We start from the raw sequence: 131973 nt of genomic DNA, 5'->3' as shown, positions 1-131973 counted from the left end.
CACCACAGCCTCAGGCACCTTCCCACACACACACTCTGGGCAGTAAAGCCACACAGCCCTGGTAGCCCCAAGTTGCAGGGTCCATGGCTCTTAATCTCCTTAGTCTGCACGTCCTCCTCACCTTTTCTAGAATAAACAGTAACTAATAAAATATGCCTGATGGGGGTATGGTGCCGCCAGCAGGTCAATCTGTACCTGTGAGGCGAGTGCATCAGCAGCCTCATGGCGCCTTCAGACTTCCAGATACCCCAAAAATTGCTGCTGTGCCTTTGGCCAGACCCCAAAAACTTGGGGCAAAGTTTACCAAGAAAGTAAACGGCCAAAAGTTAGGTATGTGGGAAACACACCCACAAACCACCTCCGGCTCAGCTAATTGGAGGCAAGGCCTCTTTGGTTTCTGATTGAACTGCTTAATGGACATGATCCCAGAGACTCAGAAACGAATCTCAGAATCCAGTGGCTTTAGGTAGAAATGCGTCTGGTCTCTGCAGCAGGCTACCGGTGCTGGGCCAATCCAGGTGGGAATAGGTTTCGTGCCTTGGCCTACCCCCCCTGGCGGCCCAGTGGCCGCCATCCGTCTGAGGCCACTGGATAGTCACATTTGGGCCCCCAGTGACGAGACACACAGGGCCTCACGGGATGAGGGTGGAGCCAGGCTTGTCCTCCCCACCCCAACGAGACCCCACGTCATCGCCCACGAATGCCCTCTCTGGCTCCTGATCAAGCTGCTTAACGGCCATGATCCCAGAGACTCAGAAACAAATCTCAAAACCCAGTGGCGTTTGGCAGAAATGCATCTGGACTCCACAGTACGTTACTGTCGCCGGGCCACCCCAGGGAGGAAAGGGTGTTGTCCCTCCGTCTGCTCCCTCTTGGCGACTTGGTGGCTGTCATCCTCCAGAGGCCATTGGACAGTCAAGCTTGGGCCCGCAGTGACGAAACTTGTTGGGTCTCACGGGATGGGGGAGGAGGTGGAGCCGGGCCTGTCCTCCCCACCCTAACGAGACCCCAAGTCATCGCCCACAAACGGCCTCTCTGGCTCCTCATCAAGCTGCTCAACGGCCTTGATCCCAGAGACTCAGAAACAAATCTCGAAACCCAGCGGCTTTTGTCAGAAATGTGTCCGGACCCCGCAGTAGGTTACTGTCACCGGGCCACCCCAGGGGGGAATGGGTGCTGTCACCCCGCCCTGCTCCCTCTTGGCAACTTGGTGGCTGTCATCCTCCAGAGGCCATTGGACAGTCAGGCTTGGGCCCGCAGTGACGAAACTTGTTGGGTCTCACGGGATGGGGCGGGGGGGAGGTGGAACCAGGCCTGTCCTCCCCACCCTAACGAGACCCCAAGTCATCGCCCACAAACGGCCTCTCTGGCTCCTCATCAAGCTGCTCAACGGCCTTGATCCCAGAGACTCAGAAACAGATCTTGAAACCCAGCAGCTTTTGTCAGAAATGTGTCCGGACCCCGCAGTAGGTTACTGTCACCGGGCCACCCCAGGGGGGAATGGGTGCTGTCCCTCCGCCTGCTCCCTCTTGGCGACTTGGTGGCTGTCATCCTCCAGAGGCCATTGGACAGTCAGGCTTGGGCCCGCAGTGACGAAACTTGTTGGGTCTCACGGGATGGGGGGGGGAGGTGGAGCCGGGCCTGTCTTCCCCACCCCAATGAGACCCCAAGTCATCGCCCACGAATGGCCTCTTTGGCTCCTCATCAAACTGCTCAACGGCCATGATCCCAAAGACTCAGGAGCAGATCTCTAAACCCAGTGACTTTTGGCAGAAATCCCTCCAGATTTAAGTGTTAAAATTTCAGAACTTCAAAACCACATGGCCCTACTGCAGCCACATGACATCATATGTTATTCATAACCAGCAATAGAACACAAATTGTCTATTGTTGCCTTTTCAGCAGATCTGAGTGTTGGGGTAAAATATTAAATAATGGTGGGTCTGGTGTCGAAATAGTGAATGTGATCAAAGTAGAGAGAGAGTAATGTAGAAATCATCTGCCCCACAGGCAGGGGGAGGGTGTGGGATGGGGGTATACTGGGATTTTTGGTGGTGGAGAATGGGCACTGGTGAAGGTACGGGTGTTTCATTGTATGACTGAGACTTAGACCCAAAAGCTTTGTAACTGCTCTCACAGTGATTCAATAAATAAAATTATAAAAAATGGAAAAAGAAAAAAAAAGTAAGGTGAAGTTCATGCACAATTCAATCAGCTAAGCAGTGGCTGAATAAATAGCAGTACTCCTACAAAAAAAATAAAATAAAATAAAATATGCCTGAGGCCTTCAGATGAGAGAAAAAGCACCTCTGCACGCTGCAGTGGGAGTTGGACTAACACAGGACAGCGTGCCTGAGCACCTGCCTTGACACACAGCACATCGCCTCTCTGAGTTCACCTTAAAGACAGAGACACAGCAGAGTGTGTGTGTGGGGGGGGGGGGGGGGGGAGCTTCTGGCTGGCCCCAGACTGCCCTGTGCCTGTGCTGCCTTGTGCTTTCTACAGGTCACCTGTTCCCCGAGGCCTTCCCATGGCTGGAGGAAGCTTCCGCCTGAGTCTGAATTTACAATCAAATGCCCACATGAGGACTTGGTCAATGCCAGCCACAACAAGGGCACAGGGAACACCCAGGTCCCAGTCACCCTCACTGGCCCACTGATACTGTCACTGCAAGTTTGACATCATGTCTCTCCAAAGGCTCGAAATTAGATTCCCAAGAGTAAAGTTTTCAGTGCATGTGTAGTGCATACACCCCAAAGAGCTACGAAAGTGACCCCTGGGAAATGGAAAGATGGTCACTTTTCTGTAATAGGAGAGTCCAGACTTACACCTGTTCTCTAGCCAAAACTTTCGAAGCCCAGGCCACTCCCAGACCTTTCTGGTCTGGGGTGGGGATACCCTAACAGAACCGCACGCAGCCTCCAGCGCAGCCACTAGGAGCTTCCAGGATGAGTAGCAGCCTGACCCCCTGTACAAAGCCCCAGACTCATGAGTTGGAGATGCGCTGGACAACCCTATGGGGAAGGATAGTTAAGCAGAAGCCACAAAATAGGCCACGGGGACCAATCATTTCCCAGTCAGAATGTCAGGCAAGGTGTGCCGCTATCTATGGGATGCAGGACAGGCTCTTCCCTCCCTCATGTGCTTCCTCAGCCTGCACAGTGCTCTGGCTCCACCTCAGACCCCCACGGCCTCCCTGAAGCTGCACCCAGCTGCTTCCAGGGAAATTTCCACAGATGGGATGGAGATAAACATGTGCTCCTGGCCAGGTCCAATCTCACAACACGGCTCATTAAATCAATTAAATCACTCGCCTGGCAGGATTATTTATGGGATAAGAAATCGTTTTCCATCAGCAAGTTTGAGGGTGGCTGAACACTGCCTCCAAATGGGTGGGGGAGCTGAGCTCCCGTCCCCAGAATTTGGAAGAACCAACCTCACATGGCATGTGGCGCATCTGACTTGTCCAAGTACTTCCTAATCTGTTCCAGACGTTTCCCCAGCAGTCTGGCAGAATCTCCCACCGTAGGTGGGAGGTGGGTGTCCGGCCTAGCAGGCACACATGGGGTTTGGGGGGCATAAGACTCTCAGCAGTGGGGTGAGGGGTTCCCCCAGCTCCAAGCCTGTGACACAGAGAAGCCCTGGCCTATGTGGGAAGCCTAAGCACAAGTTCGACCCCCATGCAGCTTCCTACTCCAAAGCGCTGAGTGGGGGGATGTGTGTCACTGCACATAGCACCACTGAGGCTGGGAGGGAAGGAGAGGCAGCTGGACAGCACAAAGGGTTGGCCTACAGCAGAGGTCAGGAGGTAGCTCCCTGTGATCTGAGGCCAGCCCACTTTGGGACGGGACTCTGCATCACCACAGGTAGACCTGAGCAGCCAGCTGGATGCACCAGGACGAGGTTAGAGTGCTGGCCCCATCCCCATGCCCACGTTCATCGGACACTCGGCAACGTTGTGTCCAAGCAGCACCAACTTTCAGCCCCTAAAACCTTCTGTAGGTACCACAAACCCCTGAAGGCCACAAAACATGTCATTAGGAACATTTCCCAGGGCCACAGTGACTCAGAGCGTGTCCTGGCTTGGAGACCTGACTCCCTCCCCACACTGCAGACCCTAAAGGCACTCATGGGTCTGTGCACATGTCCCCTCCATCCCCATGTTCCCCCCCATGTTCCTCTCCCAGCCCTCAGTCACCTCCAAGGAGCTTGGGTTGACCAGGGGCTGTGAGGAATCAGAGCTTAGCCCCCTGCCGAGACTCAATGTCTCACAGCCAGTGAGTCAAGAGGAGGAGGCAGGCGGCTGGCACAGAGAGCTGGCCTGGGCCCAAGGACTCTGGCCAAGGCCTTTAGCAGTCAGGCTGCAGCCAGGCTGACAGGGCGCCCCTTCAGCACCCCAAAGGACTGGGACATCACCTCATCACCTGCCAGCTGGAGGCCTCGCAGGCAGGGGCTGGGGAGCCAGATGGCTCCGTGACTAAGGAACATGAGTGTGGAGCCAGACTCTGTGTGTGTGTGTGTGTGTGTGTGTGTGTGTGTGTGTGTGTGTGGTGGTGGTGGGGGGCGGGCGGAAATGGAGAGATGGAAATGGAGCTGGTTGTGGGGACATCCATGGCACACCCTGAGTGTGCCTGTGCCTGGACCCTGTGGCCCAGACCAGTTTCCAGAGAAGCCAGCACATGAGAGAAGGGCACTTCCTGCCTTTGTGGATGAAGCAGAGACAACAGGTCTGGCCAGGCTCTTGATGCGCACATTACTGGCATCTCCTCACATTGTGATCATACACGGTCTAAGGGAAGTCACAGAACTGAGACCATGTTTGAAAGGTGGCTGGGTGGTCCTTTCACTAGAAGTTTCTGTAGCTCGTTTCCAGGTCAGTGGGGACTGAGCAAAAACAGGTGGGCCAGGAGATGGTACCTGAGGTAAGGTGCATGCACCCCATCCAGGTTCCAACCCCTGTACCACACAGACCCTGATCAACACTCATGTGAGCTGGGAACCCCCCAAGTATCCCTGGGTTGGCCCTGGTGGTCCCTAAGCCATAGGCCCCGAGGACAACCACATCCTCGAGCCCAAGCACCAACCTAATAACCCAGTTGGCAGAGAACTGCCAGGAGGGGCCCCAGCATCCCCCCCCCATGACAAACACTTCTTGGGAGGCCCCCACCCGAAAATGTGGAACAGCCATCCTGAATGAGAAGCTCCAGAAGGCATGGACAGAAGGGAAAGAATATTTTGACATTCTGAGTGACTATCCAGACTCCCCCACATTCACCAGCGGCTCCTCTCCAGACCTTCACTGAGAAGCACAAACCCGGGGCTGAGTCGCAGTTCAGGGATCTGAGACATGCCCGCATCATGGGGAGGGAGCTCCAGAACCCTACAAACTAGTGGCCTCAGAAATCCTACTTGAGCCCCAAGTCCACAGACGCCCTTTCTGCCTGTGCCAGGCCTCACAGAAAAAACTCAGTATCTGAAGAAGACACATTTCCAGCCAGCTTGCTGCCAAACACAAGCCTGCCTGCAGCCCGCTGGGAGACACCGACAGGGCCCACCCTCGCTGCTCAGCCTCCTGAAAGGGTCCTCCCCACCCACCAGTCTGCTCCGGGTGTCAGGAAGCACATAGAATATTCTAGGACACTCTGAAACATTCCAGAATGCTCTGGAACATTCCACATGTGGCTCCTTCCCCGGAACATGCCCCTCAGATCTATTTTTAAAGGGTTTTCCACCAGCCTGCACCCCCTCCCACAGTGGCCCTCAGCCGGCCACCATCTGCAGTCCCCTAGGCGCGTCGACGACCCTCACCTCCGCGACACCGACCTCACCTCTCTTGTCCGCAGCCCACGGCCACAGGCCTGTCCTAAGGAGGGCTGACTGTGTCGTCCGGGCTGCGGCAGTGTGGCCAGGGCTGGCCTCGAGCAGGAGGCGCCCTGCCGCCACCCCCAGCCCAGGCGCACATCGAGAAAGCCAGTGGTGCCGAGTCCGCGGGCGAGACGCCCCCCGTGGGCAGCCGCGGCCTATCTTCAGCCCCTTCAGAGGTCTGTGAGGTGCTGAGGAAAAGCGTCTGAGGCGCCCCCCATGGGCCCCCGCCGCCGGAATATCTGCTTTTTGGTGATTGGGCGGAGAACGAAGCTCCGCCTCCCTCTGCACACGCCCACCAGCCAATGGTCTCAGTGATTGGACAGAACGAAGCTCCATCTCCCTCTGCACATGACCACCAGCCAGGGGTCTCGGTGATTGGACAGAGCAAAGCTCCGCCTCTCTCTGCACACGCCCACCAGCCAGGGGTCCCGGTGATTGGGTAGAAGAGGAAGCTCTCTGGGACTGGAGCAATAGCACAGTTTGCCTTGCACTCGGCCAACTAGGGTTCAATTCCCAGCATCCCATATGGTCCCCTGAGCACCGCCAGGAGTAATTCCTGAGTGCAGAGTCAGAAGTAACCCCTGTGCATCGCCGGGTGTGACCCGGAAAAAAAAAAAGAGGAAGCTCTGACTCCCCTTGCTCCTATACTCCCCTGTCAAGGGTCTTAGTGACCTGCTGAAGGACAAAGCTCTGCCTTCCTCTGTACACGCACCACAAAGCGCAGCCTGGGGTAGCCAGGTCCACAGGAAGGGACAGCATCCTTCCCACCAAATGGGATTTAAAGAAGCTCCCATGGACAGGGGAGCTAGCTCAGAGGCGGGGCTCATGCCTTATGTGCGGGAGGCCCCAAGTTTAGTCCCCAGCACTGCGTACCCCCAACACCCCAGACATAACCCGGCAGACCCTGAGCACCGCAGGAGAAGCCCCCCCCAAGCCCCCATCACTGGTCCAAGCCCAAACCATCTGACCTGACTGTCCAGTATCACTGGGAATGATCCCTGGGCCCTTTGATATTCAGAGGCTGCTTGGGCACAGCCTCCCCACTCAGAACATTTAATTCACCCAAATAACATAAGCCTTCATCTGGGTGGAGCAGCTCAGGTCCCAGGCCGTTCTGCACGGCGTGATTTCCAAGTCTTTCCCACCCACAGCTTGTTTATCATCACGCTTCTTAATTGCCTGGTGGTGAGCAATGAAGAATGAAGAATGATTTGATGAGGCCTTTGTTCTCTTTTTATTTATTAAATTTTAATTGAAAAACATTAGCGGCACCCTGCCCTGATTCACAGAAATAAATCTCCCGGAGACCCCGGAGGCCCCCTTCCAGGCGTGTGTTTTTCTGCTTTTCAGTGGCACAGCTTCTTTCTCTCCACGGCCCTTCCAACCCATTCCCAACCCACCTTCAGATCCTGAAATGTGGACCCCTAGAACTGCTGGCCAAACTTGAAGGCATGGCCAACAGGATGTGGAGTTGACTTAGCAGATCTCAATTTCACTTTCTAGAAAAAATAGAGCAGAGGGATGGGATGGGATGGATGGATAAGGTAGACAGGACAGATAGCTGACATGTCCCAAATAGGAACCGTTATCATCTTCATTTTATAGACAAGAACAACTGAAAGCCCTAGTCACTCCTTGAGTGAGTAACTAAGACATGTTTTGAACATGGAACCTTCTATAACCCTCAAGTTCACCCCTATAATTTTATTATAGTACTTCTCAGATGGTACTCATCTCTCTGCCTGTAATCTTCCAATATGTGACCTTCTAGTCCAACATACAACAGTGAATGTAACAATTTGTTGGATGATTGTAGAATGAACAACTGGGAAAGATGTGAAGGAAAACACAGAAAGTTATCCCTAATATCATTTTTCACTTTTTCCTGCAGCTCTGATCCTAAAATAACATACAATCATAGAAACTTGGAGCATAAAGGAAACCGCATGATAATCTCTTATTTCCCTCTCAAGAGGGCATCTTAGAGAAGAAATCTTAACACTATTTTTAAACATACTTCTGGAACTTTCCTTTAAAGATGATTTGGGCAATGGGGTGGGAGTCCGGGGGTCTGGGTGCATCACGCACATGTGGGCACACTGGGGGTACTCCACAAACAAGCTACATTTCCATTTCTAGTAGTTTGGGGTGGGCACCTGGCTGGGTGTCCAGTTACCTGGAAGCAGAAGGAAGTGGAATTTCTGGGAAAGCCTTTTCCTCTCCCTTCTTGCCCTTCAGCCATGACCTCTCCCTTGGTCCTGCCTGGAATGTGGACACACTGGCCTGGGTCCCCAGCAGCATCTTGAAAGCACGAAGACAAGGGTCACTGTGGCCATAAGCGGAGCGCCCTGAAGGCTCCAGCCTGTGACCCCAAAGACTCCAGCCTGCTTACGACTGAGTGTCTCTGTCACCAAACATTCAGCCCTGATGGTGTTGGAGGCACTTGTTGCCCGTCCTTCGTGAAGCTGAGCCTGCTCCTCCACCACCTCCACCCCTACATCGGGGACAACCAACCATTCTCCCCCAGGCCACTGCACTTCTGACAAAGGAGACCTGGTCCCCAACTGGGAGGTACACGTGTGGGCCAGCTCCGGGGAGGGCAGTCAGGAACCAGAGACTCCCGGAATGAGCGCTGAGCCCTCAGATACTGCTCCTGGACAGGCCACTCTGCCCACTGTCCCTTGCACACAGTGCCCACCTGCCTAGAAGCCACAATGAGGATGCAGGGCCCTCACCTGTCAGTGCAGGGCACTACCCTGCAGGGTTCATGCAGGGTCACCCCTGATCACATTGCCCCTTCCCCCCCAAGTCTGTGACCTGCACGCCAGAAAGTCCTTTTAGGATGCAGGCAGTGGCTCCTGCCATGTGTGGTGGACAGCTCAGCCACTTGGTCCCTACCTGACATGGGGCCTCAGGGCAGGAAAGGGGATTCCCTGGGGTTATTGGCTGGGCCCTGGTAATCAGGGTGGACAAGTTAGCCTCACATGACTCCAACACTGCCCCCTTCCCAACTACAGGCAGGGACCAGCCGTTGGGACTCTTAAGCTCCTGTTTTGAGTAAGATTCAACAATTTTCCTCGGGGGGGGGGGGGGTAGTGTGCAAGTATATGAGTGTTTGATTTTTGTTTGGGTTTGTTTTTTTTTTTTGCTTTTTGGGTCACACCCAGTGATGCACAGGGGTTACTCCTGGTTCATGCACTCAGGAATTACTCCTGGCCGTGCTCGGGGGACAATATTGGATGCTGGGAATTGAACCCGGGTCAGGCCGTGTGCAAGGCAAACCCTACCCACTGTGCTATCACTCCAGCCCAAGTGTATGAGTGTTTGAGAGTGTGTATATCAGTGTGAATGACGTGCGTTAGTGCCTGAGTGTGTGTGAGAGAATACATGTATGCATATGAGTATGTATGTGTGTGCAAATGTGAACTGCACACAAGTGTTTAATAAGACTGTGCCCATGTGTGAGCATGTAGCTCTGTGTGTGTGTGTGTGTGTGTGTATGTGTGTGTGTGTGTGTATGTGAGAGTGCGGGGGTTGAATATGAGCTGCTCTCACACACTCACAGTTCAGCACCCAAGACGCAGGAGGGAGCCACCCACCCCAGCCCCAGCCCCCAGTGCAGGGCAGAGTCAGGGCCAGGAGGGTCCCTCACTTGCTTGTGAAACACCCTCTCTCCTTTCCTGGTATCGGGGAGCACTAGCCAAGTCCCCCAAACTTTTCTGTGCCCACAGCTGCTTGTTGGTCTCTGGGAAGCTCGGGGAGTTCTGGAAAGCGGGTGCTACCCGAGGTGCCTGTTAAGGAGTAGGACCGCATGGGGATCGGGAGGACACTGTCCTGGCTTCCCAAGCCTGCCTGGAGACCCCGAGAAGTGCCCAAGGCAGCAGGTCTGTACAGAGGCCCCCATCCCTTTCTAGAGCCCAAGTCCCTGCCCACTCTCCCGGGCGAGCCCAGAAACACTCAGAAGGGGACTGGCAGGGCAGGGCACAGGCCCCCGCTGACCCCCAACTCTCCCCACGTTCCTACGGCTTTGCCTGCCCTAGGAAAGAGGCTGCGCTGTGGGAGCTCAGCCCCAGGCCTCTCCCCAGCACAGGGAGACCTGAGAGGGGGAGGCACAGAGACGGCCCACCCAAGCCCTGGGCTATGTCCCTGCCCACAAGCCCTAGAACGCCACCTCCCACCAGTCCTTAGACCTCAGGCATCGGCTCAGCAAGAGGAGCCGGACTCTCAGAACACGGGAACACAAGGGAGGGGGAAAGACTCGGCTGCGACCTGGCTGGTGGGGCTCTCGGCCAGCACGGTGCCACTCAGAGGCTGAGCCCAGGCGAACCGTGGACATGAAGACACACTAGTCACAAACAGAAAGAAACTCACAGGACGTAAGGCCAAGCGCCACTTGGGCAGGAAAGAGACACTAAGGCAGGGGCTGCCCTGCACAGGGATTCAGGAAGGGCTGGCTCTGCCCTGCCCCACACCTGCTGCGGGTGGGAGGGATGAAGAGAGAGAGAGAGGGGGGAGGGAGGGAGGGAGGCAGGGAGGGAGGCAGGGAGGGAGGCAGGGAGAAAGGAAGAAGGGAGGAAAGGAGAAGGAAAGAAGGAAGGGAAGAAGGATGGAAAGATGGAAAGAAGGAAAGAGAAAGAGAAGGGCAGGAAAGAAGGGAGGAAAGGAGGAGAAAGAGGAAGGAAGGAAGGAAAGAAGGGAGGAAGGAAGGAAGGGAGGGAGGAAAGAAAGAAGGGAGAAAGGAAGGAAAGGAGGGAGGGAAAGGGGAGGGAGGGCCTGGGCCCAAGCCCCTCAGCAGCCCACACTTCCTCCAACACCACCTCCAGGCTCGCAGAGGAGGATGCAAACAGGTGAGCCATGGACTGTGATAAATAAGCTCACAGTGCAGGAGGTTCTGATGCCAAAGGAACCAGAGAAATGAAGAGCAGAATTTTCTAGAAGTCGGTGCCACCCTCTGGGTTTCCGTGAACAGCAGCAAGGCCAGTGCCTCTGGCCCCCGGGAGCCCCGCCTCCAGCACCCGTGGGAGCAGGCCACCCGGCGGAAAGGCCAGGAGCCCGGAATGGGGGCACGCCCCACCCCTGTGCCTGCAGAAAACAAGGGTCCCCTGACACTGGGCACCCAGGGGCACCAGCACCCCAATCTCTACATTAGGGACTCCAGAGCCCACGGCAGGCCCTGTGGTCCTTCAGCCCTGGGACCTGGTCTCACCCTGGGCGCCCCACACAGAAGACTCCTCGTTGGCCGGCAGGGCCCTTCGCCACCTCACCATTGGGCCCCACGCCTGGCAGTGCAGCCCCACCTGCCCCCACACTCCAGGCCTCCTGCAGCCCCCTCCTGTGAGCTGCCCCCTGCACATGAGCCCGGCAGTAACCACACGGAACATTCTGGCAAGGCTGGGATCCACGGAGGGCCACGAGCACCCTCACACCTTCACCCTTACTCAGGGTGGGGGGGGGCTGGGCCCAGAAGCCTCCTCCCCGCCCACCACCCACAGCTGCTGCAACCCCCAAAGCCACCTGCCCCCGCAGGCTGCTCTGCGGCCCCTGGGGGTCTCGCTGCCTGTGGGAGGGAACCAGCAGGGAGACAACCAGGGGTAGGACCCCGGCTCACTCCCCAACTCTCAAACCCGCTAGGACCCCCAAGCCAAGAGGCACAAGAGTCCCGAGAGTCCCGAGCCCCGGGGTGGCAGTCCCGGGGGCTCCAGGGCACAGGCTGTGTCCCGCCCCACCCCTGCCCCAACCCCTGCAGGCAGGTGGTCTGAGCAGGGCTCAGGGGGTCATCAGCAGAGCCACAGCTGCATGCCCACGGGCGCCCGCGCGCGCGCACACACACACACACACACACACACACACACACACACACACACGCACGCACGCACGCACACGCACACACGCACACCCTGTGCTGCCAGGAACATCTGCTCCCACAAACAAATTATTCAAGTCAGTCTCTGGGACGTGAACTGGCAGATTCTGAGCACGCACCTTCTCGGCTCAGCCCCGGCCACGGCCACGCACGCACTCACCGAGCCCGCCACCCCCAGCCCGGCACCCACCCGGGGGCTGCAGAGACCCTGCTGGGCGACACGAAGCCCAACTTTGCTCAGGGGGCTTTCTGGAAAGCAGGGAGCATGCAGGAGGGGCCCAGAGAGAAGCCGGCAGCGTCTCCTTCCCTCAGGAGCCAGAGGAGTGGAGGGACCCCCATACACACCAGCCCCCCTGCCAGAATCCAGAATTCTGCTCCGGAGGAGGGGGGTAGGATGAGGGGAGGAGGAGGAGGAGGAGGAGGAGGAGGAGGAGGAGGTAGAGGGGGAGGAAAGGGAGGAAGGGGAGGAGGGGGAGGAGGAGGAGGAGGAGGAGGGGGGAGGAGCAGCAGCAGCAGCGCCGGCCGGCTGGGAGCAGCTCGCCATCCTGCTGGGCCAACTGCCCTGGGGAAAGGTGGTCCCGGCCCCACGCACCCACCCGCGCCGACCCAGGGACCCTCCAGTCCACCCACCCAGACTTGACTGGGCGGTTTGGGGCGGCCCTGGGGGCTGGCGTGTTTGGTGGGGGGGGGTACCCAGCCTACCTCACGGCGCGGCTGAGACCGCAGTGCTCGGGCGCCTGTGTCGGATTACAAGCCGGGCCGGGGAGGCTCAAGGAGAGCAGAGGGAGGGGGGGAGGGAAGGGAGGGGAGAGGGAGGGAGCGAAAGGGCATTGGAGAGGCAGGATTGGATTCGGCTGGAAATGATGCATCGGTTTTCTGCAGGCGGGAGAGGGAGGAGGCAGGGGGAGGGGGGAGCCGGCCGCCATGCAGCGGCCGAGCCCAGGAAGCGTCAGTGTTTGAACAGGCGCACGCACATGCACGCGCACGCGCGCACACACACATGCACACATGTGCACAAACACGCACACGCACACACGTGCACACACACGCACATATGCATACACATCCACTTGCACATACACCTGCACACATATGCAAACATGCACACACATGCAGACACACATACACTTGCACACATGTGTACACATGCACACACTCGCACACATGCATACACATGTACACATGCACACACGTACACTTGTACACACATACGCACACTTACACGCACACATGCACACATCTGAACCCAAGACAGCTGCCTCTCCCCCACCCCCCAACCCCCGGCCAGGCCCTGTTCCACTGAGCTGCGGGCAGGTACTGGGCCGTGATGGACGCCAGGCAGCAGGACTAGGTGGAGCCCCTGGGGAGGTGCAGCCTCATGTCTCTGCTGGAGCCCTGCTCGGGACTCTCGTGCCCCTTGGCTTGGGGGTCCTAGAGGGTTTGAGAGTTGGGGGGTGAGGGACAGGGCGGCTGGGAAGACCCTTACCCATAGGCCACGGAGGGGAGCATGTGGCAGCCCTGGCCCTCCCCTGGCCCCAGTGCCCAGCTCCCTGGGAGGCTGTCCCCAGTGAAGCGCCCCCTTGCCCGGGGGGACGAGGGCTAGCAGGAAGCAGGGAGTCTCCCATGTGGCGGTGACAGAAGGTGGGCACTGGGCTCTTATCACACAGAGCAGCAGGGCAGAAGATGCTGGAACCTATGGCCAAGCCGACGCCCGAGGCCACTTCCCACGCCAGGAAGGAGGCTCTGGCCAGCCCAGGGCATGAGGGGCCTCTGTCCACGCAGGGCAGGCACCTGTCACCTGCCAGAAAGCTGCCAGACCTCTGGCTGCAGAGGAAGTGTCCGTCCGGGCAGCATCTGCCTGACAGCGTGAATAGACGCAGAACAGGATACAGCAACTGCTGAGTTGGCAGGGTAGAAGGTCCTGTCCCCACCACCAGGGACCAAGCTCTGCGGGCCTGGGTCCAAGGGAGACCCAGAGGGAGCCACGGGGCCCGAGCGCACGGCCATTGGCAAACTGACTGGCATCTCCGCAGGGAGCAGCTCCACCGTCTCCCAGTCTGGGGCGCATGAAGACATCCCGCCTGCCCAAAGCTCATCCAAGAATGGACTGGGAGGACGCATTTGTGGATCCATTCAAGGAAGTGGCTCTGGGGCTGGAGCAATAGCACAGCGGGTAGGCGTTTGCCTTGCACACGGCCAACCCGGGTTTGATTCCCAGCACCGCCAGGGGTAATTCCTGAGTGCAGAGCCAGGAGGACCCCCTGTGCATTACCGGGTGTGACCCAAAAAGCCAAAAGAAAAAACAAGGAAGAGGTTCCAGGAGAAATTCTGGGCCTGGACGAGAGGTAAAGGCCGGGGCCCGCCAGGCGGCAGGTGGAGCGGTTAAGGGACACTTGACGGACCTGGCAGAGAAGCAGAAGCGTGAGACACGGCGCGCTCCCTGGCATGCGTGCTGCCTTCTTGGCTGTGTCGGCCTTCAGAGTCCAAAGGGCTTTCAGATTCCCCACTCATAGGACCCTCTGACCGCTGACGTGACACCTCACAGGCTCAGGATAAGCTGCCAGGGACCAGTCCTGCAAGTCCCTCTCTCCCCCCCACCTCCTTCCCTCTCCCCTCTCCCTCCCCCTCTCTTTTTCCCCTTTCTCCCTCTCCTCCTTATCTCCCCCTCTTCCTCCCTCCCTTTCTCCCTCCCTCCCTCCCTTCCCTTTCCCTCCCTCTCTCTCCCTCTCTCCACTCTTTCTCCCTCTTCCCCTCCCTCCTCTCTCCCTCCCTCCCTCCCCCAGCTCTCTCTCCCCATCCTCCTCATCCCCACCCCCCAGCCCCACCTTGCTAATTTATTCACAAATTACTTGACCTGAGACACTGGCCCTCTGCCTGGCCTCCTGTACCTGTCCAGGGTCTGTCCAGCCTGACCTCTGGGGCCCGGCTTCTCCCTGGGCCCGTGCCCTTTGGGTGGGCTCACGGCAGCCCCGGGAAGGTGGGCTCCTTTCCCGAGATGCTCTCCTCCAGGCAGAAGTCCAGTGGCTAGTTTCCTGCAGAATTTCAGTACTGGTCATCCACAGTATCCGTAGCCATGCCCCAAGGTCTGGGGGTGTCAGCGTTTCTGGCAATGTCTGCTTTCCTAAGGGGAGATGTAGGGGTCACCTCGGAGCCCGAGAGTCCTGGCCGCCCCTGCACGGGCCTGTCGGGCCCATTTCCACCAACCGGTAACTACATTTCCTTCTCCTAGCCTCCACAGCAGCTGTGATGAGACAGGACTCCTTGTTCCTATAGCTTCCTTCCAGCTCCCCAACAAGAAGCTCATTTTCAGTCAGAGGGCTGGACGCTGAGTCTTGGCCCCCGGGGGTAGGCACCGGCCTCTGCCCTTCCTCTGAAACAGTGTCTGACCTGCTGCGGCTGGCGGGAACAGGCCCTGGCGCCCACCCCTGGCACTCTCTGCCCCCGCGGAGCTGTGGAAGGCGAGGGGCCCAGACTGTGGGGGCGTGAGCCTGTCAGCCTCTCGCAGCAGCCCTGCAGAGGTAGGGGGCGTGGAGCCCACGGTGCCTGCTGTGCCCGACTCAGCTCCTGGGCAAGGGCAAAGCCCTGCACAGAGGCAGGTGCAGGCCTGGGAAGTCCAGGACGAAACCCAGGGCAAACGTGCCTCCTTCCACCTCCATCCCATGGCCTCGAATTAGACCATGAAAGGGGTCACGTGGCCAAGAGATTAGGGTCCAAAAGGCCAGACAACCGGACACGCCTCTTGTTGGGCCCCCCAGAAAAAGGTCTGAAGGTGGCCCCAGGCCTCCGAGCAGACTGTGGAGGTGAGACAGCTCCTGGTACCCGAAGGAGTCACTGGTCCTGGTCTGCGCTGTCCACGTCCGTGAGGGCCTCTCTGCCCAAGCTCTGGGACTGCGGGTGCATGAGGGACCCCCAGCCACTTCCCGGCTTCCTTGCAGCCCACGAGTCCCTGGAGGCTGACTCCCAGGGGACCCCAGGTGCCTCGAGGGCCAGCAGCCTTGTGTGTGGCAGCATGCACGGGCAGGAGTGGGTTAGGCAGAGTGAGTGGGTGGGCAGTGAATGAGGGGTCCTGGGAGCAAGAGAAGTAGCTTCTCAGGGAAGCTCGACCGCTGCATGGGGGTGGCGCCACCTGCTGCCGGGCCGTGCCCTGCAGCACAGAGCTGGGCCAGCTTCACCCACACTGACCACCCCACATACTGACTCCCCACTGACCCCGGGCTCCAGCCCCCACCCTCCCCCACTGACCCCGGGCTCCAGCCCCCCCCTCCCACTGACCCTGTGCTCACTTTCCTGGCAGGAAGCCGTGCAGGTGGCTTGGTTCTGCGGGTCTTTCCATCCCCCCACTCCATCTTGCAGACTTCCTGGACTTGAATACAAGGGCTCAGTTCTAGGTTCCCCCAGAACTTGGCTACCCCACACTCAGGTGCAGGCTTCACTTTCTTTACACGGGCACACGGGGGAAAGGGGGTGACAGGCCCGCAACTGAAGGGGGGAGCTCCAGCCCCAGCCCCACGGGGCGCCCCGTGGCCTGTGAGGGGTGACACTGAGCACAGAGTCAGGAGTAAGGCCCAAGCACTGCCAGGTGTGACCCCAAAATAAAAATATACATAAAATGTAGTAGCACTGTCCTCCTGTTGTTCATCGATTTGCTCGAGCGGGCCTAGTAACGTCTCCATTGTGAGACTTGTTACTGTGTTTGGCATATCGAATATGCCACAGGGAGCTTGCCAGGCTCTGCAGTGCAGGCGGGATACTCTTGGTAGCTTGCCAGGCTCTCCGAGAGGGGCGGAGGAATCAAATCTGGGTCGGCCACGTGCATGGCAAATGCCCTACCCGCTGTGCTATCACTCCAGCCCATATATAAAATAAAATATACAAGAAAAGCATTGAGGGGCTGGAGTGATAGCACAGTGAGTAGGGCATTTGCCTTGCATGCAGTCGACCCAGGTTCAATTCCCAGCATCCCATATGGTCCCCTGAGCACTTCCAGGGGTAATTCCTGAGTGCAGAGCCAGGAGTAACCCCTGTGCATTGCCAGGTGTGACTCAAAAAGAAAAAAAAAATAGAAAAGAAAAGAACCAAGACCGCGGGTGTGCAACCCATGGTTGCACGAGAAGGGATCCAGAGAGGGAGGCAGGAGAGGAGCCGTCTCATCTCTCCAGGGCAAGCTCTTCCACGCCTCAGGAACTTCAGGAACTGTTTGCAGGGCGAGGTCTTCCACGCCTCAGGAACCGTCTCTCCAAGGCGAGCTCTTCCACTGCATTGTGGGTGTGGGTAGGATGAGGACATGTCTGTGTGCAGATGTGAGTGAGTTTATGAGAATGAGGATGTGTGTATGTGTGTCAGAGTAAGCAGTGTGAGTGGGTGTGTGTGAGAGAAAGAGGGTATGTGTCAGAAACAGCAGGGAGGGCACTTGCCTTGCACACGGCTGACACGGATTCACCCCATCAGGAGTGATCCCTGAGCACAGAGCCAGGAGTAAGCCCTGAGCACGACTAAGCAAAGAAGCAGGAGCCAGTTGCTGGATAGGCGGAGGGGGTGAAGGTCTAACGATGCTCCTGAGGAGCCTGGTTGCAAGGGGCAAGGACCCAGGGAGCCTCATGACGCCCTGCTGATGGGAGGAGGAAGCACAGGGGCTCGAGGAACAGTGACACAGTGACACAACCAGGACTAAAAAAAACAATTTGGGGGGCTGGAGCAATAGTACAGCAGGTAGGGCATTTGCCTTGCTCGCGGCTGACCCTGGTTCGATTCCCAGCATCCCATATGGTCCCCCGAGCACCACCAGGGGTAATTCCTGAGTGCAAAGCCAGGAGTAACCCCTAAGCATCGCCGGGTGTGACCCAAAAGGAAAAAAAAAAAACCAACTTGGTAAGTAACGTAACAAGAGCCACAGGAAATACTTCTTAGAAAATGACTGATTAATGGAAATACAATAAAAGACTTCCCCAAAATCATTCCACAAATGACAAAGCAGAAAGTACTTTTTTGTTGTTGTGTTCGCTAAGAATTTTTTAATGTAAACAAGAAAATGCTTGGTGCAATAATAAGGAATGACAGAGGAGCCAGTATATATAAACATATAATTTTTAAAACCTAATTTCAAAAAGGCATGAGGCTCAGACTTACAAAGGCATCATCTGGCAAGTGACTTAAAGACACGAAGGCAAGTTCCCACAGATCTGGTCCGAGTCCAGTGAGACACCTGTCTTGGAGGGGAGACCCGGAAATGCTCAGAGTCGCTCTGACAAGGCTGAGGGGACAGAGACAGGCCGGCGCCAGTGTCAAGAGCCCCACGTGACCGACAGATGGACACGTGAGAACCGTGGCAAGCATGATGGCTGGCACGGGAGGGCCGGGAAGGCTGGTGCCTCCCGCAGGAGCTCGGGGCTCCCAACACAAACACAGTTGCCGTCTCCCACCAGGCCCCGCACCCCCCAACCCCTCCAGGGCAGCTTTCTCAGCCACGCCAGAGCCGGCCCGGTCCGAGCGGCCGAGAAGAGCACCCACTCCAAGGGGTTTCCTCCAGGTGCTCCTTCAAAATTCAGACTCACTGTCACCTCTACAGATATCCTCTCATTAATAAGTATGTCACATATTTTACGTGTAAAAGTGAAGCATGTTATGCTAAAAAGCTTCGATGTGCACTAAGGATGCTCATCAGAGTTCTATAAACTGGGCCCGCCGGCAGTGGGCATGCAACCAGGCATCAAGGTGATCAAGGACACTTGGTGTCGAGCAACAAATCCCCTGAGTTGAGAAATGACATCTTTGTTCTCACGCCACCTTGAGTTTCGGTTCTATCCACGTGATGGGGGAACGCGAGTTTCATTCCCAGGGATATGGAAGAGACAAGTGTCCTGGTACGGGCACCATGGACCCAGGGACCGGCCAGGCAGGCCTGACACATCACTGGGGACAGAGGCTCTGAAGGCTTCGGGGGGTGGCGAGCACCCCCAATCTCTGGGCCAACGACCAGCTTCCCGTGGGCAGACGTGGACATAGTCACCCACGAAGCTACAGGCCAACAAGCAAGAGGAATAAAAACCTAGTACAAAATGTATGTGTCTTAATTTGCATTTAGCAGGGAGAGGACAAGCCTGGTAGCTAATCTCTTCATAACGTAAACAGTCCTCATCAAAATTTACAAGCATCTGTGACACTGAAATACCAAAATGAAACAAGAAAAGAGATTTGCAGCCGCCCCTCACTTCAGGCAGCAGAGGCGGCTCCCGTTGTCCTGTGCATGGTGTCGGCCCAGCTGCTGCTGCCATGACCCTCGCTCGACGGCTCCGCACCAAGCCAGATGTGTGCAGCTGCTCCGGGCTTCCAGGGAGAGACCACGGCTGGTGCAGGACTCAGGGGAGATTGCTACGACGATTCCCGGGGTCACGAGCAAAACGACTGCTTGACAAACAATGCAGACCCCTCTCTGTGAGACAGAGAAAGCACGGATCTGCATGAGACCAAAGGGAAGACGGTGTGACATCACTCCTGACATCACTGAGCGCCTCAAGCCCAAACCCCTCCCCAGAAACACCCGAGCAGGGCAGACGCAGCACTGACAGCTATGGGCACCCCGAGTCGGACAACCCAACCCCAGGACACGGGAGGAAAACCTCATCCGCCCCGGGAAACCTCCGGACTCTCAAGAGACAGTGCCGAGGCCCGCCAGCTCCACTGTGGCCACTCGGGACACCCCCTCCTGAGCCTGTCCACACTCTGTCTCCCTCCTGAGCCCCACCACACCCCATCCTCCAACTCAGTGCGTCCACACGTCCCTTTCTCACTGCCAGACTAAGTCCTGCTCATGTGGAGGCAGTCCAATGGTCCATCCCCTTCGTGCAAGGCCAGAGCTGGACACGGGGTCTCCGTACTAGTACACCAGTTTGGCTGCAATGTCCCACAGAAGGGCCATCCTCAAGTGTCCATGCCGCTGTCTTGCCCATGTAGGCAGACAGACCTGAGCCCCCACTCTCTGCCCCACTGTCCCTGTCTGCACTCAGGTATGCTGTCCTGCTGACCGCTGGCCAGTTCAGCCCCACATGGCACCTCTGGGGACAGAGATGCTATTCAGAGAGGCCTCTGGACATCAGCGCAGAGCTGTCTGGGAACAGTCCCAGCATCTACTGTGGGCCTGGCTGGGAGTGAGGCCACAGCCCACGGTCCCCTCTCCGCTCGCCGCACATCCTGAGACTCCTGCCTCGCCTCAGGGTGCCACGACACATGAGGAGTGACGAGAGGTCGTGGACACTGCAGAGGTCCAGGAATCTGCGTTCCCAGGACAGAGGACAGCGGAGGGCAGTAGAGCCGCTGTCCAAGGCTGCACCTGCCTGCCCAGCGCACCCTAGGATGGGAGGGAGGGAACAATGTCACGGAGATAAGACGTGAGACAGGGACGCTCGTGTCCCCAGGACGGGACGGGAGGAAGGGATGCTCGTATCCCCAAGACAGGACGGGACGAAGGGATGCTCGTGTCCCAGTATGGGAAGGGACGGAGGGACACTCGTGTCCCAGAATGGAACGGGAAGGAGAGACGCTCGTGTCCCCAGGACGGGACGGAAGGGAGGGATGCTCATGTCCCCAGGACAGGATGGGACGGAAGAACGCTTGTGTCCCCAGGACAGGACAGGAGGGAGGGACACTCATGTCCCCAGAATGGGACGGGACGGAGGACACTTGTGTCCCCAGGGGCTCACACCCAGTGAAGTGACCCTTCCCCGTTATGGGCCAACCTCTGGCTCCCAGCCCTCTCAAGAGGTAGAGTTTTCATTTTAACAAAGAGCATTTCTTAACCCCAATAGAAATGAGCTGGTCCAGCCACCCTCATCCCCTTTCCTGTCCTCAGTTCCATCCCTTATCCGAGCGAACGGTGAGGACATGTAGCTTCTGCAAGGCCTCGGTCACGGAGGTCACTCTGTGATGGTTCAGGCCAGCCTGCCTGAGGGTACGTGTGCCCGGCTCCAGCCCTGCATGCCGAGGCCAGCACCAGGGCCTGTGGTGCCATGCGAGTGGGAAGAGGGGGCTGCAGACAAGGGTCACTTACTGCGGGGCGGCCGCTCGTGCTGTCACTTGGTCACCGACAGCGTGACAATGAGGACGATCAGTAGAGCCAGGACCGTGGCCACGGCCAGCAGGATCCACCTTTTCTGTCAGAGAGACGTGAGCGGGTTAGCTGGGTCAGTGCGGCCGGGTCAGAGCCGTGGCCAGTGTCTCCGACTGAGGGGACAGGGACACCCACAGAGCGAGGCAGATGGCCCTGCCCTGGCCTCACCCTCTTCGCCCTGCTATGGAACTTGATGGCCTTCTTGGTCTCCTCCTTCGCGTGCTCCACGTAGTCCGTGGCCTGCGCCACGTTCTTCTCTATGTTGTTGATCATCTCACCCTGCAACAGGCGTTTCACACTGAGAGGACACTGGTCACTGGAGGTGTCCACAGCGTGAGGCCCTGCTTCTCACAGGCCATCCCCAGCAAACGCCGGCCTCCCGCAGCCGGGAGTCAGCTCTGCTACTGCTGTGGGCTCGTGGCTTCTCCCAGCCATCCTGACACACCCTAGGGAGGGGACCCGCCCCACCACCGCCATCCTGCCATTCAGCATGGGGTCTGTGCCCAAGGTCCCGTGGCCACCGCACACACACTGACCACGGCATCATGACACTCACACAACCCGTGGACAAGGAGTCACCCCTGTAGCCTCCGGTTGCCGACGGTCCCTTCACTGGTACCCACCTGGGTCTCCACAAACATGGCCATGTCCAGGAACATGTCGTGCAGCTCGCGGATGCTGCCCTCCAGCTTCAGGATGTCCCTATGGCGCAGTTCGATCTCACTGAGGGCCTGCCTGGTGATCTGCGAGTCTGAGATGATCTGGGAGACATGGGAGAGTAGGAGCTGGAGGGCAGCAGCCAGGGCCATGTACACACGTCAGCAAACACACACTCACACACACAAACTGACACACACAATCACATACTCACACATTCACATATTCACACACACCCACTCATATATTCATACATTCACACACTCACACACACTCACGTACTCATACATTCACACACACACACATACTCATACATACTGACACACACACAATCACATACTCATTCACACACTCACACACACTCACATACTCACACACACACTCATACATTCACACACACATACACACTCACATACTCATGGATTCACACACTCACATACACTCACATACTCATACATACACACTCACACTCACACGCTCACATGCTTACGTACACACTCACACACTCAAAGGCACACACTCACACTCACACACATTCAAATGAACGCGCACACACACACACTCACATGAATGCACACACTCATACACACACACTCACACACACTCAGTCACACACACTCACACATTCACACACACCCGCGCCCACGCTCACATCAGATGTGAAGATGGATGGGTTCCCGCTCTCCAGCATCTCCTCCAGCTCCTGGTCTGTGGTGGTCCTCCCGGCTGCAAGGGCACCGAGGAGCTCTCAGAGGGAGCACGTCCTGACCCGTCCCTGGGAGCCTTAGTCTTTCTGCAGAGTGTGACCAGGGGCCCTGACTCTGGCTCACTGACACCTTTTCTGAGAAAGAACACTCACTCCATGCTCCCCAGAAATCAACCTTCTTTAAGTAAAACAGAAAGCGCCAACTCCCTGAGGTGGCACTGCCCCTAAAGGTGCTGGGACAGGGCGGGGGTGGGGGAGAGATAGAGATATACCAAGGGAGGCAGGAAGGGGCAAGGAACTCGTGTGGGTGGGAGTGAGCGGCTGCTCCATCTAGGAAGCAAATGCCCTGGCCCCAGGGGAGGCCCTGGCCTTGCACATGTCCCGGGTTTGACTCCTCAGGGCTCCACATGTGGTCCCCTGAGCACCGCCAGGAGTGACCCTGAGCCCAGGGCCAGAAGTGACCCTGAGCACTGCCAGAAGTGACCCTGAGCATAGGGCCAGGAGTGACCCTGAGTGCAGGCCCCGGAGTGACCCTGAGCCCAGGGCCAGGAGTGAGCCCCTGAGCACCGCTGGGTGTGGCCCCAAAACAAAACAAAACAAAACAAAAAATAGAAAAGAAAAGAAAATGAAGATATGGCCAAAGGCTTTCCAGATCTCGCAGTGACCAGGACGTGACTCAAGGCTGACTCGCCAAGGATTTTCTGAAGGGAACAAGTAACTAAGCGTCTGGCTGATTCCACAGACGGGAGCCTTCAGGTCTGCGACTCGGGCAAGTACCCAGCTGGATGCGCCTGGTCCCCCACTCACTGATCTCCAGCTGCCGCAGGATGCGCCCTTTGCTGCGCTCCCGGAACTGGGTCTGCGCCTCGTTGTACTCCGTCATGACCTCCACGAACTTCCGCGACAGCACCAAGTGCTAGGGACAGGGAGAGGCAGTCAGCGCCCTCATGGGGAGATGCGGTCACCGCTCTCACGGGGAGATGCTATCAACGCCCTCATGAGGAGACGTGGTCAGTGCCCCCATGGGGAGATGTGGTCAGCGCCCTCATGGGAAGATGCGGTCCAAGGAAAGCCAGCCCTAGGTGACTGTGCCCTGGAGGTGAGCAGTGGGCAGCCTGTGGTAGCCATCTGTCATGAGGAGCGCCGCCCGTGAGCACTCCCTCCCTGTGTGCCAGCAGGTCGCTGGCAGGAAGCTGGGGAGGAGGCCGCAGCCCCATCTCTCCAGCCTACCTGGGTTCTCTGGATCCGGAGGGCCGCCGATGTGCGGCCAGCGCTCTCGTCCTGCTGCAGACTCTGCTCCATGGCTGCAAGCAAGCAGGAGGGAGCTGTTACCGGGAAGGGACATCCCCCCCTCTCCAAGCCCACTCTCAAACCACAGAGGGTGAGATAGAAGGGGACGGCCCCTGCACACAGCGGGAGGGAGCCGAAGCCAGACGTCCCAAGCGCACATGCTCCTCACAGCGATGGGGCAGGTACAGCGTAAAAACAAATGAGGGAAACGGCAGATACCGACGATGGATAAGCTGGCACATGCCCGACCCGGGTCCGATCCCCGAGCCCCACCCAGGGGGATTCCTGAGTGCAGAACCAGGAGTCAGCCCAGAGCACCACCGGGGTGACCTCCAAAACCAAAAATAATGAAAGAATTCAAAGTGATTTTAAAACACAGTGGTCATCCCTAAGGGACAGAAGAAAGATGAATCGAAGCAAGACACGGGGCTGGGAGCCCAGGACCACGATCCAGATGTCACTCAGGTGACAGGGGTCAGGCAAACGTGCGAGCACTGGACCCACCAGGAGGAACTTGCCCTGCGTCAGTGTCAGAGACTCACCAACCTGCTGGGAAAGCCCAGAAACCAGGCCCCCCCCGCCGCCCTCAGCCCCCAGGTGCCCCCAGGGCTCCCTCAGGAGAGAAGACGGGGCCCAGGGCACCTCTCGCCATCAACAACCCCAAACTATTGGATGGAGAAGAATCCGTCACCCCAGAGTCTGGAGACATTGTGCTGGGGTACCCCGGCTGGTGTGTTGGCCGTTCCGGGGGCAGTTGAGGTGACTGTGTGGGCCAGAGGTCAAACCTGAGCCTCTGACACAAAAAGCATGTGCTCTAGCCCACTGAGCTGTCTCCCCAAAACTTGGAATCCATCTCAAAAACTATTCACCTCACATATCTTCGTTAGCAAAAAAATGCAAAATTCCCTATAGTTGGGCTCAGAGCCTTGGCCTTGGTGGGGGGGGGGGGGTGCCTGGGCTCAGTGTTAGAGCTTTGTTTATTTATTTATTTGCTTTTTTGGGTCACACCTGGCGATGTACAGGGGTTACTCCTGGCTCTGCACTCAGGAGTTACTCCTGGCAGTGCTCAGGGGACCATATGGGATGCTGGGAATCGATCCCGGGTCAGTCGCATGCAAGGCAAACGCCCTACCCGCTGTGCTATTGCTCCAGCCCCTCAGTGGTAGAGCTTTGGCCTTGCGGGGGGGGGGGGGGGGGGGAAGGGGGTCTGGACTCAGCCCTCAGCACCACAGGAGAGGAAAATGACGGAAACTAACAAGTGTCTTACTTGCACCATCGGTAATTCAATACAAATGAAACTGTCACTCACACTTCAACTTGGCTCGAATTTTATTTGCAGTTTTCTTGATTTCTTTGTTCAGATCTTCAAGCTCCTCTTTTATCTCTTTAAAATTAAAAAACGGGGCAGGGGGAGGCATCTGAGCTGCAGTATCCAACATCAATCACACCCAGCAAACACACCACCAGAAAGCTGTTCCCGGCAAACAGTCCGGCCTGCGGGCTCTAGAAGTTCGTCTCCACATGGCTCCTGCACCACGCAGAGGTGACAAGCGAAATGTAAACCCAACTCTAACGAGGCAGTGCTATCCCAACAGCGCTGACCGAAACCACAGCTACCACGGGAAGTGGATTCTTAAAAACCACCCCCCCCCCCCCCGCCCAGAAAAGCAAAAGGAGAAGAAGAGTTACAGAGAACAAGAAAAGCAAAAAGCAACATGATTCTCAGCATCAGTCTATCTGCCCAGGACTCCAGGGTCTGAGTGAGCCGCGCTCCTGTGCGCGCTGGGACTGTGGGTCAGAGAACATCGGCCAGAGGGTGCAAGGAGAGCCCCCCCCCAGGCAGGGAAGGAGGTTCTGGCTGCACCGATGGGCCCACCAGGAGGGGAGGAAGCCACGTTCCGGGGGGCCGAGGGAGGTCGCCTCCTGGTACCTCCCGAGTGAGGATTCTCCCCCCGCCCCAGTCAGCCGTGGATACCGTATGGGTCCAGTGGAGCTGAGAGCCCCACAGCCCTGCAGAGCAGCTTCCTCGAGCCCTTTCAACACTGCGCATGGGGAGGCCGTGGCACCCCATAGGCAAAGGATCTGGGGCAGCCGCCGGACCTGAGAGCGCCCGGAACCCCCAGGCGGGTCCATCAGCTCCTGACACCACGGACCGGTCCCAGCCAGGGGCGGAATCAGCAGGAGGGGTGGGGTCCAACGGGGCACAGCAGGGCTTGGGTGGCCTCTCTCAAGCACATGGCCACAAGCCGGGAGCCCCAGAGCCCCGCCTGTAGCCAAGCAACCCTGACCGTACTCTCCGTGGCCCCGGCACCACACCCCGGCCATGCTCTGGCCGTGGCCTGGGGCCCACCCCCAGCTGTGCTCTCTCCGTGGCTCGACAGTGTCCGAGCACCACAGAAAGGCCATGGCCCCGGAGCACCACAAGCAAGGAGATGTGTGAGTGCCACAGTGGCTGCCCACGTGTGACTGACACGTCTACACTGAGAATGCCCCTGTAGCACACATACGGCAGCTGACCATGGCCAGGCCGGTGCAACATCCTCAGCAAACTGTCAACCGCCAGCGCGAAGGGAAGAGGATGCAGACCCACTACAGACTCACTTCCCAGCGAGGGGAAGAGACGGCCTCGAGAAACGGCCACTTACTTCCCTCTGGGTTCGGTGCCGAGAGAATGATGCTGTGGTTCTTCTTGACCTCCTCCACGTGCTGTGAGATCCGCATTATCCCGTGTCTGATCTCCTCGACCTCGAGAAGAGAAGACGGCGTCAACCCGCAGGAAGCGGCTCCCCGGAGACCATCCTTCTGGGTCGAAAGCCCTGTACAGAGGGGGACCCTTTCCCAAGTGGCCGTCCTTGACTTGCACCCACGGCCAAGTCTGGCCCGCAGCAAGAATCTTCCTGAGCCTATGGCTGCCGGGCTATAGCCCGCCGAATAGATGTCACATGACATGCCTCTGAGAGCATTGTCCTCCCGGAGGGAGGCTCACAGCAGCTCCTCGACGGCAGCCCCACAGCCAGCATCCATGCTGGTATCCGAGCCACGGGGCATCCCTCGCTCTGCAAAACCCACCGGGGAACCTCGACAAGGGTTCCCCGGTGGGTGACGAGAAGGCTGGTTCTCGGCAGGCCTCAAGGAGCCAGGCCAGATCCCCGGCACACCCAGGAAGGGAAGCAGTGGGGGGGTGGGGGGGGCAAACATACACCAGCCACGTGAGGAAGCAAGTGAGAAGAGCCAGAGCGTGGCCACGTGGCTCCGAGCCCGCAGCACAGGACACAGGTGGAAGTTTGACCAGATGCCACCAGAGAGACAGTCCGGACAGTCTGGTGAGGGCTGAACACCAGCTTCCCGGTGGGGCCGCAGGTGCCCGCACTGCCAGGGCAGCTCTGGTGGCCTTCAGGATGTGCCACGGTGGCAGGACCCGTCGAAGGCGCTTGGCACGGCCTGTCAGAGCGAGGAGGCCACAGCCCCAGCCCCTCCCCTAGCCCACAGCACTCAGCGCCCACTCCAGGCTCAGTCTCCATCTCCCAGAAAGGCTGGCTTCCCCAGAACCCCAGGAACTCCACATCCTGCTATCAGCAGCTCAAAGGTTAGAATCCAGCACAGATGAGGGCCACGGAGACTATGGGTGGGTTTAACGCCGACTCGGGCACTTAAAGCGGCTGAAACCCATCCGGCCAGACTGTCACGTTCAAGGGCACCAGGACACAGTATCTGTATGCGGGGAGCTGGCCTGGAGGGCACCCAGGGGTCAGTTCTGGGCATTTCATGACCTCCCAAGCACTGCCAGGTACAGCCCCTGGAGTCCCTAAACACCATCAAGTAAAGGGGTCACAGAGTTCAACTGGCCCCAGGTCAGACGTGGGACGCAGGCTCACAGCTGAGACCGGGAGTGAGGGCCTGTCCTGTGCCGGGACTTAAGGAAATACGCATCAAGAGATCTGGAGGCGCAGCCGAGACCCGAGGCCGGAGCCCGCAGAGCACCCAGTCCTGGTGGCCACGGGGCTTGGGTGCAGCCTCCCCAGTCCCCACTCTCCCTCCTCAGTGCTCCCCGGAACGGTGGCCCACACACCCATCCTGAGAGCCTCCAGGACGCTCTCGCCTTCTGGGAAGCGGTTTCAGGGCCGAGCCTGGCCTGTCACGTTGAAGGCCCACCATGTGCCCGCACCCAGGGAGCAGCACCCTGAGTGGGAGCCGGCCAAGCAGCAGGCGCCAAGGGACGCTCCCAGCACAGACCCTCTGGCTCACCTGGTGGAAGAAATCGTCCATGAAATGGTCCTTCTCAACGACCACCACGCTGGGGTGTTCATCTTCATCTGTCTTACACTGCAGTGGGAAACAGGAGACGGGGCTCACGCGGACAGAAGCAGCGAAACTCATCCGGACCGGCGGCCACCACAACCGCACACAGCCCGGCTGGACGCGGCAACGTGGGGCGGGACCTCCTGTCACAGGGGCTGGACGGTGCCACGTCCCTCCAGCTTTGCCTGACAGGCTTCTCTCCTGCCCACCTCCTCCCCCTGGGCGGCCCCAGTCTCAAGCCAGAAACTCCACTGCCTCAATTTTCACCTGTGGCCCCTCAGGATACCCTGGCAGCACCCTGAGTCATGGTGAGCCCCCACCCCATCTCACTGACCCTGCTGGCCGTGACACCAGAAGGGCTGCTGGTTTGGAAAGAGGGTCTACATGGACACAAAGAAAGAAGGTCAAGAGTGAGCGAGTTCATCCTCTGAGGACACACATGGGGACGCTGGTCACCCCAGCTTAAAGAACAAGGGTCACTCCCCCTGAATGGTCACTCCCCCAGGATGATCACTCCACAGGACGGTCACTCCCCCTGGATGGTCACTCCACAGGATGATCACTCTCCCTACATGGCCACTCCCCCTGGATGGTCAGTCCCCCAGGGCGGTCACTCTCATAGGGGATGACTGGAGTGCATCTAAGGAAAAGGTCCTCCTCTGGCTCTGTGGGGCCTGACGCCTTTAGGAAGAAAATCACTCAGCATCCCCAAAAGTCCATAAAATTAACCCACCATGAGGTATTCATCTTAATTCTACCATTATGCTACTGCGAGCACAGACATATGTGCCAGGTGCGCTCATGTAAGGACTCCAGCTGTGCACACATGCAGTCACACTCTGTCCCTGTGTGCTGAGTTGGGATGTGTCTCTTGCCATGCATGCACTCATCCATTTGTACTTACAGCCAGCCTGGTGTGCCTATAGTCACATATACCCGTTCACATGTCCTTACAGCCAGCCTGGTATGCCTACGGTCACATACACCTATTCATGTGTGCTTACAGCCAGCTTGTATTATAGATACACACACACACACACACACTCACACACACACACTGTGTGTGTGTGCTGACAGTCGGGAGTCTGGTGCGCGCACACACATACACCGTCTGTGTGCTGTCAGTTAGGAGTGTTCTGGGTGCACACACATACACACACACACACACTCACACACACACTATCTGTGTGACGGAGACCCATTCAAGGGGGCTGGGCCTGGCGGGCCCCTCGGGGTGGTATGCTGAGAGGCCCAGGGCGGGAGCAAACCCAAGAGCTGGAGTAGCGGAAAAACACAAGCCCCTGGGGAGGTGCTGTTCCTCCCCCAGCCCAGGGGCCCTTGGGGCCACCCAGCCCAGTTCCCATGGCAGCCCAGGTCTGCTGTCACTGACTGGACCCGAGCCCCACCCTGCCCCATGTAGTGGTGGCCTCCGCAGTGGCCCCTGCGGATCCGCCCCTCTCTCCCCAGCTCACTCATCCTTCACTTGCTCCGGAGGGGAAGCCTCTTGGCCACCAAGCCACTGTTCTGCCCTTTGGATGGCTGATCCCACAGCCCAGGGATAAGCAGTGGCCCCCTGGACCCCACAACCCCTCCTCTGGCCCTTCCCTCAGGGCTAGCTCAGGCTGCGCCGGGGCCCACAGCCACTTGGGGGGACATGTAGAGGAAGGACGAGGCACAGCACAGTCCCCACAGCCCAGTGAGGCTCTCGCTCTGCCCAGCCCTCCACCTGGCCACATCCACCCCGTCATACAGAGCCTGCAGTCCCCATGACCAGCCCGTCCCCTCCAGTGCAGGCCTGCAATCCCCCTGTGCTCCCGGCTTTCTTGGAGGCTCGCGGTCCAGGAACAGCCCGAACAGCAAAGACAGGGAAGCTGAGGGTGCAAGGGGCCTTCCCGAGGAAGAGCCATTCTGGGGGATCCCCAGAAGGTGTGACCAGGTCAGGGGGGTCAGCCCGGCTCCTCGCAGAGCGAACCACTCCTTTCGAAGTGCAGGAAGGTGTCAGAGTGGACATGCAGGGAGGTGGGGAGGCCGGGAGAAGATCCAGGGCTCGGGGTGTGTGAACCTGGCATGGCCAGCAGTGGCCCCTGAGCATCTTCCCATGGCCCAAAAGCAAAAAGCAAGGAGCAGCATGTTTCACATGGAAACCGACAGAGGTAAGAGGACAGCGTACAGGAAGCAAAACTACCAGCAACAAAATGCATTGTTAAAAGCACCGAGAGTTACACGGCACTTTCTCCCACCTTCTCCCACAGGGTAATGGATAAATCACTTTTCTTCTAAGAAGGGACAAAAGGCACATTCTGAGGAAACCTGGAGTTTTGAGAGGCAGGAAGTTACTCCCCCCAGTGGACCAAGCAGAAGGGGAAGGTTCTGCTGCGCGTTTTGGCCAGGCAGGCAGATGCTCTGGCTCCACCCCAGGTGGAAGCAGGTGTGTGGCTGGGGCTGGAGAACACGAAGGTGCCCATGTCCTTCTCCCACCAAGATTCCCCACGGCCCACAGGGCTGGATGCCTGCAGGAACCACACCCCTGCCCCGGGGAAAAGGGGTTCCACGAGGGGGCGGGGTGGAGGGAGAAGCCGGGGAGCAGACTCTCTCTTCTGCCAGGACTGGCACTCACTGCTTTCCCAACTGTGGAGCCCCAGCAAGTCCGGCATGGGCAGCGCCTGTTCTGTTACTTTGGGGAGTATCCAGCAGCGCCAGGGAACATTCCTGCCTCTGTGCTCAAGGGTCACACTCCTGGCTCTGTGCTCAGGGGTCACTCCCGGCTCTGTGCTTAGGGATCACCCCCGGCTCTATGCTCAGGGGTCATCCCTGGCTCTGTCTGTGTGCAGGGGTGATTCCTGGCTCTGTGCTCAGGGGTCACTCCGAGTTCTGTGCTCAGGGGTCACTCCGAGTTCTGTGCTCAGGGGTCATTCCCTGTTCTGTGCTACGGGATCACTCCTGATGATGCTCCGGGCTCACCCCTGACTCTGTGCCTGGGATCACCCCTAACTCTGCTCCGGGATCACCCCTGACTGTTCTTGAGTTCCCCCTGACTGTGCCCGGGATCACCCCTGACTCTGCTCCGGGCTCACCCTTGACTGTGCTCGAGCTCACCCCTGACTGTGCCCGGGATCACCCCTGACTCTGCTCCGGGCTCACCCTTGACTGTGCTCAAGCTCACACCTAACTGTGCCCGGGGTCACCCCTGACTCTGCTCCAGGATCACCCCTGACTATTCTCGGGCTCACCCCTGACTGTGCTCGGGCTCACCCCTGACTGTGCCCGGGATCACTCTTGACTCTGTGCTCGGGATCACCCCTGACTCTGCTCCGGAATCACCCCGGACTGTGCCCGGGCTCAGCCCTGACTGTGCCCGGGATCACCCCTGACTGTGCTCGGGATCACCCCTGGCTCTGCTCTGGGATCACCCCTGGCTCTGTGCTCGGGTCACCCCTGACTGTGCTTGGGATGACCCCTGGCTCTGTGCTCAGGAGAATCCCTGGCTCTATGCTCGGGATCACCCGACTGTGGTCAAGCTCACCCCTGGCTCTGCTCTGGAATCACCCCTGGCTCTGTGCTTGGGATCACCCCTGACTGTGCTTGGGATCACCCCTGACTCTGCTCCGGGCTCACCCCTGGTTCTGTGCTCGAAATCACCCCTGACTGTGCTCGGGATCACCCCTGGCTCTGTGCTCAGATCACCCCTGACTCTGGTCCGGGCTCACTCCCGCCCTAAGCGGTGCTGATATTGGAACCCGATCATCTGCGGGTCCCCGCCCACCCCTGGTCCGACCCTGCGCCTTGGGGGCTCCAAAGCTTCCCGCGGGTCCGAGCGGGGACCCCCGGGGGGCGAGAGAAGACAGTGCTCCGTGCAGGCCGGGAGAGTCCCAGCCCGGTTCCGAACCCCCACCCCCGCCGGCCCGAACCGCTATCCGCGCTCACCGCCCGCAGCTCGGCCAGTCGGTCCCGCATCCCCGCGGCCCGGCTCGGTCGTCCGGCGCCTCCTCTGCTGGGCCGCGGGCCCCGGGCCGCAGCCGCCACCAAGCCGATCCGCGTAGCAGCCGCCCCTCGGGCCCGCGCTGCCACGGCAACCGCGGCCCGCTCTGCGCATGTTCGCTCCGCGGGGAGCCCAGACCGGGGGCGGGGCGGAGAGGCGGGCCCAGCTGGGCGGGGCCAGCTGGGCAGGACCTACGGGAAGGGCGGGGACAGTTGGGCAGGACCTAAAGGAAGGGTGGGGCCTAGGGGCGGGACCTAAAGGAAGGTTGGGGCCTGCTGGCCGGGATTTATTGAGGAGGGGTCTGTTGGGGCGGGGCCTGATGGGGGCGGGGCCTGATGGGCGGAGTTGATGAGCGAAGCATGGGGGGGAGGGTGGGGCTAGTGGGCGGGGCAAACGGGAAGGGCGGCGCCTGGTGGACAGGGCGGGGCCTGAAGGAAAAAGCTGGTCCTGGCGATCGAGGGGGGGGGAAACCTGGCGGGAGGGGAGGAGCCTGATAAAAGGGCGTGGTTTGTGGGCGGGGCCTTAGGAGAAGGGCGGGGCCTAGTGAGGAGGTGGCGCGGGTGGGGGGGGCCTGAGGGGTGAGGGTCCTTGTGGGCGAAGGGTGGTGCCTAAAGGAAAGGGCAGGGCCTGCAGGGAGGGCGGGTCCAGTGAGGGGCGGAGTCCTGGCGGGAGTGATGTACGGGGGCGGGGAAGGGAGGCACCTGGAAGCCGGAAAGGGCTCAGCCAACCAGGCTCCGCAGGGGCCACAGGTACGGGCGGGTTCCTAGTGAGTAGGGGTCGGGGCCTGGTTGGGTGGGGGTCTGGCAGAGGGGCGGGGCCTGGCAGAGGGGAGGGTGAAGGGGCGGGACCTCGCAGAGGGGCGGGGCGGGCCACTCTTCAACTCAGCAATTTTTCCCTCTTGGCTTGTTTTTAAACTTTCACCATCATTTCCCCCCCCCCCTAGAATATGTCTTCAGTTCTCTACATTCGACTAATCCCAGTTTCGCAAGTTAACTTTTTTCTTTCCTTCATATCATAAAGTGTCTCTCCGTAAGGGCCCGGAGCTAGTCCCGTGAGCTGGTTTGATACCTGGCACGCTGGCACTCTAGAGCAGCATGACATCCTCAGGTCCACCCCCAGCAGTGCTGGTTGGCTGAGACCTGGCAGGAAGTTTCGTGCCCCTTAGCACTTGAGCGGCTAAACAATATTGCCTCCCTCTTGGGCACACTGATGTTGTTGCTGTCTTAGCAGTGCCGGAATTGAACCCAGGTCTTCAGGCATGTGCTCTTCCATGGTTCCACACAGTCATTATTTAGACTGGTAGGTTGGTGGTGGGTGGGTGGGTTTCGGCCTACAGTTGAAGGTGCCAGGGGCTACTCCAGGCTCAATACTTGGGAGTTCATCTTATAGGTGCCAGAAATCAAACCCAAGTCTCCTGCATTCCAAAACGTGTTGCAGCCCTTTGGACCATACCCTGCCCACAGTCACTATTGTTGGGGAGGGGAGGTAACCCTGCTTTGCTCAGGACTCACTCTAGGCCCTCAGGATCACCTCTAGCAGTGCTCAGGGGACCATATGCCATGTCTGGGATCAAACCAGGGTCGGCTACATGCAAGGCAGTGTCTTATACCCTGTACTGTTGCTTGCACTTCACATTTTGGCCTTTATTTGTGGAGGGGAAAACAAACCCAGAGCTGCTCCCGGCATACTCCTGGCTTCACACATGGGAATCATTTCTCATGGGGCTCAGGAGACACTTTGTGATACCAGAGATGAGATTGTGCCTGGGTCAGCATCGTCTCCAGCCTCAATAGTCATTTTGGTTCCTGGAGACCTCCAGGACTGATCAGGTAGGATCCAAAAACAAACCAAAAAAAAAAAATAATGATAACTGAGAACCAGAGAGAGATTTCAATGAGCTCAGTACATTTGTTGCATGCAGGAGGCCTGGAGTTGGTCCCTGACACCTGGTAATTCCCCAGAACAGAACAGAGTGTAGCCCCAGAGCACTGCATGGTGTGGCAATAAATAAATATAAAGTCATTGAATTAATGGTTAACAGATTCAGCAACGCTTCAGAAAATACTGGGTCCGGCTTTGGACAGACATATTCAGAGCAAGCTAGGAGACTTTTCCGGGGAAACAGAAGAGATGAAGTAAAGCATATTTGCTAACAGGACAGGACTTCAGGCTAAAGAATACAAGAGGGGGGGGCGGGCCTCGTGGGGAAAACAGACAAAGTTGAGAAAATGGAGCGTAAGACACAAGAAACTGAGCAGGTGACTTGCCTCCAGACAGGTGGGCCTGGAGGGAGATAGAGCCATGGCTGGAAACGGTGACAGTTCAGAGGGCTGGAGTGCAGGACATTCAGCACTGCACAGAGTGAGCCCTGGCCAGGAACCCGAGAGCGGCCGGTGTGTCACTGGCCACAGCGCCAGGGGCAGAGCCCCAAACTACCGCCCACGCCAGTAGCAGGCGCCTAGTTCCACCAATTCAGTAATGGGGTAAAAGGATGTAGAATCCTCTGAAGAGGGGTATAGTTACAGTTTATGGTATGGGGAAGGACCCAGCTTAGAGGCAGGGGAGAGGCTAGCGGGGCCTGATGTCAGGGGTCCCCTGTCTCCCTGCAGGCACGGTGCTCACAGCACCCAAGCACACCAGCACTGCCCACACGGATCACCCAGACCTGTGGAGTCTGTTACAGCCTGGGGCCTCCGCTTGCACTGGACCAGGTGCCGAGAACCACAGGTCTCTCGCAGACTCTGTGTGTGCCTCCTGGGGTTGCAGTAGACTGCTCTTTAGGTTTCTCTTGCTAAAAGGGGGATGATCCTTGTCCTCTTTGTGAAGCCAGCACCGCCCAGCACCGCTCAGGACCGTGGGGGCCACTCCCAGGGTCACTTGACCAAGCAACCCAGACAGCTCAACGGCCATTTATTCCATTCTCCCCATGCGCCTGCCCCAGTCTCTCTGAGCCTCCCATTCTAGTCTCACACTGCTCCTCATTCCTGTCTCCTTCTGTCTCCCCCGCTCATCTCTCTACGCTCCATCTCGCAGCCTCGACTCTCTCTTTCCACGTGCCTGCTCCTGTATTCTTCTACATTCTTTTCTCTCTCTCTGTCCCCCTTGCTATTCTCTCCTTGGTCCATCTTGCTGCCCTGCTCTCTCCTCTCTCTCCCCAGCTCTCTTGCCTCTCCAACTCCCCCACACTCTGGGCTGACACTGCACTCAGTCAGGTAGCAAAATCAACATAGCCCTTCCTGAGGGCCCACCGAAAAGGTAAAGCCCTTCCTAAATGACCCAGGCAAAATACCTCCTCAAGTGTTTTTCTCCTTTCCTAGTTCAATAACTATCAACATCTTAATACTAGTTATTTTTGTATGGACACAGTTAAGAGATACCATTGAGGCTTGTAGGGCAGCTCTCCTGGGAACTTCTTGCCACAGACTCAGACTACAGCGCTCAGGCCAGATTAATCATTCCTAACCCTAGCAGGGTCCAAATCTAGTTATTACTTTTTGGATCATGATAGCATTTGTCCATGACCAAGCTCTTAACTTATAGGTAAGCATTGTGGCACTTTGGCCAGTCCCATCTCGATGATACCAGGGTAGCACATAGCATACCGCTTGCCCTGGTTCCATCCAGTCCCTCGTGGGGACCCTGCTTTGGGGGCGCTAGGAAGTAATGGCAGCTGAGGCTTAGGTGAGAGAACAGATGCCCAGGAGGGAAATATCACTGAGATACATAACAAAAGCATACTGTCTTGTGTCCATACAAAAAGGACATTGCTCTGAATAAACTATGCAAAGAACTTAGGGAGAAGAGAAAAACAATATTTACAAGTCAACAGAGCACAAAGAAAAAAAGTTACCAAAAACACAGAGGAATGGGAGCACTGTGATGGGAGCAACCCAATAAACCTAAACTACCTGAGGCTACAAAGGAAGAACAAAACCGTGTTATCCTACATTTCCCCCTTTTTCTTTTTCCAAAAACACAAAATTTGAAACAGAGGAACAATTCCAAATCACAATACAGTCTTAGTTGTATTAAGATTTCAGTCCAACCCTGGACCCAGAGCATCCAATTGTCCTGCACTGTCCAGGGGTGATGAGAGTCACCAATGATGAGAGTCATTTAATCCCATTAAATGAGGGCTGGAGCGATAGCACAGCGGGTAGGGCGTCTGCCTTACAAGCGGCCAACATGGCCGACCCGAGTTCGATTCCTCCGCCCCTCTCGGAGAGCCCGGCAAGCTACCGAGAGTATTCGATATGCCAGACACAGTAACAACAAAGTCTCCAGTGGAGACGTTACTGGGCCCGCTCGAGCAAATCGACGATCAACGGGAGGGCCTTTACCTGAAGAAATGAAGTGTCTGGATCAAAACTGAAGGTGTTCCTATAACAGCATCATTAGTAGTTGCAGCAACGAGTCCCAGGGGAGCAACTATTAGGAGTCCAATAAATTTCAGGGAGCACTGGATCAGTCGGGGAGCACTGGAACAGGAGCATCACAACTTCTGGCAGGAGTACTTCAGCAGAGGAATGCAGCCATTCTCTGGTCAGGTTTATCAGCAGTCATAGATGTGCAACCTAGCTTATGTTTGAGAAAAACACTTTTCCAAAGTTATCAGAGGCTTTGACCATCAGGGTTTGGTCCCTGTGCCTGTGAGTAGAGAGAAAGACAGCGGGAAGCTCCAATACAAATGGATATCCTAGAGAGAAATGAAAAGGTGTTCCTGTCAAGTCATTCCTTTCTCCTTCAGGAACCTGTAAATTCCAAGGGAAGGGTAAGAGTAAAGCACTGTTGATTCAAAATATGGAGGCCTGGCGTTGTCCAATCCACAGCCTGTAAAAGAGGGGTATAAGGAATACTGTAATGTGAACTCATGATGTGTTAAAGGAGCTAGAGGCCTTGCTGTAGGTTCTCTGACGCTGGCTCTTCTTCTTTCCCGTGTGACTTCCAGCTGAAATCAGTCTGGCAATGACTTGGGTCTGGAATTTGAAGGGTTATGAGACTCTGGCAGTCTGAGATCCAAGTCAGGTGGATGAATTCAACTTCTGATGAGACATAATGGGACCCATAGTTTCTCAGTGGGGGTACCATTTGTTGAAACAAAAGCATAGCCTTTTCCTCCAATGTAGCAGTTTCCCTGCTACATTCAAGAGGGAAAATACCTCCTTTTTTGCTTTTGATTTTCCATGTCATATATCCACTGAATATGGAGAGGTGGTGGTCTTAACGCCACAGTGTTCTCTTAAAAGTCAAACTGCTTCTCCCCAAGAGTAGTGCCTACAGTGCCTTGTGGGACTTGTCCCTTTATACCAGAATTTATTTTGTAGCGACACTGGGCAGGGGTTATAGCAACCCCATCACTGGCTCTGATTGGAGCTCTGAAACTCCACACTGGGGAGAGGCGCTGCAGCTGGGAACATCCCCTGATATTGCGGGGCCTGGGGCTGGTGCCCTTGCAGGTTTCCCAAACTGGGGTCAACAGCTGCATCCAATCTGAAGTAACACTTTCTGGCCCAGTGATATCCCCTCTTACACCTGGGACAGGGCCCAGGAGGTGCTGTCACAGTAGCACGTTTGGGAGGTGCCCTGCAGTCCTTACGACAGTGACCTGGTTTTGCACAATTAAAACATCTTTTCTGAGCTTGCCTCTGTACAGTATAGGCTTCAAAAGCCTTCATCTGCACCACATGTTTAACAGAACCAACATTCCTGCATGCTTTCAAATACCCCATTATATCTTCCTTCTCTTTGATAGGGAGCAGAATGGCCTGGCAATCCTCATTAGCATTTTCAAAACCAATTGTTTAGTCAACAGCTCCGGACTTTCCTTACCCTTACCCTGCATTTCAACGGCTTCCATCAACCTTACTATGTAAGTAGCACTGTCCTCCCGCTGGTCATCGATTTGCTCGAGCGGGCATCGTGAGACTTGTTACTGTGTTTGGCATATGGAATACGCCACGGGGAGCTTGCCAGGCTTTGCCGTGCCGGCGAGATACTCTCGGTAGCTTGCCTGGCTCTTCGAGAGGCGCGGAGGACTCGAACCAGGTTCGGCCGGGCGGGGGGCGCGCAAGGCAAACGCCCTGCCGCTGCATAAGCATCTGAGGCGCGGAGGGATGCGGCGGGCGCGCGGCGCGCAGGGCGGGGGCGGGGGCGGCGCATGCGCGCGCGGGAGCCCGCCCTTCCGGGCCGCCGCACGTGGGCCCCGCGGCCGGCGGGCGCGTGCGTGCGCGTGCGCGGTGGTCACGTGGAGGCGGCTTCGCGCCGTTGCCCCGCCCCGCGGCCCGCGCGCGCCGGCGTCGGCTGCGTCTCGGGGTATTTGAATCGCGCTTCCGCCATCTTCCCAGCGCTCAGTCAGACGGGTCCGGAGACGCTTCTGGAAGGTAGCGGCGGCGGCGGTGGCGGGCGGCGGGCGCGAAAGCCGCGGCGGCGGCGGCGGCGGCGGCGGGCCGGGCGGCGGGTAGGCGGCGGGCGGGCGGGCGGGCGGGCGGCCTGAGGCGCGGGCCGCGGCGGGCGGTTGCGGCCCGGCCTGAGGCGCGGCGGCGGCGGCGGCGGCGAGGCGGCCGAGGCCGGGCCGGGCCGGATGGCGCCGGGCGGGGCCGCGCGCCTCAGGCCGCGCCTTTGTGCCGCACGTGTCGGCCTGACGCGTCTCTCCCCGCAGCAGCTCGTCATGGCCGCCCAAGGAGAACCGCAAGTGCAGTTTAAAGTAGGTGCGGGGCGCGGGGGGCGCGGGGGCGGGGCGGGCGGGGGGCGCCGGCCGCTCACGCCCGCTCCCCGCAGCTGGTGCTGGTGGGCGACGGCGGCACGGGCAAGACCACCTTCGTGAAGCGCCACCTGACGGGCGAGTTCGAGAAGAAGTATGTCGGTAGGTGCGGGCCCGGCGGGCGGCGGGCGGCTCCCCGCGCCCCGCACCCCCTCACCCCCTCTCGCCCCGCCCGCCGCAGCCACCCTGGGCGTCGAGGTGCACCCGCTCGTCTTCCACACCAACCGCGGCCCCATCAAGTTCAACGTGTGGGACACGGCCGGCCAGGAGAAGTTCGGCGGCCTGCGGGACGGCTACTACATCCAAGGTGAGGCCGCACGTGTCCGCGCCCTGTCACGCCGCCGCGGGCGGCCCTTTGTCCCCCGCTCCCGGTGTCCTCCGACTCCCGCCCGCGGGCCCGGCCCGGCCCCCCGCGGACCGCGTGGCCGTTGGAGAAGTGGCGCGGGGGCACGGGGGGTCCGCGTTCTTTTGTTGGGGGCGTTTTTTGGGGGGGGTGGGAGGGAAGGTGACGCGGGCTGGAGCCAGACGCCAAGTAATGAGTGTGGGGGGGGGGCGGGTTGTTCGTCACTTTGCGTCACGCCCTGAAAAAAGGAGTCCGCCGGCAACGTCACCCCGCACGGGCTGGTCCTCACACTTGGCGCGGACGCCCCGCTGGTGGTAGCCGAGCACGTGGGTGTGGGCACACGCGGCCATTGAGGGCCCTTGGGGGAGAGCGTTCCTGGACGTTGGGGTGTCAGCGCGGCGTGCCTCTAGATCTGGGGGGGGGGTGAGGCGGGTTCACGACATCACAGGGAGATGGAGAGGGCCCAAGGTGGCCTTGTGGGTCAAGGGGGTTGCTCCGCAATATACTACAGCGATGGAACGTTTTAGACAGAAGCCCAGCGATTCTCTAGAGTTAGGTCTTGGTTTTTTTTTTTTTAAAAAAAAAACCCTTTATCGCAAATTTTGAGGTGTCGATTTTTCTTTCAGCCCAGTGTGCCATTATAATGTTTGATGTGACATCAAGAGTTACTTATAAGAATGTGCCCAACTGGCATAGAGATCTAGTTCGAGTATGTGAAAACATCCCCATTGTGTTATGTGGCAACAAAGTGGATATCAAGGACAGGAAAGTGAAGGCAAAGTCTATTGTCTTCCACCGAAAGAAGAATCTGCAGGTAACGGGCTTCTTTATAGAACATTGGTTAAAATATGGAAGTAGTTGATTTATTAGAGTGATTTATAAAGTCTTTTAGCTTATGGCTTGGAAGAATCTTAGCGTTGGGGAATTTGAGGATTTATTTTGAGTAATAAAATTTTCAAAATTCTTTCTTTTAAACAGTACTATGATATTTCTGCCAAAAGTAACTACAACTTTGAAAAGCCCTTCCTTTGGCTTGCTAGAAAATTAATCGGAGATCCAAACTTAGAGTTTGTTGCCATGCCTGCTCTCGCTCCCCCCGAGGTGGTCATGGACCCAGCCTTGGCAGCACAGTACGAGCACGATTTAGAGGTAGGATGGGTGTTTTGCGGTTGTTTGGTTGGCTGTTCCATCCAGTCTTAGTGGTTTTGATACGGAGTTTTAATCACTTGCATCCCCTCTGTTCAGGTTGCTCAGACAACTGCTCTCCCGGATGAGGATGATGACCTGTGAGGAGATGAAGCTGGAGCCCAGCGTCAGAAGTCTAGTTTTATAGGCAACTGTCCTGTGATGTCAGTGGTGCAGCGTGTTTGCCACTTTATTGTATAGCTAATGCTGAAAGAGATGAATGGGCTTCGAGTGAAAAACTTTTTTTTTTTTTTGGACCTCATATTTAGCTGTTTTGGAACTTCAGTTGTCTCCTTTGAGTTTCAGATCAAAGACTGCTGCAATCACACATCACAATATTCATTGGTGAAATCTTGTTTGTTACTGTCATTCCCATTCCTTTTTGTTTAGAATCAGAATAAAGTTCCATTTCAAATATCTAAGCAAGTGAACTCATCCCTTGTTTAATAAGCCTTTTTAAAAATCACAACTAGGGGAAATTGCGCTGTTACGTAAATTCTTGTTATTGGGAATTATAAATTTAATTTCAGTACAATTAGTTAAATTTTTTTTACGTATATTTTGTACATTTGAATTGTTTCACACAATTTGGATATGATTGGTCTATTTGGTAAGCTGTTCGAAGGTGTAAATATTGTTAGTGCAGTTATATAGATAAAACAGTCTACCTGCCTTGTTTCAGTGTCATCTAGGGAAGAGCTTTGTGTGAAGCTTAGATGACCTGTCAATAAAAATGGTACGTGTTTTAGACATTTCAAATGGACATTGAACATTTACAGGTGCATTTATTTTATAAGTAAACATGGTTTTCTGTAGTTTTCCAAAGTCTGAAACCATACTGAGTTGGTTATGAGAACTTGAGTGGTCTCACTGAGAAGTACACATTTACTTTCTAATGTTACGTGTTTAATGTAAAGTTGGTGTTCTAGAAAGATGTTCCATGTTTACCTGCTGCTTTCAACTACTTTGAGATTTTAAAGATGCAAAAGGTGTTTTAAGTTGGGTACCACAGCTTAGATTCTTAGCCTAAGAATTTTTGGGGCAGTGCAAGTACAGACCAAGCCAGTAAGACTTAGAGAAACTAACATTTAGAATGAGAAAAGTCATGTGGAGCAGAGAACAAGACTTGAGTTAGATTAATATCATAGTATGGTTCCCATATTTCAAAAGGAATCAGGTCTGTGAAGCCTAGAAGTTTGATCCCATTGACACTATACTGTAGTTAATGATGAATCTTAAATATAGGTATTTTGCTCATATAAACATACTTCACTTTACCAAAGTTCTTTAGCTGTCCGATTAACCTTAAATGATTACTTTCCTACCTAAAAGAAGGTAGAAAAGGATCTCGTTATATATGTGAAAAACAAAGGACGAAGCTGAAGATACTGGATTAATAGGTGTCAATATAATCAGATTTAAATGGCTATAATATGTAACGTTTAGAACCAGAGTTTGAGATGTTAAGTTTCTTCCCATAATTGGATGGAACAAATGCTTTTAACTGCAAGGGATATGTGTTGTTTGTAACCTTAATATTTGAAGAATGTAAGTATGACATTCTGAAATGTAATAGTTAAATTTTGGAAGCTACTTATCTGTTCATTACAGTGTGGGAGAAGTTTACAAATCATTGGAAGAAAAAAATTGCAAAATACAATTGCTTCTACTTTGCCTGAATTTTCTGAATCTTTAGTATTCACTGGGAAAATGAGTACAATTATCTGGGAGGGGGTGGGTTATGCTGTCTGGTTTATGGGAGATTTTCCTGGCCTGCATAACTAGGTACTTAAACTTTGCATTTTCTGATTTGGGTTCACACCTGGCAGTGTCTGGGCCTTACTCTTGACTCTGCACTCAGGGATCACTCCTGACAAAACTTGAGAGACCATATGGGGTCCTGGGGATTGAACCTGGGTCAGCTGTGTGAAGGCAAGCACCTTGCATGCTGTTCTGTCAGTCCCTGCATGTCTCCACCCAGCTCCTGCCAGCCACCATTGTGGTTTGAGAGTGGCTTTTTATTTTGGGGGGGCCTGTGCCTGTGCCATGTACGGGCCTACATCTCTGTACTGTAGGGAGTATCTTACAGACTGGAGTAAAAAGTCTTACTGGGTGGAGTTCATGCCCAATTCAATCAGCTAATCAGTGGCTGAATAAATAGCAGTACTACAAAAAATTACTGGGTACCTCAAGATTTTCACATGGTTGCTAAGATGTGCTTAAGCCCTTCTCAGTACTTGCAGTGGAGGATGTGGCTCAAAGGCAAAGCTTCAGGGCCTAGGCCATGCTGGATGAAAACTTTCAGGGATTAAATTGATTTATGAGATGTTAATAGTTGAAGGGAAATGGCACAACCCAAAAAGGCAAGTCACCTTGTCTCCTGCTGTTTTTGCTTATGTCCGTGACACAGGCCTGCGTGCATGAGAGAAGATTGATGCAGATGCAGGATTTAAGGGAAGTTTTACTAAGATTGTCCAGAGGGCCTCAGAACCTTATGAAGACTTAATAAGGTTGATGGAAGCCATTGAAATGCATGTTAAGGGTAAGGAAATTCAGGAGCAGTTGACTATACAATTGGCCTCTGAAAATGCTAATGAGGATTGCCAGGCCATTCTGCTTCCTATCAAAGAGAAGGAAGATATAATGGGGTATTTGAAAGCATACAGGAATGTTGGTTCTGTTAAACATACAGTGCAATGAAGGCTTTTGAAGCCCATACTCTACAGATGTTTTAATTGTGGAAAACCAGGTCACTTTCTTAAGGACTGCAGTAAAGTAAAGGCCCTCCCTTTGATCATCGATTTGCTCGAGTGGGCCCAGTAACGTCTCCATTGGAGACTTTGTTGTTACTGTGTTTGGCATATCGAATACATCACGGGGAGCTTGCCAGGCTCTGCCGTGCGGGAGAGATACTCTCGGTAGCTTGCCGGGCTCTCCGAATCGAACTCACGTCGGCCATGTTGGCTGCGTGCAAGGCAAATGCCCTACCGCTGTGCTATCACCAGACTGCAGGGCACCTCCCATATGTGCTTCTGTGAGAACACGTCTTGGACCCTGTCCCAGGTGTAAGAAGGGAAATCATTTTGATGCAGCTGTTAACCCCAATTCGGGAAACCTGCAAGGGCACCAGCCCCAGGCCCCGCAATATCAGGGGATGTTCCCAACTGCAGCCCCTCTCCCCAGTGTGGAGTTTCAGAGCTCCAATCAGTATAATCGCTTCAGCCAGTGATGGCAGGAAGCACAGCCTTGGATATTTTCTGCCCTGATAGGGTTATTATAACCCCTGCCCAGTGTCGCTACAAAATAAATTCTGGTATAAAGGGACCAATCCCACAAGGCACTGTAGGCACTGCTCTTAGGGAGAAGCAGTTTGGCTTTTAAGAGAACACTGTGGCGTTAAGACCACCACCTCCATATTCAGTGGATATATGACATGGAAAATCAAAAGCAAAAAAGGAGGTATTTTCCCTCTTGAATGTAGCAGGGAAACTGCTACATTGGAGGAAAAGGCTATGCTTTTGTTTCAACAAATGGTACCCCCACTGAGAAACTATGGGTCCCATTATGTCTCATCAGAAGTTGAATTCATCCATCTGACTTGGATCTCAGACTGTCTCATAACTTGGAGTCTCATAACCCTTCAAATTCCAGACCCAAGTCATTGCCAGACTGATTTCAGCTGGAAGTCACAAGGGAAAGATGAAGAGCCAGCGTCAGAGAACCTACAGCAAGGCCTCTAGCTCCTTTAACACATCATGGGTTCACATTAAGGCATTCCTTATACCTCTCTTTTTACAGGCTGTGGATTGAACAACGCCAGGCCTCCATATTTTGAATCAACAATTCTTTACTCTTACCCTTCCCTTGGAATTTACAGGTTCCTGAAGGAGAAAGGAATGACTTTACAGGAACACCTTTTCATTTCTCTCTAGGATATCCATTTGTATTGGAGCTTCCCGCTGTCTTTCTCTCTACACACAGGCACAGGGACCAAACCCCGATGGTCAAAGCCTCTGATAACTTTGAAAAAGTGTTTTTCTCAAACATGAGCTGGGTTGCACATCTCTGGTTGCCGATGAACCTGACCAGAGAATGGGTGCATTTCCCTGTTGAAGTACTTCTGCCAGAAGTTGTGATGCTCTTGTTCCAGTGCTCCCCGACTGATCCAGTGCTTCCTGAAATTTATCGGAGTCCTAATAGCTGCTCCCCTGGGACTCATTTCTGCAACTACTACTGATGCTGTTACAGGAACACCTCTTCAGTTTTGATCCAGACACTTTATTTCTTCAGAACGGGACTAAATGACTCTCATCATTGGTGACTCTCATCACCCCTGGACAGTGCAGGACAATTGGGCGCTTTACTACAAGCACTGCTCTGGGTCCAGGGTTGGACTGAAATCTTAGTACAACTAAGACTGTATTGTGATTTGGAATTGTTCCTCTGTTTCAAATTTTGTGTTTTTGTAAAAAGAAAAAGGGGGAGATGTAGGATAACATTGCTTTGTCCTTTCTCCCTTGCCACAAGTTGCTTAGGTTTATCAGGTGACACCCATCAAAGTGCTCCCGAGTTGGGGCCGTTGGAGTTTTTTTTACAGTCCAGGTGGGAGTTAATATTCTATAGGAGAGCCAGGAAATGAGATTATTCAAGCACTGCTTAGTCCAGAAAGTGCTTCCCCCAAAATGAAAGAAGTTATCCCTAAAAATAGATTAAAAAATGTAACTTTTCCTGAACTTCAAGGTAAGTTAGCATTTTGTTACATAGCCACCCAGCTATTATCTGAAGTGAGATCCTCCTGTTTCACGCTGTTAATTTTTCTAGGGGTTTTCTATGTCGGTTTAGCACCACTCATAATTGCCTTGTAATCCGTAGTATGGTGGGGGCGTCATCTCGGTGTTGCTGGGACCTATTGAGCTAGTCTAGATTCTAGACTTTTTCCCTGGGGGAGATTTTCCAGACACTCAGAATGTCAGTTCTTTCATCTGTGAGAGAACTGTGTTTGAGGACGCAGCTCTATGAATGAGCTGGCCTCCCTCCCGCAATGCACTTGTAACTCTGGTTCACTTCATCCAATCCTAATGGAAAAGCAGTTATTTCTGAAAATGCACTGCGGGGATTGGGGAGGAGGCATGTTCAACTTTTCCTTCCTAGCACCTCGCAGAGGTCAGAACACATGGCAAGCCCAGAGCATTATACTAGAGAGCACTCTTACTTACCGCCATGCAAGTGTTTGTATTATGTTGTGTCCAATTTGGAGGTCAGTAAATAGTGTTGTGGGAGGGGATCTACAGGAGAAAAGTAGGATTGGCCAAGGAAGGAAAGGTCACTGATATTTTCTGAGCTCCAAACTGGATTGCAACATAATGATAGTCTGAAAAGGGTCTCAGTGGGCATGTCCCATGTCCCCCTTCACAGAATGACCCAGCATCTGGGCTGTGTCTGATCAGGAAGCTGCACTGTGCTGGAGTTGACATTGTCCAGTCAGCCATGTGCCACATGGGCTACACTTCCACCTTTCACTCCATTGAGAAAGGAACTAGTTCCCTTTTAAGATCATCTTTGGCTAATTTGTTCCTTGTAAGTCTCCCCAGAATAATGAGGGTAACAGGTGAATGCTGGGTGGCTTATTACTGGAGTTGGCATTATTTGAGTCCCTGGAGTTGGAGGGATGTGAAAGAAGGTAGCGGTGGTCCTGACGGAGCACATTGATCTTTGTTGCAAAGGCAGCTGTTCCCTGTTGGTGTCTTGATGCCACAAGCAGCATCCAGGGCCACACCTTGCTGGATTCTGAGTGCTATTTCTGACCAGCTTCAGCCTAGCAGGTTGGGGCAGGGTTGCTCCCGAGATGTAGCGCCCCCAGGCCCTGGTGCGACCCTGCCGTGTGATGGTTTTTAATGCTGCCCTCGGGATCCTCTGTGAATGCCGGCACAGGTGGGGACAGTTTGGTGGCACTTCACTCAATTTACATGTATTCAGATTTGTAAATGATCAATTTGTTCATTATCGAATGGTAATGAATGTAATTTCCAACCTGTTTTCCCTTACACCTAACATTACTAGCTCAGAGTTTATAAAAATAGTGTTTAAATATGCATTTGTCAAACTACTCTCGGGAGTGGAACTGAATTCATTACAGCCTGTTAGGACCCAGTAATGTTTAATAATCATGTGAAAGGCGCTCTGGGAGCCACTGGGCATGCAGCTGGGACTCTTCCCCGGCGTCCACAGATGACCTCAGTCTTCCTTCTGCCCATGCTATGCTCGCTGCTGCCCTCCTGAATCCTGCATGTATGTGCTACTGCCCCCCTTAATAGTGTCAGCCTTTGGGCACAACTGCTGAAGGGCTGTATTCCTGTGACCTACCTTGCCGAGACCCTTCCATGTTTGCATCTTTCTGATGTTTTGGTGGTGGCTGCAGTCACCACTTATCCAAATCAGGACTCTGCAAACCATTCTTTTCCCATGACCTTTCTGAAGGCCAGGTGTCTGGGCCACCACAGTCCTCTGCTTCCTGCCTTTCACCCTCTGGCTGCGACTCACCTCTCCCTGCTTAGTCACATGGCCTTGTCCCTTTGTGCCCATCTGCCTTTCCACCTCCTCTAGTAAGGACACCAGTGATATGGACCCACTTGTCCCCAGCCCAACCTCTTCACCAGCATTGACAATTTAACTTTATGTCCAAGGAAGTTCACAGTCTGAGACTTGGGGCTTGACCATACTTTTCTGTGGGACTGACTGTAAACATGCTCTGAGGGTTTTTTTTTTTTTCAATCTTGGTTTTGTTTGGAGACCATACCTGGTGATGCTCAGGACTTATTCCTGGCTCTGCACTCAGAAATTACTCCTGGTGGTGCTTGGGGGACCATATGGGATGCCAGGGATTGAACCTGGTCAGCCACGTGAAAGGCAAATGCCTTATCAGCTGTACTATCACTCCAGCCCTGGTTTTTGGCTTTTCACGTGTAACTTATAGGGAGAAATGTTCATGAAAAGATGGTCTGGGTAGTTACTAGTGACCAAATGAAATTCTAGTAATGAATGAATCATAATTTTTGGCCTTTAGAAGTCTATGAAGATCAGTGATGGTGAGTCCTTATGGAGTCCTGACTGGTAACGCTCTTCTATAATGTATCCTTGTTACCTGAGGCTAATTGGCTTTACACGTCATTCCTTGAAATATGTCTCTGAAGCCCTCATCGGGGCTGAGGAGATGGCATCTCTAGCAGGACTCGACACTCTTTCCCTTGATTTTCTAAAAAAAAAATCGTGCATGGTCATGAGGGACAGGGCTGAGCACACGTTGTTGAACATACCACAGACCCTGCATGATCGCATAGTACATGTGCAGAGAATGGTGATGTGTCTCCAGGTGTGGACTCTGGTATGGTGGTGAGGAGAAAGACCATGGCAGGTGGAGAGGCTCTGCTTTTCAGGCCTCGGCTCTGGGGTCCTGTCAGCACTCATGGATTCTGCTGCTCTACCTTGCTCAATCAATACCGAGAAGCAATAAGCTCACTTCTTGGGGCTGGAGTGATAGCAGAGCGGGTAGGGTGTTTGCCTTGCACGTGGCAGACCCGGGTTCGATTCCCAGCATCCCATATGGTCCCCTGAGCACTGCTAGGAGTAATTCCTGAGTGCAAAGCCAGGAGGAACCCCTGAGCATCACTGGGCGTGACCCAAAAAGCAAAAATAAAATTAAAAAAAAAAAGCTCACTTCTCCCGGAGAGAAACTGGAGGACAGGGATGAAGCATGTGCCTTGCATGTGGCAGACCTGAGTTCCATCACTGTACCACATGTGGTTCCCCCAAGGCAGGTGTGATCCCTGAGCACAGAGCCAGGAGTAAGCCCTAAACACGAGCCAGGAGTCAGCTCTGAGTACTACTGGGTGTAGCCTCACCTCTCCACCCCTCCACAACCCCCCAAATTAAAACCTAAACTGCAAGAGCTGTCTTTCCCAAGAGTTGAAACTTAGGGGAGTGTGGAGGTGGAGAGAAGGGGTGCGAGGTGCAGATCCTCTGGGTCATTCCATCACAGCAGTGACCTGTCTAATAAAACCACTTGCTGTCTGACTCACAGACACGAGACAGTGGTTTTTGCCTGGCATGTGACTCCTTTGCCCTCCAGCCCTAAGGGCTCACTCTTCCCTCATTTCCGACCTGCAGGGTAAATGTAGGGAAGGTGGCCGCTAAGGACTAACCCTATCTCAGGCAGCTGGCTCTGGGTGTCACCCAGGCGGCCTGCCAGCTTGCTGGGTTTGGAGTGCTGAAACACTCATGGTCAGTGCTCCATCACTTCACTAACCAAGCCACAGGCTTTTGTTGTCAACAAGTTTGTGTGTAAGGTGATTGGAGGAAGTTGAGCACAAATACACAAATCCTTTTGGTCTAGAGAGAGCCAGTTCAAAACTGCATGATGTTGATGACCCCAATTCTTTATCCCTTTTTGTTGTTCTTAGGCACCTGACAATGCTCAGGGCTTACTCCTGGTGGGGCTCAGGGGATCAAACCCTGGTCAACCACATGCCTACCTGCTTGTACCATCACTCCAACTCCTGATCCTAACTCTTTTATCTGGAAGGAGTTCTTCTGTACTCCCTAGCCATTCAGTTATTCTGGTTTCTGTTAGAGTGGGCCTGGCCAACTTGCCAGAGAGTAAAGACTAAGATTTTTCATTTCTTCACACTGCAGGAAATTTCCTCGAACATTTTATTTATTTATTTATTTATTTATTTATTTATTTGCTTTTTGGGTCACATCCGGCGATGTACATGGGGTTACTCCTGGCTCATGCACTCAGAAATTACTCCTGGTAGTGCTCGGGGGAACATATGGGACGCTGGGAATCGAACTCAGGTCAGCCGCGTGCAAGGCGAATGCCCTACCCGCTCCAGCCCCATTTTTTTTTTGAACATTTTATAATACCAACTTAGCTGCCATGGTGGTTACCATTGACATACTTATTTTTTAGTTTTTTTGACTTTTGGTTCATACCCAGCGGTGCTAAGGGCTTGCTCCTGGCTCTGTGCTCAGGGATCATTCCTGACAGTGCTCAGGGGACTATATGTGGTGCTGGAGATTGAACCTGGTTGGTGGCATCCAAGACAAATGCCTTACCCGCTGTAATGTCTCTCTGGCCCCGCAACTGACATTTGTTAATAATCCATGTTACACTTTTATTCTCAGGGCTGTGAAGATAGTGCAGGGGTTAAGGTACTCACCTTGGTTCACCCCGACACCACCTGGTCACCCAGCACTGATCCAGGAATAGCATTGGAGCATGACCCGTTATGAGGGATCAAACACACCCCCCCCACATCAGATTTTATTTCATTTTTGTGCAGGCATATTGAGAAGGTTTTGGAAACGATGGTTGGAGATGAATTTCAGAGAGTGTACTGACAGAGAGCAGCAGACTATCTTCCTAACTCCCAAGTCCAAAGCTTCCCTGGGGTTTGGAAAGTGCTCAGGAGCCTCTACTCTGCACTTGCTGCAGCAACAAAACATTTGGGGTTTTTGTTTTTGTTTTAATTTCATTTCATTATTATAAAGTTGTTCACAGTTTATTACATTCAGTATTCCAACACCAATCCCACCATCATTACACCTGCCCACCACCGTTATTTCTAATTTTCCCAACCACCAGCCAAGCCTGCCCAAATAGCAGGCCCTAAATAATTGATTTTATATTGCTTATTATGAATAATTCGCTAAAAATGATCCAAAAAGATTTCCTTTGAAGTGTGTGAAGATTGTTGTATCTCACCCTGGAGCTATTAAGCCCTTGTATAAGAGATTATTACTACATGGAAACAATGCATTTGTTAAGTAAAATTTTAAACCTTACCCTATGTGCAACGTCCAAACACAGAAATTAACAGTATTAACAGAACCGCGAGCTCTCATGTCAGCAGTGAACAAACATGCTTCTGGATCATCAAGTCTTATGCAACTTGACCAAACCTTGAAATTATCTCAGACATGAGGATCTCATGGGTCATTTTTCTCTTCCAATAGGAAAATTTCTAGGTTTCTCTCAAATTCTCATTTTTTTTTTTGCCTTTTTTGGGTCATACCCAGTCATGTGCAGGGGTTACTCTTGGCTCTGCATTCAGGAATTACTCCTGGTAGTGTTTGGGGACCATATGGGATGCCGGGATTCGAACCCAAGTTGGCTGCGTGCAAGGCAAATGTCCTCCCTGCTGTCCTATGCTCTGGCCCTTACTGACAAGTGGTTTTAATGGGGTAAAAAGTATAAGAAACACAATTGAATTTGAAATTCTTTATTTCCCCTCAAACCAAATCTGAAACAAAACAAAGCCCCCTAAAGCAAAAGAGGTGTTAAGGTATTTTCAAAAAGAAAAATCCGTCCGCGGACCAGGAAGAAGCTTGAGCAGGAGCACTGCTTTGCCTGCGGGCGGCTGGGTTGGGTCCTGGCACTGTATGGCACTTGTGCACCAGCTGGGTTCCAAGCTGAAAACCCCCCTTTTTTTTTCTTTTTGGGTCATACCCGGCAATACACAGGGGTTACTCCTGGCTCTCTGCACTCAGGAATTACTCCTGGCGGTGCTCGGGGGACCGTCCATTTGGGATGCTGGGACTCGAACCCAGATCAGCCGCATGCAAGGCAAACACCCTGCCCACTGTGCTATCGCTCCAGACCCCCTGAAAACCCTTTTGATATCGAGGCTTCTGAGTTTTATACTTTTCTTTCTGAAAAATGACTAAATGTTTTCTTGCTAGGGTGTAAATCCATTTGGTTTTTCTTTTTGATAATCAGACTTACTGAGAATTTTCCTAAAAATTAAAGTGACCCCCCCTTTTTTTGGCTTTTTGGGTCACACCGGTGATGCTCAGGAATTACTCCTGGCTCTGCACTCAGGAATTATTCCTGATGGGGCTCAGGGGACCATATGAGATGCCAGGGATTGAACCCAGATCAGGCGCATGCAAGGCAAATACCCTACCCGCTGTGCCAGCACTCCGGCCCCAATATTGACCATTTTGGTCACATGAAGGGAGATGCTAATGATCAGAACAATCTAGAAAATTGACTCAACTCCCAAGCCCTGTAAAAATAGGCCCTGGGATGGGTTCCTTTCATGGCAGTGAGACCAACAATCATGTGCCCCTCCCTCAGGTACTGTGAAATACCTATTTCCCCCCATTCCTCATCCCGGCAACCCAGGATACAGCAGGTAGGGCATGTCCAGTATCTTTATTTTTTTTATATATATAATGTAGGAGTCACTGTCACTGTCACTGTCCTCCCATTGTTCATCGATTTTCTCGAGTGGGCCCAGTAACATCTCTATCGTATTATATTATTTATTTTATTATATTATTATTATTTTCCTCCCCCTTTTTTTATTTACCGTGAGATACAGTTACAAAGTTTTCATGTTTGAGCTTCGGTCATACAATCATGCCCAGTATCTTGCTGGGGAACCATCCTGTGTGTGCTGTGCTGCACACTGGCACATGTAACGGTTCTGAGTGAGTCGTTAAAACTCTCAGAATTTTTTTTCTTTCTTTTTGGGTCACACCCAGCGATGCACAGGGGTTACTCCTGGCTTTGCACTCAGGAATTACTCCTGGCGGTGCTCGGGGGACCATATGGGAAGCTGGGAATTGAACCCAGGTCGGCTGTGTGCAAGGCAAACACCCTACCCTCTGTGCTAACGCTCCAGCCCCCTCTCAGACTTTCTTAAGGCTGCAGAGCCCCTTCATCTGGCCTCGGGGAAAGATCTCCCTCTGTCCTGCAGGTGACCTCTGTCCCTCATCCTCTCTCTCTCTCTATTATTTGTTTGTACATAAATGAACAAATAGCCTGTTTCCCTGCCATTAAAAAAACCTCAGGAACTTCTGAAGACACGTCCACTCCTCTAAACCCAACAGGCTCTGCAGCTGAGTAGTCCATGCTCTCTCTCTGCCATGTGGGCAGGTGCGTGCAGATAGCAGTGAGGCCGCCCCTTGCCACCCCTAAACCGCCTTGTGTGTACTGTCTCCGCAGGCTCCATGCCTGCCCTTGCATCTCACTCAGACACTCACACCTAGCGCCTCCTGGTGGTGCTCACTGGAGCTTGCACCCCTCTGCCATGCTCACCCGCCTGGAGAGCTGGAGACTTGTGGCATCAGGGAACGCTCACAGCTCCTGCTCAGAGCACATGGTACCTGAGTTCGAACTTGACGGTGCGTTTGCGAGGCATGAGTTCTAAGCCACCAAGCTTAAACTTCAGACTTTGTGGGTGTTAAGGCCTCCGGAAGACTTTCGACTCAGAATGGTGGAAAATTGAAAACTTAGATTTAAAAACTCGTCTTATCCTGCCAAAAAACATGAAGGCCTAAGGGGATTAAGTCATCTCTAAGTAGCTTAATACAGTCCAGAATGAAGCTCGGAGTCTCTGTAGGAATCCAGAAAGAGCCAACGGCCAACACTGTAAATTGACAAGAAATAAAAGAATAAGGCCAGCAAGGAGGCAGGCTAAATGTGATACCTACTGAGGGGCAACCATCAACCAAATCGACCCAGAAAGTTCTGCCTGGTAGCAACAAACTTATCAGGAGAGAAATGGAAATGCCTGTTTTAACACCTTTGGTCCCAGAAGCTTAAGCAAAGGTGGATGGTCAGCAGGAGCTGTGGGGACCCTGAGTCAGTCACAGCATTTGGGGTGGTGGCCGCACAACTCCCAGCCTCCAAGGATGGGATATGGCAGGGAAAAAAGTCACCAAGCTTCCCCCCAATGGAATGGGAAACATCCTAAATAAAGCACTAAAAAGACTACAAAGAACCAGCCTCCATACAGATGTCCAGTCTTAGGAGCAGCCAGAGTAGGGTGGGGTGATGTGTCTACAGAGAAACAAGTTTGAGGATAAAGTTTGCACCAAAACTCATGTCAAGGTGCGGATGAAGGAGATGACTTCCTTCAAGTGCTGGAATGAGATTAGTGGGAGAGATCTTCCTCCGAGACAGAAGGAGTCTGAGAAAGTCCAGGCAGAAAATCACGGAACTAAAGTCTATTGTAGCGGAGCTGAAAAATAAAATAGAGGGTCTGAGCAGAGCCAGAGATGCTGGAAACCCAAGCCAGGCGCTTGAACACGTTCGCACCCAGATCTTTCTGGTGAGTTCCCGTTAGCCGCTTAGTCGACAGCCAGCTGGAAACGCGTGGGCCTGAGGCTTCCTGCCAGGGCACACGCCTCTCGGCCAGCCATCCCCCAGGATGAACCCCTACCATCCAGTGATGAGTACCCCCACTGTCCCGTGGCGCGTATGTTTCCCCAGCTCTCACCGTCCTGTGTCTTGTATGTCCCCATAGTCCTCACCGTCCTATGGCATGTATGTTCCCCAGCCCTCACCGTCCTGTGGCATGTATGTCCCCCCAGCCCTCACCATCCTGTGGCATGCACATCTCCCAGCCCCCACTGTCCCGTGGCATGTATGTCCCCCGAGTCCTATTGTCTAATGTCCTGGGCTGTGTGGAGGCCCTTGCAGGCTGCTCTTCCCCCCTATGCCACACGGTGGCGCTCATGCTCCATGCTTGTGGCCGGCTCCGGCGCGACTGGTCAGGCCCAGCCTGGGGCCTCCTGCAGGGCGCAGGGTGGGGTCACCTCTGTGTGGGGAGAGCAGCTACACCTGGACTGCTGGACACGGGAGCTTCCTGCTGCACCCAAACCCAGTCCTTGGTGCTCTCCTGCTGCGGCCCATCAGAGGGTCTTTGTGGGAGTCCCGGCTAGTTGCCCTTCAGTGTCCCAAGACCGTGTGGGAGCCCCGGGGTGCTGGGCGAGGGGTGTAGCATCTGCGGGCAGGGGGACGCGCTGCAGCAGGACTGGAAGCTGTTTCCATGGGAACCAGGGCCACCTCCACATCTGCCAGGTGAGCCCAGACGAGCCAGAGCAAGAGGGGACCTCAGACAGATGGACAGCCCCAAACTCCCCAGCCCCCATGCCCCCCCCAATCCAGCCTTCCACCAGCCCTGGACCCCCCAGCCCCCACCAGCCCTGAACCTCCAGCCCTCACGGCGCTCACTGCGTTCTGGTGGTTGGGAGGCCCTGAGGGAGGTTGAGGCCTGAGTGAGCTGGGGGTGGAGGGCACCCCCCTGCAGCCTGTGTGCCTGTCGCCTGGTGGGAGGCTCTGCTCACAGCTCTGTGCGGGTGGAGGTGCTTGGGGAGCCAGCCCGTGGGGGGTAGGGGTGGGGTAGGGCGGGGGTGCTGGAGATCATAGGATGTTTCTGCCGTCAGGGTCTGAGCATGACCAGGCCCTGCCGAGGGATTTCCAGGATTCCTGGGGCTGGGGCGAGGCTGGGGGACAGAACCAAGCAGGGTTCCCAGAAGGCTGGGAAATGAGTGTTCTGGAGTGGAGGCGGAGGCGGAGAGAGGGTGTCTGCAGGACCCACAGCGGGAGGACAAAGGGAGGAGCTGGGTGCTTCTGCATGGGCGTTGCCAGGTCGCCCCCCCCATCTCCCCCCCATCCCCACTCCCTGCCAGGTCAGTGGTGGCCAGTTCCTCCCCAACAGAAACTGACAGTGAAAATTGGAAACAGGTTTATCACTTTTCCTGTGAATTCTGACACACTTGAGATCTGTTCCCTTAAGGGGGGCTGTGGGGACCCACCCAGGGCCTCAGCCTGCAGACAGCGAGGGGAGTCTGAGCTTCAGTGCTTCCCGCAAACCTGGGCGGGAGCAAGTGGCGGGGGGCTCACACTCCACAGTGGGTGACCAGCCACGTCACACACCAGGGACATGTGGCAGGGTGTGCTGGACCGTGTGTGGGATTGTGAGGATGTGAGAGAGTGTGAGTGTGCATGTGAGAGAGAATGAGTGTGCATGAGGGTAAAAATGTGAGTGTGTGTGTGAGCGAGTGTGTGAGAGAATGAGAATATGGGTGTGTGTAAATGAGAATATGGGTGTGTGTGTGTGAGAGCGAGTGTGTGAGTGTGTGTGAGTGAATGAGAATATGGGTGTGTGGGTGTGTGAGAGCGAGTGTGTGAGTGTGTGTGAGTGAATGAGAATATGGGTGTGTGGGTGTGTGGGTGTGAATGAGAGAGTGTGTGTGTGTGTGTGTGTGTGTGTGTGTGTGTGTGAGAGAGAGAGAGAGAGAGAGTGTGAGTCTCCTGGGCCATACAGGCAGCACTGAGACTCACCCTCCCCGCCTGTCCTAGGGCTGTGGCTCCCCTGAGCATCCCGGCAAGGGGCAGCTGGGTAGTGAGAAGGGGACTTGAGTCAGGAGTGTCTCTCCTCACACACTGCCCTGATTGCAGGGAGGTGGAGTCAGTCCTGGCGTCTGGCCTCTTGGCTGAGGCTGTGATCGCTTTTCCACTTTTCCGGGTAGAGGAGGAATCACCTCACCCGATAGCTCACTGAGCCTGGCTTTTATCTGTTTCCTCAGAAACAGGCCTTTTGAAGAAACCCTGTTAGCAGAAGATGGGGGATTTGTCTGTTAATTGGTTTCTATTATAAATCTGAGCAACATTGAGTGCCACGAGGGAGTTCAGAATCATCAAGGAAGCTAAAAGTAGAACCTGGCCTTCTGTGAGCTGCGACTCCCACTTTCCGACGACGTGGGGGGAGGACCCGTGTTCGCGCCTTCGCAGAATGTCCCTGAGGGAAACTGTGGGAACAGGATTCTAGAAGGTTCTGGGCAGTGAGAGGGAGAGAGCCGTGGCTGCCAGCTGTCCTCCAGAGAGAGAGACAGAGATAGGAAGAGACAGAGCAAGGCCCGTGGCTGGCCTGTGGTCCTATTGTTTCCTGTCTCCTCTGGGATCCAGGGCCCCTCCGACCTTGGCCTCACTGAGCGTGGGGCTGGACAAAGTCTCCCTGGCCTGGCCTGTGAGTAGCCTTTGGGAGACCTGTCCTTGTCAATGTTAAAGAATCAGACATGTGACCCAAAGTCAGCAGAACCCATACAAATGTACAGATGCCACAGAACCGAGACCTCACGGCAGCCTGGCAGAAACACCCCCTCTGCACCCACACCCAGGCCCTTGGGCATCCCCAGAAACGGGCGTGACCCTCCAAGTCATCTCAGCACAGAGGGTGAGGGTCTGTCTTTGTCATCGTCGCCATTCTGGGCCGTGTGTTGGGGAGTCGTCGGGCTTCATCTGCTGAGAGATGATGCTCAGGACCTGCTTGTGCCATTGGCACCTCCTGGGATTGGCACCCCACGTTCTTCTCCCTGTCTGGCTGGCTGTGGAGAGAGAGAGACAGACAGAAACAGACAGAGGGGCTGGAGTCAATAGCACAGCGGGTAGGGCGTTTGCCTTGCATGCGGCCAACCCGGGTTCGATTCCCAACATCCCATATGGTCCCCTGAGCACCGCCAGGGGTAATTCCTGAGTGCAGAGCCAGGAGTAACCCCTGTGTATCGCCAGGTGTGACCCAAAAAGAAAAAAAAATGAAACAGAGACAGAGGCATAGAGAGATGGACAGAGACTGAGAGACAGACAGAGAGAGAGAAACAAAGACTGAGACAGGGAGACAGAGAGAGAGAGACAGAAAAAGTCAGAGACAGATAGAGAGACAGAGACAGAAGAGACAGAGAGAGAGAAGAGATAGACAGAGATAGAGACAGGGTGGGAGGGAGGACCTGGGCTCTGAGCACCAGTACCCCAAGGCCAATTCAGGTGCTCCAGCTCACCCTGCACTCAGTGACGTCAGGGTAGCAAGGGGGAGGCTCACAACTCCTGGAACCCCCTGGGTTTTCAGAGGCTTCTTCTCTCTGGAGCCTTGCTGCCTGGCCTTCCAGAATCTCCCGGTACCTTCCATACACGGGGTGCTGGAGGAGGGCAGTGGTGTGTTTGGGTGTTTTGTTTCCATCAAGCCTTCTCTTGCCCTGTGGTGCTCAGGGCTCACTCCTGGCTCTGTTTAGGGGTCACTTCTTGCAGGGTCTGGGGATCCTATGTGGTACTGAGCGGCCTCAAACCCAGGCCCTGCCCACCTCTGCAGCCTTCCCGATGCTCCTGTTCACGTTGGCGCCCGTGATGTCACTCCTCAAGCCCCCGCACCCCCTCTGCCGCTGCCAAAGCCTGGAGGGCTCTGGACCCGGAGTCCCTTGGCCTGATGATAACTTGCTCCCGTTATGGGGGGGGGGCGGGGGCACAGTCCTGGATTTCCTTGAGCTCCCTAAAATCCCGGTCCTGCAATTTCCCTTCAATACCCAGAGAAGTCGGGGGGGAGGGCTTACTGGAAAAGTGCCGAGGCCCTGCCCCCAGGGAAAGCCCCTCTCTTATGTTTTTGTTCGTCTGCATTAATTGGCTGCTAAACTCTATCCCATTCCTAGCTAGTCGAGATGAAAATGTCACAGTTTCTCTACAATGCCTACCAGAAATTGGTCTCAAGACAGAACTCAAATAAGGAAAAGCAGGCCTGGCATATCGAGTGTCTCCCTGCATCTTTTCACAACAAGGACAGGCTGAGAATGAAGCCCACCCAGGGGGGTGGATGGACTGGGAGATGGCACCTGGTCGCCTGGATCCAGCCCTTCCTGCAGGTGGATCTTCTATCAAGGTACCGACACAGTCGCCTCCTGCTGCCGTGGAGTGTGTTGTGTGGTCCTCCCTGCACAGCTGCAGTGTCAGACTGAGGTGTTTATTCCCGGGGCTTTTCCCTTTTGGCTTCTGCACCCCCCATGAACCTCCCCGGATGCCACTACCCCTCAGCTCTCTCCAGCCTCGCAAAGGGCCACTAAGTGGACGTGTATGGCTTCATTCTGGGAGTGCTGCTTTCCTGTGCCACTGGAGAATGACCTGCTAAGCCCCTGGCCCCCGGGTTCTGTGCTGGACGCCATAGGCGGATGGCATCTGGGATACCTGGCTCCCGCTGCGGGTGATTGTTGTCCTCGTATGCGTCTTCCTTGAGTTCCTGCCAAAAGTCTACATCTAATTGGCTGTACCTCACGATACATCGGCAGGGAAAACTGCCTGCCTGGAAGTCGTCCAGGCACCTGTTCTGTGCCTTGACCCCACCCTCCTGTCCCACGAACTCTCACCAAGTCAACATTCCTGGAAGGGGATGTCTCAGGCATCGCTGCCGCTAAAGCCTGGTGTGATGGCTTCTCTCTGGGTGACAAAAATGGGGCAAACAGAGTATGACAGATGCAGGGCCCGAGGCTTGATGGGTGAGGCCCCAGGCCGACAGTGCCAGTCCTCGCTCTGGCCTTGGGGAGCTTCCGTCCTGCCCCTGGCCACTTTCCTCTCTTACACTCCTCTGTTCCGAAGCTGCTGCGGACATCGGCCGGGACGAACCCAGTCAGAGATGCCTTGGCCCCGCAAGCTCCCTCACAGCAAGCTACGACTTGCCCCTGAAGGCGAGAGTGTCAGAACTCACTGTCCGCCGGCTCCATGGTGGGATTTCAGCTAGATCAGAAGCGGAATCGTTCTCTGTATTTATAATTATTCCTTGAGGTGCTCTTTGTTGATCTCTGAGCACTGTGCAGGGGAGAGGAAAGGATGGGAACAATTAGATAAAAGGAACAGAAAGAAGTGGAGCGTCTAAATAACGCCTGTGCAGCGGGCGCATTAGCGGTGATTAAGTGGCACACAGGGCCCTGCCAGGGCCCGCATCAGGATGCCGGTGAGGGCCTTGAGGGACAGACAGAAGCTGCCTTTCCCTCCCTGATGTGGAGCGACGTGCATCATTAATGTCAGACAGATGGGTTCGGGGCACTAAACTTTGGATTTTCCCCAACTCTTTACACTCGGGTTGAGCCATTTCGGAATGAAAGGAGACCCAGTGTGGTGTCAACGCACAGTCCCTAGAGCCAGACTTCGTCCTCAGTCAAGGGGCCGAGTGGAGCTGGGCAGGGCCGAGCTGGGAGCAGGGCTAAGTAGGGCCAAGTAGGGCTGACTGGGGCTGGGCCGGGCCGAGTAGGGCTGAGCAGGGAGCAGGGCCAACCAGGGCAAAATGGGGCAGAGCAGGGCAGAGGAGGGCTGAGCGGGGAGCAGGGCTGAGCAGGGCTGAGCAGGGCTGAGCAGGGCTGAGTGGGGAGCAGGGCCGAGCAGGGCTGAATGGGGCTGAGCAGGGCTGAGGAAGGCTGAGCCGGGAGCAGGGCTGAGCAGGGCTGAGCGGGGAGCAGGGTGGAGGAGGGCTGAGGAGGGCTGAGCGGGACTGAGAGGGGAGCTGGGCTGACACACCCAAGAGCTGGGCTGCTCCTCCCCTTTCTCCCTTGCTCCAGGACCACTGGGGAACAGGGCGTAGCCCAAGCGTGATCTTGGGGAGCTCCCCTAAGATTTCAATCACCCTCAGTGTTTCCGCCCCTGCGGGCAGTCGGATGGGTGAGGGGAGTGGTATCCTGTCCCACCGACTTAAGTTCCGAGGTGCCCTTGTGCCCTTGAGAGCTTGGGGGTGACAAAGTCTCAAGGACCAAGAAAGAGACACTCTTGTCCTGTGGAGATGGCCGTGGCTGTGGCCGCCCCGTCTCCACACTAGCTGAGGGGCGGACTGTGCTGTCAGCTGCCTCTCGGAGGCTTCATTCCAGCTCACTTGGCAGGAGTCGCACATTCCACGGGCACTTAGCAAAACAGCACATTGAAAACAAATAAATATGGTGCGCCCAGGAAGGGGCTGTGGGCAACTGTCCGGGCCCTGAAAGGTCCCTTTGTTAACAGGCAGCACGGGGCCCCGGGGACAAGGCAGTCCACTCCAGGACAGCAGAGAGGAAAGCTCTGGAAGACCAGTGGGAAGCGGCCCCCTCCAGCCCTCGGTCACAGATCGGAAGTGAACTTGGACATCTCAGTCACGTCTGCGGTTTCTGGATGGGTCGTCTGCACCGTGTGGCTCTTTCTCCGGCCCTAGGACCACAGTGCGGCAGGGGACGGTCAGATGTGACCCTGGCATGGACTCTCTCTGCAGGCCCTGTCCCTATCCTTCTTGTGCTGGAGCAGCTCTGGGGTCCCGCGGTCAGAGGGCCTGCGTGTCTGATGGCATCTGGGTGTCCTCAGGCTGCCACAAGGGAGGGACCCCCAGCGCATAGTGTGTCCCCATGAAGTGAGGCCTTCGGCTTTGGCATGCCTTAATTTGCCGCGGACCTGTCCACTCCGTCTTTGTCCTTCTGGCCCAACTGTGCCCGGTGTGGACACTCATGTTCCTGCTACAGCCTTGTCCTGATCATCCTGACCAAGGCAGCCTGACACCAGCTCCTTCTGTGCTCCCCCACCGGCACCTTCCCTTCCCAGGAACTCGGAGGTTCGATGTGAGGGTCCTAGGCTGTGCAGGCCAGGGATCCCGAGGGCCACCAGGGCTGCTCTGGTGATGCTTGGGGCTGCTTGGTGCCGGGGGAGGTAACTGGGCAGCCCCATGCAAGGCTGCACTGAGCCCCTGACCATCTCTCTGGCCTGGGGTCTCTAAGCCGGTTCACTGGGCCCTGGACCCTCCTGGGAGCCTCCTCAGACCCTGTCCTGCCCTGTGGTTAGCCACGTCTGCTTCTCCAGGACTGGGTGCCCTCTTCACCTCACCCGCTCTTTCTGAGTCTGCCAAAGTGTCAGCGTTTGCTCAAGTACTTCTTGTTCAGCAAGGTAGTCCTTGCTGGGCAGCATCGGTGGGGTGGCCCTGAGCTCTGCTCTGATCCCGTTTTTCCTTAGTTCTGTTGCTGGCATCCTCCCTCTCCTCAGGCTCCCCACACCAGGCCACCAGGAGGTGGTCTCTAACCCTCACTAGCCAGCCCAGTGGGTTCTGCAGGGGCGGCTGCACTGAGCAGGGCCTGAGGATATTGGTTGCAATAAGATTCTTTTAGATCTGCTTTGGGATCACACCCAGCTGTGCTCAGGGATCTCTCCTGGCAGTGCTGAGGACAGAAGTGGGGGTGGCTGTGTGCAAGGCAAGTCTCTCTCCTTGGACCACAATAAACCGTACCAAGATGGTGGAAGGGGAGAGAGAGAAAGAGAGATCAAGCATGGCTGAGCAAATTTACTATTCCTGTTACAGTCTATTGGCATAATTGTGTTGTTTTTTGGCTACGGTTGTTAATCGCTTCCTGATTTACCCTGCCCAATTTATAAATTAGATGTCATTATACTCCCGGGGTGGTTTCAGGCATCTGCTGGGGTCAAAATGTCCCCCAGATAAGCAGGGAGCATCTGTCCATTGAAAGGCTGTCGCTGTATGGAGGGGCGGGGGGATGGGCAGTATATTAACCCACAGGGCGGCTCCTTCAGCACCAAGAGGAAACTGTGAGAAGCACCAAGAGGATGCTGTGAGAAGCAGACTCAATACCTGGGGACCAGTCTGGACTTTGTGTGTGTCTGTAAAGCCCTCACATTCCCGCCCCTTTGCCTGAGGCTGTTTGGGGGTTGGCTTTCCCCCTCCTGCAGTGCTGGCCAGTCTGAGGGTCCTGAGGCCAGCAGTTAACCCACATTCCAGTGTGAACCATGGGTGGTTGTACCAGAGTCAGGTTATACCGGAGTCAGGTACCAGAGGAGGTTTGGGGAAAGAGACCGAAGATAATCAAGGAATGCTTTAAATCGTCATAGACAAGTGAGTGACAAAACTGTGCTGAAATTAAATTGGATTCAAATTAATTTTTTCCCTTTTCCTTTTCTTTTGGGTTTCTGGTGTTATACCATTTGTAGAGTTTTTTTCTTTCTTTTTGGTTTTTGGACCACACCTGGTGGTGATCAGGTCTCATTCCTGGCTCGGCACTCAAGACTTATTCGTGGCGATGCTCGGGGGACGCTGTGGGGTGCAGGAGATAGCAGAGGCAAGGTCAGTGCTCTCCCCGCTGTACTTGTGGAGTTTTAAAGAAACTCAGGGCCCAGGAAGAGTTCGGTGGTTGAGTGACAGCCTGGTGGGCATGAGCCACCGAGTTTGGTCCCTGGCACCCCCCCCCCCCCACGTGACTGCCAGTTGGGACTCAGAGCTGCAACAGAGCGTCTGATGCCTGGACACTGCAAGACACTGGACACTTGGAAGAACCAAAGCTGGGGCGTGCAAGCAGACCCCCCCCCCCAGTTGGAGCGTGGACATCACAGTCACTGTGTGGACCCAGGCATCCCCAAGGCAACAGGAAGGGCAGGGAAGGAGAGGAAGAAAGGCATTCAGGATTAAATATTTGCTGGTGCAGGATCCCCTGGGGAATACAGCGCCTGAAATACAGCTGTCTTGTGGGGGGAGTTTTATGACTCTTGCTATTGTTATTCAGAGAGAAAGTGACCAAGAATGAATTACTTGTGAACTTTGCTGCAGTGGCCCCACTCCTTTTCTCTTTTTCTGCAGGAGGAAGGATAATTGTCTTTCCAGCAGGCTGGTTCCCTTGCCTGGGGAACTGACTGCTGGACCATGCTGGTCTCTCTGGGGCAGGCATGCTGGTGAGCCACAGACCCGGACTGCGTGGGCCACACTTGCCAGCCCCACTGCTCAGGACCAGAGATGTTTGTTCCTCAGCTGCAGGAGGTAAAACAAAACGCACTGACAGTCAGCCCCCAGACGGTGTAAGGGCGTGGTGTGGCACTCCCTCTGCACTGAGAAGTCATCAAAGGTGCGCAGGTAGAGCTTAGTCTCCGGTGCTGTGACTGGATGTGAGGTTTGGCCACATGGCCCAGGAGGGCAGGTCACATGACAGCTGATGCTCCGTTCCTCCGACCTTTGCTCTGCACTCAGCCTACAGGGCTTTGGAGTCTGTGAATCTAAATAGAATCCGTTTGCACAGACAGGTCCCTTTAGCGGAAGACAGTTCTGGGGTCAGAGTGATAGTGCAGTGGGGAGGGCCTGGGTTCAATCCTCGGTATCCCATATGGTCCCCCTAGCCCGCCAGGAGTGATCCCTAAGTGCAGAGCCCAGAGTCAGCCCTGAGCACTGCCAGGTATGGCCCGAAAAAACAAAACAGAACAAAAATAGAGGACAGTTTTGAATTGTGACAGGCATGCGAAGTCATGTAACTAGGATGCCGCATGGAAGCCAGGCCCACTCCCAAGTACCCCAGCCCCTCTGAGAACACCCCCTTTTATGTTCCCACAGCCTCCTCTCCTCCCTAGCGCCTCTGAGTAGACTCAATGCTGTGAGCCGGGCAGTGTATTCTGCAGGGAGGACACTGTCTGCTTCGTGCCTCCCACTTGGAAGAACCAGAGTGGGCGTTACTGGCCACACCAGCCTTTCCATCCGTCCACAGCTCAAAGTCCCTTCTGGGCCTGGATGATGGACGGTCTGCACGCGGGTGCCAGTCAACATCTGCTTCATTTCTCTAGGGGAGAAACCAGGCTGGGATGATGGGTTCAACTTCAGGTCTCTCTCCTTGCAGCCCCTGCACTGCGTCCCAGCTCCCCTGACCCTCAGAGAAGGGTCAAAGAATGCAGGGGCCAGTCGTGTTCCCATCCTGACTCACCGCTGACCACACTTCCAGGGGATAATTCCCACTAGTAGGGGCTTCTCAAGACCATGGCTCCTTTCTGAAAACGGGTTTATTTTGTTCTAGTGAGGCTTGAGTTTTCTACCCAAATACTATTGATTTCTCTTTCTCCCTCCTCGTCGTTGCGTCTGCCCTGTACGTGCACCCTGGGCTGGATGCTGCATCCAACATCAGGAGGGCTCTGAGTTGTTGATGAATTTAGCCCTTTATCCACAGAAGGTGGTGCTCAGGGATCATTCCTGGTGGGGTTCCGGGGGCCATAAGTGGTGCAGAGGATTGAACCCATATTGGTTGCACGCAAGGCCAGCGCCCTCCCCCAAAATCCATGCTCTGAAAGTGTGGGACCCAGTGATCCCTCACAAAACAGCCAAGTCATATGGCCATGGCCACAGCCTGACAGTGGAGCTTGCACTGTCCCCAGGGAAGCCCCATGTCTGTGTCTGTGTAGCCCTTCTCCCATGCACCCTGCCTGCATCTCTGGGGTGCATGTTCACAGATGCCCATATTGGGGGCAGGGCCACTCTTGAGGCAGCACAGCCTCTGGCTGGCAGAGATCTGACAGGTGTTTACTGGCCTCTGCTCCACCGAGGGACCTGGGGCTGTTCCTCTTGCTGCCTCCAGGATCCAGAAGTGACTGTTGGCCGTGTGTGTGTGTGTGTAGAGTGGGATGTGTGTATGAAGTGGGGTGTCTGTGTATAGAGTGGGGTATATGTGTATGTATAGAGTGGTGTGTGTGCGTGCAGGCACATGTATGGAGTGTGTGTGTATTTGTATGGAATGGGGTGTGTGTATAGAGTGGGGTGTGTGTGTGTCAGGGGGGTACTTACTCTGCTTGGATTGTCTTAGTTTCTTGGGTCTGTGATTGAGTAGATTTTATTACGTTGGAAAATTCTTGGCCATTGTCTCTTCAAATATTTTTTTTCTGCTTCATTTTCTCACTCCACTTCTGGGATTTCAGTTACACATGTGTTAGATTATTTGACATTGTAACATTTTTCCCTTAGACTATCATTTAAAAAAAAGTCATTTTACTTTTTCACATGGTATTTCAGTTAGGATCACGTCAGTGGCTGTAGACGAAGTTTACAGATACTGTCCTTGCCTGCATGGAGCTTATGGCAGACATTTCTCTGTTTCTTTTGGTGATAGTATTTCCATTTCTAATTTTCATCTCACAGCAGAGATTCCCATCTGTTCCTGAATGTTGTCGCCTTTTCCTGTAAGGCCTTCGGCGCATGAGTCATCGTTATTCAAAAGTTTCCATCTTATCATCTTGACACTCTGTCTCTTGGCTGTGGGCTCGTTGCTCACCGCCCTTGTGTCATGATCCAGAACAAATGCCGGGTGCTGCAGGTGGTGGGTAGTCTGGATGCTGAAGTGGGAGCTGCATGCACATACATGTGTGCCTATGTGTTATGTGTCTGTCTGTGCAAGCCGGCACAGACTGTGCATGTATGTGAATGCACATGCATGGGCATATGCTGTATACACTGGTGTGTGAACACAACGTGTGTGCCCGTGTGCCCTCGGCGCATGTCCAGGCACCGCAGATATGATGGTGCTGGGTCTGGGGAATCCAGGGGATGGAAAGCTTTGGGGGAATGGTGTGCAGAGGGGGTCCCAGGTGGGTTTACTGGGCATGTTCACAGATGGGGTGCATGTTCACAGATCTCTCTCCTTGCAGCCCCTGCATTGCATCCCAAGGCTCTAGTGACTTTGTCCTCATGGTCCCATGTCCAGAGCATGATTCTCACCACCCGCCTCTGGTCAGCAGTAGGGGGACACTCTCGTCTGAAACTCGGCCTTCTCTGGCTGTGTCTGAGTTCAGGTGCCTTTTCTCAGCCAAGAGGCAGTTTTGTCTCGCCTGGGGGGCTGCCTGTCACCTGCACAGAGGGTGCTTCTTCCCCCAATACCTTTCCTGTGCCAGGAAGCAGGGGTGTGTCCCTGTTTGGGTGGGTTATGTCGTGGTGGTGGCATGCCTTTGCCCATGGGGCCACTTTCCACGGTGTCCACTAGAGGCTGTGTCCAGTCTCGCTCTTCGTTCAGGAACCTGTGAGGTGCCACTGCCATGTGCAGCGGTGTTATTTGTCCTGCTGCTGGCACACACACACACACACACACACTGGTCCTGGCAGGGCCAGGAAACACACGCACACACGTCCTGGCAGGGCCAGGTATGCTGCGTCACCACGAGGATGCCGAGAAGTCTGAGGCATAGGAGGGCGGGATGACAGAGACGCAGACCCGCCTCTCCCCTCAGAACCCGGAATCGGGGGTGCGGGTGTTGCAGGGGGTACGTCCTCGCTGAGTGCATGTGGCCCGTACAAGTGTCAGGCTTGGCACAGAGAGGGAGGACAGACACGTTATTGAGGGGGGCAACCCCCTCACCTGCTACCCCTCCCAGAAGCCTCTCATGGGCCAGGGGGCCTCACAACTGCCTCAACCTGTCCCCCGCACCTGGTACACTTCAACCTTCACACCTGCCCAACACACACCTATGAGTCGCGCTCCCCCCCCCCAAACACTACACCTGAGACCCTCCTCCACCCCCCACCACAGCTTCGCTTCTTGTCCAGGACCTTGCACAGATCAGCAGCCAATCCTCGGCCCGGGCCTGCTCACGTGTCCAGCTCAGCAACCAATCCGCGGTTGGGGCCAGCTCACATGCCCAGCTCAGCAGCCAATCCTCAGCCCGGGCCTGCTCACGTGTCTAGCTCAGCAGCCAATCCGCAGTCGGGGCCTGCTCACGTGCCCAGGACCGTGCCTTGTCCTTGTCCTGCCGGTCCTTGTCCCGCCCCCTTTCTCTCAGCACTTGTGGTCAGTGTCCGTGCAGCGGCCGCCACATGCTGCTTCCTTTAAAGTGTCTTCCCCCACCTTCCGGTGTTCTTTTATCCCGAGTGACAGTTCTCCATCCCTTGGGCAACATCTGCCTCAGGAGCTGCTCTGGGCTGGAGAACTAAGTGCAGGGCGAGGGGAGGTGACAGCCGGGGCGGAGGCGGGGCCCGGAGGGACGTGTTGGACGTGGGCCCCTGTCAAACCTGAGACATGGCTTCCTCCGACCTGCCGCTTTCATAGGGAAAGTGCTGCTGCGCCCTCTCGTGAGAGGTGAGGGGTGTCGTCATCACGGCTGAAGCCTGAGCTTCGCCCCTCTCAGGAACGGGGTGACGGGCACGGCCACACGGGACTTCCCCCCTGATGTCCCGACAGGAGTCAACAGCTGAAACTTGTCTGGGTTCTGGGTGGGGGGCACCGGATCCCGAGAGAAGTGGAATGGGGAAGGCTTGGGGTAGTCTTGACGTGGAGAGGGTCCCAGGGAGAGATCTCCACATGGAGGTGGGGATGCGGCTTCCTGGGAGGGAAGGCTGAGCAAGTGGACAGGGAGGAGCCCGTGGCCTCGAGCCCGCAGGGAGTGGGGCTTGGTGGGCAGACCCCTCGGTCCCTGGATCCATCGGGAGTGGGGCTCAGTGGGGAGACCCCTTGGTCCCTGGGATCTGCTGGGAGTGGGGCTCAGTGAGCAGGTCCTGAGGGCATCTGTGCCACTTGTCCTTGCTGCCCTTATTTCTGTTCCAGTTGGGCTGGGAAGTGGGCGAGGTGGGTGTCTGGCAGTGGGTGCCATTCTTCAGTCAGCTAAGGCTGAGGAAGCCCCCACCCGCCCAGTGGAATCTGGTGAGAGCAGACCTAAAGGCTGAAAAGCCACTTCCCAGCCAGGGGTAAGGGTCAGGGGGACAGTGTGGCCCTGTGTGGAGACGGCCAGGGAGGCCTGACCAAGCTGTGAGACTGGAGGCCTCAGCCCAGCAGAGTCTGCTCACCTTCGACCTGACTGTTTTCCTCCCTCCCAGTGGAGAACGAAGGCGCGTTTTTATCCTCTTTTGGAAATCGCTGGATTTGGGACTCGATTGCCATTTAAAGTCAGGACGGAGGAGAGAATAATGCCCGAGCATTTACTGGGTGTTATTTCTGCCTCACAGTCGTGATCTCAGTGGGATTGACGGGCTCCAGCCTCACGGGCAGCTTTAAGACCTTAGAGATGTGACACCCAATGAGAACCACATGAAGGGGCCAGGGTGGAGAGTGCCAATGAGGGGGACAGGGACATTGAGGGGGATGGGGCCAGTGAGGAGGTCAGGGTCAGTGGGGGGAGGGGCCAGGGATGGGGGGCAGGGCCAGGGCCAGTGAGGGGCTCAGAGTCAGTGAGGGGGATGGGACCAGACAGGGGAAAGGGGTCAGTTATGGACACGAGACCAGTGAGGGGCTCGGGGCAGTGAAGTCAGTTCTCTGTGTCTTCAGGTGTTTCTAGGAGATTGGATACAGGTGCGGTGATTGAGGGTGTACTTCTCTCTGAGCACTTTCCTGGAGGCTGGGGATGGTGGGGTCCTGCCCTGGGGCCTCTGTGAGTGCTGAAGGGGTTAAGGGCCGACGCCCCTGCAGGGGCTCCTCTCCTTCCAGCTCCCCTTCCTTCAGGGCCCTTCGCGGTTTTGAGTCTGTTGTGCAATGTGTGTTTATGACCAGGCGCTGGGCTGCTGGCTGGGCCTCTGATCTATAGCGGCACACCCAGGCCTGGTGGCCGCCCGCCCGTGCTCAGGATCATTCCCAGCTGTTCGCAACGGGCTGGAGTTAGGACCCGGGAAGGCGGCGGCGAGGTGGGTGTGGGAGAGCGAGCCCGGACGCCTGACCTCAGCGTCTCCCCACCCGCGGAGAGCAGCAGAGGTGTAGACAGAGCAGGGGGCGGCGGCTACAGAAGGCTGCTCCAGGACTTCCCGCGGGGGACGAGGAGTCGAGCCGCTGTCCCGGCTGCCAGAGCGGAGAGCCAGGAGAGCCGCGGTGGCAGCGGCCCGGACGGGGCAGGAGTCCTCTGCAGCATCGGCCATGTGTCCAGGGAGCCAGGCTGAGTGCCGGGTTCCGGGACACGGGAGGAGCGGCCACTGACCACTGCTTCAGCGACCCCAGTGGGGATGGGCCCCTCCGGCTTCCGGCGGCAGAGATAGAGTTGCGGCCGCTCTGGGCCATGGGGACACTGTTGGCCGCCATGCTGATCCTCTGCTGTGCCTGGCAGGTGCGTGTGGGGCCGGCATCAGGGGGGACCCTGCCTAGGCCGGACCCCAGCTCACGGACTGTTTTCATGTGTGCAGGTATGTGGGACCCGTGCCAGGCCACCCCCCCATCCAGGTAAGGACGCATGGGGACCCCAGGGACAGTCATGGTCTCTCCTGGAAGTTCTGTGCCTTCAGGACCCTGCTGGTCCCACCGGGAGGGAGGGGCCGGGCCCTCTGTATCCTGGGATGAAGCTGGGGACCTGCCATCTCTGCCCTTTGCTATGGCCACACTCCCCAAACTGGCAGGGAGCCCAGCCTGGTGCCCCACGCCCTTCCCTGGACTGTGTGCTCCTTTGCTGGGACTGTCCCTGACTCAGCCCCAGGGGAGTGGTGGATCCCAGGGCCTCTGGGGGTCTTGTCTCAGTGAGCAGCCTGGGGCCACCCATTTCACACCACAGTGTGTTTGTAGCTGACACAGGTGGCCGTGGATGTGATGTGGCAGGGGTTAGGGTCTTCCTAGCACCTGCACCCAGAGCCCCGCAGGGGATAGCCTTTCTTCTAGCCTTGTCCATTCTGAGCTGCCACTTAGAGAGGGGAGTGTCCCCTGCCGTCCCCACAAAAGGCCACCAGCCATGTGTGTTCCCCTGCTCTCCCTGCTGACCCGCCGACTGTGGACATCCCTTCTTCTCTCTGCTGACCGACTGCTGGCCGTGGGTGTACCCCTGCTGTCCACTCGGACCAGCTTTGGGCGTCCCCTTCTCACTGACCAGCTAGCCATGGGCATCACCTGGCTGTGATCTCTCACCGTCTGCTGGCCATGGTTGCTAGCCCAGCCCCTCCTCCTTCCTTCTGGTGCCCCAGCTCAGCTGTTACTGGGGAGGAGGTGAGGCTGAGGCATTGCCCACCATTCTGCCCCCTGGTCTCTCTGTTAGATGTCCAGAGTGGACTTCCAGGGCTGGGCTCTGCCACTTTGTACGCACATACCCACATGAGCTCGCCAGCAAACTTGCACAGAGCTACACAAACTCACACCTCCACTCACACCCACCCATGCCTGACTGTCACACATGTGCACACACATAGCCACATGAGACCCCACCATCTTTTCCCTCACCACTCTTCCTGCGTCCTCCAGTTCTTCCTATCCTCCCTCTGCTGTGGGGGCCTAAGCTCTTTGTGTGTGTTCAGGTCCTGCCCTCCCCAGCAGCCCCTCTCAGACCGCATGGGCACAGAGGTCCTGTGACCCCCGCCCTGGGAGTTTGTTAGCAGCCTGAGGGCCTGGGCAGGGCTGGCCCTGAGGACGGTCGTGGGCAAGGCCCAAGGCTGCTCATGTGCTCCCCCCTACTTTCCCGCTCATGTGCTACTCACTTTCCCACTAGCTGGGAGGGGATACCCAAGGGCTCTGTGGCCCTCTGAGCTGCGTCGTCCTCGCCTTCATACCTGCTGCCCGTGGGGACGCCTCTGTGCTGTGGGCAGGGCAGGACCCTGTGTCCTTGCCCAGGCATCGGGCCGGGGGCACTGAGCAGCCACTCTCTGCCCTGCCAAAGGCCTGGGCAGCTGAGTTGGAGGTCAGGGAGGCTGAGCACACCCGTGGGCAGTGTCCACAGCTCTCTGCACTTATGTGGTTTGCAGAGGGGGGCAAACCGCGGGTGGTGGCGGGCGGGCTGTGTCCTTCCTCCCTGCAGGACGCCCGCTGGGGCTGTTCACAGAATGCTGAAGCCAGGGCCTCACGGGGCTCTGCAGGTGGAGCTGTGCAGAGCCGGGTGGGGGGGGGGGGCGGGGGGTGGTGTGGTCGGTCTCTGTAGACTGTGACTACTCTTTGTCATGTTTCTCTGTTCTCCTGCCCACGTGGTCTTTGACAAACAGGGGTTCAGGGAGCTCTGGGTGAAGGTCCAGGCTGCACCATACAGATGTGCTCACACTTGGGCCTGTGAGATGTGGGGACCACACAGAGCAGGGAGACAGTCTGACGCAGGACACAGGCAAGCCAGATACCTCAGACCTGAGCCCTGGTGAGGGGACTGGCCATAGGCTCAACCAGCCAGCCTGAGGCCCTAGACATCTTTGGGACCAGTACTGTGGACACGGCCCTACATTGCCCAGCAGACTTCAGGGATGAGACCTGCCCACAGTACTGTAAGAGAAAAGCGATGAGTTCCAGGAGGCTGGAAGAAAACTGCAAAGAAAGAAAAATTGTTGCTCATTTTCCTCCAGGAGTATTGATATTCCTAACACCACACACCAAACTTTTGTTGGATCAACTAAACATCAGATATGAATGAACAGCTTTGCCTAGGGGTCAAGGGCAGCCGTGGCAATGAGGTGACTCTCCCGTTTCATCAGGGGCTGCTGTCCACTCGGGGCAGACTTTAGTCCTGATGAGCTGGTCATGGCCACCTGGTTTCAGGAAGGAAGCCAGTCTCACTTGCCAAACAGTGAGATTTTACTGTTGCAAAGTCACTGTCGGGTGGGAGCAGTGCACTCTGTAGGTTGGGGCAGGGAGCATGCGCCCTGAGTCCAGCTCTTTGGTCCTGGAGCACTGGGCACCACTCTCCCTTAGCACCTGGGATATTCTGAGTTTGATCCCTGTACTGCAAAAATAGAAGATGACAATGTCCATTGCCAGCATAGATGTTTGGGGAGATTTCAAATGTAAAATAAAAATTTCAGGGCTGGAGAGAGCACAGTGGGCAGAGCGCTTGCCTTGCACTAGGATGACCCAGGTTCAGTCCCTGAGTTCCACCAGAGGTGATCCCTGAGCAGCAGTGGGTGTGGCTTCCTCCAAAAGATCTGGGTTTCTCGGGCCAGAGAGACACTCAGTGGAGACCGGGTTTCATGCCAGCTCTCATGGTTTCCTCAGCACCAGCACGCCCAGGGAAGACTACAGAAGTAGCCCCTAGGCACCACCCGGGGTAGCCCCAAAGCCAAGTCAGCAGACGATGAAGCACTGAGTTGTGCTGTGTCCTACAGAGATGGGTGGTGGCCGCTGACCTTCCTGCTCAGCCTGCTTAGTGTTCTGGCCTGTCCTTTTGCATTCGTGAGTTCTGCGTGTCTTCAACTGTGGCCACCAACCCCAGCCCAGCCCCGCAGCCCACCCCTGCCACTCCCCTGGTCCTGCCTCCACCCTGATCCAAACAGTTGTGCCAGGGCCTGGGCGTCTATGCTTGACACTTGGCACCCCCCCACCCCACCCCAACGCCTCCCAGCGCCGAGGGCCTTGCTGTGCGTGAACCTGACCCTGCCCATCCCTGTGCCAACTTTTCGCCCAGCCTCAGGCGGGCTCTCCATGGACTCCTATGGAGACGAGGACATGGAACATCTGTTCTTTGTACAACAGATGTTCTTTCCTTTCCTCTTTTTTTTCTTTTTCCCAGATGAATTGAATAACAAGTCAGTGATGATGTTTTCTTCCCTTCACAATGAAGATCCCAGATTTAGGGAAAAATGGCTTGGTAGGAAAGGAAATAGCTTTTCTTCTCGTCCTGCTCGACTCGCCCTGGCTCGTGTGTGTGGGCATGTGCAGGGTGGGGGCCGTCTTACACATGCTAGACGGATGACATGCTACATTGCTGGCAGAGACAGGAAAGAAGAAAAGGAAAGGATTTTGCATGGTGAGAGCTCTGAGGGTCGGCTCTCGTGGGCAAGTAGAGGAACTGCTGGCCACTGAGGAACGTCAGGGAGGCACTGGCCACAACCTCCCCACCAACCTTTAATCTGATCCCTAGGGGTGTAGGACCACGTTCTCCCACATACCTCCCCTTTCCCCACCCCAGAACCACAACTTTTTGCTTCCCACAAGCTCCAGAGTCAAGTAGCAGTGAGAAGGGCCAGCTTTGTCTCCCTGATTCACCTACCCCATTGTCACCAGCAGTGGGTTTCATGTCGCCTGTTGGCTGGACGACACTGTGTTGTGTGTGTTTGTGTGTGTATGTGTGTGTACCAGATCCTCCAGGTGGACCATATGCTAGTGGGTGCTCAGGTCACCTCATGAGCATTGCTGCCGTGGATCTGGATGTGTAGGACAGACGCGTTGGCATTCCTGTGCTCTCAGGTGTTAGTTCCCGGGATGGTCATAGCATCTGATGCCATTGTGGGACACTTTCTAATTGTTGGCTGAAAGCGGTAGATTTCCAGGGGTGCTGGCACTGATCTGGTGAGCCATCGCCAAGACGTGGCTATAACCAGCCAGGCCCCCCCACACCCTGCAGCCCACTGTGTGCAGTAGGGAGCATGTATTGTGTATCATTGTTTCTTAGATAAAATTTATCAAGAACCTCCCCCCACCCCCTGGATTTTAGAATTTAAATGGCAAGATCTATACATCACAGTGGATTTCTACTCAGACTGACAATGTGTAGTTTTAAGAAAATAAAGTCCTAGTTAATGTGAAATGAAAAAAATACAAGTTTGGGGGAAATTGGACTTAGGTCAGCTGCATGCCCTCCCCACTGTGCACTCTCTGGCTTCTATCTTGATTTCTTACTTTGGTACAGGCTCAAGAATGCTTCTAGTCAAATTTCTAACCTGTCTTCTTCAGAAGCTTTTACATTTGATTGTAGTGCATTAGAATTCAGATGCTGTGCACATCACTGGGGTCAGAGAGTGTAGCGGGTTCTCACTGTTCTTAGGTGGCTCGCCATTCCAGCTGTCACTGCTGAGCACCATTTCTGCATTAAAGCAGCATCTGAGGGCTACAGCTATAGTCCAGCAGGGAGGGCGTTTCTTTGCACATGGTCAACCTGGGTTTGATCCTCAGCACCACATAAGGCCCCCGGAGCCCCTATAGGAGTAATCCCTGAGCACCGCCAGGAGTGGCCCTCCCCCCAAATAAAAGCATCTGTGCCCTAAATTAGATTTTTATATGTTGTTGGTGATATTGGTGGATTTTTCTATCATTGCTCTGTCTGCACCTGATGCAGAATATCTTTTCATGTCTTTTGGCCATCTGTCTTCTTTGAGGAAATTTCTGTTCATCTCTTCCTTGCATCCCACCCCCAACCATTTTTTGGATGGGGTTGGTTCTTGTAAAGTTCTATCAGTGCTTTATATATATTTAATATTAACTTTTATCATCTGAGTGGTGGGCAAATAATACTTTCTCCCAGTCTGTGGGATGTCTTTTTCTTCTTCTTTTTTTTTTTTTTGTGGTACAGGAACTTCTTATGCTTGCTAAATTCTTTTATTGTTTGTAATAGTTTTTTAGCAACTAAATTCCTTTCTCATTTGTAATAGTTTTTATCTTCAGTATCAGGAAAAATTAATTTGAAAATAATGACTGTGTTATCTCTTTTTTTGACAATGTTTTTACGATGAGCAGTACAGTGATGGGCTTATGGATCCTCACTTTCTGGGATCTGGATTGTGGTGATTTAGTGACCAAATCTTTGCTTGCTCTTCTCCGAGCGAGTGTTGGAGGAGGAATCCTAGAGAACTCTGCACTGGTGGCGCGCAGAGCAGGTGGTGGTGCGGCCAATCCCGGGATAGGAGCATTGCCTGGGGTCGCGGGCTGCCTGGGAGGGTTCTGAGGCTTGTCACAGAGGAGAGGAGAGCAGCCTCTTCCCTGCAGCAGCTTCTGTCTTCTCACGGCCCAAGGACCCCAGGAAGCTCAGAGACAGCTGGCTTTGGGTGTGGAAGTTCAGGAGGGACTGACTGAGGACACCAAGCTGGGAAACCTGAACTGGGAGCTGTGTCAGAACCCACCTAACAGGGACATGGGGGAGCGGCCTGTCCTGCTTGCAGGCCCTCACAACTGTTTGCCATGATCTTGATGCGAGTTTCCCACCCTTCCCATCTGTCCAACCCTGTGTTGTCTTCTTGGGTGCTGCTGGGCCCCTGCTGCCCCCCTGCTGGCCCCAGCACTGAGCTGGCCTGTTGGTTCCTCTGAGGCTGTGAAAGAAAACTTTCATCCACTTTGAATTTATTGGCAGAGTGAAAGAGCCTGACTCCGGGGGCCTGGGAGGAGCATGAGGCCAGCCAGCTCAAGGCCTGGGTCTGTCCCCCATGCCTCCTGGCCTCAGCATCTGTGGGAGACCCCGCCACTGCCCCCCAAGCCCAGCCCTGTGCTTGGGCTTTATCCAGATCCCTCAGCTCGGAGCTTCTTTCCTCCTCCTCCACCCCACCCCCGCCCCAGCGTGCCTGTTCTTCCTGTCCCGAAGGTGTCCTGACCTCTCTGTTCTTGTGCCTCCCCAGGCTTTGAGGTCCTAGCCTCTGCTTCTCATTACTGGCCACTGGAAACCGTGGACGGCATCCGTGAGCTCCAGGACACGACGGAAGGTGTGTGGGGAGGGCAAGCGGGAGACCAGGGACTGGTTGCTGCTGCCTCCCTGAGATCCATCCCCTGGTTTCTCCACCATTTGCAAGCAGGAGGCCTTGTGCGGGTCTGAGCTGTGGGGTGCAGCCCCTCCCTTCAGCAGGCCTCCTACTTCCTGAGGCAACTGGCAGAAAGCTGGCCTGCACCCCAGTTTCTCCAGATTGTCAGATCTGCCCTTTGGACTCCCCTGGGTGACCCCTTTCCTTGTCATTGTGTTGTTTGCTTCCTGAGGGCCTTTAGTTGAAAGCAAAGTGATAGTCACGGACTGGCCAGCCGAGCATCAGGAGGCTCCTTGGTCAGTGCTCGATGAGTGTTGGCTGGTTTTCCGGCAGGGAAAGAGGGGCTCTGAGTGCCTTACCGTGGCATGTCACTCTCAGCCATACCATCACTCAGAGGCCATCCCAGTATGGCTGGACCTTGTTCACCAGTTGTAGCCCTTGGTGAACCCTCTGTCTCGGATGCTCTGCGCTGAGCGTCTCACTTCATCTCACTTCATCGCAGACCCCACAGGGCAGAAATACAGCAGACCCGTCAGCACATGCATGTGCAGCTCTGTTCCTTGTGACTGAACCCTCTGTTGTCCTGTCATTTGTCATCGTGGTGTGCAGCTGTTCTCCCGCTGTGTCTGCTTCCATCCATCCTTATGACACAACCATCAGCCCTTCCGCGGAGGCCCATGGGTTCAGGGCCTGTTCAGTTTCATATCTCTCAACTCAGCCGGTGGGAGGGACTCCTCGCAGTCAGGACACGGGCTCTGGGCGTTTCCAGCAGCAGCTGAACCCCAAGTGAGCAGAGAGCTGATACCCCCTCACCCCCATCTGGACTGCGGGGTGGGCAGGGCCTAGCGGGTGCGGGATGGAGTCCGCAGGCCGCGGGAAGTTGAGAGATATGTGGTTTCTGTTTGTTTTTTGTCTCACATGCTGTGCTTTTTCTTTTGTTGTTTGTCTAGCGTTACAAGCCTACAACCTCACTGTACTTCTTTCCCATAATGCCACCTTTGTGAGTGGCAATGACTCTGCCTACTCAAACTTCTCTGCGACTGTAGGTGAGCGCCTGCTTCATTTGTCCCTGGAGTCTCGGGTCCGCTGTGTTCTCTTCATGGACAAGCAGAGGCCGGGTGACCAAGAGGCCTGGGCATCCCCTGGGAGTACCAGGGACTTGCATGGGAGTGTGTGTGGTGCCAGCCGCGGCCCTTGGGGGAGGGGACGAAAGCAGATGTTGGCCTCAAAGTGGCTCAGCCCAAAAGTGACCTCTTACAACATTCTTCTGAAGTTGGATTTTTAGGTTTATTTGGGGGGTGGGAGTTGGGGCATATCCCGTCAGTGCTCAGGATTGTGGGGAGCTAGGGCTTGAACTCGGGCCCTTGTACCTGCGAGGCCTGTGTGCCCTGCTTGAACCCAGTTCGGCCCCCACCCTGGGAACTGTTTGATTAGTGGACGCTGTTGTTAAGACTTTGATTCCTAGGTCCTTGGAGAAATGCTTGGTCTTCCCCTGTGCAGCCAGGGTGAAGGGAGAGGCCGCACTCTTGGAGCTGGGCCCTGGCGTAAGGCCAGACTTATGGTCTTTTCTCCACATGCAGCTCAGCTGCCAGCTGCCCTTCAGCTCATTTTGCCCCCCAGATGATCTGATTTAGGGGTGTAAACGCCAGACTCGTGTGCATAGCCACCAGCTGTCCACTTTTTCCTGGGGTTTATGCAGTTACCAGCTACACGTGAGAGATGAGAAGAAACGAGTCCAAGGTAGTGGGAGTCCTGTGACCCTCTGCGCTGGCTGCCCTCCTGTGGGTCAGGAGCTGGGGTCACGTGCGGTCAAAGGGCCATGTTCCCACACTCTGGGGAGGTCTGCAGGCGACTTTGACCCTGTTAATGATAAATGCACAATCACCTTGTTTTATGGCTTGTACTACCCGTTTTGTCAACCATACACCTGCCCTCACGCCATCAGACATGTGAGCTGTGTGCCGAGCACGCAGCTGCGCTGGGCTCCCTGCCTGCATCTGTGCATGACCCTCACATCAGAAAATCTGGGTCAGTGTCCTCAGAACTGGAGGGAGTCAGTGGGGAGGGCCGAGTGCAACTGTTGGGGATGGGCCAAGGGAGCAGGTGGAAGGTAGGAAGGTAGGCTAGGGACACTGGACTGTAGGACCGCTGCTGGCACTTGCAGTACTGACCCCCTGGGTCCTGGTGATGCTCTGGACCCCATGGAGGATGGTAGAGCCTCTTAATGGTGTCTCCTTACAGGAATTCACCACTACACCTGCACACACAGGGTTTATAACGTAGCTATTTCTGATGAACTGTTGGTATTCACCTTATGTGATGTTCTGCCCATCAGCACACACAGATGGAAGTTGTTGGTCTGTCTGACGCATGTTTTTGAACATACAGCCTCATGCGTGGTTGCCGCCTTCTCCCCTAGATATTGTCGAGGGGAAGGTCAACAAAGGCATCTACCTCAAGGAGGAGAAGGGAGTGACACTCCTTTACTATGGGAGGTACAAGAGCTCCTGCCTCAGCAGCCCTGCACGGTGTGGGCCGGAAGGTAAGCGCATGCTTCCCACTCAGCCGCTTGACGAGAGCCCGAGGGGACAGGCCTCAGAGATCCCATCGTGAAAGCCAAAGGTGGCCCGGAACGCTGAGCCCGGGTGACTATGTGGGCTGTGGACAGTCACCCATGTCTGCCCCTGGGCCTGCACTGCTGCCTTCTTCTGCTGCCTGGGTCACTATTACCTGCATCCAGGTCCCGCTGAGCTTCCAGTTCCAGCCCAGCAGGGAGAGAGGCTGGTTTCTGGAGAAACTAAAAACCTACTTCCAGTTCTGGGGTGCCGGGGGTCTCTGTCCTGGGAGTTCATACCAGCCATGCTGCGGGTTCCCCATGCCACACTCTGCATGGACAGACAGGAGGCAGGTGTATAGGGGTCCTATTCCAGAAACAGGTGAGTTTGGAGAGATGATCAAGGCACAGTCACAGCCAGTCTTCCAGAAACTTCACCTGAGTCCTGCCCGGGCAGCTTCACATGCCCCGGCTGTTTGCTCGGCCGGCCATCACACACTCCCAGGCATCACCATGGAGACAGCGGACAGGGGATCTAGTCCTGCCCCTCGCTCTGGCTCTGTGGAGGATGGGGTCTGCAAGCTTGTGCAAGGTCACGGGGACGGCAAGGCCAGGCTCTACCTGGTGGATGGCAGCCACTCTCTCACAGTCACTGGCTCTCATGAGTGGTTTGCTGTGGACACGGGGGAGTCTGGGTGTTGGAGATCAGAACCGCGGGGAGCCTGGGCTTGCAGGCTGGGTCTCTGAGTGCGTGCAGGCTGCTGATTGCCCTGGGTGTGGCAGGCAGGAAACTGCAGATGTTTGATCAGGTGCAGGCACTGAGAGACAGGAAATCCCACACAACTATCAACTATGGATTTGGGAGCCAGGGGCCAGATCAAAGGACTGGAGCACTTCCTGACATGAGTAAGGCCCTGAGTCTGTCCCCAGCACTGCATTATCCCTGAGCACCCCAAGTGAGCTCGCTGGGAGACCCCAGTACAGCCTTAGCTCCTCCCTTCTCCCTTGGTGTGGGCGGGCCCTGGGCCCCTATGGGCTGGGCATGGTCTCCACCACGTCTAGCCTTTGTGCTGTGTGCCTGGACTCTGGGCACATAAGGGGCCTTTCTCTTTGGTCGCCAGGCTGCCTCACTTGTGGTTGTTCACGGGGTTGGAGGATCTGGGATGCTCCAGGGCTGCCCAGCTGTGGGCAGTGGCAGAGGCTCCTGCTGGGCTTGGTTGCTGTCCCTTGCCCCTTCTCGGAGGCTACTGTAGTCGGGCTAGTCACTCTGCAATCGGCAATCCACTAGCCTGCCTGGACCTGGGCTGCTGAGGCCCTGGGGGGTGAGGTGGGGAGGTGAGACAGGGATTGTGGGGGTTCTCTGGCCTTCCACGTGCCCTGGCCATGCCTCAGCATCCTCTGTGAGAGTCAGCAGCCACACCAAAAGGGCCACTGCTTTTCTAGTCTTCCAAATTCTGCTGTGGGCCCCGTTGGTGTTCTAGGTGATTTAGCTTTCTTTTCCTAAAGAGTGTTTGGGAGCCAGAGTTGAGGATTCAGCTATCCCTGGGGAGGACACACCTGTGTCCACTGCTGCGGGTGTGCCCACTGGCCCTTCTTCTACGGCTGCAGTTGTGACTTGCTGGAGAAGCAGCAGTGGGTGCTGAGCTTGCTGGCATGTTCACTCCAGGAGACGCCTGTCTCTCGGAGGCCAGCTCTCCTTCAACCAGAGGCCCTGCTGGAATGTTCTGCCACTGTCCTTCCCACCTGGAGCTCCAGTGCTTCATGCTGTGGGGAGCTGTGAGGGGGTCCTAGAGGTCCCTCCTTCTCTCTGCACATGCCCTGGTTGCTTCTGCTAGGGGGTCAGTGACCTCTCCTCCACACTTGCCCATTGGGCCTGGGCCACTGCTATCCAGCACATCTCAAGAAGCTTGCTGCTTGTCTGGAGGTTGGCCCGGGGTTGACATCCCTTTGGAGCCCAGCATCCTCCTCAAGAATGTTGCCCGGGGGCTGGAGTGATAGCAGAGCGGGTAAGGCGTTTGCCTTGCATGCGGCTGACCCGGGTTCGATTCCCAGTATCCCATATGGTCCCCTAGCACCGCCAGGAGTAATTCCTGAGTGCATGAGCCAGGAGTAACCCCTGTGCATTGTCAAGTGTGACCCAAAAAGTGAAAAAAAAATATTGCCCAGAGCTCAGCCCCCTCCAGCCATGCTGCATGTGCCTCCTCTCGTGGCCAGGACTCCTAAGTCCGGGCCAAAGTCCCCTCCAGCTGCTTCCATTACTGTGTGGCTGTTGCCACTCTTCCTGGACAGCCTGTCTAGGGGAGACCTGGTCCTCACAGTCACAGGACTTCTCTGCTTTAAGTGATGCCTCAGACGGCAGCCACAGATACTAAGCAGGGTAAGGAGAACTTCCATGAGGGTCTAGCTGCTGTCATATCTGGCTGGCAGCCCTCTGATGGGCTGCTGAGGTCTCCGGTTCCTACCTGGCGGAGCTGGCCACCCCAGCTCTCCTGCCTGGAGTAGGGGTGATGCTTCCTCAGCATGCCAGGCCCTGCCAGGGAGACTGGAGACTGGGCAGTGGCCAGAGAGACAGCACCCAGGCCAGGGAGCTTTGCTGGGGAAGTAGGACGGCCCTGCCCTCCTGACCAGCTGCTGCACTTGGGCCAGGAGAGCTGTTCTGTCCTCCCGCCCAGGAACAGAGGGGATACTGTGCAGCCTGGCCTTGCTCGTTCTTGTCTGTTCTCCTTCCTGGACTTCCTGGAAGTCACTGTTGGACGCAGCGAGTGAGTCATCATGCTGGGGCAGGATACCAAGGTGGTCGCCTGCAGACACAGAGCCAGGGTGCGGTCCAGTGCCAGCCTCCCCCACGAGCTGTGTGGCCCCCCGCCTCTCTCTGCTCACTTCTCTCCTGCACACAGCAGCAGGGGTCATGCCTGCTCCCTTGGTTGCCAGGACAGAGGAGCTGGCCCTGCCCCAAGCCGTGGCCACACTCACGCCTGCTCCTGTTATAGTTGCCGCAGGCCCTGACCGTTTAGACGGCAGACATGGCTCCCGCTGCTATTTGTCTTTTGATTTTGTTACAGTAAATATTTTTGTCTTACAGAATTTTATAATATTTATGTGCTCAAGTTAATCCATCTTTTCTTCTGACATCTGGGCGTTTTTTCTTTTTTTATGTCCTGAAAAATAACTTTCTGCTGTCTAGCTATGAGATGGATTGGGATTTAATGCTCATAAGAAAAAAGTACCAGTTTGCCCAGATAGGGTTTTTTTTTTAAACTTTTTCCTATGGGTTTTTTCTTTTTTTGTGTTGTTGCTCCCAAGTGATGACAGGCCCCCGGCCACTTCTGGACCTTTCAGACTCAGGATATAAGTGATACGCCCCAGCAGTGGCTTAGACAGAAGCGTAACTTTGCAGGTGAATGGAAAAAGGAGAAACATGAAGAGCCTACCCACCCTCATCCACCGCTGAACTGTTTTCTATTTCCTGGACAGGAAGACATTTATCCAAGACAGGATTGAATGAAAGACTTTAAAAAAAAAAAGTTCCTGCAAAGTGGAAAAAACTGACTTCCCTGAATTCTATGGGGACTTGGTTTCATAACAGAGTCTCACAGCTTGGACCGTGCTGGTTTCCTGTGTGTGGGTGGTTCTGGGGGTCCTGCTTGCAGCTGGGGCTTTGGGGAGCCCTTGCTGTTCCTCTGTGGGGATGGAAGGATCCAACGGAAACCTGGGTAGGGAGAGCCCTGCTGGCCACGTGCATGGAGATTTGGAGGAGAAGCTGCTGACAACTCCATGAGCCTGCTCAGGGGCTCCTGTCATTCTGTTGTTGTTTTTGGGCCACACTTGACAGTGTTCAGGGCTGACTCCTGGCTCTGTGCTCAGAGCTGACTCCTGGTGGTGCTCAGGGATCATTCTTGGTGGTGCTCAGGGATCACTCCTAGCTCTGTGCTCAGGGCTCACTCTTGGTGGTTGTGCTCAGGGCTGAATCCTGGCTCTGTGCTCAGGGATGAGTCCTGGCTCTGTGCTCAGGGCTGACTCCTGGCTCTGCTCGGGGCTTGCTCCTGGTGGTGCTCAGGGCTGACTCCTGGTTTTGTGCTCAGGGACCACTCCTGGTGGACTTGGGGTACCATATGGGATCCTTACAGGTTGGCCGCGTGCAAGGCAAGCGCCCCACTGGCTGTGCTGTCGCTTTGGCTTGCTCTGTGACTGAGGCACAGCAGAGCCCTGAATAGTGTGGGTCTGAGATGGGGCCCGGCTACTGTTCACAGAGGAGGTTTGGCAAGGACCACAGGAGGGCCATCAGTTGGCCTTCCTCCCAGCCTCTGCATCCTTCCTTACTTCCTGCTGCTCTCTGCTCCTCTTCATGGGACGATAAAAGGACTTTCCTGCATCTAACAGGAGAGAGTCATTGAAACTCTTAGGGCAGTGTCCAGAGTGATGAGTGCTGGCCTTGCATGCAGTCAACCTGAGTTTGATTGCTCGCACCCCATATGGTCCCCGAGCCCCACCAGGAGTGATGTCTGATGGCCCCTTAAAAGCAACAAAGCTCTTCAAAAAGAACTTGGGTACTCTGCTCATTCAATCTTAGTTACTGTCATGGTGTTGTCTGAATTGAATATTGTTTGATACCTTTTGTTGATTTACTTGTTGATTATTTGGGAGGGTTGGGGCATACTGGCAGTGCTTGGAGCTACTTCTAGCATGGTGCTCCCTCCAGGCAGTGCTCAGGGCATCTCACCAGCCTGCTGAGCCCGCCTTGGTTGGCAGTTGCATGAGCCATCGCTCTGGGAGCTCCTGGCTTGATTCCTGCAGCTCTGAACCCCGTCTTCCTTTCCTTAGGGGTCACATTTTCTTTCTTCTGGAAGACCCAAGGAGAACAGCCCAGGCCAGCCCCCTCTGCATATGGGGGGCAGGTCATTTCTGACGGCTTCAAAGTCCGCGCCAGCGGTGGCAAGGGCTCCGTGGAGCTGTACATGCGTGAGAACTCCATGACCTGGGAGGCCTCCTTCAGCACACCAGGTACGGGGGCCCCAGGACAGACTCACGGCTACCAGGTACAGGGACCCTGGGGCAGACTCCCGGCCAACGGGTGAGGGGACCCTGGGGTAGTGCCTGGGCCCCTTCTCCTGGAGGGAACACCTGGGAAAGGATAGGGATGGGTGGGAGTACCAAGGCCCTCAGGGAGGCACTTCTGGCCCTTGCCACTTCACATCTGCCTCTGGGTCCCCCGCACGGCAGGAGGGGACAGAGCTTGGAGCACAGCAGGCAGCCCCTCCCTCCTCTCCTTGTCAGTGCTGAGGACTGGAAGCTTTCAGATGGGACAAGAGAGGAGAGAATGGGGGCTCGGCAAGTGAGATGGGGCACATGGGCTGTCTGAGGGCACCCTGGGCAGTGCACGAGGCCAGAGCCGGGCGTGGACTGGCTGTGAGGACTCTGTCATTCAAGTGCCTCAGGACAGCAGCAGTGGTGGCCGGAGGAGGCACCTGACTATGGGTGCCGTCCCCTTTGTCCCCTCTGAAGAGGAGTCCCACAGGCACCCAGAGGTCTCTGCATGTCTGCGCTCTGCATTCCCGAGGCCAGATAGCCTCCCAAGCCCCCATACATTTTTGTGGCTCTTATTTGTGGAGCCTCCTGTGGTATCTTATGGTACCTGCTGGGGTATCCTGTGGTACCTGCTGGGGTATCCTGTGATACCTGCTATAGTATTTTGTACTTGCTGTCATTTCTTGTACCTGCTGTGATAACTTCTACCTGCTGTGGTATCTTGTGGTACCTGCTATAGTACCTTGTAGCTACTACGGTATCTCCTGCTACCTGCTGTCGTTTCTTGTAGTACCTACTATCATTCCTTCTGTGGAGGCTGTTCTTCATGTTTCCTGGGCTGGTTGGGCCTGCCCCTGCCAGGGACCTTCCGGACTGTGCTCAGACCAAGAGAGCAGCAGCCACTGCCATTTCCAGGGAAGTGGGCCCCGCAAAACACGCCTCCTGGCAATGGGCTCGAGAGTGATCCTTTGAGGGGGTTGTTCTTCTCGTGTGCTCTCCAGAGACTCCAGCAGGAGGGCTGTGCAGTCTCGGCAGCAGCCCTGGTGTCATGGCTGGGGGACCAGAGCCGACTGCCCTTTTCTGGAGGCAGCCCAGGGCCCAGGGAGACTGGAGTATACTCACAGAGCACTGTGGGCCTGGTGGAATGGGCATCCTTGGAGCTGAGATGCTCTTTAGGCCACCCTCCGACTCACAGTGGGGAGTCCTGAGTGAGCTTCAAGGGTGGCCTTGCCTGCCACTGCTCTGCCGTGTTGGAGCAGAAGTTTCTATGAACAACCTCTGGGTTGAATCAGGGCATTGGTGAGCATTGTGGTAGTCCGGGCAGAATGAGAAAAAAAAATTATTTTGAACAAATGACAACCATAGTGATGATGATTCACCTTTCCAATCAAGATTTCCCACTTCTCTTGGAAATAAGGATGATGGGCACCTAGGCATCCCTCTGAGGCAGAGACGGGGTGGGAGGCCACAGCCCCTCCATGCTCCCTGTACTCTGGCACCAGCATCCAAATATCGTTGCCACAACTAGTTGAAAGGTGTTTTTCTGAGCTTTATTCTGGGAGCTTTCTGGTTTCTATGCTTAAGTCTTCAATTCGTTTCAATTTCATTTTTGTGAGCTCTGTAAGATAGGAATCCAATCTTCTTCTCTTGCATAGGATATTTGATTTTCTCAGCAGCTGTTATTTGAAGAGACTAACTTTCCTCATCAAGTAGTTTTGGCTCACTTGCCCAGAATCTCGTGTCCTATAACCTCGCTATAATGTAATATTTGTTCTGGCAGGTGTTATTTTTTAATGAATTCTTTTGAGTTTTCTACACAGATAATCTTGCCACCTGATAATAGTTTAATTTCTTTCTCTCCAATCTGTATAGGTTATTATTACTATTGTTAGTCTTGCAGCGTTTTCGAGTTCTTCCAGTATTTTGTCGGGAAGAAATGCTGAGAGAAAAATCCTTTCCTCTCCCTGGCCATCTCAGTTTTTTGCTACTGGGCTTGTGCTCTGATTGGTGTGAGTACCTGCCTATTGCCAGGTATTCAACTGTTACCTTTGCTTGCAAGCATTTCATTTGTGATCCTGTTTAATGGCCAAGGGTCCATTTGAAACTGGTTTGCAATTTGGGGGTAGAGGCATTGCCTTCCCTGTGCTCTGGTGGGTCCTCCCTCAGGTTCTCTGTCAGCTCTGAAGTATGGCCTGTACTAGGGCCCACGACCAGTACCAGGGCCAGTACTGACCAGTTCCTTGGGAGGAGGAAAAGCAGGTGTGTGACTGCCTTCTGGGCCTTGACAGTGGTTCTCTTTGCTGTTTCCCAGGTCCCTACTGGACTCACATCCTGTTCACATGGAAATCCAAGGAGGGTCTGAAAGTGTATGTCAATGGGACTCTGAACACCTCCGACCCAAGCGGGAAAGTGTCTCACGTGTACGGGGACCCCAGCGCCCACCTTGTGTTGGGGTCTGAGCAGGACCAGACCAGGCGCAGTGAGCACGGCGCCTTTGACGAGTTCATCATCTGGGAGCGGGCGCTCACCCCGGACGAGGTGGCCATGTACTTCACCGCTGCCATTGGTCAGTGCGGCCCAGGGCCAGCGCCCCCCTACCCTCCTCTCCTCTCTGCCCACCCTCTGGGGTCAGGGTTAGCACTGCGGACATGGGGTGTGGAGGAGATGAAGCTGGGTGAGATCAGTGTTACCTTGCTGAGTCAGGGCACCTGAAGGGCCATGATGGAGGGGACAGACGCTTTGGGGAGGGGATGCCACCAATGACGTTAGTGCGTCGCTCCCCAGGCTGCTTGCCAGACTCTGTGAGGCGGCTATTGAGGCTGGAGCTCTCCTGGCTCATGCAGAGCAGGCTTTCCCGCCAGGGACTGTGGGCAGAGAACTTGGGTTCACACATTCTCTCGGCCATCAGCATGATGATCCTGGGGTCAGGGAGGTCACCCCCCACCTCCGGCTGGATATTCCATATAAATGGAATAATATGCCAGCAGACTTCTGTGTCAGTGTCTCCAAATCACAACCTTCTTTTCTGTCCAATGGAAAGACATAGCCAGCAGCACTGTCCTGCCCCAGGGATAGTGGAGGGGACCAACCGTGAGGGTAAGGCATGACTTGGGGCTACGGCTCCTGTCGGCATGTCGCATCTGCAATGCGTTGACTCTGTTTCCAAAAATAACACTTTCTTTCCCCGCTTGATTCCATTTTCATTCTGTTCAAGTGTGTGCAGTGCCTGTATTGTTACATAAACACTCTGCCGGAAAGAACAGTCAGCATGCCGGCACCTCAGGGGCATCCCGAATTGGCTGCTGGGAGGCCCAGAATGGCCCAGGGCATTGGGGTGGTACAGAGCCTTCCAGAGCCTTCCAGGGCCTTCCAGAGCCAGCTGTCCTCACACACGCTCTGACCTTGAGCTCCTCTATTGTTTGGGCCCTGTTGGTGGAGTGATGAAAAACCCACCAATGACTTTAGTCAAGAAGAAATTTGTATTCATCTCACACAAGGGAAACAATAGGGCAGAATTTAAACAGTTTTAACCCAGGTCTCCAGGAGGGTCCGTGGCAATTTTTTGGTGGTGCTGGTACCCCTGTGATGTCCTTCCCCTAGCGGGGATGGGGCGCAGAAAGCAAGCACGTGTGTCGTGGCCCTGGGTCTCCCTGCTGCCTCAGAGCAGCTGCTGTACTTGGGGCTCTAGAATATGCTGATGTTCCTCAGCCATAGTTCACCTTGGAACTGGCGGTGAGGTAGCCGGGCCCAGCGCACACAAAGGAGAGGGCTCCCCAGGAATGATCGGGGCTGCAGCTCTCAGCAGAGAGAAAGATTATTTCCATCTTGTCCCCTGCCACGGATGTTCTTCGGGATGGCAGGGCCTGGGAAGGTCAGCGGTGAGTGTGTTGGTCACCCGGACTGAGGTTTGTCATATGGACACCGTCCTGCTGTGCTGTCGTTTGCCCTGATGGCTCTCCCCACCCGGTACACTGGTGGCGCATGGGGAAAAGGTATCACTGCTTCTGTTTCTTGTTCCTGTCACAGCAACCCTTGTGTGCCAGGACAGCAGCTGCGTAGTGGGACCCCTTGTGCTCATGCCCACTCTAGGTGCGGTCACCACTGGGTCCAGGGGAGGCTCTTGGGAGGGGCTTCCAGTATCACGGGGTCCTGGGAAGCACATACCTGCTGATAAGTTGAGCCAAACCGAACCACTGGGCTCCCTTTCACTCAGAGACCCACAGTGAAGATGGGATGTGTGACTTAAAGTATGTACAAAAAAAGAAAAGTTCCCAAAGTTCCTGGAAGGTCTTTGTGAGCTCCCTGCACTGCTGCTCAGTGAGTTCAGAATGCTCAGGGCACTGTGCCCACACAGGTAACGAGGTCACAGGAGGTGAGCCCATCACCATGTGAAGAGCAGTCCTCCCGGTACTGTGGGGCAGCGGCTCCTGGGACTAGGGGCGTTGACTGGAGCGCCCCTTGCACAGAGGCGCCTTCTTCCCATGCTTTTAGCCTGAGCATGGACCATTTTTGGAGAACTCTGTCTGGATGGGGCAAACCAGGGGAGGCCGCGCAGCCACGCATCTTGTGCAGAACTGGGTCCAGAGTCAAGTGGTTGGAGAAATGGCGGCACAGTGAGACAGCACATGACAAGAGGCTCCTGGGGGGCTGGGCCCTCATCTCCCGTGCTGATCAGTGAGGCAAGCCTCATGCCTTGCTCCTTCCTTCCCCTTATTCTGGGGCACATGAGTGGAATGTGGGTTTCTGGGGGATCCCCCCTGTGTCTCCTTGGCCCTTGGAACGCCTGTCACTGACAGTAGAGCCTTCAAGCCCCCTGGTTCCTGAGGTGTCCTCATTTCCGTATCACAAATCACACCCCAACCAGAGCACTTGGCCACCTGCACCTTCAGCCTATAGTGAAGTAGAATGTCTGATGGTTTCGTCAGGAAGTACTGAGATAAGAAATGATGGTGGCGGAAAGGGAACAGCACATCAGAGCTAAATTTTGGTCTCGGAAGTCTTCATTATTGGTGGTTATTTATAGTCAATCAAATGGAGTCCTTAAAAAAATGGGACCACATCTGGTGATGCTCAGGACTTACTCCTGGCTCTGTGTTCTGGGACCATTCCTGATGGGGTTCAGGGGACCACATGGAGTGCTAAGGATTTAACCTGGGTTGACCACATGCAGGGTCAACTCACTGTACTATCTCTCCAATCCCCCCAGATGAGACCTTGATAAAGTCCCTGGAACCCCCCCCCCCCCCCAGGTGATAGGATCAGCCTGGCCACTACTTGACTGGTTAGCTCTCATTTGTCTTTCTGGGAGGGAAGTGTCGACCTCACCCAGTGACCAAGAGCACTCTATTTTCTCCCTGGCTAGTCCAGATGAAATTGAAGTACATTTCCGTGTGTGTGTGTGTGTGTGTGTGTGTGTGTGTGTGTGTGTGTGTGTAGTGGACACACCCACTGGTGCTCTGGGGACAGTGTGGTGCCAGGGACCAACCCATGGCTCCAAGTATGCAAAGCCTATGCTCCAGCTTTCTGAGTGTCTCAGCCCTGAGGTCTGTTTATTTATTTGAAATCAGCGAAAGCTTGTATGAGATCACATTTTTATATGATGACTTGTATTAACAGTGTTCACAGGCAATCTGGAATATAAACGGAAAGATAATGTGACCTGGGAAAAATCCATATACTCTACCCATTAGGCTGATTTATTAGCATTTTATCATTCCAGCCACATTCTTCTTCCAAACATTCTTAAACTTTCTTTGATGAGTCCAAAGCTGGGCGGTTTTTAAGTTCAGCACTTTATTGCGTAAAAGATAACCACATTTTAGTTATCAATTAGGCTTTTTTTTTTCCAGGAAAGCACACTTCCTTGTTTTCAACCCCACCAGGCTTCTTCACGACGCCCACGACAAGGAGCCTGGTAAGCAGCTCATCTATCCTTGTCCATGGCTTGTTGATGCTTTTTTGCTTGGATCTGCTCCCAGGATTGCTAGAATTCCATTAGTCTGGCTCATTCTTATTGGCAATATTGTCTGGGAAGAAATAATAGATGGAGGAGAGCTAACTTCAGTCCTGATTCCCCACCTAAGGCTGACTGAAGAGAAAGTCCTTCTGCCTATCTCCTGTGACCTCATGTGCCCAAATTCTCAAAGCTGCCCAGTTTAGCAACAGCTGCAGCCGGATCCTTCTGGAATCGCTGGTCCACAGGGAGCTGGCTCCTCTGTCCTTTATCCTGGATCAGGGAAAGAATCAATTCTTTGTTTTGTTTTGGGGCCACACCCGCCAATGCTCTCCTGGCTCTGCACTCAGGAATTACTCCTGATGGTGCTCAGTGGAACATGTAGGGTGCCAGGGATGGAACCTTGTTTGGCAAGGCAAGTGCCCTCCCTGCTACCCTATCTCTCTGGCTCTAGGATTGATTGTTATAGAGATGCTGGTGCTGGGATGAATATGTGTAACCGAACCACTTTCCTGTGGGAACCTCAGGGCCATGCAGCAACAGTCTCTGGGCTCAGACCCTAAGTGGCCGGTGGCTCCCTTGGGAAGGGAGCACTTCCCGAGGCAGGTGTGCCAAGTGACGACGGCCATGCCCGGAATGTCGTCAGCGCTGCCTTTGACAGTCAGGCTTCCAAGGGACCCTGAGGGCTCATGAGTCTCTGGCATGGTGCTTAGTGGAAGGGGCTCTTGGTTCCCTGCAGGTGCCCACAGACGCTTACCGTCCCATCATTGCCAACCTGACAGAGGAGCGAAAAGACTTCCAGAGTCCTGGTGTTGTCCTAACTTACCTCCACAACATGTCCCTCAGCCTGCCCAGCAAGTCTGTGTCGGAGGCCACGGCGCGGAACCTCACCATGGTAAGGTGGGGTTTGGGGGGCGGCCAGTGTGGGAGGGACAGCCACTGTGGGAGGTGTGGCCACTGTGGGGGCCTGACTCTCCCCTGGGCAACAGTTAGGATTCTGTAGCGTTATGGACCCAGGTTTCCCGGGTCCTTTCTGCTCCACACTGGCGCCCTGCATCCATCCTGCTCCCCAAGTCTGTGAGCCAAGCCTGCCCCGTTGGGGGTGAGCAGGGACTGATCTTCTTATCTGGATTCTGAAGCCCTGGCACCCAGGACATCCTGGACTTGCCTCTAAAGGTGCTGAATGAAGCCAGGAGAGTCCAGCCTGCCTGCTGGTGTCCTCAGAGAGGGCTGCGGACAAGCTGGAGGTGTAGGGTCAAGTTAGGAGGGCAAGAGGAGCAAGGGCTGAGAAGGACGAGATGTGAGGCAGTGGTGGCAGGGGAGGACTGCCCCCTGTGTGGCCTGGGGGAAAGCGGGCTGGGGTAGGGAGATGGACCTCTTTCTCAGAGAAGTTGGGGCTCACCTTTGTATTCAGGTCTCCCCATGTGAAGATGTTAGCAGCCAGTTTAACTTTCTGAGAACAATATGGAGCAAGCCAGACAAGGCTGCAAGGTGACCCCGAGTAACTTCTCTTCTGTGAGGGACACGGGTGCTTCGGTCAGCCTGGTCCCCAGGAACTGTGTGCCACAGGCCAGGATCTGCTGCTCATTCATTCTTGCCGAGGCATTTACTGGGCCTGTGGTCTCCCAGCAATGGAGCTAAGCATTCACTGTGACTTCTAAGTGCCGCCTCAGGGTCTGTGAGGGGGAGCCTGGGGCCATTCTGGCCCAAGTGCAGGGAACAGCAGGGGCATCTCTCCCGGTTGCTCTCCCAGCCAGTAGCTCCACTGCACCACCAGAAAATAATGGTGCCACTGACTGGGCAGAGCTGCCATCATTTCCCCGAGGAAATAACCTATGCGAGGGGTTCTGTAAGCATGCAGCCTGCCACACGGACAGCAAACACGCAGCCTCCCAAACAAATGGGTCAAACACAGCCTGCCACACAGACGGGGCTGTTTCCTCTGGTATCTCTTCAGCCCGGCCAGCTGCTGATAGGGAAGGGGGAGCCTGGCACACCGGGAGACAGCTCACGGTGCCATCTCTCCACCCTTAGACCTTCCTGGAGACAGTGGGAGATGTCCTTCAGCTGCCTGGCTGGACCGCTGTGTCTGAGGTAAGAGAATAGGATGTTCTGATCTTCAGTGAGCGTGTCCGCGGGAAGCAGATCGTGGTCCCAGTGGAAATAAAGCCGCTCAGCTTATGTCTGCCAAGGACCAAGCACCCATCAGCCCAGACCCGGGACTGTGACAGCTTCTTGGCTCATGTGAGACTGGTATGAAAGGCCTTGGTGCCCAGTGTGCTCAGGAACCCAGCATCGGCTCCATGTTGCTGGGCTCCGTCCTGGGGAGCAAGACCTGGTTTTCCTCATGGGCATAGACCAAGCCTGGGCAGTGATTAGCACATTTTTTACTATCACATAGTTCTTGGTTAGTAATAAAAAACATGTTTGAAGATCTCTAGAGTAACTTAAAGAAGCAGAATGTATATAATGCGTAAGTTGTTTTTTTTTAAAAAAAAAATCAACAACTTTTTCTCTCTACTCCAAAATGAGTGGAATGATTTTTCTCTTAAAAAAATAATAATTGTTGATTTTACTCATTTAAAAAAATAAAGGTGAGGGGCTGGATGAGTCTGGTTTGATCCCTGGCACCCCATAAGGTCCCCTGAATACCTCTAGAAGTGGTCCCTGGGCACAGAACCAGGAGTGAGCCCCAGAGCACAGTCAGGTGTGGCCCAAGCACCTCTGCCCCTCCCCCCAAGTCCCTCAGCCCAGGATCCTGACTCCCTTGCTCCAGGCAGCCCTGCCTGCCCTGGAGGTCCCCCCACACCAAAGCTGCACCTGCAGAACCTGCACTTCTTAGCCAACCTCTGGCCTTGCTGCCCTCTGCACACCCCAAGGTCAGTGGAGGACCTGAACAGATGTAATTCTGCATGGTAGCTATGGTAGCTGTAGCTGTCCTCCCATTGGTCATCGATTTGCTTGAGCAGGCCCAGTAATGTCTCCATTTTGAGATTTGTTGTTACTGTGTGTTTGGCATATTGAATACATCACGGGGAGCTTGCCAGGCTTTACCTTGCGGGCAAGATACTCTCGGTAGCTGGCTGGGCTCTCTGAGAGGGGTGGAGGAATCGAACCCGGCTCGGCCGGGCTGGCTGTGCACAAGGCAAATACCCTACCGCTGTGCTATCACTCCAGCTCAATCCTGCATGATTCAAATTTAATTTTTCAATGCTCTGTCATGAGATGTGAATACTGACGAAACTGTCCCATCTTTGGCAGACCCTAATTAGCATTGAAGAGAAGGTAAGGCACTTGCCTGGCACACAGCGACCCTGTTCAATCCCTGGCATTCCATGTGGTCCCCTGAGCCCACCACAAGTGATTCCTTAGAGCAGAGCCAAGAGTAAGCCCTGAGCACCGCCAGGTGTGCCCTGCTCCCAAACGAATCAGCCATACCCAGCAGAACCCAGCCTGTGGAGAAGCACAGGACACTGTGCAGCAGACAGACACGTTTCCAGAAGGACAGTAGAGGACAGGGCTGTGACCACAGGACAGGAGCCACTGAGTCCTGGGGCTGTGTGTGGGATTGGGATGAGCCAAGTCTGGGATCTCTGTGTGGTGGGTTCAGACAGATCTGGGTCTGGCTCTGACACCCATGTTCACCTCTGCCTCTGAGTTGTTCTGTCCTGTCTGTGACATCAGTGATGCTGTGCTATCCTGTGGGGGACGGTGGGACAAGCACATTTTTGTGGGGTTTGGCACACCCACCACAGGTCTGGCAGACCTGTGGTGACACTTCGCATCTGTGCCATTCCCAGGACAGCTCCATAGTTCTGGGCTTCATCGACACCATCGACAAAGTCATGAGCCACATCTCGTCCAACTTGCACATCAGCGACACCCACGTTGCCATCGCCGGCTCCTCCTCTGTGGCAGGTGAGCAGAGCTGCGTGCAGGGCCAGCACAGGGGCGCGGGGTGTCTTGTGGTGCTCCAGATGGTTGCACATACACACACATGCACACAGACATTAACATGCACATGAACACACACAGGCCATGTACGTGCACACAGAAACACATGTACATGTACCTGAGTACCCACTTAGAGATACATGCATGCATGAGTTTGCGTATGCATACAAACATGCACACAAATACATGGACATGTGCACACATAAGCACGCACATACATGTACATGTACAAACACATGCACACAGAAATGAACACACACAAGTATTCACACATGAGTGCATATGGATACATACAGACACACACACATGCACACATGCACACACACGTGGACATGTGCATGCACACAGATACACACAGGCACATCCATATATACAAACAAAAGCATGCTCACATGCAGTGGCCTGTGGATGGGGATCCATCGAGGTAGGGACTTTCCGGGGCCTTTTAGCTGTCAGTGTCATGTCCAGGAGGGGTTGTACTGAAATGCTCTGTTGGAGGGAACGGGCTGTGGCACAGCCACCCGCCACAGAGGCGCTCTGACTAGAGTCCATCTGCTTCGCTCACAGACTTTGCCATGGCCAAGCTCCTGCCCAGTACCATGAACTCCTCCCACTACCGTTTCCCAGAGCTCGGACAGAGCTACATCGAGATTCCCCAGGAGGCCTTTCATGGCCAAGGTGAGTGACGGCGCCTCACCCCAGGCACAACCCCCGGGGCTGAGAGACGCAGGGCCCCTGGAGCTCAAGGGCCACTGGGCATCACTGCCCTTTATGACCCCTGCCCTGCTCCCGTGACAAATCCAGACACGTCCCCTCAGAGTGCCCGAGCCTGGCACACGGGCCTGTCGTGCCCATCCCAGAGCCCAGTCATTCCAGCACTGTCCTTGTGTGGGTCCTAGGGGAGGGCAGCATGTGTGCGACTGTCTGCCCATCACTGGTCAGTGACTGGGTTCCACTCTCCGTTTGCTCCCCAGCCTGGACGACCATCGTGGGCCTGCTCTACCACTCCATGCACTTTTACCTGAGCAACATCCCACCGGCCAGCACTGAGTGAGTCAGGCCCAGCCCAGGGCGCGGGCGTGCATGTGTCCCAGAGCCTGGAAACCCCACCTGCCATCTCGCTCCCACACAGTCCATGGCAGAGGGCTCACCAAGGACAGGGTCATTCGCCAGTGTGCCCTTTGTGTCATGGGGGAGGCAAGCACGGGCCTCCAGAGTCAGGACGGAGCTGGCTGTGAACGAGGACGCCGCAGACCGGGGAGCTCAGGGATCATAGGACAGAGGGCCGAGAGGATGCTGGCTTCAGGCATGGCTGAAGGGGTGCTATCTCTCCACTGCTGCCTGTTCGGCTCCGTCCGTGTAGCTGACCGTGCAGAGAGCGGCCGGCCCCAGGGATACCTGCCGTGGGTGCTGTGCTGTGTCTCCCTGCTCCCCTCCCCCTGCCCTGGTCTGAGGCCCGTGCTCTGAGCCCAGCTCAGGCAACACAGTGCTCTCTGCAGCGCGGCCTGCTGGGGCGCTGTGAGCAGAGTTTTCCATCTCGGGCTGAGTGCCTTAACCAAGGTGTGCCTATGCTTCCTCACTCATTGGCTGGTCCTTCTCTTGCCAACGTGCAGGTGGTGGCCCAGCTCCAGGAAGGCCTGCAAGTAGGACACACAGCCCCCGGGGTGCCATTCTACCCTCTGCTGCGGAGACGCAGCCAGCTCCCACGCCACCTTTAGCATCTGGTCCCCACAGTTTCCACTGGGGCAGGAGGCTCTGGACCAGCAGACACGGCTAGTGCGTGAGACGGGGCAGGGCTGGTCCATGTTCTTTCGCACCCTTATGGGTCAGATGGCTGCAGGGCCCCTGTGACACTGAGTGTCTGGGACCTTGCCCCTGCCGCGCTGTGTGAGCCCTGGGTGAGTGGGCAGGGCAGGAATAGCCTTCAGTGGGGTGGGGAGTGCAGGCAGGGAAGTCTGGGCCCTGGGGAGAGCCACGGCCTACTACAGTGGCCTGTGACCATGCCCCATGATGCTGACCGAGGTGTGTCCACTCTGCTCCCCTGTGATGGGCTCGTGGTCCACCAGCACCCAGGGGACATCAGGAAGCTCTGCCTTCAGGAGAGGCTCCCCCCTGAGGGTCTCACTGCTGGGGAAGGCCATTGGACCTGGGCTTTGGGTGTGTGTGGGTGACCACATGAGACAGCACCTGAGTGGGAACAGCAGCCACCATGGCCCGTGCACAGTGGGCCCTGTGCCTTGTTCCCGAGAGCAGGAGGCCATGTCTCCCTGGATGTCCCTTCCCAGTCACTGGCTGAGACTTCTGATGGGGCAGCAATTATGACTCTGCAGAAGTTCTGTGTGACGTGGGGAGGCAGATGGGTAGGGGTCAGGCCGGCAGTCACATGTGTCTGCCGGGCAGGGGTCAGGCTGGGGGTCACATGTGTCTGCCAGGCAGGGGTCAGGCTGGCGGTCACATGTGTCTGCCGGGCAGGGGTCAGGCTGGAGGTCACGTGTCTGCCGGCCAGGGGTCAGGCTGGCAGACACATGTGTCTGCCGGGCGGGGAGTCAGGCTGGGAGTCATGTGTCTACTGGGCGGGGGTCAGTTGGGGTCTGACAGGCAGGCAGCCAGGGCTAGAATCCCAACAGCTTAGAGGCCTGAGAACTAACACAGTGGGGACCTGGGTCCTGGGTTTGATCCCGGCACTCTATATGGTCCTCTGTGCCCTACCAGGAATAATTCCTGAGTGCAGAGCCAGGAGTAACACCTGAACATTGCTGGGTGTGACAATCCCCCCCCCCCCCAAAAAAAGGAATCCAGAGAGCTGAGCGAACTTGCCACCACTCCAGTGGTCAGTGTGCAGACCACAGGCCAGGCCCCAACGACACACCCAGGTCCCATGCTGGCCAACCCTGTGTGGGCCATGAGTCCCGTTTAACCCCCTGAGTACCCAGGAGATGCGCATGTATACCAGGCAAGATTCTCTAGATTGGTTGTGAGTGACAAAAAAAACCTGTTTATACGGGCAGTTTATTGGCTCAAGAGCACTGAGTGGGGCACAGCAGATGGCTTCAGGAGTAGCTCGATCCAGCACCGGTGGTGGTCTCAGCTCTGCTCCTCCTTGGCAACGCCCCTCATGGCTGTAAGGTGCTGCCCGAACTTGACCCTTCAGGGTTGACACAGAAGCGAGTGAGAGTCTGTGCCAGCTCCTGCTGAGCCTGGTGGCCTCCTAGGACTTAGCCGGGTCTGTGCGCACCTCTGAACCATGAGCGCAGAGGCAAGCGGAGAGCTGGTGCTATGCAGTTTGTTCGGAGCTGGGCATGGAAGCCAGTACCGGGCCGGGGTGAGAGATCCCTTTCAGGAACCCTGTCAAGGTCCAGAGTCCCCAGGGCTGCGGTTCAAGCCTGGCCCTGGCCCTCTCAGCTTGGCTCCCCCAGTGCTCGGGCTGAGGGGCTGGGCAGGGTTCCAGCAGAGGAGCTGCAGGAAGCCCACAGTGGGGCAGAAGGCTGCAGACCCCGCTGTGACTTCACCCCGCTGCCCTGTGTGTGACGCTGCCTTTTCTTCCCGAGGATCGCGGGGGCCATGAGCTATAGAAGCTGCCTCCTGTCGTCTGCCAGCTCCCTCATTTCACTCGACGTGTCCCCACGGCCAACGCTCTCCCAGAATCTGTCTGGTTCCCCGCTCGTCACTGTCCACCTCAGGCACAGACTGGTGAGTGACCTGGCTCTGACCCCATGAAGACAGCGCCGTCCCTTCGACCCTATCCCTGTGCCTTCCACGTGGCACTTGGACTTGCCACAGAAGGTTCCTCTGGTGGTGGCTTGGTGGCTCTGTGATGACGCTGGGGTCCGAGCCAGGAGCTGCCTGTCCTGCTGAGTCATGACTCACTGTCCCACCAGATGGTGGCCTGGTGCGATTCCCAGTGGGGCTCAGGAACTTCAGCCAGAGGCTCTAGTCACCAGCCAGTGGCCACTCGGGGCAGCTTGTGCCCACTCGGGTCTGAGTGAAGTACCGACTGGGATCAGGTGCCTTCTCCATCTTGGCCCTGCCACAACTGCCACCTGTGTTCCCCACCCCCACTCTCCGCCTCCATCCCCCATTTCCTCCACATCCTCCTGCCCTCTACCTCCCCTCATGTCCCCCATCCCCCATGTCCCCTTAGCCCCCCCCAGCCCCCCACATCCCTGCTCTCCTCTGCTGCTTGGGCCCCTTTATAGTGTCTCCACTTCTGTCATCGTGTCTGTGCCAAGGACCTGTCCTCACACAGCCTTCTGGTTCCCTGACCCTGAGGGCCCACATGCTTCCTCGATGGCTTCAGTGTCCCGCACAGATGTGACTCCTGTGGGTGATGACACAAGCCATTCCTTGTGCCCAGAGGCCCCCTCTGCAGGGTCACAGGCCAGCCCACTCCATGGGCTCCCCAGATCCCATCTCTGCCCCAGCTTGGGCTGGCTCCGACCTTCTCTTGGAGCCCCTCAGGGGCCCTCCCCATCGCTGCTCGGGCCAGGCCTCTGCCAGAGTCCAGTCGTACTTTCTAGAAGCCTCTGCCGTGGTGGCCTATTTTACCTCTCCAAGATCAAAGCTGCCCGCAGCAAAAGGCCGCCTCCACTCTGCCCTTCTCGGGGTACGTGATTGATTGTGAGTGTGTATGTGGGTCTGTGTGATTGTGTATGTGATTGTGGGTGTGTGTATGTGGGTCTGTGTGATTGTGTATGTGATTGTGGGTGTGTGTATGTGGGTCTGTGTGAATGTGTATGATTGTGGGTATGTGTATGTGGGTCTCTCTGTGTGCATGTGGGTGTGTATGTGGGTCTGTGTGTATGTAGGTTTGTGTGTGTATGTGGGTCTGTGTGATTGTGAGTGTGTGTATAAGGGTCTTTGTGTGTGTGTGTTTCTGTGTCGTTGTGGGTGTGAGCTTTCAGGGGTCTGTAGGAGAGTGAGCTAGTATTAGCTGCCTCCCAGGTTAATGATTTGTCTTTCTTGTTGGTTCTTGGCTCTTCTCTGAGGCTGACCTGGTAGATGGCCGGGTTTCCATTTGTTGGAACTTTCTGGCGGACGGTTCAGTTGCACAGATAAAGGGTGGCAGCAGCGGGGAGCTGAGGACTCAGTGAGACAGGGGTCCGCACCCCCGTCTTTGTGGCTTTGTCGGGGTCTGGCAGCAGCCTCAGGCCTTGCAGCCTCGGGGCAGGAATGAGCTTTGCTTGGCTGCACCTTAGACATGCAGAGGGCCCTGCCCCCGGGTTTAGGCATAGATACCCCCACCCCTGCGTTCCGCATCCCTAGAGGGGCTGTGTGCTGCCCTGTCCAAGCCCTGCGGCTGTCTGCACTGTCATCACCCCTTGGGGCTTCAGACGTGGGCCTGGGCTGCTGTCGTGCTCCGTGGAGGGGCTGCCTTGCCTCTGTGCCCCTTCAGGTCCCCTTGCTAGTCCATGGGCTCACACGATCTCTGTAGCATCTCCTTCCTTGGGTAGAGTGACGCGGTCATGTGAGGGGCACCTGGGGACATAGGCTGCCCACTGAGAGCAAGTGGGCTGCCTGGTCCAGCCCTGACCTATGGCGCCGAGGCTCTGTCCCTGCGCTGTGGTGGCGGAGAGTAGACGGCGGCTCCTGTCCAGAGTGTTGGGCCCTTCTGCCGCCATGCAGCAGTGCGTGGGGCCTTTGGAAACAGCGTTTCTTAGCGGCCACACCCTGGCCTGTGCACAGAAACGGTTCCCAGGAGGTGCTGGGAGGTGGCTCTGGAAGAGGCCGGGGGTGGGCGGCACCTTCCTCCCTTGGCCCGTGGCTGTCTTGGCATCCGGGCGAGGCCAGGAGACGGGCGCCCAACCCCTCTGCCCCCCACACAATCAGAATGATGGGTCTGCAGCCGCTGCTATTGCTGGAAACGGGCTGTGCTTGGGAGGTGCCAGTTTGGAGGCCAGAGAGAGAAAAAGGGTGGATTAAAATGCAAGGCCCGTGTTGATGGCTGGTTGCTGGAGCTATTTTTAAAAAAGAAAGTTTTGGAGTAAAGAGTCTCATCGTGAGGAGAGACGAGAGGACGTCCACCCTCCCCCGAGCGGGAGGTAATTGAAGCTTGCCCGAGCCAGACCTTCTCCAGGGTTTTGGGGGTTTTTTTTGAAGGTTGCTTTTGTATTTCTGAGGACGTTTTGGGAAGGCTTTTTTGAGTTAAAAAGATGTTTCTGGTGGGAACATTTCTCAGAGAGGCCTGATGGATGGGAAGACTGAGGGTCCCAGGGAACTGAGTGGTGCAGATGCCTGGTGTGGGGGCAGGGGACAGAGACTGCAGTGGGGGCAAGAAGCCTAGGGCCACTCATCCGTGACATTGTTGCACACAGCGTGGGCAGTCAGACATGCCACGGTCGGGCCTGAAATATGGCTGTTTGGATGCGCTTTCCGAGACAGGCCACAAGTGCTGCTTTTGTGTTAGAGCGGGCCCACGGCTGGGCCCACAGCTGTCACTTACCTACGTCTGTGCTGATGAGAGATACCCTGACTCCTTTCCCACTCTGTGCTCTGGGAGTCTAGAATGTTCTTGCTCAGCTAACTATCGAGCACATGTGGACACAGTGCTGGTATCTCACAGATGCAGGTACACACACACGTGCACTCACACACTCATGGAAACCCACATATTCATGAACATACACATACTCAATCCCCCCAACACGGTCACATACATACACACTCTTACATGTCACAGGCTCTCTCATATCCATACCCTGACACAGCCATACACACACACAGACTCACACTCACATGAATATACACACACAGATTCTCACACACACACACACACACATACATACTATCAGTCTGATTCTGCCTGCCCCTCATCAGATGGTGCCTGTAGCCAGCCCGTGGCCCCGGCCAAGCTCCCTGGTCCCTGCAATGGGCTACACACAGGAGGCAGCCACTCGTGCAGTGCTCACTGTCCTAGCAAACCTGGTAACAGATTGGAGGTGAGCAAGCCATGGTCTTCCCACACAGAGACCATGACAGAGACAAGTTTCTGTTCTCCCTGTCAGTTACTTTCAACATATCTGTAAAAGGCAAAATGTCTGCACAGAGGACTTGACACATCAATGCCCAGAGAGAGCGGAGCTGTGTTCAGGCTCTGGGGGCTTCCATTTGGTGATCTGCTTTGAAGATCCTCCCCCTGAGGGGAGCCCGCTGTCAGGGGGCTGCGCAGGGGCTCCTGCTCTTTCTGTGAGACATCAGTGGCTCCTGGCTGTCGGCTCCCTGGGCCAGGGCTCTGGAAAGGGGCTGGTTCCACCCTGCACTCCACGCAGGCAAAATGTAGGGAGCCTGAGTGCCTTTCCTCACGGATGCTAGCAAGTTTTTCCCCAAGGTGGGACGGGGGAGGTCACAGCCAGTGGAGGCAGACGGTCCCTTCATCACCTTCCATCCTCCTGAGTGGGAGCAAGAGTGAGTATGATCACGGGTGTGTGAACAGGAGTGAGTGTGAGCAGGAGTGAGTGTGAGCAGGAGTGTGAGTGTGAGCAGGAGTATGTGAGCAAGAGTGAGTAGGAGTGTGAGTGAGAAGGAGTGAAAGTGTGAGCAGGGGTGAGTGTGTGAGCAGGAGTAAGTGTGAGTGTGAATTGGAGCAGGAAGTGAGGCCTGTGAAGGCCCAGCCAGTAAGGAGGCCCCTTGGGGCACTGGGCCTAGCTGGGAAGCAGCTGTTGCCCCTGACTGTTCGAGGAGGGTCGGCCCTGGCCAGGAGCCGGCTGTGTGGCCCAAGCAGCACTGCTGTAGGCCGAGGGCCCGAACCAGCCCCCGGGCCAGCGCATGTGCAGTTCGAGCCCACAGCTCCCCCACATGCCCCCGAAGCTACTTTCCTGCAGCCCCGCTGCTGCTCTGTACCTGGAGCAGCTGTTTTCCACAGGCGGGTGAGGGCTTCTCCAAGTCCCCATCTGCGGGGGACTCGGCATCTCCTGGTGTCACTGGGGAAAGGGAGGAGGGTTTGATTCTGCTCATTTCATCTTGCTTTGAGAATTGCTATTTCCTTTTTTTTTTTTTAAGCTTTCTTTTCAAAAGCAGAAGAGAATGTCATGGGTAAAGCTTATCTATTTTCCATTAACTCAGAAACGTTTGGTGTGTGAGAGTTTAAGACCAAAGGAAATGGGGATGAAATGGTTATGTTTTGGGGCTCACAGTACGGAGTAACAGTTCACATTCCTGGGACTGTCCGTGGGGTCCACCTGGGTGTACTTAGAAAATTCTAGAATACCATTGGCCTTCTCGAGCCACGGTGCCAGGTGGAAGAATGTGGAAGACGCTCCCAGTTGTGGGTGGTGCTGTGGGGCCCGAGCGGGCTGTGAAGTAGACTTGACCACCCATGCTGACCTGGCCATTCCACAGAAGGCTCCTTGTGACCCCTGGGAGGGCCCTGTCCAGCAATCCCCGCCTGCTGGCTATCTGCACCCACCCCATGTGTGCCAGTGTCTGGGAAAGCTGCCTCCCAGCCCCACCCTCGGGTGCCAGCGAGGCCACCCTGAGGTCCAAGAAGGAAGGTTTCTGCTTTTCTAGCCGGAAGCAAAAGCTCCGCATGGGAGCCCAGGGCGGTGTTGTCCCAGCTGTTTGGGTAGGTCTGAGACTGTCTGGGCAGCAGGCCTGCCCGAACCACAGGGGGTCTGCTGGGCCATCTCTGCTACTCATATTTCCCTTCCCAATCTCATAGCATAGAAGGAAGATACCATTTGTGGCACATCTCTGAGAAACTCAAAATAAGGTGTATAGGGAGAGTTTAGGGTTCAGACATTACTTGCGCAGGGGGCATTCAGACCAGATGGCGCAGGAAAAGCCTCGAAGGCAAGCTGACCCTTGTTGGTGGAGTTGTACCTCCTGCCCAGCCACACTGAGGTGCTGGGAGCGGATGTGTTCCTACCTCCTGAGTGTCTGGGACCCCGTGAGGTACCCAGTGCAGGGGGTGGGGGCTAACCCAACTGAGGCAGTGCCAACCACGAGGGAGGCAGATGCAATGAGGAGCACGTTTGTGGCTGCATTTGAGAGACTCCAGAAGCTGATCTTGGGCCAAATGGTGGCTATATACCAGTTCCTGAGAGCCACAGCCATGGGTGACCGGAAGCGGGTGTGGCGCTGAAGGTAGTAGCCGCAGAGATGCCATCGCTGAGCACAGGACTAGGGCAGAAGTGGCTCCTGGCAGCTGCTGTCCCTTTCCCACCTTTGTGGGTCCAGTGGCATCTTGTTGGAGACAGAGCCTGTGGTCCCTGTGCTTGCGTCTGAGTGTCAGCCAGGCCACACAGCAGCCCCGGCCTCCCTCCCGCCCAGTGGTGCCAGCGCGTGTCCCAGCTGCTCTCTGGAAGAATAAGACTGAGCCCTGTGACAGTGGCCAGCAGAGTTCTGCCTGGACGCTGGCTCTGTTACTGGGGCAGTGCAGGTGCTCGGCAGAGTGTGGAATATTTCTCCATGCGCCCGGACTGTTTGCACTCCCGCTGGCATCTGAGTGATGAGGCCTTGCTGCACTGTGCTCGCTATTTTTTATTTTAACTGCTTTTATCATCTTGCTTTGAATTTCCTTACTGGTTCGTGACATTGACGGCCTCTACTTGTCCTCCTTCCCCATCTGTGCTTCCTCCTGGATAAAATGTCTCTGCATAGCCTTTTTGCCTGTTTCCCGACAGCTCCCATTTTCTGAGTGGAGTTTTGAGGATTCTTAATGTATTCAAGACGTGACTTGGGTCAGACACTTGGATTCTAAGTACATGCCCCTGGTCTGCAGCTTTTAAAACCACCCCTGGGGTCTTTCATAAAACTGAAGCTTACATTTCTTACAAAATCCAGTTTATTGATCTTGAAAAAAAATTGGTTAATGTTTTTGGTATCAAGGCCAATTCCTCTTAATAGGGCTCTATCTCCTAAGATGTTTACCCTATGTTCTCAAGGTTTTTTTTTTTCTTTGTGGGTCACACCCAGCAATGCTCAGGGGTTCCTCCTGGCTTTGCACTCAGGAATTACTCCTGGCAGTGCTTGGGGGACCATATGGAATGCCGGGGATCAAACCCGGGTAGGCTGTGTGCAAGGCAAACACCTTACCTGCTGTGCTATTGCTCTGGCCCCATGTTCTCAAGTTTTTTTTTATATTTAACATTTAGTCCAGGATCTATTTTCAGTAACATTTTATATCAGGGGAGATTTAGGTTGAGGTGTTTATGTGCACGTGTGACCATTTGAGCATGCACACCTATCTCTGTATACCTTTAATCTCGTTCACATGTGTTCAGGGGCATGTTGTTCATATGCATTTGTGTGTGTGTACAAATACACATGCATACCTGTGCGTGGGCTTGTCTGAATACATGTGTCCGCATATGTGTATGTTATTTGCCTGCGATGTCCAGTTGCTCCTTACTGTTTGTTGGAAGAATAACCAGGGAGTTCCTTCTCTGAGTGCCGGTTCTTCACAAGGAGCCGGTGGCTGTGCTCTAGGGGCTGTCTCGGGCTCTCCCCTGGGGCTGTGGGTCTCTGGTCTTCCCCTGCAGCCCCCCATCCTGATTGCATGAGTCTGCAAGCTGCAGAGGCATCCTGAGCCCTGAGCCCCCGTCCTCCTCTGTCCCACCTCCCTTGCCTTCAGGTAGTGTTTCAGAGTGACCTCGTCTGTGACACAGTTCTTACTGGGGACATGAGAGCACTTGAGCCGACCTGTGTGTTATTCCGGGTTGAAGCTTCCAGCCCAGGAACATGACCGTCTCTAAAAGCTTGTGTTTTCTTTGTTCCCCTCCTCAGCATCTTCTAGGCATTAGCATGTGGGTCCCAGGCACGCTTGGCCAGATTTAACATGCGTCTTTGGTTTCTGAGCAAATATAAATCACATTTTGATGTCAGTGTCCACATACTTACTGCTAGAATACAAACATGACAGTGATTTTGTATTCTGCAGCCTCGGTGAATGCAGCAATTCTCAGTTTCTTTTTTTTTTAATTAAAAATTTTTTAATAGTGAGACATCATGAGGTACAGTTACAATTCTCAGTTTCTTCAGGCGGGTCTGGGGGCTCCAGCAGTGCATGGCAGCCCTGGGGCCACTTCTGGTGTCACTTGGGCAAAGAATCCTGGGCCAGGGTATTGGAGAGCACCTCCTCCATACCCAGAGCTGCTCTGAGGCCACATGGTGTTGGGGTGTAGCATGGCACTTGTGCATGCCAGGTCTGAGCTCTATCCTTTGAAGTGTCTCCCGGGTCAGACTTCCCTTGGCTTTGTCTCCCTAAAGGTGGATGTTGTGCCCCTTGAGGGGCATGGGCCTGTCCCAGAGGGCCCATGAAGGTGCCCAGTCATGGTGGCTCACTGCTGTGGGCGTGCCTGGCACCCTATCCCCAGGACCGGCTCACTGCTGGTTGACGGCCGTCTTTCTCTGGCACCACTGCTCCAGGAACATGCCTGTAGCATGCTATGTACGTGATATAAGTATGGTCACAGGGTGTGTATGCCATGCTCCGGGGATGTGCCTGTGACACACTATAACAGGCCCCGTAATACACATCCTTGCCACAGAGCATGTCCCACTCAGAGACATGCCTTCAGCACGCCTGTAACCAGCAGACCCCCTGTGACGTGCCCGGGTAGACCATGCAGGGCCTGCTTGCACGGGGCCTGTCCATACTCAGCCTCTCGGGGTTGGCCCTCTGCGGCCTCCGCCAGGGAGGATCCTGACTCTGGGTAAGATCTCAGCCAGGCCACATGGGCACTGGGCCTGGGGCCTGCCCCGCTGAGGAAAATTCCTTCGAGAGTGATTAGGGTTGCAGTTGGAGGTGGGGAAAGGAGGGAGGGGGGAGGGAGCCCCAGTCCTTGCCCTGCTGTGGCACACATACAGGTGTGCAGCTCTCTGGGGCCTGAGCCCTACACTCACGATGGCCTGGCTGTGCCGGGACGAGGCTCAGACACTGAGGGTTGTGAGGGAGCCTCCAGCTGCTGTGCCAGGGCTGTGCCAGGCTCCGGTGTGCAGGGGCTGCCCTCCCAGTGCTCTGGGGCCGGGGGTGCTGTGTCCCCAGGACTGGAGACACCTGAGTCTGCATCTGGCCATGGTGGGAAATGGGGCCAAAAAGGTCGGTTCTGGCTCCTATGGCTGCTTGGTCCTATAGTCATTTTGGAGGAGGGTTTTGGGGACCTCCTGACTCTCAGTCCCCTTGGCCTGGAGACTGGGTAGTCGAGTTCAGGGTGCAGTGCTGCCAGGGCCTATAGTGGAGCCAAGGGCCACCCCAGGTACAGGGGATGTGTGCCCAGACCCTTGTCCTCACTGTCCCCTGCCCCCATATGTCCTGCCCCATCTTCTCTCTGTCCCCATGTGTCCTGCTCTCCTCCCCTCACTGTCCCTGTGTGTCCTGCCCCCCTCCCCTCACTGTCCCTGCGTGTTCAGCCCCATACCATCTCTGCCCCTTCAAATTCTTTCCTGGAGTTGCGCATCAGTGGATTCCACCTGAGTGCCTGGTCCTCTCCAAGCCTGTGGGGTGGTAGACGGGCAGTGCTGAGGTCAGAGGGCAGCTCTGATACAGTATGCTGAGCCTGGACAGCCCCTCGGGGAGCACCGTGTGCTGGCAACCAGAGACGCCTTGGGCAGAAAGTGCTCATCCCCTAGTGCTCAGTCAGTGGGGGTCGGGGATGTGGCACTGGAACACTGTCCTTTGGTCCCTGCAGAGGGCATGGATGTCTCTGTGTCTTTTTCCTCACCGCAGGAAACATGCCATCAGGCAGTGGCCATGGGCATGTTCCTGCATGCGTCACCCACCAAGGAGAGTGGTAGTGACACTTCAAGCTCTGCCCCAGGCAGTCTGGGGTGTGTGGTCTCAGCAGCTGGCATGGGGCAGAGCCAAGGGTCTGTTTTGCTGAGCGAGCCACATGTGTGCGAGGCTTGGGAGGTGCTGCAGGGACCTGCTTGCAGCTGTACCATGAACCCCCTTTCCTTGCAGACCCACCGGCAGCTCAGCGCGGCCACCAACCAGAGCAACCGTGTGTTCCTATACTGCGCCTTCCTGGACTTCAGGTACGGAGGCTGGCGACGGGGGTGCTGGGGAAGGGGCTGACACAACCCAGGACCCATACACTGAGGCCTGGTTCTCAGGCCACGCAGGAGCTGGGGCTCGGACACTCCCAGAGTCCCAGGGGCTGGGACTCTCACAGTTGCCCCGCCCAGACCTGCACAACGTGGTGCTATGGTGTGACATGCTGTGTGTATGCTGTGGTATGTGTGTGCTGCAGTACAGACATGCCACATTGTGGGTGTGCTGCGGTGTGACTGTGCTGTGTGTATGCTGTGTGTGTGGTATGCATGTGTTTTAGTATGGACCTGCTACATTGCAAGCGTGCTGTGGTGTGACATGCTGTGTGCGTGCTATGTGTGTGTTGTGTGTGTGCTGCGGTGTGACATGGTGTGTGTGTGCTGTGGCAGGGATGTGTTGCAGTGTGGGTTGCTGTTAGCTGCTGGCTGCCCTTCCAGGCTCAGGAATCCTTCCCTCCCCTGTACTGTACCAGTCCTCACTCCAAATCCGGCCACCTCCCTGCTGCCCTCCTGCCCTCTGTCCCAGGGTCCAGGTAGGGACAAAAATTGGGCTCACGGCCTCGTCTCAGGTCCCAGATGGGTTCTCACCTTCATAAAATTAAAACCTTTTCTCCACGCACTGGGGCCATCCTCCTCAGCCTGGGTGCTGTTTCAAAGCACAGTTTATTCCAGATAGGTGGGAATTTCCCAGAGATCGTTCCACTATGACCTCTCAGGAAATATTTTTGTGATCTGAAATTTTCCTTACTTAAATTCAATTCTTTTGAACTGAATTTGTGAGCAGTTGTTTTGTGGCCCAGGTTGTGCCTCTGAGGTAGTGTCCACGTGTGGGCTTCTGCCACCTCCTCCCTCTCCCCTCCCTCCATCCGGAGTCCCTGCTGCTGGCACCTTCCTCAGGAAGGTCTGGGGAAGGAGCTGTGACCCACCAGCGCCCTTGTCTGTCCTCCTGGCCTGCGTCAGGTACACAGCCACATGGCCCACCTCGGCTCAACTGTGGCTTCAGTGCCTGTGTGAGTTCTTTCCCGCTTTCATTTCAACTTCCATGTCATCCTGCTTTTTCTAGCTCCATCGCGGTTTTAGTCCAACCTGAATTTTTCTGCTTTTAATGAGAATGTTTAGGTAATTCCTACTAAACTGATGTCATTGGCATCCTCAATCTCCCCGCTTGCCACTGCTTCCAATTGCTCTTTGTTTGTTGGGTTCTCTTCCTCTCCAAGTTTGGGATATATTTTGTGGCTAATTTGGCTCCAATTTTGATCCCTAAGGAAGGGTTATGGTCACCGTGTCTTGAGGCCTAAAGCACCTGCTCAACCCATGTAGTTTTGCTCCTCGGGTTGTCATTTTGTGACCTTCATGGGTGTCCCCACTGTTACTTTTTTTATTTTATATTTTACTTTTTGGGTCACACCCAGTGACACACAGGGCTTACTCCTAGTTCTGAACTCAGGAATTATTCCTGGCGGTGCTCAGGGGACCCCACCGAATGCTGGGAATCGAACCCGGGTCGGCCACATGCAAGGCAAACACCCTACCTGCTGTACTATCACTCCAGCCCCTCCCTACCATTTCTTTGACCTTGGGTCTGGACCAGACACCTGCCTTGCTGTCCCGAGTCCCTGCCATGGTTCCCCCAGCCAGGGGAGGCCAAGGGCCACTTCCCCAATAGGCCCCTCCTAGAGTCACCTCCAAGTGACCCTCCCTGCAGCTTCCTACCTTGGGCATAGTCCCGGAGGCCACATCTCTCATCTGCTGCTGTCCTGCGGCACAGGACAGAACATTAAAGCTGAAGCGAGAGCAAAGGAAATGGGAGCCTTTGCCCGGCTGCTTCTCAAAACGGGTCCCCAGGGCCCGGCTGGAGCCCAGACGTGCCTTTAAAAACTCTGAATGGCAATTTCAGGGGAAGAGCCACTGAAATGCGCATCTTCTCTCCCTCCCTCCCTTTCTGTTTAACCTGAAACCATGGCCAATGACAGAATCTCTCACCAGGAACCCCCCAATCCCAGGCGCTAGGAATCAACCCAATCGGCTATGGCTTGTCCGACTTGTGTACAGCACCATCTTTGGAGGGCACCTCCTGGGGGGGTTGGGGGCATGCTGAGGGCAGCCCGGCATCTCCTATGGGGGCGCCCCTCCTGTGGAGGGGTTCCTCAGAGTAGCCTGCCTCTCACCTTCCCACATTTGCCCTGACTTGCAACTGCTTGAGACCGAACATCCAACTGGCGAGTCTGTCCTGGGGAAAGTCATGTTCATTGTCCCGGGCTCCTCACACAGACAGTCGTCCTCTGCAGGGTTTCTGGCCCTGCCCCGCCATCACCACACAGGCCCAGGGGGCACATGTGCTCTTTCCCTGGGGGGGCCGTGGTACATGTGGTTGGCCTGGCCCAGCCCCTGCCACCTTCATAAAATTATCCCTGCATGGCGAGAGGAGACGGGACAGTGCTGGGCGGGTGCCTGAGGACCTGGGTGGCCTGACCCCTGCTGCTCCCGAGCCTGCTGGGGCATGGCACAGGCTCTGCTGACTGGCCCGTATCCCCAGCTCCGGAGAAGGGGTCTGGTCCGACAAGGGCTGTGCGCTGATCCAGGGGAACCTCAGCTTCTCCACCTGCCGCTGCACGCACCTCACCAACTTCGCCATTCTGATGCAGGTGGTGCCCCTGGAGGTAAGAGCTGAGGCCTGGGCACACTGGGTGGGAAGGGGCTGACAGAAGGCAGGGCTGATGCATGGGCAGGTCACATGGAGCAGAATAGGTGGGCGGGGCTGAGACATGGGCAGGGTTGAGTGGGTGGGGTTGAACTTGGGCGTGTGAGGCTGATTGGGCCTGCTGACCTGTGAGCTGGTGGGCTGACAGCGAACTGTAGAACAGGTGGGCGGGTGGGCATGACTTAGATGGGAAGGGGCTGACTCACGGGCAGAGCTGGCAGGAGGGTAGGATATATGGGTGGGGCTGACATGTTGCAGGACACCCATGTGGGCCTGTGGCTGCCAGGGACTGGGGGTTGTGCAGGGCACGCCAAGCGCTCAGGGCTCTCCTCCTCTTGGGGGAGCCGCTGCCCAGAGGCCCTGGGCTGGAGTGAGGTGGCACAGTGCTGGGTCTTGGGACCCGTGGGCTGGGACCCGTGGGCTCTGCACTGCCTATGGGCGTTCAGGCCCAGGAGTCCAGGCGGTCCTTGGCCTCCCCCTGGCAGCCTCCTGCCCTCTCCCCTGATCCCATTCGGAGGTTCTTCTGTGTAAGGCCGTGGCCTGGCTGTGAAAGGGAACTTGGGGGCAAGTCTGTGCCCTGACCTCAGGCTCCCGGGCCAGGAGAGGAGCAGGCACTGTCTCTGGGCTGCCCCCCCCCCCCCGCCCCCGGGTTGGGTTTGTGGTCTGTGACTCAGAGCAGCCAGGCAGGCTTTTCTAGACCTTTCTAAATCCAGGCTGGCCCCAGAGGAAGGGCATAGACTAGCCACCCACCCCTCCGCAGAGCTGCTGAGTGTCACCTCACAGCCCATCCACTCCAAGGGTGGGATACGGGGCTCGAGGGTTCCCTGGGCTGGGGGCGAGCTGGGGAGAGACAGGAGAGTCCTTTCCCAGATACCATGTCTCTATAAGGAGTTGGGGACAGTCCCTGGCCCAGCCCTGCCTGAGAGACACAGTGTCATCATGGCACCTGGGGCTGTTCCCCAGACACCCTGCAGGACCCTCAGGGCAGCACCTTCTGGGCACCTGCATCCTTCTGCATCTGCAGGGTGTTCCTGACTGCGGCTGGGGCAGGTGCCCCTCAGGCCCCTTCGAGTGTTTGTCCTGTGCCCATGGCAGCGCTTGGGCCATGGCAGTTCTGATAGTGACCTGGCCTCTTGCTTCCGCAGAGGGAAATTTAGTTCCTGCTGTGTGACTGGGAGGGTCTCGCTGAGCACCTCAGTGGCTAAGGTGGCTGGGCCACGGCAGGAAGAGGTGATAGGGTGTTTGGAGACCCCATCTCTGAGGAGAGGGACTGTGGAAGGAGGTGGGGATCAGGCTCAGAGAACAGTGGGACATGGTGGGTGGCGATGGAGGGACCCGAAGATGTGTGAGTGACCATACCCCCACTCCAGGCCCCCACTCCAGGCCCCGTGGCCACCCCACTGCCCCGTGTCCTCTCATGGACTCACTGATGACCTTGGCGTGTTCAAAGCCTGGCACAGAAGGCGGCCGAGTGTGGGGGCCTGCACCCTCATCCCTTCCGAGGCGCTGACCCCTATGCTCTTGCACAGCTGGCCCGTGGACACCAGGTGGCGCTGTCTTCCATCAGCTACGTGGGCTGCTCCTTGTCGGTGCTGTGCCTGGTGGCCACCCTGGCCACCTTCGCTGTCCTGTCGTGAGTCCTGCGCCCAGGGTACTGCAGAGAGAAAGGAGGGCTGTGGGAGGCTCCGGAAAGGTCCCAAGTGCCAGGCTTTGGCCAGGACAACAGTGCGAGGCAGAGGCCTTCCCAGGTGGGGCAGTGGGTCTGCAAGCCCGAGGGGATGGGGTGGAGGGGGCTTGACCTGTGGCCTCGCGCAGGTCTGTCAGCACCATCCGGAACCAGCGCTACCACATTCATGCCAACCTGTCCTTCGCTGTGCTGGTGGGCCAGGTCCTGCTGCTCGTCACCTTCCACCTGGAGTCGGGCACGGTGAGCACCGCTTCCTTCTTCAGCAGGGAGACCCCCTGTGTCCCCAGAGTGCCTGGTCACATGCCCCAACCTAGTCACATGAACCTGAGGGGGAGTCAGGACCCCAGGGAAGCACCTGCAATCAGGTGGCTGGAGGGTACCAGAAGAGGGGGGCAGGGAGGCTGGGAGGGGCTTGGCCCAGGACAACCGTGTGCTTTGCCACAGATCCCGTGCCGCGTGCTGGCCGTGCTCCTGCACTACTTCTTCCTGAGTGCCTTCGCCTGGATGCTGGTGGAGGGGCTGCACCTCTACAGCCTGGTGATCAAGGTCTTTGGCTCCGAGGACAGCCAGCACCTCTGCTACTACGGGATTGGCTGGGGTAGGTGGGGGGAGGGAGAATGGGGGGAGAGTGGCAGGGGAGCTGATAGTTCCTGACTGGGGAGGGGTTGGGGGAGGGGCAGGAGCAGGGTGATGGTGGTGCAGGGGGAGGGGACTGGGATGGGGGAGGGGGAGGGGATGATATGATCTTACCTGAGGATAAGGACAGGCAAATGCGTGTCCTCTCCCCACCCCCCAGGGTGGCCGACTGGCAGTTGTTGGGGCACAGACGTTAGCCTCTCAGGTGCAGCAGCTTTCTAGGGTCTGCCAGTGCCTCTCCTGTTTGCTGTCTGTGCCCGCGGGCGTGGGGGCCTCTGAGGAGAGCTGTGGGTCAGTGGCTCTGGGGCTGCTTGCTCTCCTCACGTTCTGCTGTAGTGAGGGTTGGAGTCATCCCTTGCCCGCAGGACGGTCTGTCCCCCACTGTGCTGACCGCCTCACTGCCTGACACTGCGGTTCCAGGGTGGGGCGCCTGGTTCCTGAGAAGGAGACACACACACAGCTCCAGGCTCCCCTTCCAGCTCTCACTGCGTGGCTGGGGGGGGGGGGGGGTGTTGAATGAGTGACTCGGCCTCGTGGAGCTGTGGTCGAGATGCCCAGGGCACAGTGAGCTCTCGACTGATGCCCTGAGCAACTCCCCTGGGCAGAGGCTGCTCCCACAAAAGACAGCTTCACAGCGGTGGTGTGGGGGTCCCTGTGCTCGCATGTGCGGTGTATGATGTGTGTGTGTACATATACAGCCTGTGGGTGTGTTGTCACTTGCGTTTGTGCACATGTGTGGGAGTGAGGTTGGGTATGTGCCTGCACACATGTGTGATGTAGGGTTGTAGGGTTGCACATGTGTGTGTGTCATGTGATTAGCACATTCCTAGTCCCTGGGTACTGAGTCGGAAATGCTGTGGCTTGATTCCCTTTCAGGAAATCCGTGAAATAGGCCAGCATTGATTCGGAAGCTGACAGGGTGACACACTCGGGCCTCATCCCTCAGGTCACTTGCCCATAGAAAATCCCTTTCTTGAAGTAAGATTGATGCTTGGGCAGTTGCCAGTTCGAAGCTTTATTTACTTTCTTGTCACCCTCAGTTCCAGGGGACAAATTCAGCAGCTCCTCTAACAAGTCAGGACTAAGTGTGAGTTCCGGGATAGCGCGAATCCTGGTGTCAGGCTTTTGCCTCCTTTTCCGTCTCTGGGATCTGAGTTTCTTGAGGTTGGTCCCAGGAGCCCTGCCTTGTCCTGGCAGCTCGGCTGCCCCTACCCATCCCCCAGGGTCCCTCAGTGGTTCCTCCAGGGCCACATGCACAGGCCACGTTCACACCCATGATCGGGACCAGGCATTTCTCTTAGCTTGGCTTGGTTACCTTTGCTACAGGACAGGAGCTGGTCACTGGAACAGAGCATAATGGTGCCAGCTGGGTCCTGAGAATGGTTGGGAACGTGAACCACTCCCCCACCTTGCCACCAGCGCCCTCAGGTGCCAGGATGCCAGGGTAGACTCCCCGGTGCCACAGTTCACACCTCAGTCATTCCAGGCTTCTTGGGCAGTGCTGGCCCCAAACTGACAGCTACAGAGTCCTCAGGTGCTGCCAAATGTCCCCCTGAGGGATAAAACTGGCCCTTGTTGAAAACTATCAATTTACACAAAATGTTATTTCGAGGAAAAGACTCGTAAGTTGGCACCGGTATTGAAGTTTTCACGGCAGTGAGATGTTGGACTGTGGCACACATTTCACGTGCGTCTGCTCCACCCTGAGACCGTCAGGCATCTGCTTTCCACCCGTCCACAGAACTGACCCTGTGTGTGCTTCAGCCATACCGATCCCCGTCGTCTCTGGTCACCACAGTTTGCTGTTAGAGTCTCAAAACTTGGTTTGGTTTGTGTCTGTGCCTTGCACATGAGCGAAATCCTGGTGCATTTGCCCTTCTCTGACTTCCTCCACCCTGCACAGGCCCCTCTCGCCTGTCCCTGTCCTAGACTGGGCTTGCTGGATTGTAAGGTATGTCTTTCCTAGGCTGTCTCTAAGAGGGAGCTACGCTGTTCTGTGTAGCTGCCCGTCAGCATTCCCACACACAGTGCCTGGGCTCTGCCCACCTGACCACCATCTTCCGGATGACAGCCATTCTCTCAGCCGTCGGCTGTCTTTTCACCTGAAAGTTTCTCTTGCTGTCCAGAAGCCATTTGGTTCTTTTTGCTTTTGTGTCCCTTGTAGGCGGAGCGTTCCTGAGCCTTTGCAAGGCTGATGTTTCACACAGGCCCCACGGCTCCTTCATGTACCCAGTGGAGTTCTGTCTTACGTCTAAGCATCTAACCTCTCAGACTCGGCTTCTGGTCCCGGAGTCTGACTGTGGTCAAGGGTCCTCCTTTCGCAGTCAGTGGCCCCCTCCCCCTCCACTGTTCACTGAAGAGACCCACTCCGCTGCACAATGTAGTCCTGGTTCTTGTCGACTGGTTGCCCCATAAGCACGTGTTCCCTTTTCCCCAGTGCCATGATGTTCTGATTGCTCTGCTGTTGTGGTGTAGTTTGATGTCAGGGAGTAGAACACAGCCCTTAGCGCCCGAGTTTCTGTCCTTGCAGCAGCGAGCACCACCTCTCATACATGCCATTTGTTCCATGTCTGCTGTGCATGAGTCACACCCATTCGTGCGCGTGTACATGTGTGAACACTCTTCCTCTATTGCCATGTGAGGCTCCGAGGCTGTTTGGACTCCTCAGCACTTCGGGCATAGTTCTTGGACACACCAGGCACAAGATGAACAGAAAAGCAGAAAGGCTGGAGTAGTGATGGGCCCTTCTCTCTGCAGGATTTCCCCTCCTGATCTGCATCATTACAATATCATCTGCCATGGACAGTTACGGGACAAGCAACAAGTAAGTGGAATGATGTCTTTCGGGTGGCTGCTGGGAGCACTGGCCCGGGAAGGCCCACACAGGCAGGCCTGGCTAGGGCGGAGGTCAGCCGAGTGCCCCTGCCCCATCTGCGCATGCAGCACCCTCCATCCCATGGTCGACTCGGGGCAAGGACGTGCCGTGAGAGCCTGCTGGGGCACGTCTTTCAGCAACATGTTCCTTCACGGAGAGACGCGCTTTCCTGTGCAGCTGCTGCCTCTCTCAGCCAGCAGAGGAAGCTCTGCATGGGGGCCACAGAGGGAGTCAGCAGGGGCCCGAGCATCTCGGAGTCTTCAGGCTGAGATGATTTGGGGTAGCATTGCTAACCCAAAGGAATCTAACCTTTCGTCCTTTAGTGCAACAATTTACGGATGATGGAGCTATGAAAGAGAGGTCTTGCCGGGACATGCTATAACCAGGGTGAGGGCCAGACCATGGTTTGGCCCATTCCCTTCATTTAGAAGCTGGAGCCATTCCCTGTCAGCGCACATGGCTCTGGCCTTGTTATTCTGGCTCAGGGGGCAATAGAGGCTGAGGAAGCACAGCCTGATATACATGGATGGAGCCTGCGTGTAAATGTGGGCGAGCGCGAACTTCCCTTCGCACAACCCCAGCAGTCTTGAAGGAGCATGTGAGGGTTGCACCACATGGAGCAGCCCCGCATCATGTGTCACTCTGAAAGCCCCTTTCAATGCAGAGGGGCTGCTGTGCTGAGTCACCTCCTCTGAACCCTCCATTCCAGAGGAGGTGCCTCAGAAGCATGGGGGCTAGCTTGGGGTTCACCTGATGCTTTGCTCTCGGCTTGGGGACTGTCATGAAGGGATGCCTGACCCACTTGTCCCATAACTGCCCATGGCAACTGCCCCTGTGGCACCCCGGTGACCCAGTAGGTTCATACTCATAAATCCTTGATACCAGGGAAGCTTCCTGTCAAATTCTCTTGTGTCCTTAATGAGATTAAAACCCACTTTGAGCTTGCTACACTGTCATGATCCAGACCTTTCTCACTGAACATGGGAAAGTCCTCTTTTCCCTGAGATGCTTTGCAGCCCTAGAAAATTCTTCCCAAGAATGAGAATTGGGTCACCAGCAGTGAGTTGGAGTGACAATGTTCATAAGACCGACCTGCCACCATGGCTGTTGTGTGGAATTGAGGGCCCGGGTCACTGACCTTCCTCTTCTTCCACAGCTGCTGGCTCTCTCTGGAGAGTGGTGCCATCTGGGCCTTTGTGGGCCCCGCCCTGTTCGTCATTGTGGTATGTTCCTTGCTGTGAGGGCACCATTGGGGGGCAATGTGGGGCCAGGCAGTGGAGCCTACCAGGTTCAGCCTCTTGGCACTGTGGTCCCAAGTGCTCGGGAAGATGCTTCGGGTACCCCACTGGACAGTGCTCCGTCCCAGCTCCACTCTGATTCCTCTTCCCAGCCTAGATGGTGCGTCCCAGGCTGTGCCAAATGTCTGGGTCCCACCTTCCCCTGCGTGGCTTGCATCCAGCGTGGCTCATCCAGCCGATTGGGCTCAACTGCAGGGGCTCCGTGCCTTGCTGTGTCGACAGACACTTGGGCTCGACTGCAGGGGCTCCGTGCCTCGCTGTGCTTGGCCAGGAACGTTCCCCCATCACAACAGCTCCTGGTTCACACCAACCCACCATTGCTCCAGCTGCCATTGCAAACCTGCAGTTCCCATAAAAGTCTGGGATTGTGTTCTGTTATTAAAGGCCTCCTCGGGGAACTTTGCACCCCTCCCCCACTCTGAGGGGGCTGAAAGAGCAATGTTCTGATTGGCTGGTTTTCGTGGGGGCATATTTAGACCGCCATGGCTGGTCTCCACTGGGCATGGCATGTTCTCATTGGCTCACCTTCCATAGATTAGAGTGGAATGTTCTGATTGGCTGCTCTTTACTGGGTATGACCAATTTTGATCAGCTGCTCTTTCCTGGAGTCTGGGGGACCTGGAGTCTGTAGGACCCAGAGTCTATGGAACCCAGAGCCTGTAGGACCCGGAGCCTGTGGGACCAGGAGCCTGTGTTTCTGTGGAGCAGCAGATGAGCCTTCCTCCCACACCATCTCCTGTGCAACTGCAGATGGATGCGGAGTCAAAGGGGTGCTGTGCCTCTCCCTAACCACAGCCAGCATGAGCCTTGTGCTCTGGGGAGACCATGCGTGTCAGATGAAATCACACAGACCCTGGCCTGGAGAGACAGGAAGACAAATAGACACTGCAGAGCCTTCAGAGAAAAGGGAACAATGATGGATTGTCACAACCAGTGACACGAACACTTAAATGCTGTGGAAACATAGCCGTCTCACTCTCAAATAGAGAACAGGAGAACCAGAGCCCTCAAATCTCTCTCTCGTGGTTACTCACTCATGGCATCTGTCACTGGGAAACCTTTATTATGATTTGGTCCTGTCAGGACCACGTCACAGCTGGATCAACTGTTCTTAGGTTTACCCCTCCGGGAGCACACAGCTTTCCTGGCCTCCCACAGAGCCAAGTCATTCGGACTCGGGGCCCCGTGGTTGCTGGGGGAGGGCTGAGGTGAGGTGTCTCATTGACTCCCTGATTTCTCCAAAGTCCTGGGACAGGTCTCGCAGCTGGAATTTCTTGTGTGTCTGGTGTTTGTGTGAGTCCACATCATTCTCGTGGGCTGGCCTCTGGTCCTGTCAGCTCCAGGTCACTGCCTGGAGTATTTAGGTTGTTTGTGTATCAACTGTGGGATGTGGGGTACGTTAGTGAGAAGGAGTGGGGCCTGCAGAGGGCAGATGCCTCAGCAAGTGCTACCCCCTCAGCATGGCTGTGACTGGAAGAAGGAGATTCAAGATTTGAGAAAGAAGCTGAGAAAGTGACTCAGGCCCAAAAGTTCTGGTTTTCTCTAAGAAAATCCTGAGAGGGCGGCATGTCTGGGCCTGTGGTTCTTCCACTGGGTCTGTTCCTCACCTCTCCCCCCCACACTTTGTAACAACCTGTGCTGTTCTCACTCTTGGGCCTCCCTTGTGTGCTGTGGGTGTCCCCTCTCCTCCACGACTGCCCAAGCGTGGTCCCCACTGGTTCCCGAGGCATCTGTGACCAGGGGCCTTGCTGGGCTGTTGCAGGTGTGAGGTGAGGAGGCTGGAGACAGCCATCGTCTCCTCCAAGATGAACTGTCCTGGGGGTCAGTCCTGACACCCCACACAGAAAACAAGACGCTTCTGTGAGTAGGTCCTAGGGGACAGTGGGGCTCTGGCCATTGACAGTCCTCCTTGTGGGCCCAGGAGCTGAGGAGACCATGGTGAATCCTGGAGGGGAAAGTTCTGGACTGAGTGGAGAAGTGGGTATCTACAGAGGTGCTTCAGAAAGGCACCAGACTGGGCCCCAGAAGGAGGCTTTGAAGGTACCCCGGTGGGGTCAGGTTTTAGCATAACCACAGTGGGGGTGCAGGGAGGGGTAAGTGATCTCAGACTGTTCCAGAAACAAAGGACAGTTTGGGCCGCACAGGAAGTATAAGGCTCAAGGTGTTTGCCCTGAAGGATCAATCCCCCACACTGCACAGTTCTTGGAGGCACCTCTGGGTGTGGCAAGTCTGGAATAAAGAAGGCACCGGAAGGTCAGCACAGCATAGCTCCTGTCCTCAAGGGGTGGGGTCTACCTCAGCCCCTGCCAGGACCCTGGAGCTCAGCTGCAGGGGCACTTGGTGTGTGGAGCCTCTGATAGTCCGGCTGCCCCAGGATCATGGGTACCCCTGGCAGACTCCTAGCCGGAGGCCCTGGGCAGAGGGGAGCCCTGGGGTGAGAAGGGGGGACGAGGCTGGTGGTGTCTGGACTCCACATCACCCCACAGGGAAACTGAGGCCAGTCCCGAGTACCACGGGTCTCTGACCCACTTCTCCTTGCAGACTGCTGGGCACAGAGGGCCTTTGTCCCCTCTTGGGGACACAGTGTGGCTCTGGGGTGCTGCATGGAGGTGTGCAGTGGGCAGGTGTTCAGGACATGGGGTTTGACCTGACCCTGCCATGCTCCTTGTCCAGGTCAATGCGGGCATCCTCATCGCTGTGACCAGGGTCATCGCTCAGATCAGCTCTGACAACTACAAGCTGCGTGGAGACCCCAGCGTCTTCAAGTGCGTGCCACAGATCATTTGCTGCCCAAGGGTTGCTGATCAGATCCGCCAGGGTGGCAGGGGGCAGGGCGGGCAACAGCAAAGGAGACTGAGCTTTGCCTGGGGACCACAGACCCCTCCCATGTCGCAGACCTACCTGCTGGTGACAACAGTGGCCCCGCAGGGGTTAGGACATGTCCTTCCCACCCAGAGTGCCCCCCTCTCCACAGGCTGACCGTGAAGGCGGTGGCAGTGCTGCTACCCATCCTGGGGACCTCGTGGGTCTTCGGGGTGTTTGCTGTCAACAGCCAGGCCGTGGTCTTCCAGTACCTGTTTGCCATCCTCAACTCCTCCCAGGTAAGGGTGCAGGACCTGCATACACCTGTGGTACACAGCCCGAGGGCACCTAGGACCTGGGCCGAACCCATAGCTGCCACCTGCCTGGTGCTGGGGGAGCCTTCTGGGGGGCTTGTGAGGGGTATACTAAAGGGAGCCAGGCACGGGACCAGGGTGGCCCCACAGCGCGGCCCTCCGCACAGAGGTGTGAGAGCCAGGCTTCCCGCACAACCTCCTTCCAGCTCCTTGCCAGGAAGGTCCTGGCCGCAGCCCCACAGCCCAGTCTACCCTCCCGTGTCTCAATGCCCCCCCACCCCATCAGAGCGGGTGGCAGGACCCCTTCAGAGCTGCTCTTGGGTAACATCTGTCCTGAGGGTGCCAGAGCCCCCATCCCTACATGTTTGGGGACACCTCTGTGGTTACATGTCATTGTCATCACCCCAGCCCACAGAGGAGGACTGTGTGGCTCCGCTTGTCTGTTGCATGTCCTCACCTTTGTCCAGCCCCGGTGTGTTGGCTTCTCCTGAGAGAATCTGCTGATCTGCCCCATGCCACAACTGCCTCGCAGCCTGGGTTAGGTCCTTGTCCCTGGGTCATCAGGCCCTGTCACCTGACTCCTTGCCAGCCTCAGGTGTGGCTGTGCCCATCTCAGACCTGGTCTGTGTAGGACCAGACGCACGTGACTGATTCTCTGTCCTCTCCCTCTCCAGGGCCTCTTCATCTTCCTCTTCCACTGCGTGCTGAACTCAGAGGTAGGTCTCCGGAGCACACGGAGAGGTGGGGGTTCTTGTTCCCCGGAGAGCACAGAGAGGCTCTTACAATCAGGAGATGGGGTGAGGGCTGCTCCTCTGAGGCCTCGGGTTGGACCCGGGCAGCTCCTTAAGCAGAAGGCAGTTCCAGCTTCTCTTTGCTTCCAAGGTGAGAGCCGCCTTCAAGCACAAAACCAAGGTCTGGTCCCTCACCAGCAGCTCCGCCCGCAACGCCACTGGGAAGCCCTTCACCACCTCAGACATCGTGAGTGGGTCCCCTGCCCCTCCCCCACTTCTGCTCTCATCACCGGCTGCTGCTGTGCCTCCAGGCTGCAGAGCTGCTGCCAGCTTCCTTCTGCCTTTCCGCTTCATCCCCTGCAGGCTGGGCTTGTGCCAGCAGTGGGTCAGGTCAGGTGGAGGAGGTGAGACTATGGCCACTGGTTTTTCTCGCCCTTTCCACACTCTGAACCGATGTCACTTACCTCCCACCCTGTTCCTCAGCCTCAGTACTTCCTGTGTTGATTTAGGGGGTGACAGGCCCTACAGATTGTCACCCAAAAGGGAGATTCTGGCCACGCCGAGGTCTCCGGAGGCAGCAGTGGGCAGCCCAGCGCAGGATTCCTCTCTGCCCGGGGTCCCCCCGCCGAGGCCTAATCAGTCACTTTCTCCTCCCTCCATTCCCCCTCTCCCCAGTGACAGCAGAAGGCTTCTCCCTGCACCACTGCCTCCCAGAGGCCCTCAGGAACACTGAACACGCTCTGAGAGGGCTCCTGGACAGTTACTTTGTGGCCCCTTCTGCCTCTCCCCTTGGGGTGGAGGGCCCCGGTGGGGAGCCATGTCACACTCATGGCTCTGTGCTCACAGGTGAACGGGGCGCGGCCAGGCGTGACCTTGCCCAAGCCCAACCCCTGGGACAAGAACAGCCCGTCTCCCCAGCGAGTGAACCTGTCGGCTGTGTGAGCAGCTCCCGCCTCTGGCCTGCTCAGACCTCCCAGCAAAACCCAAGACATGCTCGAGCACAACCACAGACGCTCCCCCATGCGGTCACAGCTCCAAGGCTCTTGGCCCAGTCCTGCCTGAGACCCCGATATCATCAGCATCAGCCCGTCACCCAGCGAGCACCAGGACCCTGGACACAGCATGCGGTGGGGGGTGGGGAGAGGCGATGTTGTTGCCTTGACTGGAGGATGGGAACCAGAGAGGAGGGACACCCCACAACAGGCTCCTAAGGCCAGGGGTCAGGGAAGTGTCTGCTGACATGGGGGCTATGGCAGCAGAACCCCCACCTCTCTTAATCCCTGACACCAGCACTACTCAGGTCTGTCCCTGGCAGGAGCCACTTAAACACCAGTTTCCAGTCAGCCTTCCATGCACTGGCCAGAGAGCCCCGCCTAGCCCCTTCCCCAGCTCCCCCCAACCTAGCCGCTGCTTACTGTGTCCTAGCAGGACCTGGGAGTTGGGCTTCCCAGCATCTGAGCAGGGACCCCAGTAAGCACCTTTCCCTCTCCTGTGGTCTGTCTCCAGGGGACACAGCAGAAGTTTGCCAAACCCGGGAGGGGCACTGGGCACTAGGGCTACCAAGTGGGACCTTTCCTGGGCTCCACGAGAGCTGCAAGTCTCAGAAATGTATGGATGGCATCAGCCAAGCTCTTTTTGCTGTGACCCAAGAGCACGGGTCCACCTCCCCGTGCACACCCAGATGTGCCTACAGAGACCCCACAGAGACCCATGTGTGCTGGGGAGCTGAGTGCACAGCATGCACTTGGCACCTTCGAGCCCAGGGCCTGTGCACAGACACAGAGGCCTTCCCCAGGTTTCCTTACACAGACAGTCCTTCGTGTCAGGAGCGACCTCAGGCCCACTGCCCTCCACTCAGCACACCCATGGTATCCCTGTCTCCTATGCCAGAGTGGCCTGTCATACCCGTGGGCGCAGTACTTCTACACTTCTGCACTATTTTGCTGTCCACACAGTTCGGCCAGAGGTTAAAGGTGGGAAATATTTGTGTGTTTTCAGTAGTTTATAGCATGGTAAAGAGGGTGAACGCCACAGAGTATGTGAAAGTACGTTGTGATTTTTATGAAATAAAATCTTGTTGATGAAAGAGAGGGTACGCTTTAAGATCTTTGAGTCTCTCGACAAAAAGTCCCGTCCTGGGGTTCACTCAGCTTCCTAGCATGCATCATAGTGCCGGGGGCACCGTCAATCTTGCTTCTGGGGGTGGTGTGCACCCAGAAGTGAGCCTGGGGTGTGGATACAGCTTGGTTGTACCACTAGTACCAGCCTGCTCCCTTCCCCAGGCCTGTCCCTTCTGTGGGTTCCCTGAGCTGGACTGCCTTGGGGGACTTCTGGGAGCCTCGTGACATCTCCCGGTGTCTTCCCACTGCCTCCCACTGCCTCCTGATTCCTGGGTACCACTCCCATCACAGAGATGTGTGTTTATTTTCTAATATTCGTATATAATTAACAGACAGCTATGTCCTTTATGTCTTTCTGATTATAGCTATTCATATTATTTTTCAGGTTAAATTTCCAAAGCTGTGTTTCTGCATCACAAAGTAATTCCATGAGTCTTAAAACATTTGCCAAAGTTGTGTGCCAAAGTGGTTACTGGATCAATTCTCACTGCCAGCAGTAACACTGATAATCTCATTGTTAAGAAGTTTTTCAGGTGATATCAGTGTTTTTATTACCGACTTAGTATGTATGATACTTCATAACTTGCATTTCCTTGATTGCTACTGACGTGGAGAAGGTTTCCAAGTCGCTCTTTTTTCTCATCTTTCTCCTAATGGACTTAGTGTTCTGAGCACACAGGGAGATGTCCCGCTCATATGTCATAGTACCCACCTTGGGGTTGACAGTAGTTTCAGACCTATCCTGACCCCCCCACCCCATTTCATGCCTTTAGCCAGGCCGTCATGTGGGCACACAGAGTTGAATGTCTTCCATCTTTTTTTTTTTTCATTTTTATTAGTGAGACACCATGAGGTACAGTTGTAGACTTACACATTTTTGTGCTTGGGTTTCATTTATACAAAGATCAAATACCCATCCCTCCACCAGTGCCCATTTCCCACCACCACAGATCCCAGTATCCCTCCCACCCCCCTATCCCCCCGCATCCCACCCTGCCTCTGTGGCAGGGCATTCCCTTTTGTTCTCTCTCTCCTTTTGGGTGTTGTGGTTTGCAAAAGAGGCAATGAGTGGCAATCATATTTGTCTTCCGTCATTTAGAGTTTAATGTCATCCATCATTTCTGAAGAGGATTTTCATATTCTGGGGTGCGTCCAAGCAGTGCTCCTGGGGCTCAGGGGCTGCTTCCAGGGGTAGCCTGGTCTCCAGGGAGACACCCAGCAGTGCAGGGGAGCAAGTCTGAGCCTCTGCATGTACCACGTGATCTCCAGCTTTCTGGGCTATTTTCATATTTTTGCTCTTAAAAGCCTTCATCTATATATTCATGTTGTATGTTATTCATAAACTAAATTATTAATCTACTTTTAAAACTTTAATAGACCATTTTGGGGAGCAGTTTTTGGTATGCTGAAAACTAACAAGAGGTTCACTGGACGAGCATGTGTCTGGCTCTCTGCCCCACCCCTTCTCAGATCTCGCACCATCCCTGGTGTCTTGCCTGAGCGCAGTGACTAAGGAGTGAGAAGCTGCAGCATTGTTAACAGTAGACCCCTGTCTACGTTAGGTCTGTGCATCTGTGTTGTCTGGTTTCAACACTGTCCAGAGGCCCCCGCCGTGAATACCCCTGTGCCATCCTGCTCAACACACTCTCCCTGCTCCTGGTACTGCCTTCCTCAGTGCGTCATGGAGTGGAACCGCAGTGGCAGGCTTCTTCCACCTCCGAGTGGGCTCTCACAGTTATTCCTTCAGCACCTGACAGATCATTTTTCACTGATGGGCCATTAGGTGGATGTGCAACTCTGTTGTTAGTTTTGAGCGGCACCAGGGCTATTCCCTGGCAGTGCTGGGATGGAACCCAGGGCTCATGTCCCTGAAATGCTGATCAGCTCTTTGGATTCCATGCCACTGTTTATATTATACACCCTTTGTGGGGGGGGGGGGCAGAGGGGCAAACCCAGCAATGCTCAGGGTTTACTCCTGGCAGTGCTCGGAGAACTGTATGGGATGCTGGGATCAAACCTGGGTTGTTCTTGTACAAGGCAAGTGCCCTCCCCGCTGTACTATCTCTCCCACCCTGTCATTTACCTTGAAGGACATGGTTGTCACTTCTAGTCTATGTGACCACCCCTGAGTACTGAGTACTCGCTTTCCCCAGCAGGTCTCTGGTGTTTGCCTCCTGTGTTCTCACACACAGCCAGGCTTGCTCATCACTTGAGGACTGGTCTCTCGACTGGTCTCATGACTTGCTTCACCCTGTCAGTTTCTCTCCCCAGCTCTCTAATAATTCTGAAATCTATCCTGAGGGCAACTTTGTTGAGTGGGCAACCAGCGAGTGACTGCTTTGTCAGAATCGGCGTTGCTTTTCCTCTGAAACATTGGTAGGTATGATTGGTTATGAAGAGAAATTCAGAAGTCAGACAGTAAATAGTTACTCAAAAGACATGCCTGACATTCTCTTGTCTGTGTAAACTCAAAAAAGACAGCAGCGGCGGTGGCTCTGTCTCTCCCGCTGCCCACGTTCGGTAGTCTCACGCCGCTTCCCCCACCCCGGGGAGGTCGATGGCGATGGGCAGGCGAAGGAAGGAAACAAGGGCCAGGCTGGTTGGTCTTAGTTGCAGTTTATTCCAATCCTCTCTCCATTCACTCCTGTCTCTCTCCTCTGCCTCTCCTCCTGCTTCTTCCTCCCCCCTGCTACTTCATTCTCCTTCTCAATCCCCCTTCATCCTCCTTCTCTGGAGTCTCGATTCTGATCCCGATTCCCTTTCTCCTCTTGCTCTGGAGTCTGGATTCTGATCTCTGACTCCCTCAGCCCACTGTTACAGTCTAATTAAATCCCAAAGCATGAGGGGTTGGAGTAACAATTACACATAGGTGTGGTCACAATCAATAGGGGTAGAATTCTTTCTCTTTCGCCGCTTCTAGGACAGATACTCTCTCAGCAGGACGACTCCCCCTAGAGTGGAATCCCATGGGTGTGTTTCTCCTCTCCTTGTCCAACAAACATATAAGCATGTATAATATAAATAATTTTGTATGGATACAGTAAGAAATATCTTAAACTTATAGAATTGCCCTCCTAGGACCATCTCAATCTCAGACTACAGTGCTCAGGCCAGATAGTCTTTCCTACCCCTAGCAGGGTCCTACTCTCATCATTACTTTTGGATCATGACAGTATTTGTCTATGATCAAGCTCTTAACTTATAGTTAAGAATCGTGGCACTTTGGCCTGGCCCATTTCAATGCCAGGGTAGCTCACCGCTTGCCCTGGGTCCATTCAGTCCCTCGTCGGGGGTGCTTTTGGGGTGCTAGGAACTAAGGGGAACTGAGGCTTAAGTCGAGAAAGCAGATGCCCAGGAGTGAATAATATTCAAAACCAATTAAATCCTAAGTTACAAAGCATAATATTAATGGTCTTCCTGTATCTATACGAAAAGGACATTGCTTTAAAGTAAACTATTCAAAAGACATAAGGAGAGGAGAAAGGCAATATTTCATTCATACATATAAAATCATAGATTTCTGGGGAATCTAACCTTACAAGTTAACAGAATCTGATTGGGGGAAAGCTGATTAACTGGTTGGGGAAGAGAGCACAGAGAAGTGGTTACAGATAAACGAAGGAATGGGAGTGACTTGGGAGCACTGTGATGGCTATAACCTGATAAACCTAAGCTCCTTGTGGAGAAAGGGAGAAAGGACAAAGCAGTGTCATCCTACACTTGTCTGATTAGGAAAATTCAGCATTAAAATTTAATTTAATTTTATTAAGTTTAAATAAAATTTAAACTTAAAATTTAATTTTTAAATGATTTTTTGTTTGAGTTTTTATGTTTTCTTTTTACTTCTTTTGTTTATTCTTTTTATTTATTTTGGTTGACACCTGGTGGTGCTTTGGGTTTACTCCTGGCTTTGAGTTCAGGGATCACTGGGGGAGCATATTCAGTGCTGGGAATCGAAACTAGGTGGGCCACATGCAAGGCAAGCACCTAACCCGCCATACTATCTCTCTGGCTCTTTTGCTTATTTTTAGTGTTTAACAGAATATGGGTGTTTCTTTATAATCTCAATTCCCAATTTTTGGAAATACTTTTAAACTGCAGCTCTGATTATTTTTGATGTCTGTATCATATCCATTGGAAACTCTTCTTCAGTATTTGGGATTCTGTGCTATATCCTTTGCTTACTATTGTTTCTCTTTGATATTTTATAAATTAAAAATTAATTTTTCAAATATGTATGTTCTGCAGGATCAGTTCTCAGTTTCCTGCTTCCAGCCAATATTCTATTTAATCTATTGTGATTCTCATTTTATTGCACAAAGCACTTTGTAGAGTTTGGCTCTTCTCTGTGTGATGCAGAGTGATGTTCCATCACCTTTATAAGAATTAGTTTGACTAAGGACTGGAGCAATAGTACAGCGGGTAGGGTGTTTGCCTTGCATGTGGCTGACCCGGGTTCGACTCCCAGCATCCCATATTGTCCCCTGAGCACCGCCAGGAGTAATTCCTGAATGCAAATCCAGGAGTAACCCCTGTGCATTGCACGGTGTGACCCAAAAAGAAAAAAAAAAAAGAGTTTGACTAACTTGTACTTGCTTCAGTGAGAAGTGTTCTCTTAGGATGTTTTCCTATGTTTTATGATGTTGGATGGGACTGTGATTATGTATGTATGTATGTATGTATGTATGAGGATATATTGCATATGTGTCTATGTTTATTAGTGTATGAGAGTGTCTGAGTATGTGTGTGCAAATTCTTTGAAGTAACAGTTTGTTCTAACTCACACATTACTTTGGAGGTAAAGATTGCTTTCCTGAATCCAAGAGGGCTTGCCTTGGGGTAGATTTTCTTGAACATAGGATGGCTTTAGAGGTAGATTGAGTGAAATCAATCTGGCCAGTTACCATCGTTTGATTAGTGGTTTCCAGCTTGCTATGGGCCAGAGCTTTTTACAAGGTATTTTCTAGTCAATATGTTCTCTAAGCATTGTCTATATATTGAATAAACAGTATCTCTTCTACATCCAAGTGCCTACTAAAAGCGTCACTGAGGCCATAACTGCATGTTTTCTGTTTTTCATCTGAAGAAAAATAAACGTGATTTCTATTATGGGAGGGCAAATGGGACCCTCAGGCTAAGCAATTAGAATTAGCTCTAGATTGTACTTCTTACTAAAATCTGAAAATGGAGTTGAGTCTTGGCTTGATCAAAATCCTTCAATCGACCCCACTAATGCTTTTTCTATAACAAATTCCTGCTGCCCCAAAACTGGCTCCTTGTGCTCTTCCCTCTGTGATTATTTGTTCTTTGGGTTTAACAAATTTTTTGTTTTTATTTAATCATCAGAGACATGGTTACACAGTTAAAGTCATTCATGATTGGGTTTGAGTCAGACAATGTTCCAACACCCATCCTTTCACCAGTGTACAATTCTGGTCACCAGTGTCCCCAGTTTCCCTCCAACCCTCCCTCCACCCCAACCTGCCTCTGTGGCAAACACTTTTCTTCTCTTTCTCCCTCTGTCCCTCCACCTCCCCTCCCTTTCTGTCTTTTTCCTTTAAGGCATTGTGGTTTGCAATATTATTACTGAAAGGATATCACGTATATTACTTTACATCCTTTCAGCACTCAGTTCTTGTCCAGAGTGATCATTTCCAACGATCATTGTTATAGTGTTCCCTTCTCTTTCCTAACTGCACTCCCTCCCACCCCTGCCTCCACTTGTGACAAGCTTCCTATCATGGACCAGCCCTCCTGATCCTCATTTCTACTCTCTTTGGGTATTCTCATACTATATTTTTTCTATCCCTCAAATGAGTGTGATCATTCTATGTACCTCTCCCTTGGATTTATTTCAGGTATATTTGATGAAATTTCATGAAATTTATCCATGTATAAGCAAATTTCATGATTTCATTTTCCTAATGGCTGCATAGTATTCCACTCTATCAATGTACTGTAGTTTCTTTATCCACTTACCTATTCTTGGACAATTGGGTAGTTTCCAGATTTTAGCAGCTGTGAATAGTGCTGCAATGAACATAAGAGTGCAGTTGCCTTTTCTGCATTGTGATTTTGGGTCCCAGGGTATATTCCCAGAACATACCCAGTTATAAGATTCCAGTTATTACTAGATAATATGGAAGCTCAACTTCTAGACTTTTGAGGCATGTCCATATTGTTTTCAAAAAAGTTTGAACCAGTCAGCATTCTTTCCAGCAGTGAATAAGAGTCCATTCCTCCCCGTATCCGTGCCAGTACTGATTGTTCTTATTCTTTTTGATGTGTTCCAGTCTCCGTGGTGTGAGATGATACTTCATTATTGTTTTGATTTGCATCTCCTTGATAATTATATAGAACATTTTTTAAAATCTTTTTTTAAATTTTAAATTGCTTTATATATATATTTATTAGTGGAACACTATGAGGTACAGTTGTAGATTTACAAAGTTTTGTGCTTGGGTTTCGATTATACAATGATCAAGTACCCATCCCTTCACCAGTGCCCATTTTCCACCACCATGGATCCCAGTATCCCTCCCACACCCATCCTCCCATCCTACCCTGCCTCTGGCAGGGCATTCCCTTTTGTTCTCTCTCTCTTTTTGGGTTAGAACATTTTTTTACATGTGCATTTTGGCCATATGTATTTCTTCTTTGAGGAAGTTTCTGTTCATCTCTTCTCCCCATTTCTTGATGGGTTTGGATTTTGTTTTCTTGTAAAGTTCTACCAGTGCCTTATGTATCTTGGATATTAGCCCCTTATCAAATGAGTGTTGGGTAAATAATTTTCCCTACTCTTTGTGCTCCTTGGGTTTAGCTGTGCTCAGAAGCCTGGGCCTGTCCTGGCAGTGCTGGTTTTGGAGGTTAGGTGCTTGTCATGGTCATGAGAGCTGTGAGCCACCAGGGCCACCATTGTGGGGGTTGGGGTTACCAGAACCATACCAGGGTGGTGCATAAGAAGCTACTGTGGCCAGTGCTTAGGGAACCATGTGGTACTGGGGATCAAACTAACGACCTCAGGGCTGGAGCAATAGCACAGCGGGTAGGGCGTTTGCCTTGCATGTATGTGGCTGACTCAGGTTTGATTCCCAGCATCCCATATGGTTCCCCAAGCACCGCCAGGGGTAATTTCTGAGGGCAGAGCCAGGAGTCACCCCTGTGCATTGCCAAGTGTGACCCAAAAAGCAAAAAAAAAAAAAAAAAAACTAAGGACCTCATGAGTGCAAGACATGTTCCAAGCCTTTGAGGCATCCCTGGCCTCATCTGTTCTCATATTTCTTTTGTTTGGGTGTTTTGTTTTGTTTGAGGGGAGCCACAGCTGGCAATGCTTAGAACTTACTCTGGCTCTGTGCTCAGGTATCCTGATAGTGCTTGGGGAACAAAATGGGGTGTGGAGATGAAATTCAGTCAGCTGCATGCCAGGGAACCCTATCTGTTGTACTATTGCCCCAGCCCCCTCATGATTCTCTTTTGTTTTTTAACCATATCCGGTGGTACTCAGAGCCTAGTCCTGGCTCTGCACTCAGGAATTACTCCTGGTGGGCTCGGGGACCATATGGAGTTCTGGAGAACAAACCTGGGTCGGTTGCATGCAACACAAAAACCCTACCCTATCTATCGCTCTAGCCCCCTGTTTCAGTTTTAAAATAAACTTTTAACTTTAAAAGTTTTAGATTCACAGGAAAGTTTGGGAGACAATACAGAAAGTCCTCATCTGTTCTGGATTCTTGCTTAAGTTTTCATTGGTCAAATGGGCATGGTGAGGGACCAAACTGATAGTATAGTGGGTTAAGGTGCTTGCCTTGCACACGGCCAACCAGGTTTGATCCTCTGTGTCCTATATCGTCTCCTGCACCAGGAGTGATTCCTTAGTGGAGAGCCAGAAATAACCCTGAATATTGCTGGGTGTGACCCCCTCCAAACCAAACCAAACCAAAACCAAACAAATGCCATGGTGATTTCATTTTCCTTGCCATGATTGGCTCAGACAGAGGCAAGTACGGTGACAAGAGGACCAGCTTTTTCTCTCTCCTCTAGACACTACGTTGATGTTCAGTAGCCACTGTGACACAGAAGTGTTGGTCAGAACAGGACCTAAGGATGACTGTGGGAAGAGAGCTGGGGTCTCCCTGTGACACCAGCCCTCAAGCGACTGCTGAGTCTCCTCATTCTCTTGAGCCAGGGAGCAATGTTTGGTTATTAACAGCAAAGAATCCTGAATGTCTTTATATGCCAGGAAGGATGCCAATGTGCCTTCAATTGCTCACAAGGGGCTGAGGTGCTCAGGGCTGCTCTCTTTCCTGCCCCCTGCCCCCTTAGAGATTTCATCAGGCTGTCAAGAGCCTAATGAGCCTGAGCTTGCCACTGGGCTTGCAGACAGCTCCAGCCGCTATTCTCTACCGTAGACTGGAATGATGTCCTCATGCCGAGCAGGGCTCATCTCCCTGGTGGCTCCTGCACATGGACACAGAGCAGGCGCTTTGGGGGAGGGGGCACAAATGCTCCCCAGAAGCCCTGCCTCAGAGAATGACCTACTTTCCAGGCTTCAGCTGCAGTGCTGTGGATCCTGAGAAGCCGATCCCCAAGTTTGAGGGAATTGCTGGTTGGATGAGCTCAGAGTCAGAGATGATTGATGGCTGGGGAATACCTGTGGCTGGAACACAGATGTGAGGGCTGCAACTCAAGCAGCCATGTTGGAACATGAAGAGGAGTCAACTATCGCAGACGTCCAGGAAAAGCCCTCTTTTCTTATGCCAGGGGGCGATGCTGTGCCCTGGACCTCACAGTTCTAAACCAAGAACTGGCACAGGTCTGCAGAAATGTACTCCTGGCTTCTGAAAAGCTAAGTCATTGCTGCTTAACTGTCAACTATTAACATGGCAACTGTTAGCCCTGGAGTGTGAAAGTTCAAAATTACCTGTCTTGAACTCAAGGAAAGAGAAGAGCTTGTCATGCCCAGGCTCCAGTGAGTGGTGCTCCTCATTGCCCACAGACTCTCCTCCATGCAGTTTTCCCCCTGTACTGCTGAGGAGACTGTAGCTGCCTGTGGCTGTGACTTGGCCCTTTGCATTCCACCTACTCAAAAGAGTACAGACTGCTGAAATGACGATTCCTAGATCTGGGCTAGACCCAAGGAATCTGCATTTCCAGTTACCAGAGAATGTAGTTGCATTATCTAAGCTCTAACATACTAGGGGAATCTGGGCTGAGAAGGCAGATGCTCACTGGGGCCCAGCCAAGTGCTCCAATCCAGATCTCCCAGCAGCACCTCCAGCCCCACCAGGGAGAACAGGGCTCCAGCTGCAGCAGCAGAGGAAGCATGGTGCAAATGGGCAGGGGAGACCCTTCAGGGCTGGGTCTCCATTGCTGGTAGCATCATGTGAGAGCTCCCTTCTTCTGGTTGCCAGCTGGAAGCTGGAGGCATCATCGTGATGTCACAGCCCAGGGAGGACTTCCATTTCTACCTGGCTTTTCTTAATATGCAGGGTGGGTTTTATCAGCTGTTTCCTGGGTTTTAAGCTTGGCTTCTTTTCTTCAGCAAGTTGGTAACCACCATGAGGCCCTGGGCAGAGGCCTGGCTGACTAACATGCAAGGAAGGGCTCATCATTTCCTCCTCTCAAGCCTCCTCCTGATCTCTTCTTTGTGTCCTCGGGGCTTCCCACTGTTGGGGAAGGTGGACCCTGCAGTCTCAGCACCTCCTTCTCTTTACCCATCGCCTTGCTCAGAGCAGCCGGGCCTTCTCTCATTGCCTCTGATGATTCCCTGAACTTTCTGCTTGATTTGGGGCAGTCATCCTGGCTTAGATTTCTGCTTGAGTGAAACATTTCCACACGTTATGCTTTTTGGGGCAGTGAATCAAGTTTTATTTAGTGTGTATTAATTTTTAATCAGCAGTTTCTTGAGCAATTTTATGAGGAAAAATTAGTCAGTGATTATTAAGAATCCAGGCATACAAATTTATTTAAATTAATTTCCAGCTCTCATCAATTTCAATGGCTATAATCAGTGCATAAAATTTCTCCTCTGGATTCTGTGCTTTTTATTTTTATTATGATTATGATTATCTTGGAAATCCATCCCGAAGTACCCAAGTGCCAACAACTGTGCTTGGAAGATTAGAAGAATTCTAAATCCGCGAGTCTTCTATACTATGAAAACACATAATCATAGGAAATGTGCTCGTTATTGATAAGCCAGAGGAGTGGAGTGTGTTCCCCGGAGTTGCGCATGGCACGCTGGGAAAACACTGCAGGGACACGTGGGTGGGTGTGAGGGTCTGTGCGGATTCGTGTACCTGGACACACAGCGCTGCACTCTGCCGCACCGCCTCACAGCAGCAGCCAGGACAAGCCTCACCTGGGAGCCACGGTCCATTCCGGCGAGAGTCGTGGCTGGCGGCCTTGGGGACGATGTGCTGGGGGCCTGCAGTGTGGGTCCAACCCGGGCGTGCACCAAGCACTGGATGAGAGTTCTGGGGTGGACTCCCTGTGTCGCCACCATTCTTCTGGCACCAGAGTCGTAGCTGTGGCTGCAGGAACTCGGGGCACGTGGGGACTAAGAGCAGAGCAACTGTGGGGACTCGGTTCACGGGCTCTAGTGATCTCCGCTCTCTCCTGTCGTGGGAGGGGAAGAGAGCTGAAAGGGAGTGGAAAGTCCCTAGCTGTGGAGAGGCCAGGGGGGCTGGGGGGGAGTCTGGTGGCGGCCTGTGGGCTTCCTGGAGGCGGAGGCAGGAGAGAGCAGCAGTGCAGCAGGACCTGGTTGGGCAGCGCCTGCGGGTCTGAAAGCACAAAGGGCCACAGCTCACCGGGGCGACCTGCGCTTCGCCTCCCCGTTTGCTCAAGAACAGAGAGAACAGGCCTGGCGGCTTCTGGCCCAACATGCCACAGACCCAGCTTCAGACCCCCAGAAGTCAGGCCTCTGGGGCGCCTCAGCTCACATCCTCTTCGGGCCCCTCCTAGGCGCTGTGACAAGCAGGCTCTAGTGCACACCTTGTACCGCAAGGCGGTCACTCTGACGCGCATTCTGATTGGCCAGGCTCAGAGCCGGGCCCACCCCTGAATCAATCAGGCAGCCCTGATAAAGTCCAACCTTTTGGTTGGTCCCAGAGCACTCTCTCTGATTGGACAGGCGCTAGTCATGTGATAACTCTTAGCCAATCAGGGCAGCCCAGCCATCCTGCACACCTTCTGGAAGCCTGGGCTCGAGGCCCGGCCTGGTGGAAGTAGAGAGGGCACTTGTGACTCCTAAGGAAACCCGTGACTCTTGAGGAAACCCGTGGCTCCTGAGGAAACTCGTGGCTCTTGAGAAAACTCGTGGCTCCTGAGGTAACCCGTGGTCCTGAGAGGAGGGGCGGGGCCTCTCGCTCCCCGTTGCGCTCTCCTGGGGCAGTCTGGCGTAGACACTGCGGCCATGCTTTCCCAGGGCCGAGAACCGTGGCCTGGTACGGTCTCACGGAGGGGGGTCAGCACGTGGTGGAAACTTATGTGTTTATGAGCAGGACCCAGGCTCAGCGGATGTGCTCCTGAGCACTGTTACACCTGCACGTGGTCAGTACGACTGGGTGGGGCACTCAACTGTTAGAAGCTCAGAAACGCTTTCAGAAAATGTTGTCATTG

General features: G+C 55.0%; 3 protein-coding genes across 4 annotated transcripts; 2 read left to right on the top strand and 1 right to left on the bottom strand.

The window, feature by feature from the left end:
- Positions 1-20793: 20793 nt before the first annotated feature.
- STX2 (syntaxin 2) lies at positions 20794-31854 on the bottom strand. The gene is made up of 10 exons (XM_056115619.1): positions 31708-31854; positions 27730-27807; positions 26130-26229; positions 24794-24868; positions 23425-23498; positions 23002-23110; positions 22141-22214; positions 21455-21592; positions 21000-21110; positions 20794-20874 (listed from the first exon to the last, which is right to left on the bottom strand). The coding sequence occupies exons 1-10, from the start codon at positions 31735-31737 to the stop codon at positions 20794-20796; spliced, it is 870 nt and encodes a 289-aa protein (XP_055971594.1). The 5' UTR covers positions 31738-31854.
- A 6208-nt stretch (positions 31855-38062) lies between these two features.
- RAN (RAN, member RAS oncogene family) lies at positions 38063-40472 on the top strand. Of its 2 annotated transcripts, none has more exons than XM_056115620.1 (7): positions 38063-38142; positions 38421-38465; positions 38540-38624; positions 38704-38829; positions 39492-39679; positions 39844-40014; positions 40111-40472. In XM_056115620.1, the coding sequence occupies exons 2-7, from the start codon at positions 38430-38432 to the stop codon at positions 40153-40155; spliced, it is 651 nt and encodes a 216-aa protein (XP_055971595.1). In that variant the 5' UTR covers positions 38063-38142; positions 38421-38429; the 3' UTR covers positions 40156-40472. The 2 variants fall into 2 exon arrangements, with proteins under 2 accessions (XP_055971595.1, XP_055971596.1); XM_056115621.1 differs by having other exon boundaries at positions 38090-38142; positions 38424-38465.
- A 27852-nt stretch (positions 40473-68324) lies between these two features.
- ADGRD1 (adhesion G protein-coupled receptor D1) lies at positions 68325-120305 on the top strand. Its single transcript, XM_056115632.1, has 25 exons — positions 68325-68431; positions 68508-68544; positions 74601-74684; positions 77140-77262; positions 82096-82275; positions 84611-84865; positions 88149-88213; positions 88992-89147; positions 90287-90346; positions 92053-92170; positions 92774-92884; positions 93181-93256; positions 95755-95896; positions 105102-105175; positions 107727-107850; positions 109421-109524; positions 109707-109818; positions 110023-110176; positions 112972-113038; positions 114246-114312; positions 117061-117152; positions 117362-117488; positions 118178-118219; positions 118386-118481; positions 119081-120305. The coding sequence occupies exons 1-25, from the start codon at positions 68384-68386 to the stop codon at positions 119174-119176; spliced, it is 2610 nt and encodes an 869-aa protein (XP_055971607.1). The 5' UTR covers positions 68325-68383; the 3' UTR covers positions 119177-120305.
- The last annotated feature ends 11668 nt before the right edge of the window (positions 120306-131973 follow it).

The sequence above is a fragment of the Sorex fumeus genome, unplaced genomic scaffold, assembly GCF_029834395.1.
Source record: "Sorex fumeus unplaced genomic scaffold, SorFum_2.1 ptg000029l, whole genome shotgun sequence".
In the NCBI taxonomy this organism is placed as follows: Eukaryota; Metazoa; Chordata; class Mammalia; order Eulipotyphla; family Soricidae; genus Sorex; species Sorex fumeus.
The sequence above is the reverse complement of the archived record's forward strand: the minus strand, read 5'-3'. Positions and strand labels throughout refer to the sequence as shown.

Coding starts and splice junctions, on each gene's coding strand:
- RAN (XM_056115620.1), top strand. CDS start 38,430: ATGGCCGCCCAAGGAGAACCGCAAGTGCAGTTTAAA. Junction 38,466..38,539: donor AACCGCAAGTGCAGTTTAAA/GTAGGTGCGGGG, acceptor CGCTCCCCGCAG/CTGGTGCTGGTGGGCGACGG. Junction 38,625..38,703: donor GTTCGAGAAGAAGTATGTCG/GTAGGTGCGGGC, acceptor CGCCCGCCGCAG/CCACCCTGGGCGTCGAGGTG.
- STX2 (XM_056115619.1), bottom strand. CDS start 31,737: ATGCGGGACCGACTGGCCGAGCTGCGGGCG. Junction 22,215..23,001: donor CCTGCGGCAGCTGGAGATCA/GTGAGTGGGGGA, acceptor GTGCCCTTGCAG/CCGGGAGGACCACCACAGAC. Junction 21,111..21,454: donor CCATGTTTGTGGAGACCCAG/GTGGGTACCAGT, acceptor CGCCTGTTGCAG/GGTGAGATGATCAACAACAT.
- ADGRD1 (XM_056115632.1), top strand. CDS start 68,384: ATGGGGACACTGTTGGCCGCCATGCTGATCCTCTGCTGTGCCTGGCAG. Junction 110,177..112,971: donor CTACTACGGGATTGGCTGGG/GTAGGTGGGGGG, acceptor TTCTCTCTGCAG/GATTTCCCCTCCTGATCTGC. Junction 117,489..118,177: donor CCATCCTCAACTCCTCCCAG/GTAAGGGTGCAG, acceptor CTCCCTCTCCAG/GGCCTCTTCATCTTCCTCTT.